Source organism: Rhinolophus ferrumequinum, chromosome 16 (genome assembly GCF_004115265.2).
Source record: "Rhinolophus ferrumequinum isolate MPI-CBG mRhiFer1 chromosome 16, mRhiFer1_v1.p, whole genome shotgun sequence".
In the NCBI taxonomy this organism is placed as follows: domain Eukaryota; kingdom Metazoa; phylum Chordata; class Mammalia; order Chiroptera; family Rhinolophidae; genus Rhinolophus; species Rhinolophus ferrumequinum.
In genome coordinates, this window is record NC_046299.1 from 980,448 (window position 1) to 1,122,344 (window position 141,897).

General features: G+C 51.3%; 3 protein-coding genes across 6 annotated transcripts; 2 read left to right on the top strand and 1 right to left on the bottom strand.

Annotated features, from left to right (window-relative positions):
* The first annotated feature begins 17,096 nt into the window (after window positions 1–17,096).
* On the top strand, window positions 17,097–29,292 carry BNIP3 (BCL2 interacting protein 3). Its single transcript, XM_033130565.1, has 6 exons — window positions 17,097–17,299; window positions 24,863–25,013; window positions 25,542–25,626; window positions 26,888–26,994; window positions 27,082–27,231; window positions 28,419–29,292. The coding sequence occupies exons 1-6, from the start codon at window positions 17,254–17,256 to the stop codon at window positions 28,459–28,461; spliced, it is 582 nt and encodes a 193-aa protein (XP_032986456.1). The 5' UTR covers window positions 17,097–17,253; the 3' UTR covers window positions 28,462–29,292.
* A 6,395-nt stretch (window positions 29,293–35,687) lies between these two features.
* Window positions 35,688–76,939, bottom strand: PPP2R2D (protein phosphatase 2 regulatory subunit Bdelta). Of its 4 annotated transcripts, XM_033129862.1 has the most exons (10): window positions 76,808–76,939; window positions 76,632–76,724; window positions 52,054–52,151; window positions 48,690–48,855; window positions 48,202–48,314; window positions 44,692–44,869; window positions 41,784–41,948; window positions 40,050–40,219; window positions 39,887–39,978; window positions 35,688–37,324 (listed from the first exon to the last, which is right to left on the bottom strand). In XM_033129862.1, the coding sequence occupies exons 1-10, from the start codon at window positions 76,812–76,814 to the stop codon at window positions 37,045–37,047; spliced, it is 1,362 nt and encodes a 453-aa protein (XP_032985753.1). In that variant the 5' UTR covers window positions 76,815–76,939; the 3' UTR covers window positions 35,688–37,044. The 4 variants fall into 4 exon arrangements, with proteins under 4 accessions (XP_032985753.1, XP_032985754.1, XP_032985755.1 ...); XM_033129863.1 differs by lacking the exon at window positions 52,054–52,151; XM_033129864.1 differs by lacking the exon at window positions 48,202–48,314 and having other exon boundaries at window positions 44,692–44,775.
* LOC117036287 (transcription initiation factor TFIID subunit 4) lies at window positions 74,374–93,139 on the top strand. Its single transcript, XM_033131074.1, has 3 exons — window positions 74,374–74,416; window positions 76,500–77,481; window positions 92,423–93,139. The coding sequence occupies exons 1-3, from the start codon at window positions 74,374–74,376 to the stop codon at window positions 92,427–92,429; spliced, it is 1,032 nt and encodes a 343-aa protein (XP_032986965.1). The 3' UTR covers window positions 92,430–93,139.
* Window positions 93,140–141,897: the final 48,758 nt, after the last annotated feature.

Below are 141,897 nucleotides of genomic sequence, written 5' to 3' on the forward strand. Positions count from 1 at the left end.
AAGTACACACTGTTCCCCAATAAAGTCCTGTTCCCCTTCCCCAATAAAATCTTAAAAAAAAAAAAAAAGGAAAAGAGAAAAACTAAGGCTGAGGAACTGTTCTAAGTGTAAACAGTGGTTATACTGTATTTTTAGGGAGTAATGACAAGAAAAAGGTCTGTGCATGCTCAGTCAGTACAGATGCAGCCGCCCTGGGTCAGACTGCCTAGAACTCAGTATAGGTGTGCAGGGTGATGGAAGTGTGAAGAGACGCAGGGAGAGGTTTACAGTCAGAATCGAGGCTCTGGGTGTCTTTGGGGGTGGCTGTGGGGTCAGGGGGCACCTAGGAGGCTTCTGGGGAGCCCAACATACTCTTTCCTGACTTAGGTGATGGTCACTTGGGTATTTATTTTATAATTATGCTTTAAGCTGTGATACATGTTCTACAGACTTTTCCACAGTACATTAATTATCCCAATTTTTAAAAATGCCAATGGCAAACCAGAGACCTTCCACATTAGGAAAGAATCACAAGAATGGAGGGAAGTTTAGAAATAGCTCCACTCCCTCATTTTCTAGGGCGTGTGACTTGCTCACCTGTGTCCCAGACAGGGGTTCTTGCAACACAGAAGTACTGATTTGTTGTCAGGAAGAACGTACTGTCTGAAATCCACCAGGGATTAGATGCCAGAGTCTTGAAAAGCAAGCACCATGCCGTAAGGGAGAATGCAGAAAACAAAGAGGCATCCAAGACAAGAAAACCTCGTTACAAAGCTAATGGTGGCGTGGGGGGAAGGGTGGTGCTGACGCAGCCTAGGAAGGCCCCAGAGACTTTCTAGAGCTTTCCCTTCACAGCGGGGCCCTGGGCACCTGGCCCTGGGACTACAACACAAGGACAAAGAAGCTTTCGGTGGTGTTCCCATTAAAAAGCAAATGTGTGCTCAAAAGCAAAAGGGACTGTGGCCGAATGAAAGTGTTCCCATGCTCTCATGATGCACCCTCCTTCAATCCCTCTCTCTGCTGTCCCTTGTGCTCTTCCCAGGTGGCAGGAAGGATGGCCATTGCAGCCCCTGGACATGGCCCCCTCAATGACAGAAGCATAAAAACTGCTCCTCTTTCCCGCAGGTCCTGGGACAACACCCATGAGCCACGCCTGAAGCACTCAGGCTGACAGCAGATAGGTTTCCAAAGAAAAATTGGGAACAGGCCACCAAAAGGAGGGGAAAGAGTGCTGGTAGGCCAAGGCAGCAGATGTCCACTCGGGGACAAACGTGTGGGAAAAGCTGTGCACATGTTCCTGCGTCTGTTCTAAAACCAAATCTAAATGGCTCCGGATGATCCACGTGTTCAGTATAATTCACTGTAATTAACAGAGGACAGTGAGAAGATTCAGCCCTTTTGGCGGTTCTGGCAGCCCCACCCCAGCATCACACACGAGAGACCCTTTCAGAGCTCAAACGCCTAGATGCTTGGTCACTCAGACATTCGACAGCACTGGGAGGACCTGCTGGATCCCAGACGCTGGTCCAGACTCTGTCCCCACAGAGCTTACGTTCCGTCAGGGGGAGAGACAGGGAGTGGGACATGGAAACGGATAAGTGCTTTGGGGAAAGATAAATGCAGGTAAAGTAGGTTAGATAATTCCAGCCATTGGAGGGGCAGGCTTTCATTTTCATATAAGGGAGGCAGGTGTCCTGGTAAGGTCACATTTGAGAGAGAAGGAAGGAAGAGAGGGAGCCATGCAGGTATCTGGAGGGAGAGCGTTCCAACCAGGGAACAGCAAATGCAGAGGCCCTGCATGACAGCATGCTCTGTGCGGTGACACAGTTACAATCACCCTGTAAAGCCAGCATATGCCAGCATAGCCCAGGCACTCCGTGGAATGGTAGAGTTCGGGTACAATGACTGAATGCCCAGGGCCACCGCTAGGGCCAGGATAAGTTTGTGACATCCATGACACAGGTCTGAGCTGCGGGCCACATGGCCTGGACTGTGTGGTCTTAGACCAGTGACGGCCACTCCGGGCCTTCTTCCTCACCTGCCAGGCGGGTGTGCAGTGAGGAGTCCCGCTCAGTTGTCACAGGAGGGGGGCCTGTGTCTCCACCTCCTCACTCCTGGCCCGCAGGGGGCGCACTCTCCCTTCCTGCCAAGGCTCCTGAGTCTTTACCTGCTTCTATCACCAGGTCTCCATCCCCCTTCAGTCCCCGGCACTCTCTACATTCCCGCCCAAGGATCTCAAGCTCCCTTAGCCCAGCTGATTCCACATTGTAGTAAAGTATATGTACTATATATGTACATAAACACCACACAAAGTGTTAAGTACTGTGTACACTGGCTATAAACACTGTAACAAGTGCATGCACTGTGTACCTTGTATATAAACACTGTAACTCTCCACTCGTATTTAGTCTCACCCATATAACCTATATCCACCAGACCAGTTTCTCCAGGATCTATGTTTCATTCCCTTTTGAATTCCCCCCCTTTGCCAAAGCCAGACCTCAGCTTGCTGGGAGCCTAGTAAATAGCGGATGCTCAAAAATATGTACAATACCGACAAATGCCTGAAACAGACGAAAGAGCAAACCAGCGAACAAACAAACCAGTTTTCAGGCAGAAGACAAGTTTTGTCTTGGAAGGGTATCCTTCAAGTCAGTCAGTGGCCCCCAAAGCACCACCGGTGTGGCAGGCTCCCCTCTCACACCTCCAGGCGGCCCCGCGCATGCTCACACCCTATTTCTTTGTCCTCAAACAGCTCGGCTGGGTTTCCACACTTCAGTGCAGTCATTCATAACATCTTACGTACATGTGCCAAGGAGATGGCCTTCCCTTCTTTCCCTCTAGACCAAAGCTCGATAACTTAAAGAAATTGTACATCTCCTTCACTCCTTTCCCCAACATTTTACTATGAGAACACGCAAACATAGAAGCAGGTTGAAAGACTTGCATGTGAACGCGCACCTACTCACCAGCCGCACGCTTTGATTAATATGTTGCAGTATTTGCCCTATCACTGTGTCTGCACCCCTCCCTGCTTCCCTCCATCCATCATCTTACATTTGATGCACTTCAAAGTAAGTTGCAGAGAGCACACATCATCCCTGAGCTCTGCAGCTTGCTTACCATCCACTGGGGCTCGATATTTTTTTCTGGCTTTTTCTCTGGACGGGGAGATAAAGTTAGCAGTCAGCCGCTGCCTGGACCTCAGTGCGCTGCTCAGTGAGTTTTGCCCCTGGGGTATATCCGTGCAACCCACACCCCCACGGGGGCACAGAACGCGACCTCCCCTCCTGAGCACCCCGGCCTTTCCCTGATCTGCACCCCCAGAGGCAACCATTCCTTCTGGCATTTCCACCACAGCGTCGTGCAGCCTGGAAGTTCATTTAGTGGACTCTTGCGCGTATCGGGAGTTTACTCTGATTTACTGCTGGATGTTATTGTGTTGTATGGATTTTCCACGGTTGGTTTCTCCCTTCCCCGATGAGGACTACCCCGGGTCTTTCCAATTTGAATCCATAGAGCACAACTGCCGTCAACATTCTTGGAGTTTCCTGTCTCCGGCACCTTCAGGTTTCTGAGTCTTGAACAGCAGGGGGCGTCGTCGAGCTAATGGATGGAAACCCCAGATTTTCTTGGAGGAAGGAAGCGACCTTGTTGTACCAACCAATTACCACCATGGCAGTAACAGACCTTAGGAAGAGTCATTGTGCCACATACTAACGAATGTGACAGAAGGGCAACGAGCCCATTACCCAACAGGCCACCACTTGTGCTCCAAGCGTGGTGGGTTCATCCTTGGCCGGGACGCCACACGGGAAGACTGGAGGGAAAAGGGTGGAGAAGAGATGGTCAAAGGCCCTGGAATACCTCAGGCCTCCCCTGCGCTGCCAACAGACTTCAATGGGCATCTCCCCGGGCTCTTACGTGGCTGTCACCTGTGTGTTGTCACGCCAAGGCCCTATGACGTGGGCTCTTCCCGACGTGCTCTGAGTTAGAAAGTCCTCAGAGAGGCAGGATTTGGGCCACCACTACTGCCACTTTGTGCTCTTGTGACCTCCGCATTTGTCACGCCAGATCTCGCTTGGGCATCACATCCTGAGTGTGCCCCTATCATTCCCCAGTGGTATGTCACGTGCTAGCAGCCCCTGGAGGCCACTTCACCAAGAAAAACAGAGGTAGGCTTGAGGGAAGGAGAAACAGAAAGGCTGATTTTGACACAAAATCATGGTGTGGTTCCCAGAACCACTGGGAACCTTGTTCAAAACTCCAGGTCCTGTCCCCATTCCCATGGGGTGGGACCTGGGGATTTATCACTTGACCGAGCTGATGGGCAATGCTGCCATACAGCCAGGTTTGGAAGCTGCTGTTCTGGGTGCTGGTGGGAGTGGAGGAGGGGAAGCGTAGGTGCTGAGTGGGCGAGGAGAGCCGGTGGGTGAGGGGAGCCCTGTTCCCACAGAGGCTGACCAGGGCTGACCCTGGCTGCTGCTGCATCAGGAAAGTGGGTCTGATGTGAGAAGACCTTCAGGAGCCATTGCTCAGAGAGGGGCAGAGGCCAGAGGTCTCAGCAGCCAGTGGCACTGGTCGCCTTTCCTCTGGCTCCTCCCACTTGCCACCCCTTCTTCCACCTGTGCTCACAGGGAGGCACCTCACATACCTCCCGCGGGCCCCTGAGCAACAACCCCTCTGTACTCTCCTCTGTCTGTCCCTCACCTACGTCCTCATGGGACACACTGAGGTCCCAGAGCAGAGAAAGGGCGGCCATGCATGCGCTGGGGGCAACCAAACTTGGCACTTTTGTTATTTTCATTTTCAAGAGCAGCATCCAAAAGTGTCACCAGCACAGACAGAACGCCGGGCGAGCACCGTCAGCAAGGCAATGTTCACGGAGGAATGCCTGGATCTGCAGGGAATTTTATGAGTTTCTTTGAGCCAAATTGGAGCAAGGTCTCACATGCTCCCAGCGAGTGGGAGTTTTGCAGCTTCTTTTATGCATCTGAGGTTAAGGAGGGAAGGAAGGAAGAGGACATGAGGTGGGAAAGCCAGGTGGGGACAGCTTACAGGAGAGTTAAGATTACTGCTCTCTTGAGGGGGGCCAGCTTATTGCAAAGGTGTGTGACCCTGGAGGCCCCCGGACAATGCACAGGGCTGCTTCAGGCAAAGATCACCCTTTGCTACAGAAGCTCGAGGCCTGGGGCAAGAGACCCACTGTGACCCACCCAGTTAGGAAGTTATGACTGGAGCACCCTGTGAGGGTACTTTCCTAGAACCTTTTTCCGTCCACACAATTCCGCGGGTTCTATTAAGCACAGCTGTCTCAGGTACGGCCATCTGACACTCCAGGCAGCCCCCGAGGACAGCAGGTGGCGGGGCTGCCCGTGCAGGGTTCTGTCTTCCAGAGGTGAGCAATCGGACAAGTCCTTCCACTTGCCATCCAGACCCCAGCCCCAGGAAAGGGAGTAAGGCTGGAAATTACAGGAGTGGAACTCAGGGAAGAAGCTTCACAGGTGGGGCCCGTGTCTCCTGCCCTGCCCCCACACAGCTGGCAGTCTCTGATGGGTACCAGCGGGTTCAACTAGAAGCAAGAGAGCAGCGGGCGGCCCTTGGTGACCAGGCAGAGCTGAGGCCCTCTCCTGGGTACACAATGCCTCAGGAGGCTGCCAGAGGAGGACTGTGGTTAGCCTGGAGCGTGCTCTCTGGGGAGGCTGGAGGGCCTGGAACTCTCCACATGCTGCTGAGGCAAAGGCCACGGATTGGGAAGGGAGGGACCAGCCTCTTGGGAGTGTGCAGTGTGTGTAGCACGTGGACACTGCAACCAGTAAAAGCTGTTGGAATGCAAGTAACAGGCAAAGCAGTCTCCCGTTATTACAGGCCCAGAGGCACTCAGAGGCGTGGGTCCCAAACAAGTACGGAAGTTGCCCTGGGGCCAGGGAGGGAAGCCCATATTTGAAGCACAAAGGAAGCTGCAGAAGTAGGAGCTGGTGTTTACCAAGCACCTATCAAGCACCTATCAGACACCTTATCAGACTTTCAGGCTGTAACCACACAAGGTTGCTGTCTCACAGGCTGTGCCTGTAGCCTGGGGACACACAGAGAATGTGTGGAGCGGGTGGAGGTGAGGGCTTGCTGGGCACTTGTCTTCAAAACAAGTCCAGTGGCCCAGGAAGTCGATCTAATAACCCAGGATGGGCGGCTCCGCAAGCAGCTCCAGTGAGCCAGGCCGATGTCCTCACCGGTGTCCTCTTATTGCCATTTGCCACGTCCCCAGCCAGTTACATGTACTACTTTCTGTTATCCTCACCAGAACTCTGAAGTAGGTGTCATTATTCTCATCTCCATTTTATAAACAGAAAACAGGGGGGTGGCCCTGGAACTGGCCCTACCGTCGTCCCATTCAGGCAGGTAACCAGCTCTCTGCTTTGCCCCACTCAGGAGACAGAGCTGGACAGAGAAACAACTCAACTAGCCATGATCTTTAGGCTGCAGAAAGGTGGCGAGAGCTTCTGGAGAGCGTCCCGTTGGGGCAAATCAGATTGTCCCAGTAGCCAGGCCAGTGGCCTCCAGGGCAAAAGGCTATGTGGTGTCCACTCCCTGTGAGGCAGAACAGCAGAGTCCAGGGGACCCGAAGAGCCAGCTGCAGGGAGACAGGAGGCCTGCCAGCAGGCTCCGCAGGCCAGGCCCAGCTCCCTCCCCAGGGACACGGGCCTCACCAGACAGTCTCTGGAGGACGGAGGCCATCCTGTCTCCCAGAACCTGATGCAAAAGGGGCTCAGGAAAAGGCCAGGTTGTCACAGACTAGAGTGACTTTCTGGGAGCAGACGGGCAGGGCACTGGGCGGGGCTGTGAGGGGCCTGGGCTGGAGCACAAGGCCGGCCTGTGTGAAGAGACAGAAAGGGCTGAGCAGCTTTGCTGAGCAGGACGGGAACTCGCCCACCATCTGCTCCCCTTCCTTCTCCTGAGGGGTTGATGCTGAGGAGTGTAACTGGTGCTGGATGTGGAAGGTGGCGCAGGGCGCCCCCCGGTGGGGGGAGTGGTGGGGAGGGCGCAGGCTGGGGTGCAGACGACCCTGCACCATGGCCCTGCTCACAGGCTGGGGGTGGGGCGGGCACTGGCTCCAATTCCTAGATCCTGGGAGCAGACAGCGCCTGGAGCTGCCTCAGGATCAATGTCTCTGGCGAGCGGCTGGAGAAGGTCAGGGGCCCAAAGGGAAAATGTAAGAACAAGTTAAAATCTTAACTGGGGGGGTGGATGTGGAAATGGATAGGGAAGGACGGATGGGAGAAAGAGCTGATAGGATACACAGCATCCATCACTAACCAGTGACAGGTACTGGGACGGCTCTGTGGGCCCCAGGGCCAGGAGCAGATGCCAGATGGTAAGGCCCCACCGGAGTGTTTGCAAAAGGCGTGTGCAGGAGTGAACCAGAAAAGCCAGAGGGGCTGCCGGGGGAGGCAGGGGGAGTCCTGCCTGTTAGCCAAGCCCAGCACAAGGTTTGTGGCTGCAGGGTAAGCCTCCTGAGGTCCTGACCTGCCCAGTCCGGGGTCGTGCCCTTGTGTGCCCAGGCCACCCCCTCCCACAGGCATAAAGGGTGTTCTTCGTCCAGCACCACCCACTTGCTTGTCCTGGAGATGGACCTAGACGAAGGTGCAAACGCCACTGGCTAATTATTACCTTTTCCGGGCACCGTGCATGCAAAAACGTACCCCGCCTTAGCTAAAGAACGAGGCTCTTGCTGGAGTTATGGCCCCAGCTATGGGGGCATCCGGTAGACCCCGGCACCACATCCCTCTGCCTGTGTGCCCCCGACCTTGGCCCGGGCCCTTGGGCTCAAGCCGCCAAACCCTTTCCTGCCCTGTCTCTGGTCCACACACTGTCCCTCCCGTGCCCTCTGGGCAAACCCACACAGTGGCTTCTCAGGTCCTCCCAGAGAAGCCGTACCTTCCAGGGGTTCCTAAGTGTGTGGATGTGCGTTGCACACCACCTCCTACAGCAGGGCCCCAGCAGAAGCATCCCCCCACTCAGCCCGCACCTAGTCTGTTTTCCACTTGACAAGGAGCAAGCCCAGCCCTAGTCACCAGAGCCAGCTTTGGCTGTCCCCTCTCCTCCTGTCCCTGCAAAGCCCAGCCTGGGCCCTTCCACTCATCCCAGAAAGAGCCTTACCATCCCCAGGACACAGGACAGGGTTGGCTAAACAGAGGTGAGGCTTGTGGCTGCAGGGGAAAGAACAATGTCTCAGTGCTTGAGGTAACATTTCTGTCACCCTCGGTGTGCAGCCATGGGTTTCCATAGAGGGACAGTCATGGTGAGATGGCAGGGCCGTTGCCGCTCTGGGACCAGCCCAGCTCTGACCTTTGGGCCCCTGGTTTGACAGCTGCAGCCTCAGCTTTCCCAGCCAGCGGCCGCAGGCTTTTCAGTCTGGCACAGGGCAAGTCACCTCTGCCCTGTGCTCATCACCGCCCCTGTCTTTTTAGTGACACGACAGAAGATGAGCTCACGCCATCCTGCTCCTGTCACAGCTCGTCACTTGCCCACTCTGGGTCTCAGTCTCCTCTAGTAAGATAAGGAGGCTTTGTCCTCCCACCACTGTCTGCACCTACTACCTGGAGCCCCCTCCCTTCAAGACAGAACTTTGTGTTGCCCGTTCAGGTGGTGGCTGGACCGTGCATGGCTGCCCACAGCACAGCTGCAGAGGCTGGGGAGGTGGGAGCCTTCAGGAGCATGCTCAGAGCACTTGAGAACCAGCTGCCCCTTCCAGGGCCACCCCAGCCTCCACAGCCTCTTTCCCAAGAGCCCCTAACAGTGCCGGGGGCTCAGAAGCTGAGCTCCAGGACCTGGAACGAGCCCTGCGCTGGCTGCTGGCTCCCAGTGTCCTTCCCTGCTCCCAGCAGCCAGCCTCCCCCACACCTACCACGTGACGGGTCCTGTGACAGTGTTTGCTCAGTGTGTGGTCCCATGCCACCTTTCTCGTTAGTACACAGTGGCCATTCTGCAATCTCCGAGAGCAGCTGAGTGATTGCTTTACGCAAAAGGACAAACAAACAGTGGCCGCCCAGCGCCCCTGCTCCCAGAACTCCTTCCTGTTTTGAACATTTTCAGGCACGTGCAGGGCAGGCTTTTATCACAGAACACCCGTTCCTTTGGAAAGGATCCTGTTCCTTAACCAGCGGGGACATCAACAGAACAGGCGTCGTGGACAACTCTAAACATTTCATCACACCGACTCCTACAAATAACCCTGGCAGAGCACAGACATCCCTGGGAGCGGAAGGGGGACTTCCTGTTTTCCTGGAAGACCAAGGCGAGCAGAACCGCCTGGCTGAGCAACGCGGGCGCCCTGTTCCCCAGGCTGGCATGTGGGCCACACTGAGAGGCCCCAGGGAGGCGAAGAACAACCCCCGGTGTGCTGCCCCCCTCCTGTGGCTCCCATCACTGACTGCTGCTGTTGGATGATAACCAGAAGTCACGTTCATTTAAATAATCTCCCTACCCATTCTTATGTTTCCATGGTCCCTAGGGAAACAAAGGACATTCCTTTCCCCAGGGAAACTTTTTCCTGCTGCAGGGGAGAAAACCACACCGCACATTTTTCTAGTCACATCCGGATCAGACAAGATGTCCCCCTTTCGCGTTTAGGTCTGGGCAGTAATTACTGTACCCTGGCCAGTGTAACCATGAAACCCTCCTCCAGCAGAGACAGCTGCACCCAGGAATGCTGCATGTGTGTGTTGGGGGGGGGGGGAACGGGCTCCTTCTCTCCCCTGCCCACGCCCGCCCCCCAGCCACAGTTCTGACCCCCAGGGTCCATGCAGCAGGGAAGCAGGGGAGTGTAGGGGACCTGGCCACCTGTGCACAGGTCGGGGAGGTCACCCACACTGACTGCCCCCTTGGGCTGCCCTTCGGGTCCTTGCAGGCCCCGGCAATGCTGGGCCTCTTTCACCTGCTGTTCCCGGCACTGGAACATTGGTCCCAGTCAGACCAACACGGTCAGCCTCCCCTCGCCTTTCCGGGTGGCCCCAGGCAGCCCCCGCCGGCCCACTCCCCATCCTCCAGCCAAGTGCCTTTCACACACTCACGGGCCATTTAGGTGTTGTCTCTGTGAGGTGTCAGTTCCTTGTCCACTTCCCACTGGATTGTTTGTCACTTTTGGAGTCCTCCTGGGCCGTCAGACGAGCCCCACACCAACCGTTTGCCTCTCCAGTGGATGGCAGGTCGCCCCTTCCAAGCTGAGTCACGTTACGCACGTGAATTCACTTTACTTCAGTAAAATGTACCTTCTGCTTGTAAGAGATCAGTAACCAGCCTACCTACCTGGGTGGTTGGGAGGGCCCGAGGGGGTCACGCACGTCAGCTGCCGGGAACTTTGCGGGGCCCACAACAAGACGACAGAGCTCTTAGTGCTCCCGACGCGTCTCATCTTTGTAAGGGTGGAAGTCGGGAAATGGATAATGTAATTAGACATAACTCCTTTGCAGTTTGACTCACCACATAGTTCGCTCTCTAGCCACCTGTAGTTAGACTTAGCTAGTTTGCAGTTAGAGCCATCCTGATATTCAGCTGTTTCCTCTTTGTTTCTCCTCCCACTGATTAAATGAAGAACTCTGTTCCCTCTGTCAAGGCTGCGTCCACCTCATGAATCCATTTAATCAGCAGGATGCTAACCTGGAAAGGGCAACGTCTTAATCCTCAGGCACCCGGACACCAGAATCCAATTTACATCCCTGGCAGTTTTTACCAGTGACGCATAAAGCCCCAGGCTGTGGTGGCCAAGTCTGAGTCCGGAGTCTGTGTTGTGGCTGCTCGCTTGTGGGTTGTGAAAGTATTCACGGGGCAGGTGGAAACACAGAAGGAAGATTTATTAAAGTAAGAGGACGATCGGCTGGGCAGAGTCTGCTGGAAACTACTGCGGAAAGTCTTTCTTTCATCTCAAATTTTATATTTTCTAACTATGATGTAAATTGCTGTGGCCTGTAATGGAATCTTCTATTGAGTTTGGCTTTGTCCGTTGGAGTGGGGGAAGGTGCAGTTGAACTTGTTATAACAACGTTTGCATATGTTATGTAAATCAAGTTGGAGCGGATCCCACACAGATACAGAACCTCTCCCAAGTCACAGTGTCAGGCATGCAAGGCTGAAGTACATAGAACCATTGAAACTGGAATTCATGGTTATTGTATAGTAAGAAGAGTCATGGCAGGAGGGTACGGTGGCAAAGAACAGAGAAAATGTTTTCAAAACGTCCCAAGCTAAATTACACTTGTTAAATCAAATTATAGCAGAGGTCCAAACCTCAAAGCAGAACATTTAGTGCCACCATCACACCTCCCATCTCATCAGGGCAGAGGTAACATCTTAAAACAGACCAGACCTCAGGAAGCGATGTCAGCCCTCAGACCTGCCTGCCTGACTCCCTCTTTCTTGTATAAGAAAAAGCAAATCTAAAGATCAGCCCAGTTGTCTACTCAGAGACTCCCTCTGGCTTCCCTGCCGGCACCTTTCATCTTAAATAAACTTTCTCACTTCTATTCTTTTTGAGTCTGAATGCTTCCACATTCTGCAAACCACCAGGGGTATTCTAAGCCAGCACAATCTTTTCACTTAAAGTGTTAAAAAAACAAACTCAACAGAGCACAGTTGGAGATCTAGTTGGCTTTATGAAATGATTCCTGCATCGGACAACATCCCATCTAGCAACCGGAAGGAGCTCCCAGGGGTTGTACAAAATGAAAGGTTTTTATAGGAAGAAGGGTGGGGCAAGGGAGTCATTAACGAAGCCAAGATTATTTGGGGGTCAGGACACCTTTTATTGGGGGCAACAGAAGGGAAGGTTTTTACCACGCAGATTGCCTTTTCTTCCTATGGGGAGTGGAAAGTGCCCACATGACAAATTACCTTACTGGTGCTTGCCCAGAAAATCCTAGACTGCTTGATTGAAGGTTCTGTTTCTGGGAGAGTTGAAAGTGCAGTAAGGTCAGGTGTTAAATCTAGGGTTGGTGACATGGGCTTTAGCACGAGTGATGCCATTTTGGGCCTCTGGTTTTTCTTTAACAAATGGCATGCCATGTCTTTACTGTTGTCAAAAGAACATTCAGCCTAAGAACAAGTCTTACAAGAGTTTATCTGAGCCAAGCTGATGACAATTACCGGGAAGCAAGTTCTCAACAGATTGAGAAAATGCTCCAGAGAACGGCAGTTTTGCAGCTAATTTTATACATTAGCATCAAAGGAGGAGACGTTGCGGGGGTTACGTGAAACCCATGGGTGGGAGGTTAAGGGGGTGGGAGAAAACAAAGTGGAGGAATCCCTGGGGTTGGATAAAAAGTAAAACGGAGAAACACGTACATTTTACGTAGGTGGGTGCAGGACAGTTAGTAATGAACATTTAAGCACATTGTGGTGGTTTCGGGGAACAAGACAACAGTGAGGGGTTCTGTGGTCTCAGTGGCTGTGCCCTGAGGGGTCTGGAAAAGGACATTACTCTGACATTCCAAGGGTCTGTTACCTTAGATGCATAAAGACAGCAGGCAGTTTCAAAGGTAAAGGCTGACCTCTGTCAAGGAAGCCACAGGCCCAGGACGCCACTACTGGCCACGACTCACTTTTAGTTAGGAATTTTTACATTCAGACCATACTGTGTGGTTCTTTTCAGTGTCTGATTTGTAGGGTTCACCATGCAGGGTTCCTCTGAGCTCGTCTGGCTTAGTATATATGGTCCCTTTTTCGTCCACACTATCATTAAATTAATAATGTCTTTTCATATCTTCCTGCAAAACTTAAAAATTTTCTTTGTCTGTATCTTGAACATTTCTTAAGTTCTTAGATATTCTTAGATATGTTTTGTTGTCACTCTTATGAGATGTTTTCCATTTTCAAATTGGTCACTGCTAGCCTTTAAAAAAGCTATTGATTTGTGTATGCTTACCTTATGACACACATTATTAAATTTTTATTTGTTCAAAGACTTTCTCCATTGATTGTCCTGAATCTTCAGAGAAACAATTTTATTATTCTGTGTTAATCCACTGCTTTAATTAACAGATACTAACTGAACCCCTGCTGCCTGCCGGGCCTGCCCTCAGGGAACCTACCTGGGGGGATGAGGTGGGTCAGTAGTAGCAGTCTCGCCTCCTCCTTTTTGGTGTTGTGAAATTTTCCTTCCTCCTTCCTGTCTTCTGGCACGGCCTCAGACCTCAGAGCTCGGGCTGCTGACAAGCCCCTGGCCTGCTGCTGACTTCACGGGGATGCCACGGTGTCACCCATCGTGGGCTTCAGGTGCGCTACTTTTACCAGGGCGGTGTCTCTGTTGTGAGTGTAATAGAAGCCAGCTTGGAGTGCCGGGAGAGGAGAAGGGATTTCCTGATGGGTTCTGGAGGGCTCACAGAGTTGCTGTTTTGAAGGCCCAAGTCCTAGCCTTGAAACATGGGCAGGAATGAGGGCAGCTACACAGTGGTACGCCTGGTCCCAAGGATGGATGGCTGGCACTCTGGGCGCTGGGGCCCGGCACCTCCTGCTGGGTGCTGGGTGCTGGGTGCTGGAGGCTGCTCTGGTATTTCCGTTTCTCTAGACCAAAAGGCAGGACGTCACGCAGCGTGCAGGGCTTCAGGTGAGGGCAAGGAGGAAGGAGCCCACGTCCCCCCACTGCCCTCTCCCCCGCCCAACTTACTAAGTTTGTTTCTAGCGTGTGTTCATGTCAGAAATGCACATGAAATTATTTTTGCTTCTAAAATGATTATTTTTAGTCTTTGATCTGTCAGGTATTTTTTAAGATCCTCAAGCTACTTTTTCTTCTTTAATCTTTTGTTAAATATGTGGTCAAACCATCCCTACCGTCCCAGGAGAGAACTTACATGGTTGTAATGGATTCGTCTTCTGTTTGCTGTCAGTTCAGTCAGTACTTTTCCATGCATATTCCTAGGTGACTATAGCTCAATATTTTGTTTCCTACTATGAAAGCATGATGCGAAGTTAGAATCAGGGTTGTACCGACCCCATAGAATGAACTGGTAAAATCTCACTATTGACTACAGCCTGAAAGCACACGGAAATGCTCCCCGATCTAAAGGTTGGGCAGAAACTTGTAAAACTGCCTGAGCTCTGTCTCTGGGGAAATCAGACCGTCAGCCACGTGCCAATCACTTCCACTGCTTCAGAGGCTCTCCTTTCCTGAATCAACTTTATATTTTCCTGAAAAATAATTTTATTCAGGTTTCTTTTTTTAACTATAAAAGTGTATATGATTTTATATCATATTTTAAAATTTCCTCTGAATTTATAATCAGATCCTCATGTAGTGCTCAAAATGTCATTTATCACCAAAGATTTGAAATTAATGAAGGCAAATATGTTTTCTAACTCATTAATTTTGCTTTAATTTTTATTAATTTTATAATAATGTTACAAATGTATTAATTTCTTTTATTTAGGGTTTTTTCCTAGCTTTTTAAACTACCTAGTTCATTTCTTTTATACCTTGTCCTAAAATGCATTTAATACTATACATTTTCATACGAGTGGCATTTAATATATTGTTTTTAATAAATTTTATTTTTATGACTAATTTAGAACGACAGAAAAATGATGAATCCAATAGTAGAGTGAGTTCCCACACACCCTACACCTAATTTGCCGTTATTAACATCTTACGTGAGTAAGACTTATGCTAATCAGATTTCCTCAGTTTTTCCCTACTGTCCTCATGTCCCAGGATCTCAGTTTTGAGACTCCTGTCTCCTTGGGCCACTGTTGGCCATCGCCGTTTTTCAGGGTAGGCCAACTGGAGCAGATCTTCAAGCCACGCGTTTTCTTTCCCATTTCCCACTTGCATTTTCCTTGATCCCCAACTCTGACTGGGGGCTCCTCAGGCTTCCCCTGGGCAGCCTGACCCACCCTGTCTGCTATAACCTTCCCCGGGGCACTAAGCAGCTTTACAGTGACGCTGTTGGAAGTTAGGCCTCAGGGCTCCCTGGGTGGGGACATGAAATGATGGAAGTTGCTGGGACCTGTTAACGTAAGAATGTCCAAACCTGTAGATTACTTCTTATAAAAATGTATTTGGGCCAAACAGAGGATACACCTGGAAGCAAGATCTCAGCAGACTGAGATAAATGTTTGGAGAATAAGTTTGCAGTTTCTTTTATGCATATGAGATTAGGAAGGAACTAAGGAAGATTTCAAGGAGGTGGGAAGGAGCAAGGCGGGGATTGGATTACAGGACAGTTAAGATTACAGTGCTCTCTTGAGGGTGGTTCTGCTTCTTTCAAAGGCTGTTAACCTGGATGCACAGAAACAATGGACAGGGCTGCTTACAGCAAAGAGAAACCTTTTGCTAAAGAAGTTACAGACCTGGGGTGGGACTACTCACCGCGACCTGCCCTGCCCGTTAGGAATTTGTGATCAGATCACTCTGAGGTTACTTTCCGTGGAGCTTCTTCCCCCCCCCCCCCACAGACTGGTAGAGTGTTCTAGATGGGGAGGGAAAATCAGGTTGCAAAAAGAAACATTTCCATTTAAACATTTCTGGGTCATCGGCCTAGAGAGACTTAGAGGGCTTATGAAATGTACACGTTCCGGTGAGCTTAGCAGGTTGAGGGGTGAGGAGACATACAAAAGTCCGTGATCATTGTACATATTAGCAATAAAAAAATCAAACGAAATTTCACAATATGGTAACATTAGAAATAGGCCTATTTAGGGAATGTCTGTCAAGTGCGCAGACGCTGTACACTGAAGAGCACAGAACCTGCCGAGAAGTGAGAACACCTGAACAGCGGACAAGCAGCCTGCGCTCAGGGGTTGGGAGACGGGACAGCTTCCCCAGTGATGCTTCCCCAGGCAGTCGTCCCAGTAAAGGGCCCAGAGAGAAGAGGCAGGCGTGGGCACATTCTATGAGGGGACGTGCCATTTGTGTCCGTGTGGGGCAGCTGTGTCCCGTGCGTCCGCTGCTGCACCCATCCTGAACACTGCAGTGACAGGGGCGCTTGGAAAAGACTTGCTGAATAAAGGAGAACTAACGTTTGAATGGAAAGAAAGGCCAGAACCTCTACATCCAGAAAGAAGGCTAAGCTTAGTGCCCCTCTCAAGGGCATCCTTACCTAGAATGGAAACAAAGACACCCCCCCCCAGGTGAGGACAGCAGGGGCTGCTGCCCCAGAGCGTGCTTGGCACCCGTCCCCGTCACTGGGTTTGGCAGAGACCCAAAGGCAGGCAGGGGAGTGGGAGACTTCACAGTGGAAAGGGAGGCTCCAGGTGTGTCCCCATGGAGGCTGGGACCGGAAAGCCTGGAGCAGGGGACACCGAGATTGGTCAGGGCGGCGTCTGGCTTTCTGTGGTGGGTCCTGAGCTGGCAGCGGGGACAGAAATTGGGGAAGCTGTCAGTTATGGATCAAGTCCGGCCGTTTGGGGCTGACTGTTACAGGGCTGCTGTGTGGCTTCCAGTTGCTAGAGACACTGGTCTCACTTCCTGCCAAGAGAGGAGGCTGGGCTCCTGGTTGGTCACTGCAGGTGAGGGGCTGCTGCCTGGCTGGTGGCCGCGGGTGTGTCTCAGTTCTGTCTTCACAGATGGCTTAGCCCCGGTGTGTTTCCACGCAGTCCACTAGCGAGCCCTGCGGTCCTCGGCTGTCCGGTTTTCGCATTGCCCGGTGTCGAGTTTACTGCCTTTACTGTGTTGGAGGGAGAACAGCAAACTCAGCAGCGTTAAAGACAGCCCGGGGGCCTCAGCGTCCAACCCGGCCCGCGCAGCCGCACGCCCGTGCTCACCTGCACCTCGCCCGCGTCCACCGGTGGGACGCGCGTCCGCCGCGAGCTCCGTCCGCAAGGCGCCCAGGCCTGGCGGGACCAACAGGTACTGAGCCCCTCCCACGGTGCCCCGCCTCTCCAGCAGTTTAGCCCCGCCCACCCGGACCCCGCCCCGCCCACCCCGGGCCCCCGCCCCGCCTGCGTACGCACGCCCCGCCCCTCAGACCCCGCGCACGAGCGCTCGGATCGCCAGGCGACGCCTCTGCTCCACCCCGCGCACGCGCCGCACGCGCCGCACGCGCCCCGCGCGCCCCACGCCCTGCGTACGCGCAGGCCCCTCCTCGCGGCCAATCGGCGACGCCGCCGCTTTTCCGCTGTTTATCTGCGGTGCGTCTGCCGGCGCGCGTCAGTCAGTCGGGGTCCTGGGCTGACGCCGCTGTAATTGTTGGGCCCGCGCTCGTGCTCCAGCTGCCGCCGGTCTTCTTTGCAGCGCCCGGCGCCCACCCGATCCCGGCCCGGCGGCCGCTGCGCCCTCCTTCCGGCGCCATGTCGCAGAGCGGGACACCCGGACTACAGGAGGAGAGCCTGCAGGGTGAGCCTCGCGGGATCGGGGCGGGGAGTGCTGAGGGGAGGCCGTGGGGACGCGGGGACGCGAGTGAGGCGGGCGGGACCTGTCGGGGCCCCTTCACGGCGAGGCCAGGCCGCCGGGACGGTCGCCGGCGCGAGGCTGCGCCCACCTCGCGGGTCGTCCCTGCGCACGGCGGGCAGGTGGCGGCTGGCTGCCCGTGGGGCCAGGCGGCCGGCGGGGCCCCCGGGACGTGGGGGCCGTGCGGGGCCGTGTCCGGGGCGCACGGCTGCCGCGCCCGCGGACAGTGGATCCTGGGGAGGGGCCGAGCTGGGGGGTTGGCGCGGACGCCGGCCGAGGCCGGCGAGGAGCCTGAACTGTCCGGCTCGGGGCAACTGGAAGCGCCGTCTGCGAGTCGCGTCTCGGGTCCGAATGGCTTCTTCAGGGCCACGTTTCCACGTTCTGTGGTGAGACCAGTGGGTTTCAGGAGCAGAAGCCGGGTGTGACGTGGGCTTGCACGGGCGTTAGTAGTAGAGCGTGGAGCGTCCTGGCCGCCGGGACCGGTCGGAGGAAGGAGGGCAGGGGGTTGCCCGTGATGCAGACGGGCCCGCGGCCCCCGGCCGCGCTTCTCCGCGGAACAGATGGACGGTGCTCGGAGCAACTGCCGTGGGCTGCGGGCAGGCCGCTCTTTACGTTCGCCTGGGCTAGAGGGTCGTCCCCAGACAACAGGGATGTGCGGGCGGGAGAGTGGAAGCTGGAGGACCTGGGGCACCCGGCGCTGCCGCTCGTGCGCGGGGCCTTGGCGATTCCAGACCCGCGGGCGCGGAGGGTTGCTGTGCTGCTTCGTGGGTCGGTGGCAGCCGTGCGGTCCGCCCTCTGGCCTCGCGTCGGCCGCGCGGCCGCTCGGGGGGGCCCGGGAGCGGGGGAGGAGGAGCCCGCGCGTCACCTTTGCGTTCTCGGGGGCAAGAGTTGACTCGGCAGGAGGAGCGTGAGTAAGCGTCGGAGAGGACTGTTCAGACCTGAGCGTGAGCTTAAACCCTAACGTTGTTCAGATAAGTTCAGTGAGCTGCTAGGTTTTTTCTTAGTCCTTAAAGCAGCATTGTATTTTTATTAGGCGAGGCTGAATTAGCCTAATGCGTTGTGTGTCGTGTATTTTAAAAGTACAACCACTTTTTTTTTATTAGTTTCAGGTGTACAAAACAATGTACTAATTAGACATTTACATCCTTCATAAAGTGGTAACCCCCCCGTCTACTACCCCCAGTCCACTACCTCTCTGACATGGTGTGTGACTGTTACAATCCCATTGACTGCCTTCCCCATGCTGTAGTTTATGTACGTGTGCACACTTACATATATTTAATCATTGTTGACATTTTATATTATTTTACTTCGGCTGCAGATGTATATAGCGCAGCGGTCAGGCATCCACACAGTCCATGAAGTGATCCCCCTGATAAGTCCAGTGCCCATCGGGTACCTTCCATCATCTTTACAGCTCTGCCGGTTATATTCCCCAAACTGTACTTCGTGTCCCCGTGACTGTTTTGTGACTACCGGTTTGTTCTTTCTAATCCCCTCACCTGCTCCCTCATCCCCACCCCCCTCCCATCTAGCAACCACCACTTTTTTCTTTATATCTCTGAGTCTGTTTCTGTTTTGTTTGTTTATTCTGTTGTTTAGATTCCACATATAAGTGAGATCACATGGTATTTGTCTTTCTCAGTCTGACTTATTTCACTTAGCATAATGTTCTTTAGGTCCATCCATATTGCAAATGATAAGATTTCATTCTTTTTCATAGCCAAGTACAACCACATTTTTAAAATCCTGTAATCTCCTTAAATTTTGAAATTGACTGTTTTCTTTGAACTGGATTAAGGAATTAATCTTTTCTGTCTTTTTTCACGCAGGATCCAGGGGGTATTTCATAAACTCTTGGCCTTAGAATCATTCTTTTCCTAATTACCAAACTACTTAACTTCTGCCGCTGTGTTTCACTGGCTCAGATTTAGCCTCTGGAAGAGTTCTGAGCCCTCCAGAGGGGCTTCCTGACTGACACCAAACAGCTGAGTCACTGGCAATGCAAAATCACCAGCTCGTGAATTAAAAGATTTGCTTTGTGTTTTGCTTATTCTATAAAAAGATGGTTACACAGGGAGTGGAAACTCATGGTAAGGATTCCCGAGTGTACTAGTGTGTACGTGCTGTAGGGCACTCCACTTGCTCACCGTCCAGCTCCGGCTGGGAGGAGTCAGTCACTGGGCAGCTGCCCCACGAAATGTGAGCCGCATGGATTCTGGATTCGCTGGAGCAGGCGTGTCCTCCGTGTGCTGTTTTGATTTGGTTCCCTCTTGTTTACCTCACATGACAACTGAGAGCTTTGGTTGCCAAACTCCGACAGCAGCAAACGGTTTCCCCTTTGCTTGTATCTGGCACCAGGATGTTCTCCCCAAGGAGTGAACAGCAAAATGGATGTGTGTTCCCCCCTTTCCCTGGTCCATTCTAGTTAGAGCTGTTGACTTGCAAGGTGTTCTGTGCCTTTTTCTTCTTAGATGCACAACTGCTGACATGCATGTTGTTGTGTCACAGTGTCACGGGAGTGGTGCGTGGCTTACTTCCCAGAAGGCCCCCTTCTGAGCAGAGCTGCTCATGGGTGCAGGCGTCAGTTCAGTCAGTGCTCAGCCCTTTGCTCTGAGACGCCCCCACCCCTGTTACTGCTGTGTATGGGGACAGTGCTCGTCTTGGCAACTCACCACGTGGCAGCTCCCCACGGACAAAGGTGTATGAAGAGGAAAATAATTCATCTTTCCTGTGGAGGGGAATGTGGAGCTTGCAGTTTGGGAGTATAAAGGGGTTTCAGGCATTAAATCGTAGCCCAACCCCTGCATTTCATAGAGGGTTGCAGTGAGGCCAGAGGGTAAGTGATAACAGGTAAGGCAGAGTCAGGGGCTCCACGCTGAGTGCCAGGGGGACACCAGGAGCCTAAGTGACAGAGTGCATTAAACAGGACCCTGCCTGGCAAAGGAGAGCCACGCAGCTCCTGGTAGGAACCAGGAGCCAGAATGGTCTGTTCCAAATCACTTGGGAATGAGGTGTCTTGTCTGACGCTTTTACATTCCCCCTCCCTCCCCTCCCCTCCCCCCCACAGGGAAGAAGCCCTGCGATTGGCTGGTGCTCCCCCTGGGCTTGGCGACCGCTGGCCTCAGGCCTTCCGAGGATGCCCTGCCTTCTGGGACCTCCCTCCTCCCTGACACTGCTCCCAGTCTTACAGCTGCTTTGTTCCCGCGTCCTTCCCCTGGCCAGTTGGCTTCAACCCTGGCCCCCGCAACATTGCCATTGTAGACTTTTCAGAATATATTTCTGGAGTCCGTCCCAGCACTCCACATAAGGATATTCAGAGCGGTGGGCCAGGCTCCTGAGGAACAGAGTAAAAGCACCTCAGGTGAGTCTCCTTAGTCACGGTTGGGACCTGCTACCTCACACTAGGGTGTGGGTGGCCTTTGGGGCTCTGTGGGGTGCACCTGGGTATGTCGAGGGCAGTGTGGCCAGGCCAGCCTGGAGTCTTGCAGAAGGCAGGGACTGTGGTGGCACTTGGGTACGCCCATCTACCTTGTCCCGAGGCTGGCATTGACTTGCTGTGTGTGAGCCGGGCACGTCACAGTGGGTGTGGGGGAGAGGCAGCGGGCCTGCCCTCAGCAGCACCATCCGTTTTCTTCTGAGGCCTCAGGATTCCAGTTACTGGGCAGGTGATCTGTGCTTCTGAAGCAGCCCTAATCCCATCTTTCTTGCTTAAAAAGATGAGTGACCTTAACCAATTGCAGGATGTGAGTGGGTTAACAGCACGCATTTTCTTTTCCACGAAGAATGTTTTCCCACTTGTTGCAGGTTAATAATAAAACGCTTGCCCTTTAGTAAATCATTCCTGGGAATACAGCTTTTGTGCCCAAAGCTTTGCTGCAGACAGTCCAGAGTGGGATTTTTCTTCTTTCTCAATGATGCTTAGGACTTTCTATGAGATGATTCTAAAAAGCATGTACGTACTTGTGTCCATGGAGTCCCGAGTTGGCCCCTGTGACATAATAAAACACGTGTGTACACCTGAAACCAGTATGTCCTGTGTCAACACTGTATCTCAGTTAAAACAATTAGTGTGTGCTGGCACCGCTCTAACACTCGTGGGATCACTCGAGTGGCAGTAGTGCCTTTGTTATTCATGGAACCCCTTCTGCAGGGAACCCTCAGGGAGGCTCTGGCGAGCCTGGAGCCTCGGATGGGGTTGGGGAAGAGCCCCTTGTGATTAGAGGGTGGGAACCCAGCACCCAGCCCTTGCAGGGAGGGGACGGCTGGAGGTTGGGTTTTGAAAACTTTGAACAGCTAGGTCGGAGCGAGCTGGGTTGGTGAACACAGGGTGGTGCCCAGGTCAGGGCGCAGGGAAGCTCTGCCCCCGTGCCCCAGACCAGTGCTCTGTGCGTCTCCATTTGGCTCTTCCTGAGTTGTGTCCTTTCTAATAAATGGGTAAACACGTAGTGTTTCCCTGAGTGCTGTGAGTTGTTCTCGTGAGTTGACTGGACCTGAGTGGGGTGTTGTAAGGACCCTTGAATTGTGGTCTGCCAGGCAGATGTGTGGCTGACGTCTGATGTGGAGACAGTGTTGGCACTAAGCCTTTCAACTTGGGGGACCTGACAGCAGCTCCAGGTAGTGGCACCACTGAACTGAATTGTGGGACAGCTCGTTGGTGTTGGAGAATTGGTTTTTGCCGTCGAAACCCCACATGTGTTGTCAGAAGTGGAATCAGAAAAGCAGCACCTGCCTCGGACTCCGCCTACGTCAGACACTGAGTAGCACTGAAGCTTGGCCGGGCACATTGAGCCAGGCCCAGAATCTGAATAACAGGTTGAATCTAGAAAAACGGAACTGGGCCCAGCGTGGGGCCCATGCTGTTCCATGCCAGGGGCCCGAGCTGCCTTGCCAGCTGGCTGAGTGTGACCTTGAGTCCAGGGAAGGAGAGGGGGCTAGAGTTTTAATGCCGACGCCTCAGGGTGCGGACGGGCAGAGGACTCGGAAGGTGGTCGGCAGCCTGATGGACGTGGTCAGTCAGGCGAGCGGGCTCCGGAGTGCTGGTGCGGAGAGGGCCGAGCTCGAGGCCTCTGCTGGGTCAGAGGCTGGCTTAGTGGCCTGGCTCAGTGACCTGGTTCCGAGACCACCTCCTTCCTTGTGTTCGTGACGCACTTGTGCGGACCAGCTTGACAGGAAGCGACCTGAGAGGCTAAAGAGAAAAGTCACGTGTTAATCTGACAATGTGTGTGGTCATTTTGTTAGCAGCTAACTGCTGTCCAGGCTGCAGGTTCTCATCTATTCCTGGGCCCGTGATGGCTGGCTTCTCACTGATGATGTATTTCTTCTGCAGCTTTTTGAGCATTAGGCCAGGACCGGCAGAGCTGCCGGATGTGTCAGGGAGCAGCCGCCGGTGGTTCAGCCAGCGGGCGGTGATGGCCAACGGGCGCTGATGAACGGGCGCCTCCCACCCCCGTGTGGCGTCATTGGTGCCATGTTGGTTTAAGGACCGAGTGGCGGCTCTGGGTGACAATGACTGTAATAAGTGAGAGCGAGTGTAAGCCAGTTCATTGGGTTTCCGGGCTTCTGCAGTCTGCCTCCCCGCTCCCTCCGGCACCTGTCCTTCATGTGCCACCAGGGTGATCTTGGAGCAGGAGGTACCCTGGAGAGACACAGGCTTCCGCATAAAGTAGAAAACTGTCCTGGGCCCAACGTAGGCCTGTGCGTGCTGCCAGCTCGGTTTCTGACCAAGCTGCATGGCCGAGGGAGAAGCAGAGGCAGTCTCGTCAGTGAGTGGAAAAGCCAGACCTGTTTCAGGTTCCACCTACACGTGAAATCCGGGCTCACTGAACCTGGGTCGTCATGAGTGAAAACAGTACAGCTTTTTGGAAATAATACAGTAGAGTATCCTCATGGCCTCAGGCTAGGAAGAGACTGAAAATGTGACTGGATTAGAATCAGGAGTTTGTGCTCATCAGGAGACATTCAGGGTGAAAAGAGAAGCCATCGTGAAAGAGACCTGCAACACTCACGTGAAGAAAGGCTCGCGTCTGGAATATGGAGCTTCTGCAGACGGAAGGAAAGAGGAAGAGGTTTTTGCTATGCACATGGCCAGTAAGCGTGAAAAATGTTCGGCCTCAGTAGAAATCAGAGAAATGCACCGCAGACCACACAGCACGGAATGGATGGCTGAGTTTGAGGACTGACGGTCCCGTGTGGGAAGCTCCTTCGGGGCTGGTGGTGGTCCTGCTGCTTGTTACCCCCCAGGTGGGGCTGCAGAGGCGAGAGCACATGGGCGGATGGATGGACGGACGGACGGCTGGACGGAGAGAGAGGGAGGTGCTGTTCACAGCCGCTCGCCTGGAAGCCAGCTGCACGTCCAGCTGGGCAGACAGCGGCGTGGCCGCACCGTGGGCTCCTGGACGCAGCAGCAGAGCACGCCTGCCCACGGCCCAGTGCGCGCTAGCTGGCCCCTCGGTGCAACCCCAGGAGCCCTCACTGCTTTTGCCCTCAGGCCTGCGGGTGTCTGGGCCGCAGGCATGCGGGGGGCCTTTCTGTGTCCGGGGCACTTCTGTCCTTGTGTGGGATGGGCCACAGTGATTTCCATCCCCCCAGACACTTGCTCAGGGGCAAGAGCAACAGCCCTGGCCACCCCGCACCGCCTGGCACGGCCCTGTGTCGGGCTGTCTGTCACTCAGGCTGCCACCTCCGCGGGCTTCCTCTGCAGGGCTCAGCCCAGCCGCTGCCCGGTGCACAGCCGCCAGCAGTGTGTGCCCAGCTGTTGAGTGGCGTGGGCGTGTCCAGTGAACTCCAGGTGCTGGGTCTTCAGGGACAGATCCCGGCTTGGAGCAATGGCTTTACGTGCGGGCTTCGCGGTCGGTGGGGATGGGGAATGCTTTGGCGCTACGTGGTGGTAAGTAGGTGACCTGGTGCTAAGAAGACAGTTCTCTAAATCTGTAACATGTACCTGGGTGAAATAAATTTGTTCAGAACATGTAACAGACGTCAAGTTTTCGTTCAAGTAAGAAAGAATGTGGAGCCGACTTCCTGTAGCTTTGGCTGAATGCACGCCGAGCGTGGCTTGATGTGCTGGATCGGGGTTCGTCAGAAATGGCCTTGGTGGTGTTCAGAGTGTATTCATCTGGCTGCTGATGTCAGTAAATCCAGAGCAGCTGTCATGCCGTTTGTCAGCCCTCAGGGTCAGGATGTGTGCAGATAGGTAGGTAAAAGCTACTTTCAACCTTAAAATCCTTTGAGTCCTGTAGGTTTTGCTTGACACCCCTTTTCTTCTCGTAGTTCAGCGCAGAGAGCATTGTCAACTGGACTCGCTGACGACACAGTGGCTCCACCGATGGGCCTTGGGCCCCGGGCGGGCGGGGCCAGACCAGTGTGGGAGCTGGAAAGGGAAAGGGCGTGGCTGGGGGCCGGGGGCGCAGGAGACAGCTGCTGTGTCCCTGCGCTTCTACCTTTCGGAGTGGACCACATGCAAAGTGGGTAGAAAATTCCAAGCGTGCCCTTGTTTTGTCCCGCCAGGCTCCTGGGTGGAGCTGCACTTCAGCAGCAATGGGAATGGGAGCAGTGTCCCAGCCTCAGTTTCTATTTATAACGGTGACATGGAAAAAATCCTGCTGGATGCCCAGCACGAATCTGGACGGAGCAGCTCCAAGAGTTCTCACTGTGACAGGTGGGTGCAAACACGTGCCGTGGGCTCCACTGCTGCTGTGCGGGAGGCCGGCAGGCACAGCTCACGGCCGGCGAGGCTCGCCTTGGCTTCCCGCCTTCTTAGACCCGGCCCTTGTCCTCGGGTGGGAGGAGGGACTGTGCTCCAGCGGGGGCGGCACTGGGCCCCCGTTCCCGTTTCTGTCCCGTTGCCGTGACTAGCTTTGTCAGGCCGCTTGTCGTGAGTCACTCACTGTCCTCGGCTCGGCCAGTGAATCAAGGTCCCATGGCTGAGTCTGAGATTGAAGGTCAGGTGCAACAGGCCACAGCCAGCGGTGACAAAGCCCACCCCCTCTGGCTATCCCATGTCCTCCCCTGGACTGGCTAGCGGACACCTGTCGAGCTTAGCTGCAAAGGTGGAGGACCAGTCTGGGCCTGGCGCCGGGTAGAAGGGACGCTGCAGGTGCTGGCGGGAGGCCCCGGCACGGACGTCCCCTCCCTGTGGGAAGAATGTTAACGTGATGCTCTGTTTCCCATTCTCATCGCTTCCCAGCCCCCCTCGCTCACAGACCCCGCAAGATACTAACAGAGCGTCGGAAACAGACAGCCACAGCATTGGAGAGAAAAACAGCTCCCAGGTGAGGCCCCCGGGAGGCGGCGGGCGGGCAGTCGCGTCTGTCTGTACATCCCTGAGGAGAGCGGCCTCTGGCTCTTAGGGTGTTCCTTACCTTTTAAAAAACTATGTGGGGGGAGGGCATCCCCCATGCTGGGGCTCAGGGACGACATGTGGCGGGCCCTCCTCCCCCCGTGCCTGTAGCCTGGAGAGGGCGCGCGTGGCCAGTGGGAAGGGTAGCGGGAGCCGTTAGTGGTGGTCTCTGTCTTCTTGGCTGTAAGTCAGACGTGCGTGGCGGCCATCGTGAGCTGTCCACCCTGGCACTCGCCTCCCCGAGCACTGTTAGGCCTGCTGAGGCTGCCGGGTGGGTTAGTGAGGAGCTCACGGGCTGCTCACTTTTCTCCGTGTCCTCAGGGCAGGCGCTGGGCGGGTTGGAAGGAGGCCCAAGTCAGAGCAGGTGGGGTGAGCAGGCCCCGTGCCCCTGCTTGGCGCTGGCCGGCAGAGCTGATCCTCAGCGAGGCTGCCACTCAGGAAGTGCTTCCCGGGTGCTTTGGCAACCGCAGGGCCACACTGCTCTGTGGCCACCACCGCCAGTCCTGTCCTCACAGGCTGCTGTGTCCTCAGCAAGGAGAGGTGGGTCGTGGTCCTCAGGCTTTGTCGGGAAGCCAGATGCGTCCAGAACCCAGCAGGGGCGCAGGTGGCCTGCCCCAGGCACTCAGGGCCCATGGCCAGCTTTGGAGGGTGTTGCTACTGCATTCTGGAGTATTTCCCAAATGTTCAACAATTTTTTTTCTTATTTTAAGAAGGAATTTTATGCTCAGGTACAGAGTTTTTAAATGTAGAAAAGTAGAGAAAAGCCCTGTAATCTACTTCTGCAAGTCCTGTCTAATTAGCGTCTTCACGTCCTTAACGTGGCGGGCGGTGTGGGTGTCCGGAAGGGTCCGGCTCCCCTCCCTCGCGCGCCAGAGGCCGGTGGCTTCCGACCTTGTGGGCCGCACAGAGGCTGCTGGCGTCGCCGCACTGGTGGTCTCGGCCGCGCGCTTCATCCTCTTCGGCCCAGCCAGCACCTTTGTGCACGTCTCTGTCCGTGCTTGGCAAGGCTCCCGCGGGACGGTGTCTGCAGCTGTCAGTGCCCCTGTGGTCACAGTCGGGACTCTCACAGGTGGTCCGCCTGTCTCTTAGGGGGGCGAGTGGCTGCAGCCCCACCCGCCGACCTGCCGCCGCGTGGGAGCTGGCGCTGGCCGTGTGGGTTCTACATGCTCATGTGTTGCAACACTTTGTCTTAGTCCGAGGAGGATTACATTGAGAGAAGGAAAGAAGTGGAAAGCATCTTAAAGAAAAACTCAGACTGGATATGGGATTGGTCAAGCCGGCCGGAAAATGTCCCCCCCAAGTGAGTGTTTTCAGTGTCACATAACGTCCGGTGTCACCGCGGAGCAGGCCGGAGCCCTAACACGTCCCCCACCTCCCGTCCCCGCAGGGCGTTCCTGTTCAAGCACCCGAAGCGCACGGCCACCCTCAGCATGAGGAACACGAGTGTCATGAAGAAGGGGGGCGTGTTCTCGGCCGAGTTCCTCAAAGTCTTCCTGCCGTCCCTGCTGCTCTCGCACCTGCTGGCCATCGGCTTGGGGTAAGTGGCCCGTGGTCGCGGGGCCGAGGCTGCCAGTGTGTGCCCTGAACCAGCCTCCATGAGGCAGAGCCGTGCGGGCTCCCAGCGCCTCCTGCAGTCCCCTCGGCAGTGACACGGAAGCCAGGCCGTCAGCTTGGGGCTTCTCGCCCTGACGATGCGGAAAGCACAAGCGCTCTGGATGCTGGAGGCCTGTCACAGACAGTGCCGAGGGGCCGCAGGCGGGCATAATGCTTGGAGCCAGAGCTGTCCTTCTCTTTGGCTCAGCCCCAGCCTCGGGGTGGGGTTGGGGGTGGGGGTGGAGTCCTGCTGGGTGACAGTATTCTGTGGCCACAGCTTCCTGGATGGACCGGGTTGTCAGCACGGGCTCGTGCCTTAGGCTGGCGCCTCGTGGCCGGAGGGAAACAGGATTTCAGAGCCCCGTGGCACTGTCACCTGTTCCCAGTCTCCCTGAGTCTTGGGGCAGAGGGCGCCCAGTCTGTCCTGAATCTCTGGGCAATGGAAGCTTGTGGGTCTCGCAAGGTTATGTCCAGTCAGGTAGCTGTGTGGGAGGTGAGAGTGGGGTTGCTTTCCCTGACCTCCAAACCCTAGAGCAGTTCTGGGTGCATATAGCCTCTCGGGTGTTTATAGACGGTGATTCTGACAGCTCTTCCAGAGCCAGCATGTCAGGGCCTGAGGGGCGGGGCCTTGCTTTAGGGTGGCCTTCTGCAGCCAGCTCCCATGTGAGGGCAACCCTGTGTCCTGGGCGGGCTCCACCCCAAGCCCCGTGGGCTCCCCGGCAGGGCCAGACTGAGGCCCACCCTCCGGTTCATTGGGGAGGCCCCGCAGCAGGCGCTCACCCTCGCCAGGGGCCTGCAGGAGTCACATCCTGCGTCCTCACCTGGCCCTGAGGCTGGTGGTCATTACTGCCTGCAGGACCACTCACCTGCCCCGCAGCGTGTGCTTAGATCAGTTTAAACATTGAAAGGCTGTTGCATTGTTTCCTTGTAGAGAAGACATGGGGTGCGTTGTGTCCCCCTTTGTCTGAGGGTTGGGTTGAGTGCACTGTGACAGCACGTGTGGTGACACCCGATGGGAAGGACCCTTGGCGAGAGTGCACATGGTTCACCAGCTGTGTCCGTGGGCCTCCCTGCCGTTGCGATGACCAGAGCGTGAGGCCCACCCTCACGGCTGCTGCTTTTCCTGTTTAGGATCTACGTGGGCCGGCGCCTGGCTGCTTCCAGCACCTTCTGATGCAGACTGGGGACCGGCCTCGGCAGGAGCCGGCAGCACCACCGCTGGGTACTGTCTCGGTCCTTGGTGGCTGCACCGCTTGTTCATTTGTTCTGTAAATGCTGCGTCCCTAATTTAGTGAGAAGAAGGCTAGACACTGAACCACACTAACCTGTAATCCATACCTATGGGATCAATCAGTAAGCATGTCACAGGAATATCCACTCAACCACCTGGTGGTCACTTTCCTTTGGACACCATAGACACCTGAGCATCCGTAATTAACGTGCTAGTTATGATGGAGCATTTTACCACCAGTTACCTGTAACCTTAATTCGGTTAAAACACTTTGTATCTCGAAAGAACGAGTAACGTTGATGTTAAAATGACCACGTGAAGGGTTTATCCCACATAAATATTGTGGCCTTATATTCACACGTGAGTAGGAAATGCTGTGAGTAGATGCAGGTTGGCTGCGGAAGCTTAGTTCCCTGCTAATTGTCCTTGGTTGATAACAAGTGCAGCCCCGGTACAATGTAGGCTCCCGTTACCACGCAGACACAGGCCTGCCGGCTGTTGCAGGCTGACTGACGACTGGTTGTGACCACCTCGGACGCGTGTAGGACACCTGCTAAGTACCTCCCTTGCTTCCCACTCTAGATGCTGAATTGCGGCTTGTCTGTGTTCAATTTTTGTGTGCTGTTAGAATCAGCTTCATTCTAAGCAAATCTGTGTTTACTTTAAAAGACTGGAAATAGGAAAACAATAAACCTTCGCCAAATCCTTTAGAGGTTACTGTATTTGCAGATGGTTTCAAATGAAATGCCATAAAAGCTTTTTGATTAAACCAGGCCTGTTCCCTGTCAGGTGACTTTTCTCTACAGCATGATTGTTTAAAGGTGGCCCCTTTGATATACTGTTTATATGCCATTGTGTAGTGTTTCACTTTTCCACACTAAATTCAGTTGTGTTAAAATAAATGGAACGTTTTAATTTTTAAAAATCTTTGCTATACTGAATCGATCACCTTGGGGGGGTCGACTGTACACACAGCCCTTTCATTTGGAGACAGCTAGTGGAATGGCCCCCAGATTCTTTCTGCAGCGCATCCTAAAAAAGGAAGTCTGTGAGGGCACATTCTGGCCACACAAATCCCCTTTCGTTTTACAGCAAGTGTGTCTTCCATGCGAAACGGAAGGCTTTGTTCCTCTGCTCTGTCTAGTGTCACGACACGGGGGCTGCACTCAGCATGTCTGAGCAAGGCCAGTGCCCTTGGAATTAGCACGCCTTAAAGGGAGCTCCGTGAGTCCTACCACCCTAGGAACCGTCACTCGGGCGATCGGGCCCTGTCGCCAAGGCATTTACTAATAGCTGAGCTCTTAATGAAACGGATTTAAGCTGTTACGTAAGTGAGACTGGGGATTGGAGTTTCTGGAGGCTTCTTCCATCACACTGCATCAATACAGTGGACATTTTACTTAAAATGACTTATTTCAAATGCGTACATGCGTTTGTATAGTTATTTTTCAGGTTAGTATCTTTCGGTACAGTAACTGAGCTTCTGCAAATAGACCTCCTTCTACTGTTAATACAAGTAACACTGTTCATCGTATCCATTCAGTAACAAGTACACAATCCAAAGATTTAACAAATGGAAACACCTGAGTGTACTTTTAAAGGCAGTTTCCTGGGCCAGACATGTGCACTAACCAGGGTCTGAGTGTGCAGACTGTGTGTAACACTTGGATGTTGCCAGAAGAGAAGCAGACGGGGCAGCTCTCTGGAGGGAAACGGGGCAGTTTCTAAGAATGACACCTGCACATCCGCCATTCCTAGAAAACACCGCTGGGAATTTACCCTGAACGCAAACCTCTAAGCATGTGAAAGTGTAAATGCACAAGGATCTAACCAAATAGGAGTAACATGAAGTGTAAACGTTTGCAGCTGAAGCTCCCGTACTGCGATGGCTAGGTGGTGGGTGGTGGGCGTGGTGCTCCCCAGTGGGGCACAGCCCAGACTGTCAAGTAAAGGTATCTGTGTGTCCCCAGCAGCTAGGAAATAGTGACAGGCACTTACGACAGCCCGACTCTGCCTCGTCACCATGAGGCGCTGGGTTCCTGTCCTGGCTTTGGAGCAGTCCGGCCAGCAGTGGGACGGAGAGCTGCTAGGCCACTGAAACACATTAAGTCCCCTCCCTGGAACGCACCAACCAAGCCCTGAGGGTGTGAAACTGCCCAGGGGCCAACCTGGGAAGGATGGGCCACCTTGTGGGCGGGCCATGTCTGATGCAGACCCTCTGGTGTCAGGCGACCTGCCCCAGTTGACACCACTGGAAGGAGAGACGAGATGGGCCCACTGAACCCAGACTGTAGACTGGTGAACCAAATGGTGTTTGAGGAAAGAAAATAGAACACACGGTTTGCTATTGATGCAAAAAGCCAAGAAAATGTACACGTACCTGCTCATTTGTGCAGAAAAGCTCAGTGTGAATACGCCAGAAAGAAAGATGGGCCATAGACAGGAGTGGGCGGAGACGGGCAGGGGTGGATGGGGACAGGCGGGGGTGGGCGGGGACGAGCATGGGGTGAGCAGGCCCAAGGTGGTAGGAGAAACTTGGGCGTAACTTAGAGCCACAGCGCTGAAGCACTTCCTGCCTCAACGTGGGGGGAAGACACAGGGGTCTGACTTACAAGGAAAAGCCACGTGACGGGTGGGGAAGGAAGGCCTGACCTGAAGGGCTGGGTCACAGCGGACAGCACCGCACTCGTGCTGGGAGAGGTGACGTCCATCAGGTACAGGCGAGGGTCCAGAGGCTGCTGCATGTACCACTGCTGAGCACAAACACGTCACGGACTAGGAACCAGGTCTCAGTGGCGGGCACGGTGCAGGGGAGGCTGGGGGTACATTAGAAGTATGTGAACTTCTAGGACACGCAGAAACCCATCCAATGTGTGGGAGCACACAAGTCTTTCCAGCTCTGTTCAGTGACACCTCAGCACCAAGGAGCGGGCGGCACTTCGTGCTGGTTCCGAACACCGCTCTCCAGGAACCCAAAGCTCCTTGGAGAAGGGGGTTCCAGGGCACGGTGAGTGGGACCTTCAAGGATGTGCTCAAAAGATGACGGCATATTGAAAGGACCTCCACGGGAGCCGACTTGCAGGAACTCAGTGACAAAGTGACGATGACCCGTAGGCCAAGGCAGCACCCACAGGCCACCGATGGACCCCGATAGTAAATGAGTCAGTGGGGAGAGGCCCGCCAACAGACGAGTCACCACCATCAAGCAAACACAACTGCCGTGTCACAGCGGAGGAAGTTCATGGCGGAAGGTATGAGGACGAAGGGTGGTTTCGCTGTCCCCGCCAAAGTCGTTACAAAAAGCAAACTCGCCGCCTCACAGTGAGGCGGCCTGGCGACACCATCGACCTCCTGACGATGCACGGAGGCGGCCACATCTCTGTTCTTGCCAGAACGGTAACGGCAGGCGAAGCATGAGACCTATCAGGCAAAGCCATGTTGAGGAAGATTCTACAAATGAACTGGCCTGGTTCACGATAGTGCAAATCTGGGGAGCCGTGCGGGCTGGAAGATGAGACACGACAACTCAATGTGACGTGGACCCGCGACTGGATGGATCCTGGTCGAGAGAGATGTCAGGAAGAATCGGGGAGATCCAAGATTTGTGGGCGAGCTGGCAGTACCGTGTATGACTTTCCAGATGTCCCCAAGCACCTGCGCCCACATAGATGTCGGCGTAAGGGACACAGGATGAGGGTTTGAAGAACTCATGATTTTTGCAACTAGTTCAACATTATTTCAAAATAAAATGAAAAAATGAAGACAAGTTGATTCTACCTTCTTCCTCAGAGTGGTCCCCAGACTAGTGGCACCAGCACCACCAGGGAGGGGGCTAGGTGGTGCTGGAATGTGGCTGCCCAGCCATGGAGTCTGATCTCATGGCAGCAGAGGAAGCTCCTCGTGAACGGGGACGAGACGGCCAGGGCTGCTATGGGTGGGGAGAGCGAGAAGCAGGGTGACACATGCGACCTGTGCAAAAAGGGGATGGGAAGGCGTCTGCGAAGAATGACAGTGACAGACTACCACAGGTAGGGCCAAGGCTTTGCGACGATCCTGCAAAGAAATCTTCAGATTTCTGAAATGTACACCAATCACCAGTTCACACTTACATTGAGGAAAAAAAACCGTTTCTTCATCCAAAAGATGAGAAGTGTTGGTGAGGATTTGGAGAAAAGGGATTGCAGATTGGTGCAGCCACTATGGAAAACAGTATGGAGGTTCCTCAAAATATTAAGAATAGAGCTACCTTAGGACCCAGCAGTCCCACATGTGCATCCGAAGAACAAAAACACTCACTCGAGCTGTCTGCACCTGGTTCCCTGCAGCAGTATTCACAAGAGCCAGCACAGAAACCGCCACGGATGAAGACGTGGTTCCTGTGTCCGTCCGGTGGAGTATTCCTCAGGCCAGGAATGCAGTCCTGCCATTGGTGACAATGTGGATGGGCCTCGAGGGCATTACGCTGAGTGAGATGAGTCAGAGGACAGACGGGTGCCTGCCGGAGGTGGGGATAGGAGAGGGATCAAGGGACCAAAGTTCGTTACAGAAGCCGTAAGTCCTGGGGTCTGATGCACAGCCAGGCCACTGGGTCGCAACACACTCGCTGCACATTTGAAAGTGGCTGAGAGTGGGTCCCAACAGGTCTTACCACAAATTTTCTAACTGCTGGCGAATGTGAACTAGACTTACGGTGTGGCCGTGCTGCAGTGTCTAATCACTGTGTTGTATACCCGAAACAAACATACTGAATGTCAACTACACCTCGATCAAGAAAACATTTCTAGGAACCACAGCTGTACTCATTTGGACATTTAGAGTTTAGAGAACAAAATTGCCCCTGAAAGTTAGTTCTTGGAATAACAAACTGTTTCTCATCGTCATGGAATGTGCATTTAAAAAAATGTGCTGACATTTCCAGAGGTAATTTTCTAATAACTGAGCTTGAAGGCAGCGATTAGTCACGGGGCATGGTCACCTTGAAAGCTGCAAGGAGCTTCTTTCAGAAGACACACCCCGCTGGGCAGCTGGGTGGGGGGTGCGCCCGCCAGCGATGGGGTGCCACGTGGACCCCTGGGTCTTCTCCGTGTGGGCCCAGCCATGGTGGGGTGGCCCCCAGCGGCGGGGCCTGGGTCCGGTGCCTCAGCACCGGGGTCCCTGCAGGTGTGCAAGGGAGCTGGTCGGCCTGGGAGGTTCCAGTCCAGCCGTGCCTGCTACAAACATCACTGACGCTCGAGGACTTCAGGAAAGGAGAGCTGCCCAGAGAAGATTTGCAAAACTGAAAATCTTGTCACCACCAAGTACCGTCATAGCCAAAGAAAATGAAACGGGAACAAGTCACCTTCCATACTTAGAAGATATTGTGATGATCAGAGAAACCCCAGGTTCCATTTACTCACGTCTTCAACAAGCTTTCTTAGAAGAGTCCTAAGAAGCCTCGGTGGCACACAGGTGTGCTTCCTCAGAAGGGAGTGACAGAGGCAGAGGCAGGAGATGAAATCAGACAGATGAGTCTGTTAGCCTTCGACCACTTCAAACCCCAAACAGGACAGCCCAGTGTGGGTTCCTCTGTGGTCTCCACCAGCTCCCCGCCCAGTGACTGCCACCTGTCCTGGACACCATCTGTGTCCTCCACCTTCGGCCATACGTACGTGAAGGTGGGAGGCGCGGACGGCTAAGCAGTGACTCTGACCCCAGCACGTCGGCAGCTGGTGTCCCCTCCATCACACCATCAGGGACAATGCGGCACCAAGTCCAAGGTCCCCCCTACACTGTGCAGGTGGCCTCTGCACCCTGCACTCACCAGCTCTGTGGGGCAGTGTGGGGCCCAGAGGCACCTCGAGTGACCGCACCACGCCGCCCCCTGTAACTCACCACAGGTGGGCCGGGCGCCTGCAAGAGGCCAACACCCAGTGGGGTGACTGCTGTCCTTACCCAAGTGTGGGCTACACCCTGTCCACACTCGGCCCCAGCTTCCTCAGGCGGCCTCCACGGTGGGCACACGGGAGTCCCTGCAGCAAGGGGGGACCCATGGGAAGAGCACCTGGGGCTGGCCTGGGGACCAAGGCAGCAGGCAACTACCTGGAGGTGGGCACGCGTGGGCTCTTCCTGCTCTGCTTCCAGGTGTGTGGCTGTGTCCTGTCCCCCTGCAATGCCGGAGGACTGGGTCCTGGGCGCGCACACGAGCCTCCGTCTGTGTGGCCTCCTCCCCTCCTGCCACAGCACCCAAGGGACAGTGTGTCCCTCTCAACGCCCTGGGCTCGAAGCACAGCCCGTACCACACACCACTGATGCTCGCCCACTCGGGGCTGCCCCTTCTCAGCCCTGACTGCCGACACCTGGTGACGAGGACGGGGGACCTGAGGAGTCTGGGCGCCCTCCTGCCACCCTGCTCAGCCCCTTCAGCAGACGTGCAGACAATTCCTCCTAACCGGGAGCACTCTGCTCTGCCTGCGGGAAAACCAGGTCACGGCTCCGGGCTGGGTCCCGCTTGTGACCACGTCGGCCACAGCCCTCACCCAGCAGGGCGGGTGCACTGCGCGTTTCCTTGCTGTTCCACTCACCCGTGCAATGATCTGTGCACAGTTTTAAGGCACACTGCACTTGTCTTGGATTGGCTTAGGGAGGCTCAGGTTTTTTCAAAAATGCATGTCTGAATTCACACATGAATAAAGCTTTTTTGCCAGATCCAGGCCATCTGCCCAGAGAGTAGTAAACTTCTGTCAAGTAAAGCAGTGTCCTCAGCAATGGAAAAACTCCCGGCATTAACTTTCAGGAACAGATAAAATTGACCTAACTTCAAATAGGAGAAAAGGGGAAAGTTCTAGAAGAAAAACAACAAAAAGGTGTTTAAGTAAAGCCATCAACAAGAAATAAATAGAAGTCTGCAAACCAGAGGATTTTCAACTGATAGCGAGGGAAAACGGCACAGGAAAAACCAGAAATTCCTAGAGCTCTGAAAGTGTGTATCTGTCACACATCACTGCTGTGCTGGGGAGAAGGGCCAACAGAAATGGGGACTCTGGAGCCAGCTGTAGACACCGCCTGCACACGGTAACCCTGTGACTTACCTTCTGCTCTGTCCCCTCCGAGATGCACAGGCTGCCTTTCTATTTGGTTGAAATACGTTTTCAAGGAAAGATGAAGGAAGTTGTCCAAATACACAATGCAGATCCAGTTAAACATTTAAAATTTATTAAACTTTTTGGTCAAAATAGCTGAACAAATATACACAATCCTATTTTACTAGAACTGCTTTTCCTTAAGGACCAGGGTTGACTAATGCTTAAACAACTCTGTTCCACATCTCAGATTTGTAAACCGTGTCTGTCACAACCAAGATACAGTGTATGAATCGTCTTGAAATTAAATGTACTTTTCGATGCTCAGTTTGTAACTTAATGTGAACCAATGGCATTCTGATAACATTAACTCAGGGTGCCGAATGACAAGCACAGCTCCTTGCTCACCTGGGGTGCGTGAGCAGCTCCCCTCCCCGACGCGGGGCTCATGTGCCCCTCCACGGTGGCGCGGCCCAGCCACTTGGTGGTGTGGCACCTCTACAGCTTGTCTGGGGAATCAGACCTCTGACAGCGAGGGTCCTACTTGTCCTGGTGGCGTCTCACCCCAGCTGAAGTGGTTTACTTTCGCTGGCTTGAAGTGCAGTAGGAAAATCAGCATGCAGATCGTGTTACCAAGTTTAAAAAGTACGCCCCTCCAGGACGGTTTAAAAAGTTAAAAGGAAGCACGGAAGTTTCCAACCACAGTGAGGTTTGCACAGGGCAAAGCCGGTGTTGGTTTCGTAGCAGCACCTCCATGGCGTTCCTGCAGTTTTCTTTCTCAGAGGTGGTCAGTTAAGGCTTTCCCCAGACCTTGCCTGGCGTGTCGGGCGTGCTACTTCTCCAGACCAGAAGGTGGGCGTGTGGGGACAGGCATGCTCAGTCTGCAGAACTGCACAGCTACCACCGCTCTGCCATCGAAGGACCAGGCTCCCACGCGCCCTGGAGCGCCAGCCCCGTGACTCGATGGTCAAAGCAGAGACGGCTCAGGAGGGGACTGCAGACCCTGCGCAGTGTCACCCTCACTGGGCGGCCACACCTGGGGTGAGGGCCACACAGGTGGGGAGCTGCCTGAGCTGCTTGGGCGGAGGGCCCCGGGTCAGGGCGGCCGGTGCAGCCACACGTGGGCCCCGGACGGCAGAGCAGGACGAGACTAGAGATCTGACAACAGCCGTTCTCTTGGGTGGTAACGTTTTAGTCTATAAACCGGGAAGGATGGCTCGGACTTAAATAAATACACTTATTTTGAGCAACGGTTTCGACTGAGCTCTATCCGTCCGTCTGCTCCGAGCGGGCTCCTTGCTGGGCAGCGAGCCCCACAGCCCCCCTGCTGCGGGCAGAGACACGCAGGCTCTGCCGAGGCCACCCGCCCCCGTCTCCGAGGGGACCGAAGCGCCCCCTGCTCTCTGTGGGGAGGACAACGCCCTCCCTCGACAGAAACGGCCGGGCTTAGCTGTGTACGCACGCGTTGCTAGTTGACCTTGTCCTGGAAGATGTAGAGGTTGTTGGTGGCAGCCACAGCGATGACGTTGCCCGCCGGGTGCCAGGCGGTGTGCAGGATCTTCTTGCTAAAGTCCAGGCTGTCCACGCTGATCTCGTCCCGCTTCCTCTTGGCGCCCGTGCACACCTTCCGAGGCTTCAGACTGGCTCGAGGCTTGCTGTTCTCTCTGGAAGCTTCCAGGGTAACGTCCCTCCGCGTGTTTCTGTCAAACATTCTGAAGAAGTTGTTGTAGGACCCAGTCATGATCGCACTGTTCAAACAGGAAGAGACAGGAACGTGTCAGCGACCGGGCACGGGACACTCGCACCACGCTGGCCCAGCGTCCAGGACTCGCCCTGTGGGTTGAGTGCAGCCCTGCTCCGCGGCACACAATTATTCTCAGAAACAAGAGCGAAAAGCAATCACGGTCAGGAGAGAAATGCAATGAGGATTAGTTACTGCCCTTCATATAGATAATCCTGTCAGTGAAACAAAGTATCACAGATTAAACAAGGAAAAAAGTAACAGGTTCTTACTTTTGCATTTTGCATCAATATTATGCATTTTGGACACAGGCACAAAGCCCTCTACACATTGATCTGTGCCGCTCACACTAACAGTCTGATTTACGGCCAAGTCCTGACTTCTGACTGAGGCAGACCCAAACGATCTCGACTCATTTCATAGCCCTTTGTTCAAGCTGCCAAGTATCTTCGCTCACAATTGATCAGAGACTGTTTTCTTCATTCCTTAATTTCAGCAAGTTTGCTACATGAAGCAAACCGTGAGGAGAATCACGGGGAGAAGTGTGGGAGAAACTGAGGACCTCCCTTCACAGTCCGCTCCAGATGCTGCAATACTGTCCATGTTTGTACTTCTTCAGGAGCGGTTCTAATGGCTTTCAGTGTCCGTAGTAGGAATATTCCTCTAAATCATCCATCATTGTGTTATATTTCCTTTATATCGGAAGAAAGTCCTGGTTGTTTCCTACAAAAGGAGAGAATGATGGCTGCATGACAGTGACTGTTGCCATGACTTGACCCACGGCTTCAGAATGAGGCCAGTTCTCGATGAGAGAGAGGTGCTCCCACACTACCACGCTCAGCTCTGCTGCCCGGCTGGGACCAGCGTCTTCTTATGCCAACACCCACCCCCGTCTCGTCACCACACGGTGATGGGTGGGTCCTCGAGGCACCCCGAGAAGCTTGGGGTTCCCTTTACGCCAATGAAGGCCGATCCCGGCTGCGGGCAAACACTTGTGTCAGGTTGGCTCCCCGAAGGCTTCGCGCCAGATAATACGCCACGAAGAGGAACATGAGGCCCCGCTAGCTGTGCTTATTGCGACTCCACTGCAGACACGGCCAGTGCAGGTCAGAGGCCCCAGCAGCCCGGTCCAGGCAGAGGGACAGGGAGCTCACTCCACTCCACGCCACCTGCCTCTCCACAACAGAAGCTTCCAGCAAAAAGGCAGGGGAGCGTTCACGAGTGAACGAACACGACTGGAAGCTTGTGGATGCCCCTTGGGACAGGGGCCTTAACTGCATTTTGCAGTGTTTCAGATCCAGCAAAAGGTGTAAAGAACACGCAGTGACTATCCACGCACCCACCCGGCATGCTCACAGCTAAGCCCCCGTGTGCCCTTCCAGAAAGAGGCTCTCCCTTCCTGTCGCCTGCTGGGCAGTCAAAGTAGGGGTGAGCATTCCCGTACGCTATATCTTCTGAAGTTACAGGTTCTTCAACACAAAACTGCTGTCCATGCTCTAAACGTCACAAAGGCCACCAGACCACACACACACTCGTCCGGTGTGCTCTCTGCTGGCTCTGAGACCGTCTGACATACATGTCATGTCGTCTTCCTCCAGGCAATGACGCAGTGACTTTCAACGCCTGCAGTTCTCATTTCTCGAAGTTCCCTCTGCTTCTTTTCCAAATCTCCTAGGTCCTTTCGAATGGTCCTGTGGTGCCCCGTTCAGGTTTTGGCTCCTTCCTTCAAACGTCCTGCTGCTTTCTCATTTCATACTGTCACGTAGTGACTTCAGGGTCTGACGCCCCTGGGGTGCAGTCCTGTTGTGGCCTCTGCTGACTTCCTGGATGTGCTTTCCTGCACATACTTGATAGTTCTCACCTGTGAGCTCCCATGTGCCTTTCACCTGGGGACATTTGGGCCCCAGGCTGTTGTGGCTGAGTTCCCTGACGTGGCCAGCAGGCACCCCTACAACAGCGTTCTCAGTGGGTTTGCCAAGAATGGGATTCTTGGCTGCTGCCCACCTGGCCCCCCACGCAGGGCTGTGTCTGCAGCAGTCGAAGGGCAGACTTGTTTCCCACCTTCAGAACGGTTACATTATAAAGTAAATCAAGATTTCACACGGGCCATCTCCACTTTTTGACCAAGCATGACAACCAGGAAGCTTCGAGGGTATTTTTTCCCACTTCTGTCCAGAAGAAAAAGCCAACTGAAGTGTGGCCGTTCCACATACTTACTGGCAAATAATGTCCCCACTTCCTTTTTGCTCCTCTTGGACACAATGAAAGATAAGAAATTATCATTCACTAAGCATTTTAAAAACAGCCAATATGAACCTAGTACTGTGCTTACTGTGTAAATATAGGCGGGATTATAAGCAAAGTCAGAAGTCTGCTCAGACATCCCATTTTCCCCACGTCGAGACTGTCACCAAACCAAGAAACAAATGGCCTGGAAAGCCGTGTCCATCATGCACCCTCGCAACCTGGGACTGCAGCTGGCCCACCCGCCTCTGAAAGGCCCACGTCTGGCCCGAGGAGACCCGGGAGAGCACCCTGCTTTAGGCTGTCGCCACGACGCAGGCCTTACCTATCTGAACCGCTCCAGCAGCATTCAAACTTGTCAAAGATGCAGTCATTTTCGTAGAGAGAGCACAGCTTGCTTCGAAGGTACTCGTGGACCTTAACAAGATCACAGGAAGGTTAGAGGGCACCACGTGCGGGTGTGGCGCCGTCCCCCGCAGCGGCCTCACCTGGTGGGTCTCGACCGGCCGGCTCTCCATGTTGAGGTCCCACACCTTCACTGACAGGTAGTCTCGGGTCATCATGTACCGACCGCTGTGACTGAATTTCACGTCGGAGATGGAGGAAATGATTTCTGAGAAGAAAGACCTACTGCTGGGATCTTCAGGTTCTTCAAAAACTGAAAGACACAACATTTTCAGTGTGTTTAGAAACGAGATGACACAGCCCTCTGAAGTCCAAGTAGGACGCAGGCCCCCGACTCCGCAGGGATCTCCTCAAGCTTCTGCTTTTCCTGGTGGCCAGACGGTGGCAGGTCTTTGACTTCTGTGCCTAAGACGTCTGGACGAGACACTGCCGTGCCGGTGACTGACGGGGCCACATCGTACGACTCGGGGGGCGAGGCCCTCCACGCTACCTGGAAAAGCTCCAGGACACGCCAACGTGTGTCCTGCGTAAGGTCCCTGCGCCGACCGGACACTGCAACCGCACACTGCGACTGCACCGTGTCTGCGTGTCCTTGCAGCATCAGGCCCTAGCAGACCACATCCCCCCGCGGAGTCCCCAGCACAGGAAGCAGACACGGCATCACCTGAGGACGCAGACACGGCGCTCCAGGGCGGCCTGGACAGTGCCACAGGCTGCTGGAGTGACAGCCACCTCTAGCTGGAAACGCTGTGGTCCAGACTGCAATACCAGACTGGTCCCACCTGCCACGGGGTTGTGTCCACTCCTTAGTAGTCACGTGTGACGATGAAGCGGAACCACTGCTTTCAGAAAAACCTCAGTGCTTCCCAGCGGACCCTCCTGTCTCCTCGTTTTGCTTTCTCAGCAGCATCTCAACGCCCCCCTCCCCTGCGCCATCTGGAGGCCGCACACCCGTGGTTCCCAGCGCACTGTCCCTCCTCTGGCTTGGGAAAGTTTGGGCAAGAAGAGTGGTGTGTCCTTTTTACAAACAGTGTAGGAACCTGTACGTTGTCGGCTCTACATTTGAAGTTGGTTTTAAGCAAACTGGGGGCAGTACCGAGCATCTATTCAAAGAAATTACTTTGCTAACAGATACAACTACTCTTAGAATTCAGAACTGTTCATTCAAGAGTGTCATCTTGAAGATACCGACTCAGTTTTCATTGCAGGAATTCTGTAAGTACGGAATTCGTGCAAACACACTTCAGCACCCCTAAGAGCCTAAGGCAGAAAGTTTCCTGAAAGCCAGCCAGCGCGTACGTACACTTAATGTCAGGTGCTCTTTACACGGGAGACACTGCCGGACAGGAAGGGTTTACCTGGTGGCACTCCGGGGACCCGCCTGCAGTTTCCAGAACGCACGTAACACACCCATGGTGTGCACACTAGCTTTCTATAAAGTGGGGCCTATTCTTTATGGCTAAAAATACAACAAATCCAAAACTCTCCTCCCCTAGAAGGGACTTCATGGCTCAGTGGGTACAGTGCCCGACTTCCGGGGGGACTGGCTGCCAGCAGAGCCTGTGGTGACAGCTGGGAGTGGTCAGGGGGGACGGGACCTAATGCAGAGGCAGAGGCAACATGTGGCTCAGGGGCTCCAGCCCGGCACCACCACGGACAGTCCACAGGCAACACGACCTCGCGTCCCCCTTCTCGGCCGCGGCCCACGGCCGATGGGGCATGGGGACAGGAGAAGACACCTGTCGGCCTTCACAGATACCTCAGCATCTGAAAACAGAAGCTCTCAGGCAGCCGGTCCCCACACGCCAGGCACTTACACTTAGAGTGTGTGTCACACAGGGCTGAGGAGCGCATGTCACACAGCCTGGTGGTCCCCTTGCTGCTGCTGTGGACAAACACGTTGCACTGGTGCGGGTGGAACTCAGCCGCAGTGATCACCTCTGTCAGCTCCTCCATGTTGGCGGGCTTCATGTCCACGATGTCTGCGGGCACACGGTTAAGGCACAACACCCGGGGCTTTGTTAGTCAGCCCACAGTCAGGCGGACAGCAGGAGCACGCCCCGCCTGGCGGTGAGGTTAGACGAGCTGCCCAGGAGGCGGGCGGACACACACACACACACAGTGTGGCAGGGCCCGTCAGTGAGTGGCTGCGCTGCCGTTCTGACCCGACCCCGGCCACGGGCCACGCACACACGCACTGCCTCCTCTTGTGGCTCCGGCTAACGTTCTGTAAAGACCTTCAGAGCAAGGTCACACAGTCTCAGTGATACACTTAGGAGAAGCCAGCAAGCAGCCACATGCACAGAAATCCATGCTTGTTTCCACGAACAATCACACAGGAGTGTTGCATTTCCAAATGATTCTACTTTTCCAAGTATCTGACATCAACAGCTTGTTCTACGTAGTTACAATGTGTCCTATGGGAGGTTGCAAAATACAGAAATCACAAAACTGAAAAAAACGAGAGCAGGAGCTGACTTTCCGCCAAGATGGAACAGCAGGGACCACAGGTGTCCTGCCATTGTGACATCTAAGAAAGCTGACCAACTAGGCAACACCACAGCTCAGGCACTGGACATCAGACGGCATGGGCAGTGACCCTGTGGGGGCAGTGGCCCCCACAACACCCCAGCTTGCCACTGTGCAGGGTGGGGACCTGGGCCTGGCCTGGGCGTCGGGGAAGCCATGCGGCTCGCAGCGCTAAGAGCGAGAGAAGAGCTCCCAGCAGGCTCAAGGCAGGACGGGTAGTATGGGCCCGCAAGGAAACGGCCCAGGTTGGAGAAGGGCCACCTCCACCAGTGAGAGGACCGTGCCAGCTCACAGAGCAGTTAACTAGGAACAAGACACCCAAGGCACATGGAGGGGACAGCCCGCGGGCGACTGTCAGTACACAGGGGGGGCAGAGCAGCTGAGCCTATCCTGTGAGTACATCAGAGGCATTTGCACAGTGGTAAGAGACGCGAGGATGTGAAAGCGTGTGAGCCCTATTATCTGTCATCTCCATCACAGGAAAGGCCACGCAAAGCATGATCGTGAGACGAGCATTTTAAAAAAACAATGAAGGATGACGGCATAAACAAACACTTTATGTGTTAGCGTTCTCATAAATCATTAAGGAAAAATATGAGCTTCCATTAGGAGAAAAAAATGACAAAGTATGTAAAAAAAAAAAATTCACAAAAAACGGGCATTAACTTACTGGAGATCTACAGCACCACAGAGCGGGACATTGAACAAAGGACACGGGCACAGTGACCCCTGCAGTTGTAAATCTGTATTCCTACCGATACAGACAGACGGGCACAGCACGTCAAGGAATTGCGAGGCTGACGGCAGGCTTACTGCCTTACACCAGGCGTCATGCCGAGCGCCAGCATCTTCTCTTAGCTTTTACAATAACCCGAGGGGCACATTCCAGTCCCTCAACTTGACCGAGGAGGAGAAAGGCTTACAGAGACCAAGCGACTCGATGCCGAGGTCAGCCAGCTGAATCTGGGACTCCTGACCGCCCCCTGCCCCGGTCCGCCGTGCTGGGAACCTCACCATCGCTGTGTAGAGGACGAGCCCTGTGTTTTAAAATCATAAACGTGCTCACACAGACACGAAAAGTGTGGAGGGGTGTGCAGCAAACTCCTTACAACGGGTAACACGGGTGTCTCTGGAGGGCAGACAAGGCAGGAGAAACTTCCTTTCCTTGCATCATTTCAGTTTTATTCAGAAGAAAGGTTGAAAATATAAGTGCTTCATGAGAATAAAGAGAAAGCAGGGCCATGGTTATATACCTCGTAATTTGGAAAGTTTTGCAAAGTTGAAGAAGAGAGACAGTCATACACGGCTGTCAGTTCATCCCCTACTGCAGCCGCCTCCAGGGACTACTTAGCCCAGGCGGGACACCTGGCCGGCTCCCTCCAACCACCAGCACGACAGAGACTGTCCGAGGGGCAGTTTCATAAACTAAGTAACTACATCAAGTAACGAAATCAAGTAAAAGACAACAATAAAAATGAAGTGTAAACTGCTACAACTTTAAGTCATATACACTTCGTTTCGTGAGATCAATACGCGTGCAGGGTGGACAAGCACACGCGAAGCCCTGGACCTCGGCAGGCGAGTCGGCGGGAGTGCTGTCCAGCTCCGGCCAGCCAGACGTCACTCCGAGACGTGGTGCAACCCACCTGAAGCCACGTGGTCTGTACGTATCACAGGGCTCGCGTTTTCTGGAGAAATCAGTAACTCTTAAAATGTGTGATTAGCTAGTAATATTTAATTTTCATCTTAAAAATAACAGTTGCATACATCATTTAAAGATGAATTTCTGACTATTCCTTAAACACCCTGTCTTCTAAAACAGAATTCTTACACCATCAGTCACTTCTTGGGTTGGGTAATTAAACATCATGCTAACCAAAGCCAAAGCCAGGATTTTCTACTAGCAAATTTAGCAAAACAAAACAAAACAGAACACCCCAATGTCGCAAATTTGTAAATACATACTCTTCAAACTGCCTGATTCACATAGGGAGGCAGTGGACTTGAGGTCATTCCCATCAGAGAAAACTTTTCCCACAGGGAGTGAGAAGTTGTACCTCCAGGGACACACACAATCAAATCACAGGCTGCTGTGCAGCGCGGCGTCCGGGGTGGATGGCGGGGGGGTGAGGGGGGAGAGCTCCCCATCTGAACAAGTCTAGGAAACACGCCGCGCCGCCGCCCGAGGAAGGATACTAAAGCTTCTATCCGTGATTTCTAAATGCCACAGATTAATTCTCAGGTCATCCGCAGAAAGATACGTTTCATGATCACTGTTTACTGAAATGGAATTTATATGATATGTGTGAGCATTTGCAAAAATCCGTCGTGGACTTGCTTCTACCATAAGGTCCATGGGCTTCAATATTGGGACCTAAAAATGAAAGGAAACAGGAATTCAAAACAAGGGCACAGCAGCACAAAATCAGAGCAGAGCAGGTGATGAGGAGGACAAGTTGACATGCACGGTTCAGCGACAGCTTTGTACAGTCACCAAGTAACAGAGCTGTACACACAGGCTGCAGGGGTCCTGTCTGTCTGTCTGTCTGTCTGTCCCCAGCCACTAGGCCTTGCTGCCATTACCAAAGTTGACACTTTCTTGTTGAAGAAAACAGCAAACTGCCTCCAGGGCTCCCATGCTACTGATGTGGCTTCAGGCTCCTGTCTGTCCCCGTGGCCACGAGCCGCCTGACCGCCAAGGTTGGACCCTCCCCTGCTCCTCTCTCCTGGCAGTGAGCCAGGTGCAGGAGCCGCTCCCCTCCGTGACTGGTCTGCTGGTCAGCACACACACCATGAGCCTTGGAAGGGGTGCAGGGACTGCAGGGGCCCTGGGGGCTGAGGCCGTGCCATGTCTCCACCGGGCACTGGCGATACTTGAGTGTTCACGGGGCGGTTCACCTGTATGGCAAAGGCATTTTTTTGTATGTATATTACACTTCAATAAGAGGGTTTAAGAAAAGGATCTCTGTGACGAGTGCTGTGGTCCGGGCAGGCTTTCCAGGGAGTGGGACACCTCCACGGAAATGGAAACGGTCAAGAGGAGCTCGCCAGGCGGAGGGGCAATTGTGGGAGACAGTGTCCACACGTGACAAAAAAGAAAAACGCCTGACATCACTGACATCTAGCAGCAAGAAGGAAGCTTTAAAATCAAAGCAAAAAGTTAGCATTCTTTTTGTTACTTTTGTTATTAAAAACCAAAAGGGAGTGTGAGGAAGACTAAAAGGAAAATCTCTCAGTTTAGTGTTCTTTGGCCCAAATTCTTGGGGGAAATGTGCACAGAAATCCTTCCCTCATTTTAAACCAGTTAAGTGCTGACCACACCTGCATTTTCTGGGTGGGAGGTGTCAATTCTACAATGACGGGACACACCTGTCACCCCTCCAAGTCTAACGAACACCTGACAACTGGAACACGAACAATGGGAAGACTCCTTCCTCTAACCCCCTTTCTGACACTAAGATAATTTAAGAGGAAAACAAAATTTAAAAAGAGCAGCATTCTCACTCTTAGCCAGTTAAGTTCAGACGACTTAAGAGTCCCTTTCGAGCCTTTACGGAGAGGTGACTGGGAACTCAAACAGAGCTGACCACGTGGGTCAGTCAGTGCAGAGGGATGGCCTGGCACTGCGCAGCCTGCACTGCGACAAACAAGAGCAGTTTTATGCTGAAACGCCCCATCTCATGTGCTTCACTGCGCCACCAATCACACCAGTTTTATTCAGGCCAAACAGGTAAGAGCAGCCTTGAAGAAAGCCAAGATCGTGCCCAATAAAACCTACAGTTTTCCCAAAGCGGGCACCTGGGCATCACATGGGCGAGCAGCCTGGGTCCTGAGGGGCAGTGTGCTGGGGTGGGTGCAGCGATGGTGGCCGGGGGGACGGATGAGGCTGGGGCAGGGTCATCCACCCGCAGGGCCCCAACCCTCTTCCGCGCTATCACCCTTGATAGTTAAAAGGAGCGGGTGGCTGTTGGTAACTGTGAAACTCGTGGTACTGTCACTAACAGCGATTTCTTTGCAAACGATCCCGAATTCACAGATGCAAAAGCAGCCTACAGTGTATGAGAAGTCACTGTTTGGGTCAAAACAGCTTGTTCAAAGAAAAAGCAAAAATAAATAAAAAAGAAACAAGACTAAACAACAAACCCTCAAACACCCCGGTCCAAATTAGGGCTCTATGCACTTGACCTGAGCACATCACCTGGCTTTCCCGTTCTCCACCCCCTGGGAACAGGGCGACACTGTGACCCATGGATCTTATGCCAACTGTCCCACCCTGCACGTGTCCTTGGCAACATTCACCCGACTACGTCCTGCTGTCTCCCCAGCAGCTGGTGGCTCTGTGTCCCCAGTGGCTGGTAGCCCTGTGTCTCCAACGGATGGTGGCCCTGTCTCCCTAGCGGTTGGTGGCACTGTCTCCCCAGTGGCTGGTGGCACTGCCTCCCCAGCGGACAGTGGCACTCTCTCTCCAGTGGCTGGTGGCTCTGCTTAGTGGCTGGTGGCACTGTCTCCCCAGCAGCTGGTGGCACTGTCCCCAGTGACTGGTGGCCCTGTCTCCCCAGCGGCTGGTGGCGCTGTCTCCCTAGCGATTGGTGGCTGTCTCCTTAGCAGCTGGCGGCACTGCCTCCCCAGTGGATGGTGGCACTGTCTCGCCAGCGGCTGGTGGCCCTGTCTCCCCAGCAGCTGGTGACACTGTCCCGTGACTGGTGGCCCTGTCTCCCCAGCGGCTGGTGGCGCTGTCTCCTTAGCAGTTGGTGGCTCTGCTTCAAGGCCAGGCTGGGACTCCATCCGGTGTGTCCTGCACACATGCAGCACAGGAGTGGGGACTGTGCCATGTCCCCACAAGCTGTGTGTGGGAGTCTCTGCAGCCCATTTCCTTTTCTGCTGTGCACACTGCCTGGGCCGTCACCTGATAAACAGTATTGGACCAAGGGGGCAAATCTGCGAGGCTGTGCAGTGTACGGCCCCTGAACTAAGGCAGGGCAGCCCTGCTTGCTGCTGCCCTGTCCCCACCAGTGCCTCTTGGTGGCTGTCATACTCGTTTGTTTTACCTGCTTGGCCACAGTCCACCTAATTGAAGGCACCCTCAGTGACAGGCACCACCAGGCCCATTACAAGACACTGTAAGGTCTGAAGTTGTACCCAGCTTCACAGATGTGAAGAACGTGAAAACATCCAGGCAGCAGAAGTGAGGCAACATGGTAATTTCATACTCTACCTAGAGCACCAAAAGGGAGTGGAGTATTGAACGATTAGGAAACAGCTCGATGCTCAGGGACTGAAGGCGAGGACCCTGAAAGGTCGGCCGCCTTGGCCAACTCAGCAAGTCAGGTGCAACCCTCCCGTGGACGCTGGCGGTCCGTGGCCCGCCCGCCTTCCAACCGCAGCCTGCGCTGTCACTGGGGTGGTGTCCTGAGTCCCCCCACATGCTATTCGGAACCTGTACAGTGGAAGGCAGCTGGCAGATTCAGAAAGAGTCCTGTTTGGATCTAAATCTGAACTTTTTCTTCAGTATCACTGCATTTTCTGAAGATAACATGACTTTTGCTTGGGAACATGAGGAATCCTGTTTTTAACACACGTACATAAAAAGAATTCCTACCATTACTAGTAACTTCCGTGAATCGAGAGGGCAGGTAACAGCTGGCTAGGCATTACTGGTGATTCGTTTACGGAAAGTATCGACAGTTAAAGAAACGGAATGTATACCCGCAGTGCTGTGATTCTAAACGGGTCTCGAAGTCGTCCATCTTCATCTTTCAAGTTATAACCTTCTGCTCTTTTATCCCGTTCACTTATTTTCCATAATTTAATAGTTTTATCTGAAAATAAAAACCTCATTCTCCGTATTAAAAGAAAAAGCACACCATGCACCACTATTAGCTGAGTATTGTACGAGAAAACCCTGCGGTTCTGCGTACATTAGCATTTCCAATTATGGGTGACCGTGTTCCTTACGCTAAGTGACGATACGGAAATGCAGGCCAAGCTGAGGGATGTGACACCAGGAGGCAGAGTGTGTGCAGATTTCACGTTTTCAACTCATCACTGGCTACCTTGCCAATAATTCCCCACCCCCCAAAGTTTAAAACAGAAATAACTTCTGCAATAGGTTAAAATAAGAAAGATCCTACACACAGAAAATTAACAATAAAACACTAAATCAAACAGCCAAGAAAAAAAACCAAAGCTCTTACCGTTTGTGGAGAGTAGAAACTGAGCAGCATTCTGCTGTGGTAACCACCTAATTTTATTAATTTTTTCCTCAATTTCCAGACTTTTCAAATAGTCAAACTCTGGTTCATGACTTTGAAAGGTACTGTACACATTATATTCTCCCCTAGAATGAGGACGGCTTTTATTCTGCAAAGAAACATGAAGCTGTTTTAATGAATCAAGCACAGTGCAAAGAAAATTTTAGTACTACCCATCTGAACATCAAATAACCACACACATTTTTCAAAGTTAAAAAATATCCTGTGCCAAAAAAAGTCAGACAGATGACTCAGCATTTATCAGCCTGGGAGAAAACAGGCAAGAAGGATGACCTCCCGCTTCTACCCCGGCCTAGGCACCTGCCCCAGCAGGGCCTGCTGCGCACCGCACGCCGGGCAGGGTTCCGGAACCCAGCCGGGCCCCTGGTGCACGTCCTGGCTCCGGCTGCGAGGTGAACTCGTCTGCCTGGGCTTGCAGACACGGCCTTGCCGGCCGAGTCCTCCTGGGTGCCCCGCGGGGGCACGCACTGCAGCACGGCCTGTGCTCAGGCCCGCCAGGCACGGGGCCTGCTAAACGGCACCACACAGCAGTTACGATAAAGGGGCCGCACGGGCAAATCCGACCGAGCAGTGTGAGAGAGGCGAGTGGCAGAGACACCCCCGTCAGAGATCTCTCATGCCCGTCTCTAACCAACACACAGACGTAGAAAAGCATGCTGGGGAAGGTGTACGCTGTCTAAAATAATGACCGACTCTGGGAGGTAGAGAGAAACTAGAGTAAGATCTGGAAGTAGCGTGAATGGGCGAGGGCACGACCAACACTTCGGGAAACCCAATGGGCGAAGGGTTTCCCTTTCCTTTCGTGAGACACCAAATCTCGGTGGTGGTTTCAGATGTATATTTATATTCATCTCTGGAATCTTCTGTATGTCCAAAACGACAATTTCTATAAAACGTTAAATATTACACCAGTAGAAATCAAGGAGACCAATCTTTTGTTAATTCTTCTCTATAACAAGTATCTAAAAATCTCACATTTTTAGGGATATAAATGTCTAACCACTATGTTGTACACCCAAAACTAATATATAGTATGTCAACTTTAATTGAAAAATAAATTTACAAATAACATCTTACATTTTTAATACTTTATTATGTGTATTAATAAACTGAACTAAAGAATGACCCTTATGTCCAGATACTTCTTCCTATTTCTGAATGAAGATCTCAAATTATGAGAAAACATTCCAGAAAGCTACCTGAATCTCTGCACTGCACCGGCTTTCTGTGTGCTGCATATTCCTGAAAATCAAGCACTCATCAGCAGGAATCTGCGAATCTTGATTCCACGACTTCCACGAGTGTGTTGTTAGTGGTCAGCGCTACGTAACCCACTCTCCCTCTTCACCACCCACCGCTCTGTAAAAGCATCCCACACCAACAGACACTCCTGCTGCACAAATGAGCAAAATGAAATGGGAGTAGTTAAGAAGAACCTGTCGAGTCAGTTGGAAGCCTTAAGACATTAACGGAGCAGGAGAAAGCAGCAGGCCATGAGCAAAAAGGGACATGCCCCCGTCCAACTGCAGCCTGCATTTCGGGGCCATTCTCTTAGAGAACTGGGGCCCTAAGCAGTGAGCTGGCCTCAGGCCCAGTCTTGGGAGAGGGGAGAACAGAAAAGGTGAGGAAGGGCCTCTGGGAGACATGGTTCTGACCAGGAGGGCAGACGCTGCGCTGCAGGGAACCTGATGGACACACGGAAAGGGCAGAAGGTGGGTGTCTGGTCTCGCTTTGGTGTGGAGCTCTCCCGCACCCAGATGGAGCAGCCCCACAGAAGGGCGCAGCGGCCGGGGGGTGTCCGTTCGTGGCGGGCCAGGGGGCGGAGCCGTGTCCAGCTCTGCTCGCCTGGACTTACACACGGGCTTCCCTGGACACAGAGAGGCTTTGCCCTAAGAAGGAGAAAAGCTCAAAATCACCACTCCCTGCCTGCTGCCTCCTGTGGGCTGCACAGCCAGAACCTCCCCACGGCCCCGACCCACCCGCACCCCACGCCGCCCGAGCCCTGTGCTTCATGGAGTCTAAAAGGCACGGTGCAGCGTGTGACCGAGAGCTGTGGCCACTTAGGTGGCAGCACTTTCATCCGAGTGGCACTGCAATCCCATCAACTGTGTCTTTGCTGACGGATGAAAATGTAGTAAGTTCATAGTTCTAGCCACACCGAAAAATTCAAATCCACAGTGAGGGCGACACAGAGAGCCCACCAAACAGTTTAAAAGCAGATGGGGCACACGGCTCTTTTGATGCTAAGCTACATACAGGGTGAAAAAAAAAAAAAAAAAGAAGATGGGGGAAATGTTGCCCGGGGCTTGTTACATCGCAGTTGGTCGGGTTTCTCACATTAGACAACGCAGTGGACCTGCTGCTACAGAAACCTGCTGCCTGTCCTACCGATGACGTAGTACATCATCGTTAGGACCCCGGATGGGACAGGGTCTCCAAGCTGCAAACCCCGACACATTCGTCAACAAGACGCTTGAATTTCATCAGCATCTATTTCATATTGGAAGCTGGTGGTTTTTAGTTTTAAACAATGATCCACAAAAACAAGAAAAAATTCAGTTTCGATAAAGACATCATTCAAATGGCAAACTTGAAGGAGCTAAAACGTAACTCTTAAAGGTAAGGAGCCATGACCCAGCAACCTGCTCCTCAAACACACCACCGTTCTGACTCGTGTGGACAAGGGCGAAGCACGCAGCTCTGTCTGGCAGCGCTGAGACGACCTCCCTCTGCACTGAGAACACAAAGTCCTCCACTGATCCAACGCCTGTGAAGGTTCAAGGTCAAGGAAGGTCAAGGATCACATACAGAGGGCGCCGAAAACGTGTACACGCAGTTTAAGAAAGGAAACCTGTATTAAATGTCATACTCAATATATACCAGTAACAAAAGATGAATGCAAGTCCCACTGGACTCCTTGTAAGAGGTGCTCAAAGTGGTTCCCATCAGCGTCCAGATGCTTCCGATGACGGCGAACCACTGCTGGAGCAACGCTGACCCAGGTGTCCACTTGGATACATTTTGTTGGCACCCCCGGTATAATGCTCACAAAAGAATCCTCACTGTCCCAAAAGAGAGAACTCGGATTTCAAAGCCAGACACGGACACAATGAAACTTACAGCTACAGCAGGTGCATTACAACAATGAGGCTGGAGACAGTTTCTGAAAGAAGCTTCTGTATGGTTAATGCGATCTGACTGCATCTAAATGAAATGAGGCTAGTGACGGGGAAGTGCTATGAGTGGCTGAACGATGTCGCTGGGGTTGTGTATTGTAATTACTGACCTCTTGTTCCCGCTGAAAAATAACAACTCTGCCGCCCTTGTCTCCTGTTGCAAGAAGATCTCCAGAGTAATTAAATTCAACAGTTGAGATGATGTCAGCTGTCAATAAAATACAGAAACAATTGACCAGATTATGATTTTGACAGGAGTCACGACCAACACCAAAAATGAATAAAAAGGATCCCGAGAGAGAAACACACGTAACCCTTTCTCCCTGGACAAAGCCTGCTCATGGCAAACGTGTAATTACCAAGCAGCCACTTAGTTCTGGAGCCCAGAGGCCACGAGCACATTGGCATTTCTGGGTTTTCCTCAAGTTATCCAAAGCCCGGTCCCGGGTGCACTGGGGCTTATCCAGACTGGGTTGTGTTGATATAAGGGTGTAGGGTGGACATTTAGGAAATTAATATTGAAAAGAAAAAAACTGGAGGAAAAAATTGGTCCTAATTTTATAACGCACGCCTAATGTTAACTCTGAAAATAAATCTGATTTTCATATAATTTAATAGAAATGTTTTCATATTCTCTGCAGTAACTCTTGTCGGCTTCTGTACAAAGTGACATCATAGACAGTACAAGCTCTATTCCTGTGTCTGCATAAAGTCACTGCCACTGACAATGACATCATGACCTAGTGAGACACCGCCGGTCAGACATCTGAGGCTCCTGACACCATCAATGCAAAAACCTTGGGCTTCAATTAGCTCATTCGGGGTAAAGGCCCCGAGTGCAAGGAACAGAGCCACGGGCTGGAAAGGCCTCAGGGGCCTCAGGGCTTCAGCAAGAGGGCACGGACCTGCATCCACGCCACGGACACAGAATCAAGAACTACGCCCATTGGACTCCAGCTGCCCGGGGAAGGACCACGGCATCGTGTGGTCTCCCAGCGGCCAGCGTGCATGTGTTCTGTGACCACCCAGACTCCACCTCAGTCAGTTGCCCCGACCATCTCATCGCAGCTGCTTGGAGGACGGACTGGTTCACTTCAAACCGTCCCGCTGCTGGGGCACCAGCTCAAAGGGCGTTTCCACCGGCCAATGAGAGCGAGCCCTGCACTGAAGCCAGAGCATCTCACACACACTCTGCCCGACGGATACCACACACGATGCCCGCACCAATCGGAAACGGCCCCCAATGCTGAAACTACCTGAAGAATCCCCCAGAGTGACAATAATTAATTCCTAAAGGTGTGCACAAACATTTAAATCAGGTAATTATTAATGTATGATTTCTTGTTGCACTGACTTATAAAAACACACTGAATTCTATTGCCTGGGATTTCATTTTTCTATTTTTTAAAAGTCTTCAGTTATACTTGGGAAAAGGGTTAGGCTTCTTGTTAGAAGTGTCACTTTTTAAATGAAATTACTCAAAATAACCTAATTTGCTTAAGTGAAACTGAAATATTCTGTAATGGACTAACAGAGACTAAATCTATGTCACTTATACCCAGGGGATGTGCCACGTTACATAATCAATGGCATTCCAGCTCTGTCGGTGATTTTCAAACTTCATTAAAATGGACTGAATCTTTTAGAAGAGAAACTCCCATGACTGCCAGTGGTGAGAAATTATTTTCATTAAGCTACGTAAATATACATAAACCAAAAATTAGTAATACTCTCTGTAGAGTTTAGAAGAGCTCTAAAATCAAAATAAATAGGCAAACTAAATACTAACAAAATTAAAAAACCAATAAAACTTAAATCACCAACATGAATTTCGTAAGATGACGATTACATTACAAAACCAGACTGGTGCTGAAAGCACACACACAATCCTGCCCGAGGGCACCAAAATGGGTGTTTTAAAACGATCAGCAGCGCATGACACCTCAAGCCTGCCCTTCTCTGTGGGAGCGGCAGGGCCTGCCTGGCACAGCTCAGACGGACACCCCCAGGCCTCTTCGCAGAGCCAGCACCCCAGCCAGGCGCACACCGCCCATGCGAGGCTCTGTCGTCGGCAGCATCTGGCTGACCAGAGCGTCCTGACGGAATGTCCGCCCCCTCCTCAGAAGCCAGGCAGTCTGCCCGGCACCCCTAGGAATCCACTGCAGACCCGTCAGTGTGATGGACCCGGGGAGGTACCCATCTCCTTTCCCTCTCGACACCCACTAAGGAGTCGGCAGGAGAGTGAAGAGGCACCGTCCACAAGGTAACAAGTGGGAGCAGGGGCCGGAGGAGTGGGGACCGACCAAGGGCCTCGGGGGCTGGGCATGGAGATGGCAGGAAATCTGTCTGTAGAACTGCGGGGTCCCCAGCGTGCCCCCATCCTGACAGCTGAGAGCACCAGCTACTCCCACGTCTTGTCTTCCATCGCTGACAGCAGGAGTGATGGTTCCCACCCCCCCAGGGTTCCTCTCGGAAATGATAACACCTGGGACAGAAGGCCTTGAGATGCAAACACATGGGCCCTTAAAGAAGCGACCAACCACAGGGAAGCCTCCAGGTGAGAAGCCCACCTGCTCACAGAAGTGCTTATCACTCCAAAGTGGCTCCATCTGGAACCTGAACCAAGAGCTCAGGATCAGAAAGAGAAAACCCCGAAACAAAGGAACTTGGAGGAAAGAGGGGCAGTGCATCAATAAAATTTCAAAGAAACAACAACAGACGTCCCCAAGGAGCTAATGCCTAGAACAATAATTACCAGTGTTGGCTGGGGGCTTGCTGGGTGCCAGGTGCCACGCTCAGCGTGCACAAACCCTGCATTAACCTGGCGGGCCTGCCAGCAGCTTATGAAGCGGGCTGGCAGGCACAGAGCGGAGGGCGCTGGGCAGGGTCTCCAGCTCGCTCACAGCGGCAGCTCCAAGCCGGCAGGTCATGGGGACAGGATGCTACGCCCTCCACTGGGGCCCCTAGAGGACCAGATGCTATGAGAAAGGACAAAACAACAAGAACCCTGTGAAATTCAAACAGTGTAACAATCAGGAAAGAAGAGAGGGAGGGTTGGGTCAGGCAGCCCATCACCCCGTCTCATCACATGTTCCACAAAGAGAACAGAGAAAAGGAAGGAGAAAATCAAAGGAATAAGACAGGAGTTTCCCAGAGCAGAAGCACAAGAGCCCCAAGCTGACAGGCCCAAGGAGCTCCACGCATGACTAATGAGCAGACTGGGCGGAGGTGTGGCCCTCCGAAGTCCAGAACACCAAGGGTGAAGGGTTTTCTTTGTTTCCGAAGAAAACAAAGGCATCAGACAGCATCACATAGGATGCGGGAAAATGGTGGACGGAATACCAACTGCCCTCAAGATTCTGAGAAAAAATAATTTTCAACCTATAATTCTATACCTAGTCAAATTTTCCATCAAGCTTGAGGGAGGAGTGAAGATGTCTTCAAACATGCCAAGAGCAAAAACAACAAAACCCCCTTTCTCAGGAAACCACTGGAAGATGCATTTGGCAAAATGAGAATAAACAAAAGAAAGAAAAATGGGGTATCTGACACCCCAACAATGGTGAAGAAAATCCCAAGACAGGAGCCAAGAGCCCTGGACAGAGCAGTCCCAGCCGGAGGAGACTGTGGCCAGAAGACATCCTGGGGGAGAAAGGGCTGAGGCTGACCTGCTGTTTGGGAAAAGTTACGGCAGATCTGACATCTGAAGTGTCTGACTTACAAATTAGCACTAAAGACACAGAGAACCCAGCATGTGAAAAAAATCCATCATTACCTCCAGGAAAAGTGAGAACTTGTATGAAAAAGAAAACGAGTGCTATAGTTCAGTACTGAACAATATTTACACAGGCAATAGCACACTGACTGACTGACCAAGACTCCTCTTTTGGCCAGGAGGGGTAAGTGCGGGTGGACGGATGATAGTGAAAAAGCGAAATCATCAGTTACCGTCACAGGAAGTCAGCGCTCACAGCTGACGTCAGGAAATCAGAAGCTGGCAGTGTGAGGCATTATGAGGGGCTGCTGGGGGGCTCCTGGCTGGGAGGGGGCAGGCGATAAGGAAAGAGGCCCTGGATGTCTGGCACCACCGCTGTGCTCTAAGGAAACAGGGACACAGAAATGTGGAGGGGCGGGGGAAGGGTGGGCGGGAGCGTGCAGGGAGTGGGCTTTACAGGCCGGAGACTAAGAAGTCCTGCCCATGTGCCCGTGGACACGCCGTAGTGGAGCTGATAAGGGGGGCGGATCAGTGGGGGGCTGATAAGGCAGGAGAAAGAAAGGGTTAGAAAACAGAAACGGATGCGGGTCCAGAGCACAAGTGGGGGGCCTGCTGGAAGCCAAGAGCAGGGGCACCCCTATTTGGGTGGATGTCAGGGGTGTGCCTGGTACAGCAGAGGCACGAGAAAAGCTGAATCTGCTAAGAGTGAAAAGAGGGGGTCCAGGCAATGTGGGGCAAGGTAAGAAGGACGTCTCCTCTGAAAGATACAGTGACCACAGTAGAGAAACGCAGGACTGTCTCACAGTGTCCACGCCCACGTGGGATCTGAGGTCAGCAAACACAGGCCTGCCCTGGGGTCATGCCCAATAGGCATGGCCCTGCCCGCCCGGGACTGACATTTCAGTTCATGAGAAAACCATAAATGAGACCATTGGCAGAGCTCCGGGAGCGCTGCGTTTGCAGGCAGCCATCAAGTGGCTCGGGTGTGGGCTCGGAGAGGTGGCCCGTCGGTGAGCCCAGGTTTGGGGTTTGCCGGGGGTGGGGGTATGCCGAGGAGGTGAAGAGTGAGCACGGGGCCACAGTGTTAGACCGGGAACCCAGCCCAGGGAGGGAAGACCAGGGGGAGGGCAGGGGTAAGATGGGCCAGAGGGAGGTGCAGTGGGGTAGGAGCCCAACTGAGTGCCAAGCACAGGAGACCTGAGACCTCAGACGGGGCACAGCGCGTGATGGCCTGGCCGTCGACGGTCACGCAGAGCCTCTGTGGGTCAGCCTTACGGAGACCCAGACACGCCCCACCGGGTGGGAGCCTAGAACCCTCAGAGTCACTGACACAGACGTGGGGCGCAGATCTGGAGGACGACCGGCTCTGGTGCAGGTCCTGGGGGAGCACGCAGGCTGTTGTCACATTCGCCCCGTACTCACCCAACTCTCAAGCTTTTCAAAACAAAACATACCAAGGTAACTACTTCATCTATTCCACTTCTGTTAACCTTGACTGCCACCGCCCTCCGTCCAAAGTGATCAACCGTGACCTGGCTCAATTATCGAGACAGCCTCCTCCGTGCCCTGTCACCTGCCCAAGGCCAGTCTCCACAAGCAGACGGAGGAATCTTTTTAAAGGCATAAATAACATTACACTCAACCACCACAATCCACTTTTCTATTCACCAAACAAGTAAAACACGGTACTTAGAACTTATCGGCCCAAATTACTGAGTCACTGTCAAAACAAAATGAATCCACACGGCATTAGATGGGAGCTAGTTTCCAGCAGTTTCCTTTTCTCCCTCCATCAGTTAGTTCAGGACGTGGAGGGTTATTTCAATGCCACCTCTTGGCCTGTGACCACAGTATGTTCCTGGTAGGAAGGTGGCTCCGCAGACGGAACAGCCGCCAGCAGGATTCGGGGGCCTGGAGCCCAGCGTGCTACGAGACCGCCGCCCCTTCCCTACATTCTGCACCTCACTACCGGGCCCTGCGTAGGAAACCGTCCCGAGAAATGGTCACAATTCAAACCAATCATCTGCTTCCCCTGTGGCTACCATCGAAGCTGATCCCAGGCCCACGAATATATGAAACGGTATGCACCGTCTTCAGCCCCGAGGGGAAGGTGGGTAACCCCCCACCACACGGCTGTGCAGGGCCACAGGGCCGTGAGCAGGGACTGTCACGCACCGCCTCTGGGAGAGAAGACTGGCAACGTCCACTACAGTTAAGGCCACACCAAGGACCCCGAAATCCCACTACAGACGCCCACGTGTACCACAAGCGCACGCACAGGATGTTCACAGCAGCACGTGTGCAAAAGAAACACTGCATGGCCCATGAGCAGCACGAAGGACCACAGCCGTGGGCTGTCCCGCCGCAGCGGAGTGAGCAGATGGCGGCTGCACACACGCGCACCAGCTCGGGAAGAAAATGCTCAGGGTTCTCGCAGTCGGACCCGTGTATACCAAGTTCCAGACCAGCGCATCTATCCGCGTCAGGACTGGGGCACAGACGCCCTTGGGGGCAGGAGGGCCCGACGGCTGCAAGGGGCTCTTCCTTGACAGTGCACTCAAGTGACCTCTGTGAGCACCGCTGAGCCCGCCCCGGGAAGTGCAGCCTGCGCATGCACGCTGTGCTTCCAGCCGCCCGCCCGCCCCGCCACCCCCATCACCGTTTCCTTCCATCCATCTCCTCCCGATTCCTACCCCTCTTGGCCCTGTGCTTTCCCCAATGCGACCCATCCACTCCAGCCTCACCACCTTCTGAAACCCTGCCTCCATCTTCTTGCTCTGAAATCGCCCACCCCCGAGCCCCCGAAGCCCTCTCCAATGGCGGTGGACACCCACTGACCCCGATGCCCACTGGATGCTCTCGCCCACCTCACACCAACATCTTCCTGTCCTCAATCTCCTCAGCGCCCCAGTCACCCACCTCACGTCCTGCCAGGGACTCTCCTTATTTCACTGAAAAACAGAAGTGCCCAGAACAGAGTGCCCACAAACTCCCACCACCAGCTACAGCGACATGCCCCCGCATCCCACGGTGAGGGGACAAGCCACTGCCTCTAGCTAGGACCAACTGAAGCAGTAGGTCCTGCCCCACTGGTCTCCTCATGGACTTGGCTCCGACCACTACCCCTCTCTCTGCAGCCACCCACTTCCTGCCCTGTATAGATCATCCCCACTTTCAGACAGAAATGCTGCCATGTCACCTTATAGAAGAGCGCTGTGCTGTCAAGGCACAGCACGGGCTCTGAACTCCCGGTCCCTCAGCCGTCTCCACTTCCTCCAGCCCTGTTTCCTGAACTCACTCCAAGGCGTGCTTTCCCCCTCCGCCCACCCTGGGCAGGTCCACCTACTCCAACAACAGGGCCTTTCCCACCGCCGCCACACCCACCGTTTCTCCTCCCATCTGCGAACCTGTAGGAGCTGTACCCAGGGTGTGGCCATTTCTCTCATGCTCACCAGCATGTGTCAGAGTGCCATGCACTTTGTAAGGACTCAAACGATGACACAGAACATTGATCTAGTGATAAGAGGCTTTTTGAAAATCAACAGTCAAACATCTGTAAGATTAGCTCACTAAACATTGTCAAATTACGGAGTAAGTACTGTCTACTTGCCAAGAACGAAGTCTAATGAGGACACCAGATAAACCATCCACTTATTATGGTCTACGATGACACAGCATCCCAGAATATTACATGTTTACATGAAAGAAAAAGTGGGAAACGTTCTAGCAGACACAAATAAATGTGCGTGTGTGTAAATGCAATGTATATACTGTCTTTACCAGCAGATCACCCAAGGCAAAAGCTCTCTGTTCAGAAAGCAGACACGAACTGATGGAAGTGAGTTACAAGCCTCCACCAAATACAGAAACTGGAAAACTCCTATAAGAGATTAACAAGAGACGTAGTAGGGTTCTAGACTAGAGACACTACAATCTGCAAGTACCCCAAACTGAGTTTCTCCAAAAATTATGACTAGATTGGATAAACTGTAACAAAACAGAAAAATCTGAGTATCATTTTCTAGTCAATAGCTAAAAAACATTATTGTACAATGGAAATGTCAGAATGGACAACTAAAACTTCATTTCTCTGTTACAAGAACAAACAATAATTTAATAAAAGGAAAATATACCATATCCTAGTAATATGAGGTTGACTTAACATGTGAAAATGAATCAAGGTAATACACCACGTAACAGAACTAAAGGATGAAAACCACAATTATCTCACACACAGACGAAGAAGCATCCGACAAAAATCCAACACCTTTTCAAGAGAAAAATACTCAACAAAACTAAAACTACAACGGGACTGCCTGAACTTGATAAAGGGCACCTACAAGAACACAGCAGCTCACATCACACTGAGGAAGATCAGGAAAAAGACTGGATGTTCGCCCTGACCGCTTCTAACAAACATTCCACTGGAGAGTCCATCCAGGGTAATCAGGCAAGGAAGAGAAATAAAAGGTATCCATCCAGGTTGACAAGGAATAAGTAAAATTATCTCTATTTGTAGATGATATGATCTTTTATGTAGAAAATCCTAAGGAATCCACAAAACACGATCAGAGCTAATACACAAGTTCTGTAAGGATGCAGGATATAAGATCAACACAAAAATGCAATTATACTTCTATACATTAGCAATAAACAACCTGAAAACGAAATTAAGGAAAAAATTCCATTTACAGTATCGTCAAAAAGAATAAAATACTTAGGAATAAATTTAACAAAAGGATTGCAAGATTTATAAACTGAAAACTGCAGAACATTGTCAAGAGAAACTAAAGAAAACCTAAATAAATAGACAGACACTTATTTCACTCATGGATTAGAAGACAATGCTAAGATGGTCATACCCCCAAATTGATCCTCAGAATCAAGGCACTATCCCCCCAAATCCCAGCAGTCTTTTTTTGGGGGTGCTGGTGGTGGCAAAAATCGACAGGCTAATTTTAAAATATACACAGGAATAAAAGGCACCAGAATAGCTAAGATAATTTTTAAAAAGAATAAAGTTGGAGGACTCACACTTCCGGATTTCAAAACTTAACTACGAAGCTTCAGTGATCCAGGCAGTGAGTGTGGCCTGTCCTGAAGAGACAGACCGACCGACCGACCAAGGAGCAGAACTCAGTCCATCCACAAAGATACCCTTACGTCTACGGTCAACTGATTTCCAACAGAGGTGTCAACAGACAAGTCAAAGGGAACGACGGCCAGAATTGTCAACAATGGTGCTGGGACAACTAAATATCCACATGCAAAAGAAAGATGCTGAACCTTTACCTAACACCATATACACAAAGTTCACTCAAAATGGATCAAAGACCTAACCAGAAGTGCTAAAGCTATAAAACTACTGGAAGAAAGCAGGAGTAAATCTGTGATACTGGATTAGGCAATGGTTTCTTAGATATGACACCAAAAGCGCAACGGACAAAAGCAAAAACCAGATAAACTGGACGTCATCAAAACAAAAAGTTACTGAGCATCTCAGGATACTATGCAGACAGTGAAGACAATGCACGGATGGGAGAAAGATTTTGCAAATCACATATCGGATAAGGGTCAAGTATCCAGAATACGTAAATAACAATTTATTAATAACAATAAAAAACAATTAAAAATGGGCAAAGGATAAAAGAAATGGGCAAAGGATCTGAACATTTTCCCAAAGAAGATATACAAACGTTGAATATGCACAGTGTGGACAAAAAAACGGGTTCTACAAAAAGGACCCTCAGCGGGTGATGTGATCGTCAATTCCTCTCTGGGCCGAGGTGGGTGGTCCCGTCCCAGGCCTCCAACCTCTTCAGTGAAAGGTGTGAAGCCAGCTCTGTCCCTGGTTCACATGCGTCTGGGTTCACACACCTTTGAAATACCGGAAGTAGCCCCCCTTGAAGGGTATTACCCCCCTCCAGAGAGCACAGAGTCTTAACTCCCCTGTAATCCACCCCGCCTGGCTTTCTCCGACCTTCACGTCATCTTCCTTATGTTCCCTCCTGAATTTCAAATGCGTAAAAGACGCTGCAGAACTCTCACTCTCTGGAACATCTGAGATCTGGCTCCCTGGCACAGTGTCAGTTTTGCTTAGATAAACTTCTATAAAAATTCTCTACAGGACTGGACGTTTCCTACGTCGACACCAGGGCAAGACGTTCACCATCAGTCACCCAGGAAGTAAAACCAAAGCACGGTGGGGCACCACTTCAGTTACTAGGTCGGCTAAAGCGACGGACGGGAACCGCCGGTGGGGCTGTGACAAGCCGTGGCCTCCACGGAAGGCGGTACAGGACCAAGCAATTCCACTCCCAGGTGTCAGGTACCCCAAAGGACTGAAAACACACGTCCACACAAAAACTTGTAAAAGGACATTCATAGCAGCCTTATTCTCAACAGCAGATGCTGGCAACAACCCACTTTCCACCACATGATGAACTTACACACAAATGTGGTGTGCGTCTGTATCTCCACACACTGGAACGTTACTTGGCCATAAAAAGGAATGAAGCACTGATCAATGCTGCGACATGTCTGAACCTTGAAAACATGCTAAGTGGAAGAAGCCAAATCATAAAAGGCCACATACTATATGATTTGCTTTATATGAAATGTTTAAATCTCAATAAAGCTGTTTTTCAAAAGTACAAGATAAAAATGATTGGATCAACTCATTAAAAGGGTCCTTATAACTTGTAACATTTCTCAATTATATTCTAAAAGTAGATGAAATTATTCCAAGATTTTTCTGAACAAAAAGCTGCTATGACATTTTCAGCAAAACACTACTTTTGATGCCCCTTTCCATTTAAACCTAAAGAGCCTTTGTTTTCTTCTTGGCTACTTTACTTCTTCCACGCCATGTGCGGAAGGAGATGAAGGCAGCACAGGGACATGCTGAATGTTTTGTTGTTGTTTCATCAGGAAAATTAGTGTTTACATCATTCCCTAACGAGAAGTCTTTAAGAGATTTCAGTAGACTTCATTCAAAACGTAGGAAACCACATCCAACCTGTTATTAAAGCCCAAAGGAGATTCAACCACTCTTCACGGAAAATCTGACTCATACACAACATTCCATGCTATTTCTGCACGCCATGCTGAAAAATGAGCCAGTTTTTATCCGAAAGGCCATCGAACTGTATATTCTAACCTTTCTCCCAAACATACTAAATGACTTGACTTACGGCGACTTGAACTGCACGCTGAATTCCGAACTTAGTAACTCTTTCGGTAAGAACTGTGAGCCCTGGCAGCCGTCTGCCAACATGAGTCAAAGCACTCGAACTGTTAAGTACAGGTCCACTGTTTAACATCTACGAGACTCTTCTGGAAATTAAAACGACACTGTCCAACAGAGCGACACTGGGCCCTAAAATGCTTCCAGCCCCACTGCCCTCAGGATAAAGATCAAATGCCCCCGCTGCTTTCTAGGGTCTGATCACCCAGGCCTTTTCCAGTTTCTCCAACTGGTCGTAATTCTTCCCGTTTCAAGCCTCCTCCATGGTTTACCCTCTGCCTGGACAGCTCCGCCCACCTCTCAGCGCTGTCCATGCCAGTCCGTCCTTCACACCAGAGCTCAGGGGTCCACTGCCCAGGGAGGCCCTTTGCCTCCTGGAGCCCTCATCACAAAGGCAATGAATGAACTCGTTAATTGCTTCTGTCTTAGGCCCACGTCTGTTTTGAGCAGTGCTTCTGCTCATGGTACCTTCTGTACCCGTACAATGGATGCACCAAGAAATGAAATAACGAGGGGCTCCCAGTTCATTTACTCCCTTGGGTCACTCACTATTTGTCAGGAAGCTTCTTCTTTCTGCTCCCTTCCTTGACATACGAGGGCTGACAATTAAGTCTGTGAACCCATCCTAGAAAAAGTGCTACACACCTCATTGCTGAATATCACTATGGTCACCTTCAAAGTACTTCCCTTGGGAAGCTACGCACTGATGCCAGCACCTAGTCCACCCTTCAAAGCAGTTCTGGAACTCTTTTTCTGGAATGGCCATCAGAGCTGTCGTCATATTACCCTTGATGTCCTGAATGCCATCAAAATATCTTCCTTTCAATGTTTCCTTTATCTTCGAGTAAAGAAAGAAGTCATTGGGGCCAGAGCAGGTGAGCAGGGAGGGTGTTCCAATACAGTTATTTGTTTACAGGCTAAAAACTCCCCTTGCTTTTGTGCATCGGTGAGCTCCTTCAGGACCATTTTTGCACACACCTTTCTCATGCCAAGATTTTCAGTTAAGATTTTCCTATTTCTCTATCGATGTTTACTTGGTCTGCTATGCTTCTCACAGTCAGCCAACAATTTTGACGCACAATTGGACGAATTTTTGCAATGTTTTCGTTAGTTCTGCTTGTTACTGGCTGCCCTGACCTCTCTTCATCAGTGGCACGTTCTCTCCCCTCAGAAAATCAAAATCATTTAATCCATTTGTACACTGCCGTTTTCTTCATGGCATTATCCCCATAAACTTGGACTAACATGTCCCTGATGTCACTTCCACTGTTGTCAAGTTTAACAAGAAATTTAATGTTTGTTCATTGCTCTAATTCAAGCTGACATTCTCACGACGACACACAAAAACACACAACAATGAATGCCACTCAGCAGGACACTGCCACACATCGACACGAACACAGCTGTGAGACACTGATACACCAAGGTTATGGAACCTTACCGGACTGTTGGTCTAGTGCTGCCAATGTGAGCTCATGGTGGCAAGTTCGTGAACCTAATTGTCAGACCTTGTAGCCAGACAACACACACAACCAGCCCCTGGTATTTCAGACTCAAACTAGCAAGAAGACAGTGACCAGAATTTCGTCATCTACATAACAAAGGTCATTAATTTGACAATTTTTTATTACCAGGGGGAGACTCTAGCTCTAAATTTGGAGAAATGCTCTTTAAACCTAGTCCATCATATTAGACAAACAAGGCACTAACGTTTCTCTCCTAAAATGTTATCTTTTATTATTAGCATGTTAGGAACACAGCGGCCGAGGAGTGACTTCCTTATACTAAATAAACACAGTTAAGTATACTTAAACACACACGAAAGAACTCACAGGTATTTCTAAGTTAGAGAAACCCTAGAATAGGTAAGATTATCAAGTAAGTGATAAATTCATCAGGTAAATGATAAAAAAAAGTCAGTGTTTTACCAAATTTGAAGCAAGCAATAATTACTCACCCCCAGTTTGTGATTATAGAAAAAAAATTGTAACAAGCCATTTTTGACCAGTAAGTTCACTCAGTGCATATAAGTAATTCAATTCCCAAACAGCTTTTCAGGAATATATTTATCATTTGAGAGTAAAAATTTATCAAGTACATTCAATGACTAAAAACAACATAAACAAAACAGTAGGTTAAAAACATATTAATTCCGTACTTCAAAAAATTCACATCTAATTCTGCCGTAAAATGGAACCAAATTCTAATACATTCAAGAGAATAAGAACACAAGCCACATACTGGGAGAAAATATCTGCAAAAGACACATCTGATAACAAATTGTTATCCAAAATATACAAAGGACTCTTAAAACTCAACAGTAAGAAAACAACCCAATTATAAAACGGGCAAGAGACTTTAACAGACATTTCCCTAAACGTTAAGACATACAGATGGCAAGTAAGCACGTGAAAAGATGCTCCTTATCTTGGGTCATCAGGGAAAATCGAATGAAAACTAGATCCCACTGCACACCTGTCAGAAGGGCCACAATCCAGACCACCGACCACACGTGCCGATGAGGACGTGGACCCCAGGAGCCCTCACTCACTGTGGGGGTGCAGAATGGCGCAGCCGCTCTGGGAGACAGTCTGGCAGTTTCTTATTAAACATTCTATTTACACGATTCTGCAATTGTGTTCCTTGGTAGTTACTGAAAGAAGTTAAAAACATGCGCACACCGATGTTTATAGCAGGTTTATTCATTAATTTTCGAAACTTGGAAGCAACCAAGACGTCCTTTAGATTATGGATTAACTGTGCTGCATCCAGACAGTGGAGTGTTATTCAGCTAAAAAGAAATCAGGTATGAAGTCACGGAAAGACATGGAGGAACCTTAAGGGCATATGACTAAGTGAAAAGCCTGTCTGAAAAGGCTACATACTGTGTCATTCCAACAACAGGACATTCTGGAAAAGACAGAACTAAGGAGACAGTAAAAGAACAGTGGTTGTAAGGGTAGGGAGGAGGGGGTCTGGGTGGAGGGAGCAGAGGATGTTTCGGGCAGTGAGACACTCTGTGTGAGGCTGTAATAATGGATACGTGTCATTACACATTGGTGCAAACCCAAGAGTGGACCCTAATATGATAGGTCTTGGTCATAATGGGACTTTGGGTGACAATGACGTGTCAATGCTGGTTGTCAGCAATGTACCACTCTGGTGGGGAATGCTGATTTGGGGGTGTGTGGGGCAGGGGATGTATGGGAAATCTTACTTTCCTCTCAATTTTGCTGTGAACCTAAAACTGCTATACAATTACTCCTTTTACCACTAAATTCTACTGCTTTTTAAAACAAACATTTAGTGAATTGAGAATGGTTAAAGTAACATTTCCCTCATTCTTTCATTTCCAAGCTGAGATCACTAAATACTTGAACTTAAGCTGGACTCTACGGCAGAGGAACTGACAACACTTTTGGGAAATACTGCTTCAGGGACTATCCGGTATTTCAGGTGACATCAACAATGGACAGACAGACACATCCTTTTCGGTATCATAAAGAAAGTCAAAATCTAAGTGTGACGCCTAACATGCAAGTGGACCATTAAGGAGAAAAGCAGCAGCAATGGGCTAAAGCAGACACGTTAACCACTGCTTGGTGGGAGGAGCCGTGAAAGGGAACTTGTGCATCGATTTGAACAAAACTTCCAAAGTGGGGCAAGCCTACATATGCTGATCTCACAAGTTGCCACTCGTGAGGGAATGGAAGAGTACAGGAAATGGAATTGGGGAGTTAAAAAAAAAAAAGAGGACTTCAATTTTCAATTGTAACCTTCACGTCTTAAAAAAATCTGAAACAAGACCAAATGTTGAGAACGTGGATGTGTATTATTATTGACATTAGGTTAATAATACGTGTATCTATTATGATTTTAAAAGCAACGTGTAGTTTATCAAAATGTGAAATGGCAAACAGTTCAGTCTTTAAAAAGTTTCTGCTATATGTAAGGTGTATCCAAAAAATCATGAAATCATGACATTTGTTTAGAACACGTAGGTGAACAGAAACCACGACAGAAACAAAGCTGGAAGCAGCCCCCTATGCTTAATGAAGTTACGTACGCTTATATATGTACTGACGCATGTAAAGCCCCCGTCAATAATAATTATTTGGCTGGGTTGTCATCTTGCTTTGTTTTAAGTCTAGTTATGATAGCAGTGTGTTTGTGATGGATGTGGTATTATGGATACCACTGTGTCATTCCAGAAACCCGGAGCAGAACACTTAAAACTCAGAAAAAATGCTTCAGGTACTTTCAAGCACAGCGAGTGGCGGCCTCCACAGCAGAGCAGGTGTCCCATGGAGCAGCAACGGAACCTCTCCTCTGTCGAGCTGTTAGAAAGCCAGTCTTTTCCTTTCTTTTCTTTTTTTTTTTTTAACGTTTTAAGTTATTTTTTAAGTGTGTTTTTCCAGGACCCATCAGCTCCAAGTCAAGTAGTTGTGGAGGGTGCAGCTCAGTGGCCCATGTGGGTATTGAACCGGCAACCTTGTTGTTAAGAGCTCGCACTCTAACCAACGGAGCTAACCGGCCGCCCTCAGTCTTTTCCTTTTCTTAACTGGCCGTTTTCTCCTCTTCATTACAAACAAAGCGCAACTTGGTGTGGAGCACTAAGACCGCCGTGCGCAGAATAAAAGCAGGTCCCTCCCCCAGGTAACGTCCAGACCCACCATTTCCTTGCACCACACTGCTACCCGGCATCACTGGTGGGACAGCACCTTGCCTTTTTCACCTAAGGTGTCACAGACGGCTTTCCGACAGGAGCAGACCCCCTTAGTACACAGCATGGGGTACCATGATGCATTTAATCTTGTCACCACTCCTGGGCATTTATGTTTCCCCAGATGTTTTGCTGTTGCAATGCCCAACTCTGTGAATACACCTCATGAAATGCTGGCATATTCCTGTAGGATTCCTCTGTGTGAGTGGCATCACGGGGTCCCAGCCCTTGCTTGAAGTTTGATAACTATAGGAGATGCCAGCTGCCCTTCAAAAATGACCAAGACACTATTTCCTCACCCCTTTAAAAATGAATGACACGCCTATGGATGTGGTTAAAAAGGAGGACTTATCATTTATTTTTTTCCACTCAAATTTTCCTAATTATTCCCAGGCCATCTGCTACCTCTGGGGCAAGTATGGGGAATCACTGAGAACTCACACTTTATTAAAACACTGCTTCCTAAGTGCCAGCACGGTGCTTCGTGTCGTGCAAGGTACAGAAAAAGAGAAGCACGTCCTATGTACCCACACGACTGCAATCCTGTTGTAGCTGTGGCTGCGTCATCTCCGGCGATGTAGATCAAACAGGCTGAAGTCTGTCCCACACTCTGGGTGAGTCTAATATCCTTACCGAGGTCTCCGTGGCTCCTCCAGAATCTCCCTTTCCTGGATGTCCTGTCTCTGGCTCTGAACCTGCTACTATTCCAGTTCAATCTGTGACTCCCTCTTCTCATGCCCTTACTGTCCTCTCCTCTGCCATTATTGACCCAAACACGCATCTCCGCTGTGTCTTCTTTTCCCACACAGCAGCACCACCACCAAAAAGCCGCCTGTAAAAGACACACGCATCGTGCACGTAACTGAACTCCGGGTACGAGAGCACATGACATGGGGCAAAAGAATTAAAATTCAAGATCAATAACACAAACATTCAAAGAGATTAATATTCATAACACATAAAGAGCTTTTACAATTTGATTTTCAAAAAGCTCCCAGTAGGAAAATTGACAAATGATAGGATCCAACAATTCACAGAAGAAACAATCAATAAAAAAACATCTCAATGGCATAACGGGTAAGGAAGTACAAATTCCCACGTTAGATTTGCCTTTAAAATACCTAAAACTAAAAAGACTGATATTCTCGGCACGAGTTGCGAAGAAATTGTTTTGGGGAAGGTGGGAGTTGGGCCATTCGCGGCCTCCAAATGTAACGCTGGGTGGCCTCTGAGCGTGGGGAACAGCACAGCTGGACACCACCACCGGGGCGAGTTAGTCAAGTCAAGGAGGTAATCCAACAGGAAGTGCTACGCAGCCCTCAAAAGGATCAAAGGTGCGCGGACGCAGAAGGCGGGGCCCGGAGGGCAGCACGGCTACTAGTTAAGTAGGGGCTCTGGACTCAGAACACTGGACTGACACCCTGACTGCAGCAGCCACCCGTTCTGTGGCTTTGGGCACGTGACCTAATCCAACCGAGAGTCAACTTATTTGTAAGATGAAGGCAACAGCGGCACTTCTACCTCAAGGGACTGTGACACAGCTTGGCAGAGCCTGGGGCACTGTGACACCTCGAGTTCCACACCAGCAATGTAGACAGGAAGTTGCAAAACAGTATTTACAGTACGATTCCCAGTTTGTAAGGAATAAAAGGCTACCGCTTATACACTCAATTTCAAAGTAAAAATAAATGCATAGGACGTGGTCTGTACCGAGTAGGTACCTCTGGGGAGGGCTCAGGAGAACAGTGGGGTGAAGGGGAATTTGCACTTTTACTCTGCATGCATATCATTAGATTTTCTTTGAACAATGAATGCTGTACGTTTGCATTTTGAAATAAAAACACTACAATCCAGTAAAGATGAGAAGGGACAGTTAACCTTGAAATCTGCCGTCCTGTTATTCCTACTGTTAAGAGAGCTTTAAAGCTGTACTTCTCAGCTTGGTCTGTGGACCCTGGCGGTCCCCAAGAACCTCTCAGAGGTCCACAGGTCAAAACCATTTTCATGATAATACCAACACACCATTTGCCACTTTCCCGGTGTTGTCACTTGCACAAATGAGCAAAAGCAATGGTGGTTCAATGTGCTGGTGCCTCAGCACAAATCCTGGCAGTGGCACTAACCACTACGGCTGTGTGTTGCTCACACCACACACACTCAAGGAAGAAAAAGCCAGTTTTACTCAGGAATGTCCTGATGAACTGTTAAACTCATTGATTTTCCTGAACCCCCACCCTTTATTACGAGTATCTTCAATATTCTTTGTGGAAAACGGGCACTATCCATTAAGCACGTCTGCACCCAAGTACAGTGACCGTCCCGAGGAAAAGCACGCACACAGTTGTTTGTGTTACAACCTCAACTAGCCACTTTTTCATGCAATGCCATTTTTATTTGAAAGAACAGCTGATCAACTATGGTTGTTCAGACATTGGTATCTGCCAGAAATTTTCTTAAAAATGAACGAAGAGAGCCTCTCACTTCACAGAAAACTGACAGTGTTTATTAACAATGATAAAAATCGAAGCTTTCAAGAGAAAATGAGGATTTTGGAAAACTTGGATCTATTACTATTACTTCGACAACTTCCCACTTTAAGACTTTTCTGATGAGACCAGTGGTGGTATTAACAAATGTGATTTTCTTTGACCCTGTATAATGAAATGTAACAACATTCAGAAGATCTGAATAACTCTGTACAAATATTTCCAAATGACCCAGATGTAATATTACCAAATCATGCACATGAGCAAGCGATCCATTCAAAATACAAGACAGAACTATGGATTTTAATGTAACGGGATCAAAAGTTCACAGATACAGTTTCAGGTTCCAAAGTAACTTAAAGAAACCATTGTCCTGTTTTGTTGTACTATTGAAGAGAATATCCACGACTATATGAAAAGACCATTAATCACTCCTTCCTTTCCTAACTACATATAAGTCTGATGCCAAATTTTCTTCATATATTTCAATAAAACTGCAACACAGTGAATGCAGAAGTGGATCTGAGAATTCAGCTGTATTCTACCAAGCCCTATCCTCAAGGGGTTTGCAGAATATAAAACAAAGCTACTGTCCTCACTAAATCTGTTTTTGTTTTTCACTGAAAATGTTAACATGTAATAATTTTAATGATATTTTAAGTTGTTCTGTTTTAATTGTGAATACAGTAAATATCGACACATACGAATATAACCCACACAAGCAAAAGCTCTCAGTCCTCCTGGAACCAAAGGCTCTGAGAACCACTGGTTTAGCACAGGGCTGGCAAATTCAAACGAGGGCACAGTCTGACCCCTGCTGCTCTGTTAAGTGGTACTGGCCCGCGGCCACACCCACACCTAGCGTGGGGTCCGTGGCTGCTTTCTTGCTACAAAGGCAGAGTTGAGTTCGGTAATTCCAAGAGACAGTCTGGTCTGCAAGTCTGAAATATTTAGTTTGGCCCTTTACAAGAAAAGGGTGCAGACCTCTGACTTAGAAAAGCCCCCATTTCCAGCCTTTATTATTGTAGTAACTTCCTACTTGGCATTTCCGCCTCCATTCTTACCCCATCACCATCCGTTCTCCAGGGGCCAGAGCGACCTTCCTAAACCACGTGAAGCTGCTGTCACTCCTGCGTCCAGTCTTAAAGGCCGGTGAGTACAAGCGCTTTGAGCGCCATTCAGAGTCCTCAGCACAGGATCCAGCGCCCTCTGGACCCGCCCGCCCACCCCCGCCAAGTACTCTGGTGTCCCAGAAGGCACCATGCTCAGTCTCCACTCCAAGCCCCCTCCACCTGGAACATTCTTCTCCCCTTCCCTTCCTCCCTCTCCCTACACACATCCTCACTTCGCTCCCCCCACTTCCCACCCATCTGTGCACTGGGCACTTCTATCTCGTTTCCTGCACATGCCCTGGTGCGATGAGCCGTGTGTTTGTCAGTCTGTCTACACAGAAGGCTTCGGGAGGCAGGAACCGGGTCTCTCCATTCCAACACCTGCAGCAGCAGCCCTTCAGGACACTGTTGTGACCTTCTAGGATGAACTAAGTTGAAAGCTACTCCATACCCCCCTTCATTTTCTTCAGATGGTTCCCTGGAGAAACAGAGGAAGTGATGCTGCTCTGCAAGCCGTCACCTAAGACAGCAGCGCCCTAAGTTCTCAGGCGCCGGTCGGCCACAGCTTCCCCGCACTACCTGGAATCTTCCCACGGCTGTGTAAAGGTCACCGGCTAGGACCCTGGCTTCACGGATGAGCAAACAGAAGGCAAGTAACCTGTCACGTGACTACCAAGCTAGGAAGAAACGGAAATGGGATTGGTGCCAAATGTCTTTTCACATTCGGATTAACATCAGGTTGAAGATACAAGCCTAGCCCATGTGATAAAACGGAGGCACAACAGCAGGATGCAGCCAGATGCTAACCACCCCAGCACGCTGAGCCAAAGGGAAGGTCGGGCTCTAAGACAGGGTTCTGGATCAAGAGTGGCTGAGCATGAGTCACAAGGAAAGTGGGAGGTGAGATGGCTTTACCATGACGGGTAGGATGTGGAGGACAGACAGGAAAGAAAAAGAATATTCTAGGCTGGGAAAGGAGTATGAGCAAAATTGAAGGGATAGGAAGGATCACTGAATAATAATGGAAAAACCAAGAGTTCAGGCCCAATGGAAGGCATCTGGGCTGAGTGGAGAGACTGGGGAGAAGTCAGGGAAAAACAAGAGCTGCTCTTTTTATATTTACATATAACTATAACCAAACACGTGCAAGGACCCGAGAATGAACAGCGGAACCCAACAGCTGCAATACTTTACAGGTTACAAAAGCACTGCACATTGTTTGGTGCTAACAAAAGCTTCTGACGTCCCTTCTAGAAAAGCAGGCTGAGGTTCAGAAAGGGTCTTCAGACCTGATCAGTGGCAGAGACACGCCAAACCCAGAACCTCCCATGGGAACAGACTCTGAAAATCAAGGATGACGATTTAATGCTACCATAAATCTTGTAAACTTAATCTGATTATGTAACTAAGATCAGCCCAGTTTCTTGAACACGAAGCCTGATTTCAGAGACATTACAACGTACCTGTGCTCAGTAAGCATGTCGAATGCATTAACCTTAAGAAAATCACACATATCTGATTTCCTAAAGGCATAACATCCACATAAAACTCCTAAAGTACACTGTAAGAATGTTACTAGATCCTTTTCTTCTTTGATGGCTTTTCCCAGAAGATGCTTTCCTGAAGGCCTTTCTCAATGGTCTAAGTATATTAAGTAAATGGGAATTACACAGTGGAATGTAGACGTCAGATTGGGAATGATTCAAATACCCAGGCAATGTGTCCCACTGCAACTTAAAGAAAAAAAGGTCAATGGTAAATACTGAATGCTATTTTCTATACGCAGAAAAAAAATCAATCATCCTACTGTAAAAAATAGTGACTTCCGGTATGACTACCATATTTCACTGATTCTAAGGAGCACATTATCCCTCATTTTAACATCTTTGAAATCAGATGTATCTTCTATTCAATGAACAGTGATCTCCTGGTACTGATGTCCAACTGCCCTTCATTTTTGTTACCATTTGCCAACTTAAACGTTTCTTCCTTTCTTTCGTAATTATCTATGCAAACCCCTTTAGAAAGGCTGGCCCTACCAGATTACCCAGACATCCTTTCGTTTGGTTTAGTATCATTTCTTTAGAAAAAGATTGTCTAATTCAAAGCAATAGGTCAGATCATGGATTAAGAATTTGATTACAACCAAATCATCAAATAAAAAGCCAAGACACTTAAAACTCCAAGTTTCTCCAGAAAAGCAGTTCGTGTGCATAGACAGCAGAGCCAAAGCTCCCGGCCAGAATGCAGCTACAATCCCGCGGAGGTACCCTGGCAGGCGCGGCTTGCCTGACCGGCAGGTGTTTCCCCTACTCAGCGTCTCTGGGTACCTCTTCTTCCAATACTTGGAGAACTGCCGTTCTTGAGCCCTTGTGACTAATCTCACATCACTTTGAGAGGCTCTTCCTTTAAGGCATCTCATTTTCATTTGCTTTCAGGGGCAATTGCCTACAATTGCTGGTGGTGCGATCTCCTGGGCTTTAGAAGGAGCAATCCCAAGGCTGGGCTGTCACATCCCACAGGGGACGCTTCACATGGTCACACATGGTCACTGGAGCAGCAGAGCACGCATGGGCCCTGGAGCAGGTCGGCCTGGCTTCAAACCTTGGCTCTGCCAGACAGCGGCTGCTGACCAATCATCTGGCCTGTGTGCCTTGGTTTCTGCACCTAAAACTGGGAAGAACAATACACCATTCCTCCCTCCTGAGGTTGTGTGAGGATGGGACCGACAGACAAGGTAGCTGGGAGCAGCTCTGGAACATAACACTCAACACTGTGAGCTGTCACCACCTCTGGGCTGGGACCTCCACAAGGGGCGGGGGGTTGAGGGACCCGCCTTCAAGCCTGAGGTGCTCACACTGTTGAAGACAGACAAGCGAGGGTTATAGTATCGTGTGGCGTCTGCTAACAACATTCACCCAGGGCACTGCCCAAGGAAAGGGAGCGGGCTGGGTAATGGTGACATCACACGTGAAAAATCTGCACATTTAACAACTTCCAAAAAGTGATCACCGTTCAGAGCACAGGTTTTTGGAGGCACCACCTACCAAACAACTTCTCACTTCCACTGGAAGCGTCCCTGGGTGTTACGATTCTCACTCGCTCCCCTAGGCAAAAAAGCTCACCTAATGCACCTTCGGGGCCACCTATGGCCATAGCCAGCTTGCTGTATGGGAAGGAGAGTGAGGCATGTGAGCAGTGACTGTTACTCATGCATCGTGTCATCAGGACAATCACTCATTTCCTTCTGAGCCCAGCTCTGCACCTACTCGCAGGGAGATGGGAAAGCCCTGATGGTACCATGGCTGGTCTGACCCACGAGCAAAACCCTGTTCTTAAGAAGAAGAGAAACGGGCATCAAAGTTTACACAATACAACACTTTCTTCAGGAGTTGGGATTCAAGTGTCCCAACATGATTAGCTTTAAAAACCAAAGGAAATCAAAAACCTCCCTCCATTGTGCCCTCTCCTCATCCTTCAAAGTCAGGGGAGCCCACACCTCCTGAGACTCACTAGGTGCTGTCCTTACGTCACTGGAGGACCCCAGCTGATCATCTCAGCACTTTCTGATCACCCAAGGCAGGGTAAGCACACGGTCCAAGCTTACGGTGGGACTCCTCATGTAGAGCTCAGACCAGAACAAAACCTTCAAGAACACAATGCCTGACAAGCCTCCAATCTTAGCAAATAAACTTCCGGTCCAAACTTCCCTGAAATTACCCATCTCCTGTCATCGCTTCCCAACATTTCTTCATCAGGGTGTCTGGGCACAACCAGCTTCTTGACCATCTTCACTCTCGTTGCGTAACAATCACTAGCTGCTAACAATGACGTTTTCCTTTATCATCGACTTCTATTGGAACAACGCGATTCAAACGAACACAATTTGACAGAACAACATGACAAAGGATGAAGAGTTATAAATGTGTTACTCTGATGGATTACAGAGGCCAGATCATACATGGATTAAGACACAAGCCTCTGAGTACACACAACAATCAAAAACATGGGGGCTGTCACCACAAAACAAATCTCACAAAAAGATAACCTGAAATACCAAGCTTTTAGATGTATTCAAAATTCTACTAAAACTGCAAAAAAAATTCCTATCAGTTTTAATTCAGAGGACAAAACAGTTGTCAAGATTTTTTAAAGGACAGCCTATTTTCAAAGTGCAACACCCCACTTAAAATATGTCATTTTAGTTGCATTTAAATTTTAATTTATTCGGCTTGTAACTTCTTTAAAAAAAAGGGAAAGAAACCAGAAATTAAGGTAGACCTCAAGCCCTCTCCCCTCTCTACCCCTAAACAAACAGGTTTTGCTACTCTTGATAGAAATTTTGTGTAAACTGAACTGTCATTCACTTGGCATATATAAAATGAAAATATAAATAACTACATAAATAACTATAGAAGGAGCAGGATCAAATTACTCAGAGTATATAAAATCACCTAGTTTCACTCTCAAACATGCGTCGTCACAAATTTCTTGGAGCGCCCAGTTTACTTGCTTTACTAATGGGGCGCTGTCCTCGGGGCCAAGAATCTCCAGAAGTCACACTGCGGGTGAGCGTGAGCGGTGAAGGGCAAGGATGCAGAAGGTCATGGGAGGGGCCAAGGAGGAGGAAAGGGGACACGACACAGAGGGACCCGAGGCTGTCCGTTACTTGGGGGCAAAAAAGGTGCATTTGGTGTAAAGACAATGAATTTTATAAGAAGGTTACGGGTTCACAATGTTCGGGAAGATGGTTGAGCAACGAGAAGTCACGATGTGGCCGGAAGTAAACTTCTGGGTTTCTAAGAATCAGGGCTACCCGCGACCGTGTGTGCGGGAAAGAAGTGCGCTGCTTTACTTTAGGACAGGCAGCTTCCTGCCCACCACCCTAAATCCCGTGTACCTTGGCTCGTTTAGGGGCACGATTAAGGAAAGAACAACCGACTTCAAGTAACAGCGTAAGGTTCAAGAGTAAAACCTGCAGGAGGAACTTGAAAGAATTGATAATAAAATCCCAATCCTCTTTTTCAAGTCGAGGGAACCGAGGCCAATCAGCTTGCCCAAGACCCACAGGTGACTAGAGCGCCTGGGTGGGGACCTGAGGCCTCCCCGCTGCAGTTATCCCGATTTTGTTTCTCGAGGCCCGTTTCTGCAGCGATTTCCACAGTTCTGCCACACGCAGGAGGCAGCCACCTGCAGCGGAAAAGACCCAGAACCCAGCACCCCGTCCGAAAACCCCAGCTCCCAGCAGGCTCTGTGACCTTGGGCTCCTTCCAGACAGAGCCCGCGCTGGGCAGGCCCGCGGTCTCGGACCCGGACCCGGGCAGTTCCCCGGAGCGGCCACGAGACCAGGGTCCCCGAGGGCCGCGGGCGGGTGCGGGCAGGGGGCGCGGACGCGCGCGGCCTTACCTTCGGCCACGTCCTCGTCGATGGCCCCCTTGACCTGCGAGAAGCACCACTGCAAGTCATTGGCGCCCGCGGGGCAGCCGCCGCCTCCGGCTCCTGTGGACACACCCGGCGCGTCAGGCCGCGCGGACCCGCCCGTCCCCCTCCTCCGCCCCCGCCCCGCCCCGCGCGGACCCCACCTGCCATGGCCGGCCGCAGGCTGGCGGGCGCCGAGTCGGCGGCGGACGAAGGAGGCTGCCGCCGCGCAGCTGCCGCGCGAGCACCTTAACCCGGCTGCCGCCGCCAGCGCCGGGGAGGGATTTTTTTTCCCCTTTTCAAAATGGCGCCCAATGCCCGTCGCCCTGCTCAATGACGTCATTCCCCTCCGCCTCCGGGCGGGGAGCTCCCCTGCGCTGGGCTGGGTGGGGCGCGCGGCCGCGGGGTCTGCCGGGGGCTGCCGGGAGGCGCCAGTGCGTCTGCGCGGGCCGCCCCGGGCTTTGTCCCAGGCCCGGAACGTGGCGCGGCGGGGTGGCCAGGGTACGTCGCGGCCAGCGGGCGGCTGTGGGCCCGGGGCTGGCGCGCCTCTGAAGACCAGCGGCAGGACCACCGCTATTCGCCCGTCCACCTCGGGGGTCATGGGAGGGCTCGAGGCGGCCCCGCCCGCAGCTAGTGGAGCGCGGCCAATAGGAGCGCGGTCCTTCGACGGAGCAGCCAATGGAGAGCACGCTCTGAGGGGCCGCACCTGGAGCGCGCCGCGTCCGAGCGCGTCGGAGCGCGTCCTCGCACCTGGCGGGGCTGCAAAGCTCTCTCTTCGGTCCCAGTGTGAGCTCCGGGAAGTCTGTGTTCGACTTGGATGGCAGCCAGGAGAGACCAGGTGAGCGAGGAGGGAGGGCGGGCAGATGGGGACGAGGTCCAGGGGCGGAGCCCCGCAGGAGGCTGAAGAGGAGCCACCTGTGAGGTGGGCGCCTGGAGACGCGGGAGCGGGTGGAGCCCGTGAAGCCGGGAGGGGGTGGTCCGCTCTTAACCGCTGCGTGCGGAGCGCCGAGAGGGCCCACTGGTTGTCGCGAGCGGGGTGCCATTTCTGACCCGGAGGAGAGCAGTCCCGGAGTGGACGGTGCAAACCTGCGCTGAGAGCGTTTTAGAGAAAGTGACAGGACAGTTAGAGGCAGTGAGTCACGGCAACCCTTTGTTGTGAGGACGAGCAGAGAAATGGGCCGTAATCTTTTTTTTTTCTTGTTGATTTAGCCGGTCTGCTCCTGAGCTGTTGAAAACGTGAGTCAGACTCTCTTATATGCAATGGCTTTCATGTGTGTTTAAGATAAGTCTTTTGAAGATAATTAGTTTTAGTTTAGACTGTATTCTTTGGTTAATTAGCTACGATTAAATTAAAATTTAAAAACAAAAGTAGCACAAAAGTACCGTGTTTCCCTGAAAATAAGACCTAGCCGGACAATCAGCTTTAATGCGTCTTTTGGAGCAAAAATTAATATAAGACCAGGTCTTATATAAGATTATATACATTATATTATACTATATTACATAAGCCCGGGTCTTATATTAAAATAAGACCGGGTCTTATATTAATTTTTGCTCCAAAAGACGCATTAGAACTAATGGTCCGGATAGGTGTTATTTTGGGAGAAACATGGTAATATATGCCTGAAGACAGTGAGCTGCCTTCCTTTGTATCTTAAAACATACGCTGTTGTTCTTCCCTGAATAACTTAAAAAAATTTTTTTCTTTGATTTATTTAGATTTTGGTAACTAAATACCATTTAAAATACTAAATGTGGATTGTTTCCAAGTTCAGATTTAGTAGCTAGCTCTGAGTTATCACAGATGTACCCTCTTGATAAGGAGTGCCATCTTCCACTCGAACTAAACACACCAGATTTTAGGAAGTTGTTCATATGAGGGGAATCCTGGTCCGCCTTCCTATGGGTTACTCGCCTTGGCCTGGCCGACCCAAGGGAGCAGCCACAGGAAGCCCCAGTGTGTGTCCCACGGGCCATTCATTGGGCCATTCATCCTCATCGTGCGACGCCAGGTGCTGCACACACAGCTGTGTCATAGAGTGCAGTGGCTGCAATTGTGTCTTGGACAATTTTTTTTTTTTTGTAAATTTAAGATTTATTATTATTATTTTTTAGAGCAGCTTTAGATTTACAATAAAATTGAGAAGAAGGTACAGAGATTTCCCACACAGCCCTGCAAAGCCTCCTCCCTTATCAACATCACTCATCAGAATGGTACATATTTTACCAGGGATGAACCCACATGGACATGCCATAATTACCCAAAGTCCATAGTTTATGTTGAGGTTCACTCCTGGTGGTGCACATTCTATGGGTTTGCACAAATGTACACTGACACGTATCCATCATGATAGTGTCACACAGTATTTTCACGGCTTAAAAGGACTTTGTGCTGTGCCACGTCATCCCTGCCTCTCCCCAACCCTGGCAACCACCCATCTTATTATTTCCATGGTTTTACCTTTTCCAGAATGTCTTATAGTTGGCTTTTTTTCATTTGGTCATGGGCATTTAAGATTCCTCTGTATCTTTCCATGTCTTCATAAATAATTTCTTTTTATCACTGAATAATATTCCATTGTCTGTGAAGGTGAGCAGAGTTGGCCACCCCAAAATTTGCCACTTTGGGATGTTGATTATTTGAGGCTGGTTAGTTTTAAGAAACAGCAGACGTGGGAGAAGCTTTGAGAAGCAAGAAGTTCTGCTGAAGGGCATTCATTTGTGAGGGCAGTGTCCATCTGTCCGGCATCTCCATCACTGTGCCCAGCCTGCCTTCACCATCGATGGAGAAGGCGGGGACGCAAGTCTGCACGACAGCCTGACTCTTGTTTCTTGTGCTTTTCCTGACAGCCTGCCATAGCTGACTCTCCACCCCAGCATCTTCTGTCTGTAGCCGAAGGTGGTATTTAAGGTGATGGTTTCTGCCATTTTGGTGACTTACTCAGTGTTCCTGGGTCTCTCCCATGTGTACAGGAGGCAGACATGTTATTAAACGTTAGTTTGTTTCTCTCTGCTAATCTGTCTCGTGTTGATTTGATCATTCGTCCAGCCAGAAGAACCTTGAGGGTACAGGATAATTTTTCCTCCCCAACATCTGGATGCAGCACAGTTTGTTTATGCCTCACCTACTGAAGGACGTCTGGATTCCTTCCGAGTTCTGGTGATTGTGAATGAAGCTTTTCATAACCTGCTGCCGCCTTACTGCTGGAGTTCAACAAGGCATTGAACTTCATTCCATTTTTTCTCTTTGTTCCTGCCAAGAAGGGTTGGCTCCTTGAATTTTTCTTCAGATGATGAAGAAAGGGAAGGAAGGAAGGAAAAAAGAAAGGACTACGTTACATGACATGACTTGACAAAAGGGACTTGGCTGATGTAATTAAGATGACAGACTTTAACTGTGGGGAGATTAGCCGGGATTATCTGTGTGCCCAGCCTAATCTCATGAGCTTTCAGAAAAGCCTAGCACTTTCTCCAGCTGGACTAGAGAGATGCAGAGTGTGTGGGGGGCTTAGCCTGCTGTTGCCGGACAGACCACACGGAAAGCATGAGAAGGGATGCGGCAGCCTTTGGCAGCAAAGACTGTCCTTGGCTGAGCCAGCAAGAAAATGGGGCCTCAGTCCTGAGCGAACTGCAAGGAACTGAATTCAGGCACCAGCCTGGAAGGGCTTGGAAGTAGACTGGTTCCGGGAGCCTCCAGACAGGTGCACAGCCCACCGAGAGGTGCCATTTTCAGCCTGGACAGAGCCAGCGGAGCCCACCTCCGACCTCCAGGGCTGTGAGATGACAGATGTGTGTGGTCCCGAGCCATTAGCTGTGGTAATGTTGAGGGCAGCAAAAGAAAATGGATACAGTGTGTCTGGTGTGAAATAAACAGACTCGTGTCCACTCATTCGTCCAGCTGTTCTTTGCTGTGTGTGAGTCTAGGCACTTAAATCACTCTGATTCACAGTGACATGGCGATGTGGCAGCCGTGTACGAACAGCTGAGTGCCAGCTGCGCCTGTATTTAGGCAGAGGGGCACCTCCTGAGGACTGGCGGGCACAGCTCGAGGGGACATCTGTGCTCTCAGTGTCACGCGTGCTCTCCAAGAGTCTGGACTCCCCAAGCATGCTCCATGATCCTGGTTAATGCTCACGGAGCCCTACACCTTCACGCTGACATCCCATTTTAGGCGAGGAAACTGAGGCTGAGAATAACTCGCCCAAGGCTTCGCAGTCACGCAGACTTACAGCCCATTTAAGCTCAGTTGTAACCTCAAGGCCCAGGTATTAGGAAACAACGGGCAAGGACACCCCCGCGTCCTCCCTGGCATGGCTAAGCCGTGGGGAGAACCCCAGCACTTGCTCTGCCTGAACTATACCTGCCTTGCCAGAAATACACCGTCATCCATGGCCCGTGAGCTGAACCGCTCGTGCCCCTCCCAGGACTGGTCTGCGTGGGGTGGGAGGACGCCTGTGCCAGGCCTCCAGCTGCTGCTGGCTGATTCAGTTTTCCTGCGGTGCCCACTCAAGGAGGGACCTGAGCAATGCTGGAGAAATCGTTCCTGATTTCCCTGCCCAGAGACTTGTCCCTTCTGGACGTTTAGCAGCTGGCTGAGACTTGCTTCATGCCGATTTCTTAGTCCTTCCTTCCCCTTAGCTCCCGCTTTCAAGGATTCCAGTCTTCTCAGCCCTGTGCTCTATCACGCCCTCCGCCCTCCTGTGACCTTCCCTTCCCTGCAGCCCCCCAGTGGCTCACCAAGCTCTTGCACCCTCTGGCTTCTAAGCCTCCGTCAGAGCCCCACTCACAAGGAGGAACCCCACTCCTCAGAACTTTGGCATTCCCTTTGTATCAAGAACAAGAAATCCAGAATCCCCAACCACGTGGCCCCTGATACCACCGCCTGAAGGCAGGGGCCGGTAAGCGCCTGAGGTCTTTTCACACATAGACAGATGGTATCAGGTTTGAGGGGCGAAGCTTCATGCCTCCTTTCCTTCTCCCTCGAGCCTCTCCCACTGGGTGGGGGACCTCCTTTTCCCCAAGGGGCACTCTTTGCATAGAACCAGGGAACAAAATCTCAAACTCTGTCCAGTTCAAGATAGAAAGCCGAGGTGCAGGTGTTAAGAAAAAGGTGGGAGGCCACCCTCCGTCCACGTGTCTCTGTCTGGGCTGGGAAAGGAAGGGCCCACGACAGCCCAGCTAGAGTGGAGGGGCTGTCAGGAGGGGTCGTGAATGATCCCACAGGCAGCCCACGGGTAGGGACACTGCGGCACCCGTGGTCAGCTGAATGATGGCCCCTGAGGATGTCTGTGTCCTAATCCCCCAAACCAATGGTCATGTGACCTCATGTGGCAGCCCTAGAAGCTGAAAGAGGCAAGGAAACGGATTCCCCCCAGAGCAGTTCTCGCCATGCTCACAGCGCTCACTTGTCCATGAGAATGTGCCCTCTCCCTCCCCCAACATATACCCCGTTATCACTGCGATATCAGGTGCCGTATTCCCATTAGGTGCTGGACTCCTGATGGAGCAGGGACTGTCCTTTCCAGTGCATTTCGGCACAGACACAATGCTAGGAGGCTGCCTGGTCTTCCCAGTCCTGCGGGCCAAGCGTCTGACAGAATCTAGCACGTATTCACAAAAGCTCACAGCAAACCAGTAACAGATGCTTTTCTGCACCTGTGGATGTGATCATGTGATTCTTGAGCCTGTGGATGTGATGGATTGCATTGATCAATTTTCAAATATTGAACCAGCCTTTGTGGCTTAAAACAACACAAATGTATCATGTATCCTCTTAAACTCAGGAGATCAGTCCAAAATCAGTCTTACAGGGTGAAATCAAGGTGCAAGCAGGGCTGTTCCTTCTGGAAACTCCAGTGGTGGCCATGCCGGGCACACGGGCTGACCCTCGACTGCACAGCCTGGCTGCGGGGTCCATGCTGATCTTCCCCCAACGCCGTGGGCATTAGCTCCTGTGTTGGGAGGCACTTTCCCAGTGGATCCCCCACTGAGCCAGGAGGGTGGGTTGAACATGACCACTGTGCCCTGTGTTTTATCAAGTAAGTGTCAAGAACACAGATTAAAGGCCCAGAAGAGTGTTCTGGAAAAACAGGAATTTCGAGACTATTACCAACCCCGCGTGCCGATGGTGTTTTGCGAGTGTCACATGTTTGATAAACCCTGAACTTCCTGTCCAGACTGAGAGGATGAAGCATGTTTTCTACAAGCCCGCGGGGTGAGCCCTACACGTGGAGGATGGGAGGGGCCCCTGCCCAGCTGAGGGTTTCCGGTGGGCTGCCCGACGTGGCCTTGTTTCCCAGCTTGGTTAGTGGGTGTGGTGACCACAGGGAGAGCAGTGGGAGCCTTTCATGTCCCTCTGGGACTGAACTGTCATTTTACTCATCACAGCTCGCGTGATTCCAATAGATTATATCGTCCTTTGTGTTTTTGTAACGTCCTGTTGAAGGAAAAATGAATACATTTCAGTGTTACAGATTTATCTATGGTGGAGTACTTTGCGATGTCAAAGCTTCTGTGTGGCCCCAAGGGATCATACCACGCTTCTATCTGTCAGCTTCCCCACTGGTGGGCGTGGCGGGCAGCTGCCTCCCTCTGCTCTTCACTGACAGTTTTCAGTGTCTCTTTGGCAAACGCCTTTGGGCAATGATGGCGCAGTTTCTGGCTCTTTCTTTCTCATTCCTCAGGACCCTTCTTCCCCTCTCCTCTTATACCTACTCTCCTCCAATTTTAGCTCTGGGCTCAGCTCAGTGCGGTCCGCTGGGTGTGGGGACAGGAGGGGGTGTGTGTGGAGCTGTGGCTGTGAGCCCAACCCAGCTTGCACAGCAGCAGCTGCCTGGAGCCTGAAGATGTCCTAGCAGCCGTGGTCGTGGGTCCAGTGACCGTGATCCTTCTAACACTGTATGGGAGGCTCTCCAGTCGGTCCCCCAGCATGATTCAGAAAATCAGAGCATGTCACATTTCATCCAAACAGGGCCAGGTCTGGCAAAACCCCCTGGGCTCAGACTTCCCTCTTGTGATCCTGCACAGAAATACCGGGGCTTCTCTGACCTTTGCATTCGGAGCAGGAGAGCGCAGTTGTGGGCCTGCAGGTGGCCAAAGCCACATCTCTGCGTCCCTTACGGCCCGGGTGGCAAGAAATCTGCACATGCCTCTGGGGAAAACCTTTCTTCCTGAATGCCGTGCTGCCCGCACCTGTGCTTTCCTCTGCAGTTTGGAACATTGTCAGAGATTTGGTAGTTTCCATGTTTTAATCAGGTGTTTAAAAGTGAGGAAAACACTTGCTCATTTTAAGTGTTTTTTTTTTTCTTTAGAGAAATAATTCACAGATGGGGATAACTTCATCTCAAAAATAAAGAATACTAGCTTCATGATATTTACAGTATGGTTTTGTTCTATAAATTACAACAATTAAGGCAGATGTGCAGTAGTTTAGGACCGCACATCCGCAGAAGGATCCGAGTGCAAGGCTTGCCGTGCAGACTCCTGTAATGTTCCCTTACTGGAAGCCAATGTGGATTTAAATTGTGTGCAATAAATGTCAGATATCCCCTCATTTATCTCAGTAACTCAGAAATTCTCTCTGTTGAGGAAAGATCTTTGTACTTCAAAGGCTCCTTGACAGTGCGCCCTCATCTCCAGTGGGAGACTGGCAGTGTGACTGATCTGGTGACAGACGCAGAGGAGAGAGCCGCCCCCGCCCCGGCCGCCCCGCCCCGGTCCCCGCCCCTGCCGGGGAAGGCGATTTGTCTTTTGTCTTGTGGGTCAGCGCATCTGCCTTCTGGTGGCAAACCGAATTCATGGCCCTGTCCTATCAGCGCTTGCTTTCTTCCTGGGGCGACAGTCCGGGCAGACACACCATCACAAGGGTTCTCACCCACAACGTGAGCTGTACATTTAAGGGGCCTGCAGTGGGTCTCAGGGTGACACATTCAAACAGTCGGAGTTCTAGAATCAACTGAAAATACCAAATGCAAGATTGTGCCCTCCCACCTGACCAAGGCGGACCGGGTCCAGTTCACAGACGCTTTGCTTCTGAGCTAGAAAACAAGTCCTGGTGTGTGGTTGTAAACTTGGGGTGCAGACACCGCTACAGGCTCCAGGGAATTTCTCTAAAATGGGTGTGCCATTGGGTGAATGCATACCTCAGACGACCCCCATTTTGGGAGTCTGGTGACTGACTGCTCATCCCTGAGCCGGTGCTGGTGTCACACGTCCCTCCGAGGGGCACGGGCCAGGTCCCAAGTTCCTCAATCCCTCCCCCCTTTTTCATCCTGGGTGGGTGGAACCCCGTGGCAGCCCTGCCGGCTACAAGGAAAGATAAGCGAAGCTCTGAAAACTGTCACTCATCTAAATGTGATCTGTTTCCATTTGGGAACTTTAGAGCCGGGAATCATGTTCCCCGCCCTTCCCTGTCACAATGGGCACAACGACGGTGGACGGTGGCTGGCCCCTTTCCTCGGCAGCCTGCTGCCCTCTGCTGGCCGAGTTGGGGGAAGCAGAAGGGCACTGCTCGGACAGGTGCGGGGTGGGTCAAGGGAGGGGATGGTCACTTCTGCGAGGGGTGTGAAATCTCGTAGGTGGACGGACACATGCCCCATGCACCCGGGGCCGGTCAGCACCCTGGGTCAGAATCGGGACCAGCCATCCTCGCCTTCTGAGCTTTGGCCTGTGAGCCCATCAGCTCCTCCCTGCTCTGCCAGGAGGCTCTGGTGCCCTGGCCCTCCCTGCACACCAGGGAGCAGCTGCATCCTCCTCACTTCTCGTGACTCTTTAGATGGAAGTTTTCTAAATAATCCTCTTCCTCAAGACATCTGTCCAGGTTCTGCACTGCATTTAGAAGAAACGTAGCAAAGAAACGGGCTGACATCCAGAAGGAGTGAAAACCAATTTAGAACCTTCACTCAGCCTCTGGGGGAGCGCCAAGGAGGAACTGCATGCACACTGCCAGCCAGCGCCCCGGGAGTCTTTGTCTCCCCAGGAAGCACAGCGCCTCCTTTCCAAACTCCACCCAAACTCTCAGCTCCCTGGTGGCTGCAGTCTCCTTGGCCACCTGTGTCCGCATCTGTCACTTTCTCCTCAGAGCGAATCCTTTGTTGTGCCTACTGTGGTAAACCGATAACACTCCCAGAGGTGTGTCCAGGTCCTAAGTCCTGGCACCTGGGAATGTGACCTGTTTGGACTGAGAGTCTTTGCAGATGTGATTAAATTAAAGATCTTGAATGAGATCATCCCGCATTACCCGAGTGGGCCTTGAATGCCATCACAGGTGTCCTTAGAGGCAGCAGGAGATGGACACAGAGGGGGGAAGACGTGTGAAGATGGAGGTGGAGACCGAGTGATGCCAGGAGCCAGGAGCACCAGCAGCCGCTGAAGCTGACGACACAAGGGTGGTCCCCTCCAGCCTCTGGAGGGCGCGTGCCCTGCTGACACCTTCACACTGTGTCAGTGGCCTCCAGAACTGTGAGAGAGGAAACGTCCATTGTTTTAAGCCCCAAGTTTGTGGTAACTTGTTAGGGCAGCCCCAGGAAACTAATGCACCAAATGATATAATTTCTCTGGGCTTCTTAATATATTTTGGATACCTGTCCTTTACCAAATGTGTCTTTTGCAGATATTTTCTCCCAATCTGTGCCTTGTCTTTTTATTCTCTTAGTTTCGTTTGTTGTTTTTTGTTTTCCCCACAGAGCAGAAGTTTTTAAATTCCAGAAAAGTCCAAATCACACACTTTTCTTTCATGTTGTGCTTTTGGTGCTGTATCTAGATCCAGCTGCAAAGCCAAGGTCATCTAGACTTTCTCCTTTGTTATCTTGCAGGAGTTTTATAGTGTGCACTTGATAATGTGGTGCATTTTGAGTTCATTCTGTGAAGGCTGTGAGATCTGTCTAGACGCACTTTTCTGCATGGGGATGTCCACTTGTTCTGACAGCATTTGGGGAAGAGACTATCCTTTCCTCGTTGAGCTGCCTTTGCTCCTGTGTCAAAGGGCAGCCAGCTCCGTTCACCAGGGTCCATTTCTGGGCTCTCTGTTCTGTTCTGTAGACCTATTTGACTATTCTTTCGGCAACACCACCCTCTCTTGATTACTGTAGCTGTATAGGAAGTCTGGAAGTGGGTGTATCAGCCCTCCCACTTTGTTCTCAGTCAGTCTTGTGTTTGGACGTCTTATGCCCCTTCACCTCAGCCCCCCACCGTTTGATTTTTCAATTACAGCTAACATTCAACATTATTTTATATTAATTTCAGGTATACAGCATAGTGGTTAGACATTTGTGTAATTTAAGATTATACAGGGGGATAAATATAATCCCCCTGACTAGTACCCACCTGGCACTATATATAGTTATTGCCATATAATCGACTACATCGCTGATCCTTTACTGTGTTTGTTTCTATGTATTAGGTAGATCGGCTATGTCTCCTGGTCTTGGCCGGGTGGCCTTATATAGTAGGTGCCCTGTGGGGCCCTGGCACAATTTCCCTGTTCACTTGCACCAGGTGCTTCTGGAGTGTCCCTTGTGTGGGTTGTGTGTGCCCTCCTGTTATAGTTGAGCCTTGATTGCTATTGGTACATCAGTGGGTAGGATTGACCCTCTGGCTGATTGGCTGTGGGGTTTGGCCACATCCACAGCTTATGGGCTGCAGTGCCCGGGGCTTACCCCATGGAGCAGGACTCACCCTAGTGGGCTTTCATGCCTGTTGAAAACGCCCTTTGTGTGTGCCACTTGTGGGGCTAATTAGGTGGTGCTCTGCTGTGGTCTGAAGCCAGCCTCCAAGTATGTTGGTTTTGTAGTCACTACAGTGGTAAGAACTATGGTCACCAGGTAATGTAGACTCTGGTTTGGTGCCAGTGCTGAGCCTGGAGCTACTCAGCAAAAGTCTCTGAGCCCATCGAGGACTCCAATAGTTTTCCAGAAAAGAATGCATGTTGGCTGGGCTGGCTGCTTGCAGAGAAAATGCCTCAGGCATTGGGGGGGTTGGGTGGGGTGGGGTCCTAGTGAGTCAGCAGGGTGGAGCTCACCAGACCAATCAGATTCAGATTTGGCCGTAAGCATAGGGAGCGGGCTTAACACAGGAAAGATGGTGCCCGCCTGCCATCCCCTTCCTAGGGAAAATGGCAACTGCCTTTCAGGCCTCCACTTGAGACCACACACCTATGCCAGCCCTCCTGGAGGCCTCCAATGCACCCCAAGTCACCATCCCTCTGCTGGAGCTCAAGGTGAGTGCCTGTGAGCGAGTGAGTCTGTGTGTGATCCCTTTTTAAGAGGATGTCTGGATTTCCTACCACATTTTGTCTCACCCAGATAGTCAGAATCCCCACTGTTTTTCACAGCCAGATGTTGTGGGGGCTCCTCTTCCTGGCGTCAGTACTCCTGTCTGGGGAGGCTGGTATGGGGGGCTGGGTCCCTCGCTCCTCTGGGGGGAACCCCCACAGCTGAGATACCCCTCCCGGTCTCAACCACTACACTCAGGTATGGGGCCAGCCTGTTTCGTGTCTCCACCCCTCTTACCAGTCTTGACGTGGCTTCTTTACATCTTTAGTTATAAAACTTCTGTTCAGCCAGCTTCAGATGCTTCTCCAGGTTGATTATTCTATAATTTAGTTGTAATTTTGATGTATTCATAGAAGGACGCAGACCCAGTGTTTATCTACTCCACCATCGTGGATCCCTATACTATTCTGGGTTTTTTGTCTCTCCTTATAAACCTTATAATCAGTTTGTTAATGTCCACAAAATAACTAGCTGGGATTCTGACTGGGGTTGCCTTGACTCTATAGATAAAGTAATCGGGAAGAACTGCCATCTTGACAATATTGAGTCTTCCTCTCCACGGACGTGGACTGTCTCTAATTATTGAGATGTCTGATTTCGTTCAGAGTTTTGTAGTGTTCCTCATATAGCGCTTGTATATATTTTGTTAGATTTATACATAAGCGTTTTCATTTTTTGGGTGCCAAGGTAAATGGGATTGTGTTTTCAATCTGAAAACCCATTTATTCATTGCTGTGTGCAGGAAAGCAAACGCCTTTGTGTATTGCCCTTGTATCCTGTGACTTCGCTGTAATTGCTTATTACTTCCAGGAGGTTTTTGTCAGGTCTTTCAGATTCCCTCCACAGATAATCATGACCACCTGTGAACAAAGACCGTTTTGTTTCTTCACACTCAGTGTTTGTTTCCTTGGCGTGTTGCGTTAGCTGGGACTTCAGTACGATGCTAAGTGCGAGTGATGAGGGGGCACATGCTGCCTTGTTCCTGCCTTAGGGCAGCTGCTAGGTTCTCACCGTCGCGTACGATGCCAGCGGAGGACCCTGGCTGGTGTTCTGTATCAGGCTGGGGGAAGTTCCCCTCTAGTAAACATTTGCTAAGTTACTGTTAGAAGTTCCCCCGTTTAAATCGATTTAGAAGTTATTTTCCAGATTTAATGGTGGGGGCATATTGTAGGAGCCCGGCCCAGAATTGGCCTCCCTGGGGCCCAGGACCCCTACTCCTGGGGGCCAGAAGGGGAGCCGTGCTTCCCCAGCCAGCCTTCATTTCCTGGGCCCCATCACTGACCGTGGAGCTCAGGGGGGGCAGCATCATTGACCAAGGTCCCAAGGGGGGCCCCCTCAGAGCCTCTGCTGAAGGCTTTGTGCTGAGGCCTGTCACTGCCGGGATGGACGAGGCTGCTGGCCGTGGAAAGTGACCGCGGGGCCTGGGGTCGGGCCTCTGCTGCTGTCTCCCAGCCTGTGGTCAGTCCTGATGCCACGTTGGGGTTCCCTGGTGAGTATAGTGGGGCCTCTGGATGAAAGAGCCCTAACTCGACCTTGGTCCCAGGGTAGAAGCCCCCTTAGGCTGGGGGTGACTGTCCTCTCTGCCCCAGAGCACAGACCTGGAGGATTGGGGTGGGTCCTGCCATCAGCCTGCATGTGGCCACTGCAGCAGCCCTGTGGGAGAGACAGCCTGACGTCTGTCATCAGGCTGCGTCTGTCCCGGGAGAAGCAAATCATGCAGAAACAGGCGGCAGGCTCTGTCCTCCTCAAGGCAGTAGGGGGCCATGTTTCCCTAAGACCTGCTTGGAAGGTGCAGTGTGATCCCCTCAATCTCCATTATATCCTTCTGGGGAGTGAGGAGGGGGGCTAAACATCCTTTTGGGGGGCCGTGTAAACCCACCCTATGACACACTCAGAAGGCAGACTCCCTGACTGGCGGCTTTTGCATTTTTGTCAGTTCCAAGGGTAAGAAAACCCCACTCACCGCTGAGCCCCCTTCACCCTTGAAACCCAATGTGGAGAGACGCCCCACACTCACGGAGTGATGGATGGGGTGGGATTCCCGAGCAGAAAGCAGGGTGCTCCCCGGAGGTTGTCTGCTGACCACCTGCTCCCCACCGGGGGCACTCCCAGCGGGGTGGGGGTGTGTGTGCTGGGAGGGGGTGAGGATTGCCCAGGCCTTCAAGAAAATAAGACACCGTGTCAAAGCAGGAACTCAAAGGGTGAGTGGAAACAGGTCATGAGAGACACTTGCCACACGGTGGCGCTCTTGGGCCTCATGATAAGGGACTGGGATGGGAGCCAGTTGCCTCTAGTCTGTCCAAAGTAACCTGACGTTTTGTTGGACTTTTGCTTCATTTGTTTTGCTAATTTGTTGCAAAACAACAAGAGGAAATCTTGAATGAGATTAGTGTTGTTAAAGTTTATCAGGACTCTCAGGTTATGTTTTCCTAGATTGTCTCACCCCCTCCATCTGCTCATCTTCCTTTCCATCTCTGTGTTGGTCATCTTTTCACTTTTACTGTTTCAGAGATGATGAAACGGAGGGACTTGCCTTCCCTCCTTTGAAAGGAGAAAACCCCCAAAAGCCCACTTCTCATGCGTCTCCTGGGCACTAGGTCTTCCCGCTGGGGTGGCCACTGGGGAACGCAGTCCCCGCCTGTGAAGGAGACCCTGTTGGAACAGTCCCTCGGCGTCTCATTTTCACGGAGGGTCAGTTTTCATGGAGCTCTGGGAAGAGGGTGTCAGGAAACTGTCACTGGTGAGTCTCCAAAGGTCTGTGATGAGAAGTTTCGAGCAGTTTGTCAGTATTCGTGTTACAATCAGGTCTGACAAACAGAGAAATGAGTTGGCTGTGTGGGGACAGAGTCGCGGACAGCAGTTTCCGAGTTTCCAGGCTCGACCTCACGTGGCAAGATGCTGGCTCGGGGAGTAGGTGGCCATGAGCTGTTCCTGGTTAGCCATTGGCCACTAATATAACTGCCGTGGCTACGCTGGCAAGGGTGTTGGTTGGCAGAGAAGTGGACGCCGGATTGCAGACCGTGTGGCTCCTGCTTCCTGTGTCTCCAACCCAGCCACCAGCAAGAATATAGTAGTGTGACTCCCCTATCCATGGCTCCGTGGGTGTTCCTTTTTGGCCTCACCATGTCCTGCATTGTAGTGTGGGAATGGGACCAGAGACCCCGCATGACAGTCCAGTCATGCGTGCGATTGCAGCCAGGTGCTGGCCACCTCCTCCATCGTCCACATGGGTCCCTTGGTCCTGCAGCATTGCCAGAGCAGTGCCGGGCAGGGGTCGTGGCGTGGGCAGAATGTCCCCATGAGCCAGGAGCCCCAGCGATGGCCCTGGGACACCACTGCTTGCCAGAACCACCAGCCCACCTTTTTCTAGGAAACAGTGCATTTGGTTCACCTTTCATTGACATTCCCAGTGCTCCGAGGGGAACGAAGCCATTTTCCAGCACCGAGGAAACTGGACAGGGGTAGCCAAGATGACATGCTTCCTTTTGGGGAGGCGGGTGTTGGGTTGTTGAGGTCCTGTAGCAGCCCCTCCGCTTCCACCTGGCGGAGGAGGCCGAGGCTCTGAGATCAACCGCCCCTGCGCTGGGCCTGGCTCCTTGTCCTCTTCGCCAGGGCACAGGGCGGGACTTTGGGCGCCTTCCCGGAAGAAGCTGCAGCTCTCAGGGCGTCCTCTCAGCCAGGCCCCGGGACCAGGCGTGGAGGGCGTCCCAGGCGCAACCCGCCGCTGAGCCCACCCGTTGCAAGGCCTGTCTCTGGGTGCTCTGTCACCTCGCAGACCCCGTTCCTTGCGTCCGGCACCCGTGTTTGCTCAGGATGAAGGTCCCGGCTTGGCTCGCCGAGTTGGCCTCCTGGACACAAGCCACTCTGGTCTGTCCTCCCTGTGCCCACTGCCCGTGAGCTGCGAGGGGCCCGCGGGCCTGCATGTCCCCTTCTGGTTAGTAAGAGTAGACGTCACGCTCTGGGAAGAGCCCCACGACTAGCCCTCCTAGTGACGCAGACAAAACCGCAGTGGGGGAAGGGGACCCCGAGGCTTCCCCGCTGCCCCTGGGTCCTGTGGCAGCAGGATCCTCTGCATGAAGGTCAGACTCTGGACCCCTTTCCTCAAGACGCTCAGCATTTGGGAGCTTCTCTGCTGCTTTGGGGGGGTCCCCGTTTGCATCCCCACACAGAAGGACCAGGGCCATCAGAGGGTCCTGGGGGAACAGGCTGGTCCTGGCCGGGAGGTGCCACGGGTGCCTTGCAGGATGGCTGATGCTCAGTGCAGATTAGGAAAGCCCCGACTGGGCACCTGGGCCCTTGGGCATGGAGGGCTCTGTGGGCGGAGTGCTGCTGGCGACTGGAGGCGCTAGCCCAGCCCCTTAGGTTCCCCAGGGTTCAGTTTGAGGGTGGGGGTTATCAGGCCATGGCATGGAATACCTTCCTGGGAAGAGATTCCTGGGCAACTACATGCAAAAGCCAAGCGACTGTCATTCCATCCCATGACAAAGCACACCGTCTGTTTTCTTCCAGTCCGTGAGCAGCTCGAGGCCAGGTGGACCTCTGCCGCTCCACGGCCCGGTGGTGAATGCAGGACCTGAAGTGGCCCTCACCTGGGAGCCCGGAGCCCGAAGTCTCCCCTACGCTTGGTGTGCAGTGGACGAGAAAGTGTGCGCAGGCCAGGAGCAGGCCCCGCGAGGACCCTGGGCTAGTGTCTGTGCTGTGGAGTGGGTGACATCCGGCCGGGTCATCAGTCAGCCCAGCTGACGTCGTCTCGTTAAACCTGCCTGTGGGGAGTGTCAGAATCTGCACTGACAGAGGGAGTGGCCTGTGTTGTGAGCACCTGAGACCCGCGAGTGCCTGCTGGTCTCGCCAGACTCCCTGTGACGCGGACTGTTTTGAGGAGCGTGAAGCGATAACTCATTACAGTTTACTACCTTGCTCTAACATCTCTCCATTAGCTGACGTTCTAAGTGCACACATTCAAATAGCTTTTGGAAATTTCTATCACTAGACCCGAGGATTTATTTCTCTTTCATTTGGAGCTCATTTTGTGTTCCACATTTTATCACTTGTCATTTTAGCCCAATATATCAAGGTCAAGGAGAAAAGAATTGAGTTGGAAACACGAGACTCAATAAATAATAAAAATAACAAATGAGTAGTTTGCGTGCGTTTGCAGGACACCGCAGACTTCAGTGCTGGCTGGGCAAGGTGCCCTGTCACCGTCACTAATGGGCTTAGGGGACACATGATTTTGCACGCAGGCAGCGGGGCTGGGCCCAGGGCCGTGGGGGAGGTGACGGTAGCACCTTTGTGGCGGTGGCAGAGCGCTGAGGGAGTGAAGCTCCCTGAGACTGGTCGCTGCCTTGCCCTGGCCTCGGTTGTCGGGAAGGAAAACTGTCCCGGGCCGTGACCAGCTGTGTGGCAGCGCTCAGTCCCCGCTTCCAGGCTGCATGTGCCCCCGTCCCAGGTGTCCCAGGGCCCGTGGTGCACCCAGAGAGAAAGCCACGCTTTGTCCTGGAGCCCTGTTAGGTGCCCTGGGGATCCCCAAGCAGTGTTCTTCCCATGGAGTGGCGGGCACGGTGCCTCTCCTGCCCCAGCACGGGCCGTCGCAGGTGATGGTGCGCAGGTGTGTCCTGTAATTAAATATGCACTAAAACGCGCATCAGCTGTGACGTACCAAGTATTTGTTAGATTAGCCACAGTTCATTTTCCCTGAACAGACTAAGGGCCAGTGCTGATTTATTTAGTCTGTTCAACATAACTGCAAAGTAAGCTCTTAAATACACCTTAGTAACACTTTTATTATTATTTTAAATAACTTTTAATTTTTCAATTACAGGTGACACACAATGTTATATTAGGCTCAGGTGTTCAGCACAGTGGTTAGACATTTATATACCTTACAAAGTGATCCCCCGATAAGCCTAGTACCCATCTGACACCATACATAGTTATTACAGTATCATTGACTATATTCCTTATGCTATGCCCTACCTCCCCATGACTACTGTGTAACTACCAGTTTGTACGTCTTAATCCCTTCCCCTTTTTCATCCATCCCCCACCCCCCTCCCATCTGGCAACCATCAAATGTTCTCTGTATCTATGAGTTTGTTTCTGTTTTGTTTGTTTATTTTGTTCTTTAGATTCCAATATAAGTGAAATCACACTGCATCTGTCTTTCTCTGTCTGACTTACTCTGCTCAGCACAACACCCTCCAGGTCCATCCATGCTGCCCAGATGGCAAGAACCCATTCCCTTCCATGGCCGAGCAATGTTCCATTGTATACATGTACCACCTCCTCTTTATCCATTCTTCCATCGACAGACACCCAGGCCACCTCCACATCTTGGCCATTGTAAACAATGCTGCAATGAACATATGGATGCACACGTCCCCTCAAAGTAGTGTTTTGGGTTTCTTTGGATAAATACCAGGAAGTGAGATTACTGGTTCCTTCTTTGTCTCTTGTTATAGTTTTTGTTTTAAAGTCTATTTTGTCTGGTACTCCGAATTTTTTTTTTTTTTAATTTCAAATCTCATGAAATAACTTTTCCATCCCTTTACTTTCTGTCTGCCTGTGTCTTTCAATCTGAAATGAGTCTCCTGTAGGCAGCATATATAAGTGTCTTATTTTCTTATTCATTCAGCCCTCCTATGTCTTCTGAGTTGAGCATTTAATCCATTTACATTGAAAGCAATTGTTGATAGGTATGTAGTTATTGCCATTTTATTATTCATATTTTTTATTTTTCTATCTTAAAGAAGTTCCTCTGGCATTTCTTATAATACTTGTTTGGTGGTGATGAACTCCTTTAGCTTTTTCTTGTCTGGGAAGTTCTTTATCTGTCCTTTGATTTTAAATGATAGCTTTGCTGGGTAGAGGAGTCTTGGTTTTAGGTCCTTGCTTTACATCACTTTGAATATTTCCACCCAATCCCTTCTGGCCTGCAGAGTTTCTGTTGAGAAATCAGCTGAGAGTCTTATGGGAATTCCTTTGTAGGTAACTAACTGCTTTTCTTTTGCTCCTTTTAAGATTCTCTCCTTGTTTTAACCTTTGCCATTTTAGTTATGATGTGTCTTGTTGTCGGCCTCTTTGGGTTCATCTTGTTTGGGACCCTGCGCTTCCTGGGCTTGTATGTCTGTTTCCTTCCACAAGTTAGGAAAGTTTTCTGTCGTTATTTATTCAAGTAGGTTTTCAGTCCCTTGCTGTCTCTCTTCTCCTTCTGGTACCCCTGTGATGAGAATGTTGTTAACACTTCAGTTGTCCCAGAGGCCCCTTAAACTATACTCAGTTTTTTTGGATTCTTTTTTCTTTTTGCTGTTCTCATTGCGTGTTTTCTGCTACCTTTTCTCCCAAATCGCTGATTCAATCCTCTGCTTCATCTAATCTACTGTTGATTCCCTCTAATGTATTCTTCATATCCATTATTGTAGGCTTTATTTCTGACTGGTTCTGTTTCATGGTTTCCATCTCCATTTTTATGCTTTCTATCTCTCTGTTGAAGTTCTCCCCGAGATCACTGAGCTTCCTCATAACCAGTGTTTTGGACTCTGCATCTGGTACATCACTTGTCTCCATTTTGTCTAGTTCTTTTTCTGGAGCTTTGTTCTGTTCTTTCGTTTGGGACATGTTTCTTTGTCTCTCCATTTTGGCTGCCTCCCTGTGTTTGTTTCTATGTATGAGGTAGGGCTGCTATGCCTCCTGGCTGGGTACAGAGATGCTTCAACACCCTCAGGTAAAGACCTGTTCAGACTTTGTGTAAAAGGGCAGAGCTGGGCCCGTCTTAGGCCTCGAGGCTCTGGGTCCATTCTGTGACATTAAGGGACGTGGGATCTGCTGAGTCATACAGCAGAAGCTCTCACAGGGTCTATGTTGCCGTGATCTCAAATGAGGTGGGTCACAATGATAGGACAGTTTGACTATAATCAAGTTAAAATTGTAGTTAATATTGTTAGCACATAAACAACATCCATGCTCTCCTGAGCTCAGCTTGTGAAATGCTTTCTTGAGGCTGAAGAGGGTTTGGGCACGGAGGATGACGACCCATGTCTGCAGGTGGCATCTCTTCTGCTGACCCAGGCAGCGCCCCGTACAGCCTCATGAACCCATGTATTTGTCCCTTCAAACAAGTCCTGCTGCTATCTGTTCAGGCTTCACCTAAGCGTGGTTAGGGGACCCACCTTCAACTTTTTCTTCAGTACATTTTATTTTTATTTTTACTTTTTTTTTGTGGTAAAATATACAGAACATAAAATTGACCATTTTAACTATTTTCAAGTGTGCAGATCAGGGGCAATGAGTGCATTCACAGGTGTGTGGCCATCACCTGTGTATTTTACCAGAACTTTCCATCTTCCCAAACTGGCACTCTGTCCCATTAAACACAAGCTCCTCACTGCCCTCCCCCAGCCCCGGCACCCACTGTCCTGCTTTCTGTCGCTATGGATTTGACTACTCTAGGGACGTCACATAAGTGGAATCACACAGTATTTGTCCTTCGGTGACTGGCTATTTCATTCATCATAATGTCCTCCAGGTCCATCCATGTTATAGCAGGTGTCAGAATGTCCTTCCTTTAAAGGCTGAATAATATTATATTTTGTTGACAATAGGCCACATTTTGCTTATCGACTCCTTCATTTTGGACACTTGGGTTCTTTCTACCTTTTGGCTGTTGTGAATAGTGCTGCATGTACTTAGGTGTACAATACCTGTCCAGGCCCTGCTTTCAGTTCTTTTGGATAAATACCCAGAAGTGGGAGTGCTGGATCGTACAGTAGTTCTGTGTTGGAGAGTTTTAGGAACAGACATACTGGTCTCCACAGCAGCTGTGTCGTTTTCCATCCCCTTCACAGTGCACGACGGGCTGATCTCTCCACACCCCGTCAACGCTTATTTCCCCTCCCTCGCTCTCTGTCTCTTTATCTCTCTTTTCGATAGTCGCCATTCTAAAGTGTGAGGTGGTATCGCTTTGTGGTTTTGATTTGTGTTTCTCTAATGATCAGTGATGTTGAAGAGTTTTTCATGTGCTTGTTGGTCATCTGTCTATCTTTTTTGGAGAAATGTGTGTTTGAGCCTTTTGGTCATTTTTAAATTGGTTTGTATATTTCGTTTTGGCGTTGACCCACCGTAAACTTCAAACCCACTTTGAAACCTACGTGTGTAGTGCTTGCACCCACGAGAACTCGGCAGCATTTCTAATTTAAGTCAGCAGCTATGAGGGCTGTGTGAGAACAGACCTCTGTGGAATGTGTTTGGATGTTCACCCACAGGTGAGCCTAACGAGGTGGCCTCGCCCAGTTCCAAAGAGGAAACCAGGAGAAGGGCCTCCTCTTCGTGTCCGGCCCCAAACTTCAGGGTAAGAATTTAGCGAAGAGACTGCTAGTCATCAGTGTCCTTTTGCTGCAGGGAGCATTGAATCCCAACCTCATTATTTGTAAAAGTGAATTTCTTCCCCCTGAAAGTTGCAAGCTCTTAATAATTGGTGTTCGAGGCACAGTCTGTGCACGCCACGTGGGTGATTGGGTGACGTCCGCGTAATCAGCGGGCACCGGCCTCAGAAACACTGCCAGAGTGGGGGTGCCTCGGGCTGGCGGCATGATGAACATGGGGACACTGAAGTGAGTGATCCTGGGCCATTATTTCGTCAGGGGACAGACGGAGCTACTAACAGCTCCAGGAATAGCGCTTAATGAGAGAAAAGGCAAGAATTCATGCAAAGGTCAGCAAACTGGCGTGGAGTCGCTGGGGTTTTAATGAGTCCTGGTGTCCTGATCTGCTCCGCTCGGAAGCGCTTTGCAATTATAGAATATGGGTAGTTAATTTGATAAGGAATAATAATAATAGACCCGACATTTGTTTAGTTCTCAGCAATTTATAAAACCCTCTCCCATCCCCTCCATTTGACCCTTCCCAGTGCCCGGGGCTGGGTGCCAGAGGCCAGCCTGGCCCAGGAGGGCCTACCTAGGGCCTGGAGCCTGAGGGCCGGAGTCAGGACTCAGCCCCGGTCAGCCCCCATCTCCTCACTCACCCCCCACGCCCCCAGTGGCCACCGCCAGCCCCCGTCTCCCCCAGGCCCAGTGTGATGTGCAGGTAATGAAGCCGCGTTGAGCTAACTCGTGCTTTTGCTCAAGACCACCCCAAGGGACACCCCAGCGACACCCCAGGGTCACTCCCAGGGCCATCCCCAGGGCCATCCCAGGGTCACCCACAGGGCCATCCCAGGGTCACCCACAGGGCCATCCCAGGGCCACCCCCAGGGCCACCCCAGGGTCACCCCCAGGGCCATCCTCAGGGCCACTCCCAGGGCCACCCCCAGGGCCACCCTCAGGGCCACCCCCAGTACCACCCTCAGGCCGGCCCCCAGGGCCACCGCAGGGCCACACCAGGGCCACCCCCAGGGCCACCCCCAGGGCCATCCCCAGGGCCACCCTCAGGGCCACCCCCAGGGCCACCGCAGGGCCACACCAGGGCCACCCCCACGGCTGCCCCCAGTGACAGGCAGAAGCATGGCCTCTTCTCAGGCCTGCACCACTCGGTGACTTGCAAGTGGCTTTGGATGTAACTGGAGGCGTTTCCGTGTCCCTTTCAGGATTCAGCAGGATTCAGAAACGGCCTGGGGCTGGCTGAGGGCCTGCTCGGCCAGAGGGGTCCGTCACTTGGGGTCTAGGTACAGCAACAGCCTCCCCTCAGAGGTCCGTGTGGCTGTTAGGTCCGTGGTCCACCCTGAGCAGCCAGCCCAACGCTGGCCCAAGGCCCAGCGTGGGCGTCACTCCAGCCAGGCAGCATCTGCGCACACAAGCTTTTCATGGAGATTTTGTGGGGCCAAAGCTTCACGGCAGTCAGCTGAAGCCCTAGGAGTTTGGTAGGGCTGTGTTTAGCTTTGTAAGAGCCCGTGCAGCTGTCTCCAAAGTGGCCGCCCCTCCTGCATCCGCAGCAGGGAGTGAGAGTCCCGCTGGTCTGCACTCATCAGCACTTAGTGGGTCTGTGTGTTGCGGCCTCGTTGTTCACAGGTGTGCAGTGGTGTCTCGCTGCTGTGTTGCTGGGGGTCTCCTGCTTACAAGTGATCTTAGCCTCTTTCCTGTGCTTATTTGCCGTCGTCTAGGTGTCTCTTCAGATCTTTTCCCGGTTTTCAAATGGGTTTGTTTGATACCATATTGTTGAATTTTAAGTGTTTCTTTGGATATTTTGGATACAAACCCTTTATGTGTTTTGCAAATACTTTCCCCCGTCTGTGAAGTCTTTTTTCATTCTCTTTACAACATCTTTCACAGAGAAGAAAATTTGAAATTTAATAAGGTCCACAGTATCTTTTTTTTAAAATGGATCATACTCTTAGTGTTGTGTCTAAAAACTCATCTCCAAACTCAAGGTCATGTAGACTTTTTATGGTTTCCTCTAGAAGTTTTATAGTTAGGCATATCACGTTTAGATCTATGAACGATTTTGATTAATTCTATTTTACTGAGATGTGATTCCGTATCTTAAAATTCATTCTTTTAAAGTGGACAATGCAGTGGTCTTTAATATATTCACAAGTTGTGGAACAGTCACCACTCCCCAATCCCAGAACATTTTCATTACCCCCAAAAAAGGCCTGTGCCTGTGAGAAGTCATTTATTTTGAGCGTGTGTGTGCACGTGTGTGTGAGACAGAAAAAGAGAAAGAGAGAGAGAGAGACACACACAGAGACAGAGAGAGATACACAGAGACAGAGAGAGAGACAGAGAGGTATAAGATCTGTGTGTAGGTTCTTTGCTTTCTTTGCACGTGGTCATGCAGTTGTTCCATTTGTTGAAAAGACTATCATTTCTTTGAACTGCCGTTGCACCTTTGTTAAAAGTCGCTCGACTCTTCATGAGGGTCCGTGTGATCTCTGTCCTGTCCCATGAATTGCTCGTCCTTTCTCTGGCCAATACCATGACTGCTGCAGCTTTAGAACAGCTCCTGCAATTGGGTAGGGTGAGCCCTTCAAGGGAATCCTCCCTCACAATAGCTTTTTCTAGGTCTTTTGTCTTTCCATATACACTTTAGAATCAGTTTCTCAGCAGCTCCAAAATGGCTTTGGCGTAGCCCTGAACCTAAAGATCAAGCTGGGAAGAACCGATGCCTTACCAACAATTTTATAACCCTTGAGCGGAGTTTCTCCTCATTTATTTAGAGCTTTGTGGTTTTTTTTTTTTTGCTGGTGTTTTCTCATGATTTTCTTTACAGGTCCTGTAACAGTTTCTTACGTAAGTATATACCCAAGTACTTTAGTTTTTGGAGCCACTGTAAACTGTATTGTTTTTAAGATTTCCAAGTCTAGTTGTTCACTGCTGGTATATAGGGAAGTAATTGGCTTTCGTCGTCCTTTCTCTGTAGAAGTGTGTGTTCAGCTGTTGTTGGATGCAGCACTGCACAGATGTCATTTCTGTCCACTTGGCTGACGGTGCTTTGAGTGCAGCTGTGTCTCAGCCTGCGGGACTGGTCCATCACTGAGCAGAGTGAAGTCTGCAGCTCCAGTGCTGAGTCTCCTTACCTCTCCCTTCACTTCTGTCTCGTGTGTGACGGCGCCTGCTGTTAGGTGCATGCACGTTTAGGGTTGTTACGTCTGCTGAAGGCTGATGTCTGTGTCATTATGGGATGCCCGTCTTGCTCCCTGATAACTTTTCTTGCTCTGAAGCCTAAAATCAGTACAGCCAACCTAGCTTTCTTTTGATCAGTACTCCCTGGTATACCTTTTCCACCCCTTTACTCTGAACCTATCCTAGTCTTTATATTTAAAGTGGGTTTTTTGTAGTCAGCTTACTTACAGTTGGGTCTTGTTTTTTAAAAATTCAGTCTGACAATCTCCACTTTTAATTGCTATATTTAGACCATTCAGTTTAAAGTGATTATTGATATTGTTGAATTAATAACTACCATGTTTGTAACTGTCTTCTATTTCTTGCATTTTTTCTTTGTTTCTTTTTTCTCCCTTTTTCTTCCTTCTCTGGTTTTAATTGAGTATTTTATATGATTCTGTTTTGTCTCCTCTTTTAGCATATCAACCATCCTTCTTTTAAAGACATTTGTAGTGTCTTTAAAAAGGGTTTACAGTGTACATTTTAAAACTGCCTCAGTTCACCTCCAAGTAACACTGCACCACTTGGCACGTGGTGCTGTCACCTCAAGTGGCCTGTCCCCAGTTCCTCCCTCGCGTCCCGTGACGTCCTTCCATCCATCTCACTGACGCACGAGCTATAATTGCCCCATACACTCTTGCTGTTATTATTTGGGGCAGTTACTTTTCTCTGTCCTAAGCCTTTTTGAGTGTGCAGTTCAGTTGTGTTAACTATATTCACACTGTTTTGCCGCAGACATCTAGAACTTTTTCATCTGGCAACACCAAAACTTTATACCCACTAAACACTAATGGCAGTTAAAAGAAACAGGAGATTTTATTTTATCTTCATTTCTTCCTTCTCTGACCATCTGCTTCTAAGCTCCCTCTGGTTGTGGGCCTGAGGCTCCCGGTCTTGGAGTATTGGAAATAAAATGAAATGAAATGAGCTAAAAGGAAAGACTAATATGTCACAGATCATCCAACAGAGAGCCGTCAGGGCCAAGTGTGCAGAAATTGGCTCCATCCTCTGGTTTAGCTAAAAAAAAATAAAAAAAAAAAATTAAAAAATAAAATAAAATAAAATAAAAAATAAAAATCCCCTTTTACTGGGAGAGGCCAGGTTCCTGGGATGGCATCTTCCTGTCAGAACTGCTTCGGGTTCCATGACTGATGGGACTGAACGGGGACAGATGCCGGGTGGCCTTGTGGACGCGGTGCTGGCAGGGTCACGAGTCACTGCAAACAAGCCCCACCCCAGACGTGAGCGAGCTCCTTGTCAAACATGTGCGTGCCTTGCCAAGCAGACTCTCAGGGACAGTTCTCTTTTTAATTGATGTGACTGTCTTGGAAAGGGGTTCTAGGACCACCCCCTTCCCGGGTTAGGGAACTTTCCCAAGGGACACCTTGTAGACCAGGACATATTTCCTTTGGCCGCCACACTGTCCCCTAAGGAACTAAAGCCTGAGGATGTCAGTATTTGCTGCCTCATGAGCTACAGAGTGACAGCTAGTCATACCTGCATGACAGCGAGGGGGCATTCCAAGGGGCTCCTTTGTCTGGGGGTCCCTGCGTCTGAGTACTGGTCACCTCAGCTGCTCAGGGGGCCGCCTGAGCAGCCTGGTCACTGGCTGGGCTAGATGCAGCCCTCGGGTGCAGGCGCAGCTGCCTGCCTGCAGGGTGGACGGCCACCCTTTCGTCCCCTGTCCTCTGGGGCTGCCTCTTCTGTCCCTAGCTGTCGGTTGTGTCTTTTTGTCAGTGTGTAGGAACTCAAATAGAGGAGACTTTCATGTTCTGTTTTAAAAACGTTGCAAAATATACTAGAAACAGATAACAGGGAGGGGAAATTTCTGCAGCTCACAGGATAGTCACATTTCCTTTGTGACTTCCAGTTACCTCTCCTATGGGGGCATGTCTCTCTCCTCCCAAGGATATAGGATGGCATCTTCAGTTATCTTTCAGTATTTTTATACTTTCCGTCTCTATTCCATATGGAGTTTATGTTTAGCCTGGTGTGACACAGGATTCTGGATTCCTTCACAGCCACTCTGCCAGCACCTCGTGTCACACAAGCTACTGCACCTCAGCGAGCTGCCTGACGCCCGTTATGGTGCTGCTCCACTTCAGGTGGGTCCCTGATGGTCCCACGTGGCTCTGGGCCGGGCCATGCAGACAGGATTCCATTGGTGACGTTGGAATTTTACAGGTCTGATGCAGTGTGACTCCCATCTCACCGTTTAGAAAGGGTTCTCAACTGTTTTCAGACATTCTGCTGTGCGGTTGTAAAAACCATCTTGCTTATTTCAAGAAAAGCAAACGGATGAGCTGGGTTTAGAGCCGATTTAGGTAGCACCACACTTACACCTTCACGTGGGGACTTGTCCCCTCTGCCAGCCCAGGTCCCGCTGGGCACACGCACCATCTGTGGTGGCCCTTCTCTCCCTGGGAGTGAGTCTCCCAGCTTCACCGTCCTTCCTTAGAGGCTGCACAATCTCCACATTCCCTCTGAGGCTCTGGATCAGTGAGTTTGCTCGCCGGTGGCCTGTCCCCTTGGAGGGTTCCTTTGGAGGGCTCAAGACCCCTGTGATGATGGATTTCATGTGTCAACTTGGCTGGACCATGGTACCTAGGCGTTTGGTCAAACATTACTCCCGATGTGGCTGTGAAGGTGTTTCTTGGGTGAGAGGAACACTGAAATCAGTGGACTTTGAGTAAAGCAGGTTACCCTACGTGACGTGCTGGTGGGCCTCGTCTAGTCAGGTGACGGCCTGAAGGGAAAGGCCGACCTTTTCCAAGGAATGGGGAATTGTGCCTGCAGACGGCTTTTGAGCTGGAGCTGCAACAGCAGCTCTTCCCGGGTCTCCAGCCTGGGGCTGCCCTGCAGATATAGGCTTGCAGCCTCCATGATAGCGTGAGCCAGTCCCTTGAAATCTCTCTCTCTGTCTCTCTGTCTACCTCTCTGTCTCTGTGTACACAAACACACAGAGTCATGCGTTGCTTCACAGTGAGGTCATTTCTACGAAAACGCATCGCTAGGCGACTTGCTGTTGTGCTCACATCCTGTAGACACTCACACAGACCTGGCTGGTACAGCCCCCTGCACAGCTATGCTGCATGGTATGTGCAGGGAACCGTCCATTGGCTCCCACTTTTGGGAGGGGAGGTCAGCAGGTGAGCGAGCAGACAGCGTGAAGCGCGGCCTGCCTCGCACTCGCCTCGGGGCGTGGGGGGAGTGCTGAGCTTATGGGCCTGCCTCCCGGCCGTGGGAGGGGGCTCTCGTGGGCCCTGGCTGGACGAGGGTGCCTTCGGGCTGGGCGTGGGTGTGCAGACTGTTGGGGTGCAGTTCCTCCGAGGGCTGTGGGGACAACAGTGCCGTTCGCACTGTGGGCAGCAGGGGGCAGTGTCCCAACATGGACAGAGAGAGAGAGAGAGAGAGAGAGAGAGAGAGAGAGAGAGAGAGAGAGGCAGAGAGATAGAGACAGAGAATAGCGTTGCAGTAAACATTGGCACATACCCCAAATCTTAACGTTTATGGAAAGTCGGTATTTTACACGTTGATAACTCATCATAAATCGCTAAGAGAATGGTTACATTTCCAAAATGTAACTAGTTTCTTCAAAGTCTGCGACCAACACCAAGTCCTCGTCCTTTTCTCCTCATGCTCCCTCTGGCCTCCTGCTCCTCTCTAATCCCGACTTGTCTTCATGTCCTTTGTGCCCTGGGATTTCATTTTCTTCCTATTTTTCTCTCTTCTCCATCTGCCCCATCTTTTTTTTTTTTTTTTTTTTTTAAAGATTTTATTGGGGAAGGGGAACAGGACTTTATTGGTAAACAGTGTGTACTTCCAGGACTTTTTTTTTTTCCAAGTCAAGTTGTCATCCCTTCAATCCTAGTTGTGGTCTTAGTTGTGGAGGGTGCCGTTCAGCTTCAAGTTGTTGTCCTTTCAGTCTTAGTTGTGGAGGGCGCAGCTCAGCTCCAGGTCCAGTTGCCGTTGCTAGTTGCAGGGGGCGCAGCCCACCATCCCTTGTGGGAGTCAAAACCAACAACCTTGTGGTTGAGAGGACGCGCTCCAACCAACTGAGCCATCTGGGAGCTCAGCGGCAGCTCAGCTCAAGGTGCTGTGTTCAATCTTAGTTGCAAGGGACGCTGCCCACCATCACTTGCGGGACTCGAGGAATCGAACTGGCAACCTTGTGGTTGAGAGCCCACTGGCCCATGTGGGAATCGAACTGGCAGCCTTCGGAGTTAGGAGCATGGAGCTCCAACCGCCTGAGACACCGGGCCGGCCCTGCCCCTATCTTTTTAAATCCCTTAATTCATCACAGTGTGGGACCATTTTCTTTTCTCTGGATAGTAGTTATGAAATGAGATCTTTTTCTCCCTTTTGTGATTTAAACGTTTTAAAATTCATTTGTTTATTTTTAAATGTTTTGTCCTCTGACCCAGAAAAGTTTTAAAAAAGCACCCCTGAAGACTGTTCACATGTGTGAATCAGTCACGGTTGACTCCCCGAGAGAAAGTATCCTTTGATGAAGTAAAGAAGCTCCTCGCTCTGCTCTGTGAGGCGCCCATTAGGAAGAAGCGCCCTGGAGGTCTCTGTCCGCCTCTCTGCAAGTAAAGTAACCAGATTAAAAATGTATCTGATGTAGTTAATACGGAGGTGTAGACATGGATACTTTGTTAACATATTCCAATATCTGACCCTTGTTTCCAGAGGCTGAAAGAAACTTAGTCATTTTGTTGAGTTGCTTTCCTATTTTCTAACTCTGTCTGTCCTACAGGAATTATTTTCTTGGGCTTCGGTTGCATGTCCTGTTACTACTCCATGCACATCCACAAGCTACACCACCCAGGACATTTACCAGTTCTGTCCCGATTCTTACCAGTCTCTGCCCCGGCCCCAGGTTTGCCTTTGTTGCCTCTTCCATCCCAAAGGCTCTGAAATTTAACTTTAAATACCTATAGGGAGAACTTTTTAAAAAACCTTCCAGTTGAAAACATAGGAGAAAGTCTTTGTGACCTTGGGTTCAGTAAAGATTTCTTATGTATTATAATAAAATGACAAATCATATAAGAAAACATAAATAAACCGAACTTTATCAAAATTAAAAACTTCCCTTTAAAAGAGGCTGTTAAAAAAAGAAAAGGCAGGCCACAATTGAGGGGACAGTCTGCGAATCATGCATCTGAGAAAGATGTGTGTTCCGGGCAAGTAACTCAACCTCTAGATTCAACAATAGGAAAAGAAACAATGTAATTTAATAAACAGGCAAATGACTTGAACAGATGCTTTACTAAGGGATAGACATGGATGACAAATCAGTGCATGAAAAGATGCTTATCTGTCATTATGGAAACACAAGTCAGACCATAGGGTACCACTATCTGAACGGCCAGAAAACCAACAAGATGCTGACGACACTGAGTGCTGGTGACAATACACAGTGCTGGTGACAGTACCGAATGCAGCCCCTGGAGCTCTCGTGCACAGCTGCGGGGAAGCAAAACAGCACAGCCACCTCGGAAAACAGTCAGGCAGCCCTTACAAAGGTAAGCACATATTTCCAATCAACACAGTAATCCCACTCCTAGAAAAACGCCCAAGAGAAATGAAAAGTTACGAGCACTTGACAACCTGTGCACGAGCATTTATAGTGGTTTTGTTCATAATTGCCCCAACAGGAAACAACCCAAATGTCCTTCCAGGGCCGACTGGATGAGCAACTGTGGTACCTACAGGACGTGGTCCCTGTGTGTGATGACCACGACAATAGCACACAGGACAGCTGCTGGCCACACACACTGAGGAAGAGCCCCCAGTACACGTGCTGAGCGAGTGAGGCCACCATCCTGTTCAGATGACGTCAGGAGAAGGCAGGTTAGAGGACCAGAAACCAGGTCAGTGGTTGGGGGCGCGGGGCTGACTGAAAAGCCAGCAGGAGGGCATTTTTAGGGTGATGGGAGTGGCTAGTGTTCTGACTGTGGCGGTGGTTGCATTCTGATATGCCTAAATCAGAACTATACAGAAGTGAATTTTACTGAATGTAAAATTTTAAAACGTGAAAAAGATGGGGTAGCCATTGAACTCTCAGCAAAACAGCCAGTGCGGGGGGCGTAGGAGTCCTGAGAAGCCGGCCTCCTGACAGCACAGGCCACCTGGAACCGCCTCTGGGGACAATACAGGCGGCCCTTGTGAGGGACGGTTTCTTGCCCACTGTCAGTGGGGCAGAGGTTTCCAGCCCTGCCGTTCCTGAGCTGGTGTTTCAGTCACTTGTCGTGTTCTCGGAATAAACCTCTTTTATGCGTTATGCTGAGTTAGTGGGAGATACTGAATTGGAAGACACCGCGTCCTCAGCTGGGCCGGCGGTGTGGGCCAGTGGGGGGGTCTGTGGGGGCACAAACCTCCTGCTAGTGCCATCTGAACCTCCACTGTGAGGGGCTGAGCTCGGATCCCTACGTCTGTGGGTCTCCCCTGCGCGGCCTCTGACGGCCTCCTGACTTAAGTGGGTGCGGGCGTCGTGCCCGGCCGGCTCTCCCAGTTGGCACACCCATTCATACTCTGCAGCCCGTCTCCGCCTCTCTCTGTCATCCCCTCATCTGCCGGCTTTGTGCTTGTGGGCTTAGAGTTTTAAAAAATTTCTCCTGTTATTTCAGTGGGGTGGTAGGGCCAGCAGCCATGATGCCTTTGTCAGGAGAAACCCCGGTTAGTGCTTCTAGAGAAAGTCTCGGAAGTGCGACTGTTTCAGTAAAAAGCCCAAACGTTTTCCAGGCTCTTGGTGCATCACCCTGCCCCCCGCCCCCCCCCACCCCCCCCCACCTCCCCCAGGTCAGTGTGTTTGGGCGTGTCCTCCCTCTGCTGGCTGTAGTTGCAGCAAGGTCGCTGCATGCTGGGTAGGGAGGGGCTCATGTGGAAGTAACCCTGGGGGCCCCATGGAGCCCTTCGCTCTGGGCCGGGCGGGGCCCCTGTGGGACCCCCCAGGTGGGCCAGGCCCGGTGTGCAGCCCCTTCTGCCCCTTGCTGGCGGGACTCAGGTGAACCTCGCAGGCTCTCGGGGCCTCGGGACAGGGCCTCCCTCCCGCCCCACAGGTCAGCGCACAGGTTCTCCGCAGGCGTCAGCCCTTCCTCCGTGAAGGGACACGTGGTGGCCGGGGGCTTTATGTTACCAGGCATTCCAGTGGGCAACATGCACGGCTCTCCCGCGATGGTGGCCTGGGACCGGGGCCACCTCCTCAGGCCTGTCTGCGTTGGCTGTGGGTGGGACGGCACCGGCCCTTTCAGGAGAACTAGCGTCTCCTTCACGGAGACCGAGGGTTTAAAGTCAAGTGTTTATTTCCCCCCGTGGTGTGTGTGGCCTCTGAATGGTCTCAGACCTGTGAGCCTCTCAGAGCAGCAAACAGGGAACCGCATTGAGCTGCTCGAGGGTCCGAAGTCCTTCCTCAAACTCCCGTGTGGCCTCGGGGACCTGTGGGTGGCAGCTGGGCTCCCAGGAGCAGCCCGGCTGCTCCTGGGTGTTCAGTGGGCGGTTCTCTGTTGAGTGGCTCAAGGCGAATGGATGAAGGGTAGACGGTGGCACCTGCCAGGCAACCTGCCCGCCTCCCTGGACAGGTAACGCCCTGTGCAGGGCGTGAGTGGCTCTCCCTGCCCGGCCCAGCGTGGCCTCGGCACGCTGCTGGTTCTCACGAGCAGTGGTGTCGGGGCGGCTGGCCAGGGTCAAGGTCCCTGCAGACACAGCGAGCGTCTGATGAGGCTGAGACTCCATCCTCTCTCCTTTCTTTCATTCTCAGTGGCGAACTCAAAGGACAGATGAATGATTACATTAAAATGCGGAGCTGGCTGAACTCTTATTCGCAGGCAAACGTCCTTCCCACAGCCTCTGCTGGACGCAGTGGCCATGCATGGGTCTTGGCCACTGATGTGGGTCAAGGTCAGCTGGCCGGTCACTGACCTCTGACCCGCAGCTCATGTAAAAAGACTAGCTGGTCAAGCAGATTGTCTAGATCTGACAGCCTTGATTTAAGAGAAATGGAAAGCACTGATCACTTAGCAGGACAGTTGGGAGGAGGGACCCTGCATGGAAACGAGATGGACGGCCGTTCTGCAGAAGCACAAGGGTGAGGGTGACCCGGGTCCCTGCCGCGGGGTCCCCGAGGCTACCCATGCCCCACCCAGCACAGGACCTGGGCACCAGCATCAGGGCTTGAGGTTGGCTTTGTAGTTCGAGTGGACCTGTCCCCGAGTCAGGCCAAACGGGGACGGACGCAGCTGCCTCCGTGGGACTCTAAGCCCCTTCAAGCCCAGTCTGGGGCACTCCTGTGACCCTGCTGGTCCCAGCTAAGTTCTGAGGCTGGATGACTAGTGCTGCGAGGACTCTGGGGAGTGGGGCACAGCCGCAGAGGTGACAGCAGTGTGACAGGCTCAGGGTGGCGTCCTTGTGTCTGCCTCAGCGCAGCTCTGGGTAGGACCCACGGAGCCAGGGCCAGTCCTCCTCCTGCTCCTGGGGACACTGAGGGCCTCGGCCTGCTCGCTCTCCCCGTTGCTCGCTGTACAACAAGTGTGACAGCGGCCTCGTCCCCACGTTTTTTCAGGCGCACAGCACACAGTCCTAGTGGATTCTCCCCTGTGGTTTGCACATGTGTGTGCGGCGTGCTTCTGAAACCTGGGAGTGTGTTTTCTGCCTTAAACAGGCCTGCCTTCCACAGCGTCTGGACCCTACCAGGTCTCCGGTTGCCAGATGGAGCCGGAAGGTGTGGGCGTGCCCCAGGCAGGGCCCTGTGCTCCTGCCGGAGGCAGCCTGCTGGAAGGGCCCGTCCTGGGGTGAAGAGGAGCTGGCTCCATGTTTCACGCCTCAGCCCCGCCCAGCCTCAGCCTGCCTTTGGCCCACAGTCAACACCCAGCATCTGAGAGCCGGTTACCATTGTGTACCCCACTCCAAATGCGGGGCAACGAGGCAGCCGGAACCTTCCGCTAGGCCCCTGGGCTTTTGCGAAGCACATGTTGAAAGTAAATGACTTAGATCCTCTTGTTCCCAGGAGAGGGAGCGGCTCTGGCCTCCAAGTGACGCCTCTCGGGGCTCAGTCCTAGAAAGTCTGCAGGAGCCATAGGAGCAGGGAGGCCGCAGGCAGGGCCTGCACAGCCCAGTGCACCGCCAGCTCCGGGGTCCCTGGTTCCAGGGGAGCTTCGGGAAGGAGAGAAGGCCTGGCAGCCAGGCAGGCGTGGCGGCTCCGCTCCCCTTGGTGTGGGATCCCGGGACGCTCTTTGGACATTGTCCCTGACCACACTCGGCCAGAGGCCTCTCTGGGGAGAGGCTGGTGCAGCAGGACCGCTCCAGGAGCCAGGGGCGCTGGGCCGCCCCCGCCCTTCCCGCCTGGACTGACGGGTGTGGAGGTGGCCTGTGGCCCTGTGACCCCGCGTCTGGGCAACGATAGCTGGACTGACGCTGCCTTCACCTTCTGCAGACGACACCTTCGTGGTGGCTTGGTTGTCTCGTGTGGGTGCGTATTGTGTCGAAGAACTGCCATTATGTCGTAGTACTACTTTGCCCAACACTCGGTTTGTTACAGTGGGAATGAAATGAGTCATAAAATATAGAGAAGCCATTTATTTTGTCTTACGATCTAAATTTCAAACTAAAGACCACCTTTGGCATTTTTCTGCTTTGGGAGACCAATTACCTGGATGGGATAAGTATTTCACACAGATTTTCTTGCGTTCAAGTTGTTGATCTGAATTAGGAAACTATATTTTCAGGATGCTCCATGTATGCGCGAGCTCGCTGAGTCCTTGTGATGGGATTAGGGACGTTTCACACTCTGTGGTGCCAGCGTCTTAAAAACCAGTCAGCAAATGTGTTAATCTTACGTGAGAATGCATCGGAATGACTTGTTTTAGGTGACCGGGTGTCTAGGTGGTGGGTGGTGGGGGTCCCGTGAGGAGCACACGCCTGCTGTACCCCAGGAAGGTCCCCGTGTGCTGTCACTAGCTGTGAGGTGGCTGCTACCAGTCCTGTTAGTCAGATCAGGTGCGGAGGCTCAGCTAACCTCGTCAGTCCCCCAGTGTCGCCTCTTTCCCACTTCCGGTCTTTGTAGGAAATGGTCTGTCCCTTCCTCCTTCGTCTTGGAGGCTGCCCCCAGCCTGGGCAGCCTGTTCCTCGCACCCCTTCGTGGGTCAGCATCGTCACTTTCCCAGCTGTCGCTGCAGGGCTGATCTGTCTGTGCCTGACGCCCCTCCCCTGCCAGCTCAGTCTGGCTCTGAGGCCCCCCCAACAAGCAGGTGGTGGGGGACGGGCGGCCGGCCAGGCTCTGGGCACCACCCTGGAAGACTTCATGTGGTGACCGTGGGTGGGTCAGGTGCACGGCGGCCAGGTGGAGCCTGCCCAGCAAGGCCTGGGAGAGCTGGTCTGGGGTGGGCACCACCGGAGGGTGCCCACATGGCTGGCTGCCCGTATGTAGGGCAGGGAAGCTGATGACAGAACGTAAGAGCGAGACTTGGAAGCTGTCTGGTGGTTTCGCTGGTGCTCACAAACCTGCTCAGATGCCAGAGCCACAGAGGGAACGTTGCAGCCTCACGTTTACGTTGGGTGTGGAACCCTGGCTGTCACTGCTCCTCCCACATGGGGGATTTGCCAACAGCCAGTCTGATAAGGCTGAGTGTGTCTGGTGCTCTGCACTCCTCTGCTCTGGGCCGCCATCCTGGCGCGAGGGACCCGTTTGCGTGTGGGCTTCTCTGTTACTGTTGCTTCCAAGCATGGCTTTGTCTCCATCAGCTATTAACATTGAAAACGAATATGCTCTTTGACCCAGCGCTTTCACTGGAGTCTGCCTTGTACAGGAAGACCCATAAACCCAGAAGGGTGGATGTCCTGGGACCTAAGTGCAGCCTTTTGCATGGAGGGCGTGCCAGGGCCAAGGATGGCACATGGAGGGCTGGCTGACGAATGCCATGAGTGACACGCAGCCAAGCTGTTGTCTTGGAGTTTGTTAGGAGAGAAAAGCAAGTGTCAGACAATCGTGTATATCATGTTCTTATGTTTGTAGAGCAAACACACCTGCCCAAATAGCATACATCTGTGTCTAGCTGAGTGAAGAGGAACATGCAGGCACATTCCTGGGACGCTTTCACCGTGGTTACCTGGGCAGGTGGGTTTGCTGCTGGGGTAGAGGGAGAAGCCGTCAGCAGGGAGGGAGGGAGGAGACAAGTAAAGCAGCAGAAAGAAAAATGCTTTAAGTAAAGCTTATTCGACACAAGCACACGTGTGCAGTTGTGTTCAATTGTATATTGTGGGAATATGTATGAAGACATTTGAAAACTCACGTTGCAGTTAGATTTTATGTTCTGATCGATCGAGGGTGGAATGGGGCTTACAGCCAGGGTCTGCCTCGGTCGTGGCCGCTGGCTCTGTGAGCATGGACACTCAGGAGGCCACGGGGACAGTGGCAGGAAGTGCCCACATGACGTGAGTCTTGTTCATGACGCTGGTGGCAGAGGGTGGAATGCTGCTCTGGGCCCCGTCCAGGTTTCCCCATGGTGGGTCCGGTGCTGCTTTCAGACAAAGAACAGCAGGAAGGAAAGACTTAGAGACAGAAAGTTGGCTGCTGTTCCTGGATGCTTAAATGAAAACTTATGAAATAATAAGCTACACAACATAAAACAAAACGTCGCCCGTTTACTAGTAATTAAATGCTTAAACACTGACATTATCCATATCTGGTGTTTATCAAGTTGCCGGTAGCCTTAAGGCTAGAAACACACGCATTTCTCGTCTCCCAGATGTCCCCTAGCTTTGCTGTGCTAGATCTCAGGCTGTCAATTAAATCTCTCTCACGATGGAACGGCGTTGCAAAAGCAAGCATTAACTCCACACGCAGCAGCCTCCGATATCAAGACTCCCGTTATTAAGAAAGTAAATCTCCTTCTTCTAGAATAAAGACATAAATACTATGTTTTTGCTGGAAGAATGATGGGGAAGATGGCCTCCAGAGACTGTCTGTCAAACACTCTGGAAGAAACACATCTTGGAGTGTTTATTGCAACAAACATTCTCTAAATTGAACGGCAGCTGAAGCTCTGCTCTGCTAAACGCTGCTCATGCCGCCCCGCTTCCCTGAGCTGAACGTGGGGGAGCATTCGGAGCTGGCTGGGCTTGTCAACACAGAGTGCCGGAGGCCCCCACCTGACGGAAGGATGAAAAAGAGCAGAAATCCCAGGAAACCGCCAGAAGTTTCGCTGTCACCACCAGCCTGGGACTCATCAGTCCAGAACAGCCTTCGAACGAGACTGCTAACCGGGGCCACCCAGCTGGCTGTCCTAGGCAGGCTGGACACAGGGACAGTAACTGAGTGTGCCTGACAAATGCCACCAGCGCTCCTCTTTGGGACAGCTGGGGAGCGTTTGGCTTAGACTGGGACAGTATGCCCTCATCAGCACAAGAAAACAAAGCATGTTTCGTGGGGTTACATCTCTGGTCTCCCCCTCTTGCCCAAAGCTTTGAATCCCTATACAATGGAGAAGTCAAACTGTGGCTGTTCCCAGGCAGCATTTCAGTTGGTGCTGCTGTGTGACAAATGACTCCAAACTTGGCCACCATTGCACTGTGCTCACTGATTCAGAAGGCTAAGGGTTTGGACGGGGACGCTCGGGGCTGCGGCTGATGGACAGCTGGGCCCCGGGCTCATCTGCAGGCTGGTCACTCACGTGTGTAGGGCCCTGGGATCACTAGAAACCTGGGCCTGCAGATGAGGGGTGTGTGTGTGTGGGCGTGTACGGGTGTGCACGCACATGTGTGGGTGTGGGTTGCGTGAGCATGTATGTGTGTGTTGTGTGTGTGGGGGGGCGTGTGGGTGTGTGTGTGTGTAGGGGCATGTGTATGTGTGTGCGCTTTTAGTGGCGGGAGTGCTGAAAACACTTGCTGATGGCCTCTTGCTGATGGCCGGGGCTCTGGGCAGAGCGCTGCGTGGTGGCTGACTGGTCAAAGAGGAAGTTGACTGGGCCTTGCTTCCCCCCGCATCCCCGCCCACCCCCACACTTCACAGGGAGCAGGAGCCAAAGTGAAACGTGATTGCAGGCCCTGTGCCTGCTGTGAACCTCCCCGTGCCACCAGATCACAGCAGTGGGGGCTCTGCCCCAGGACGGGAGTGTGGGGTGGGCGTCCACATCGGCTGTGGGGCGCCGTCTCCCCCTGCCGTGCACAGGAAGGAGGCACGAGTGTGAAGTTTGGAGTCGGGAGGTCGGACAGCGGTGATCCTTCGGGGAGGGAACTGGGTTTTACAAACTTGCCTTCTCACTGATGCACTGTATCAAAGCTCATAAATCCAGCTCGTCAGAGAAAAGGCCAAGGAAGAAAATGGCATTTGAGTCACTTAAGGAACTCTGCTTAACTCACGTGACGTCCTTATGACGGCTGCCGGGAGCTCGTGACCGGCATGGATGGTGCAGGGACAGACACCGGGGGTCCCGGGGGACAGAGAGCTGTGCATGGTGGCCCCGGAGGCCTTGGGGTGCAGTTTTCAGCAAAAGGGCAAGAAAAACAACAGATTTCGTGTGCTTATTTGCCATCCATTTATCTTCTTAGACAAAGTGTACGTTCAACAATTTTGCCATTAAAAAAACTGGGTGGTTAGATTTCTTATGCCTTAGACAATTATTGGTATATTCTGGAGATAAGTCCCTTACCAGATGCATGATTTGAACTATTTCGCTGCAGTCTCTGACTTGTTGTTTTGTTCTCTTAACAGTGTCTTTCAAAGAGTAGATATTTTTAATTTTGATGAAGTCCAATTTATCGTATATATACACGTGTGTGCAGCAGTTTTATTCTCATTCTGGGACTTCAACTATTGGACCTTTTGAAAGTCCTGAAACTTTGTTTGTTTTTCTTGTACTCTTCGCTCTGCTGTTCAGATCAGATCATGTCTGTTGCTCTGTCTTCAGGTTCACACTCTCCTGTCACCTCTCTGCTGGGAGCCCATTTAGTGAGTGCTTTATTTATGTTTTTAGGTTCTAAAATTTTCACTCGGTTCCTTTATGTAGCTTCTACTTCTTTGTTGACAAGTCCTACCTCCCTCTTTGTACATGAGAATTTGTCCTACCTCGTGGAGGATGGATGTATCAGTCTTTGGAAATTCCAACATCTAGGTCATGTTGGGAGCGGCCCCTGTGGATGCCCCTTTCTTTTCAAGTTGCTAATATTGTGCTACTTTTTTTGTATTGTAAACAATTTTGTATTGTATCCTGAATCCTTTGAATATTATGTTATGAAACTCCCATTAAACCTTCTGGAGAATGTTGATTTCCGTTTGTCTCAGCAGTCAGTGGGCCAGTTAGCTTCAGGCCGTGAGCCCTGCCCTCCGTCTGTGTGCTGTAGCACCAAAGTCAGTGGCTTTCAAACCTTTACAGTGCCATTCAGATCTGTTCCACACACGTGCTGCCCACAGGCCAGGCTGGGACCTGGTGTGGTCTGCGTGGAGCGCGGTTCTCAAACCTTTAGAATCCTATTTTGGATCAGCCTCAAGTGTGTGCTGTGATCTCCTCACACCCTGTGTCCCCTAGGCCCCTCCCCCTGCCCTCTGGCCAGAAAGCCAGGGTTTCAGCCCCACTGTGATGTCACACGCCTCCTTCAGTGGGCTCTGCCTCTGAGATGTGTCAGAAAGCCCAGGGACTGTGTCACGGCGGGAGGGGCCCAGAGAGTCATGCTGTCTGTTGGGCTGATGACTTCGGTGTGACTGTGACCTCAAGAGATGTATGTGCTTGGTTTCAGTCCTGCCGGAGGCGGCTTCCTGAGCTGCTAACAGGAGAGGGAGCAGCCCTGGAGAACAGGATGCAGAGCCAAGCCCTGGAGCAGCAGTTACGCAGTGTCATTGTAAATGCTCTCAGCAGCACGTCTGTGCCTGCAAACACCCCACTCCTGACACGGCCAGTCCCCTCATTCGGGGATCTGGGTCCCCAGGCAGCTGGTGACGGGGACTCTCCCAGGGACTGGCTGATGCAGCAAAGCCCACAGGGTGGTTCTGGGCCAGCTGACGCAGGTGTGTGGGCCTCAGGGGTGTGGGGCACAGGGGTGTGGGCCTCAGGTGTGAAGGTGGTTCTAAAGGTTTGAGAACCGCGCTCCACGCAGACTGCACCAGGTCCCAGCCTGGCCCGTGGGCAGCACACATGTGGAACAGATCTGAATGGCACTGCAAAGTTTTGAAAGCGACTGACTTTGGTGCTACAGCCCACAGACGGAGGGCAGGGCTCACGGCCCACAGACGGAGGGCAGGTGTTGTGGGCCTCAGGTGTGTGGGATGCAGGTATGTCAGTGCTACAGTGGGACAAGAAGCCTATGGTCCTGACCCTGCCGTTCTCCCTCTCCTTCCCCCCGGGACTCAGACACGGCGGGCATTTTTGGTGTCCCTACATGCCATTGAGTCCCTGGGGTGGGTTGTTCGGGCTGAGACTTGGCCTCCCGTCCCCAGTGCTCAGTCTCGGCAATGTCCTGCCCTCCAACCCCCAGTGGTCTCTGTGGCAGGAGGCTGCTCCCCAGCCCCTCATCGTGAGACCCCGTGCATCCAGCTTCTCGACTGTGGGAGGGACCTGGGGCTGTCCTGAGCTTCTATCTGTCAGGGAGACCCCCCCACCTCCAGAGGCCTGCGGTACTGGCACAGTGTGGATAAGGGGAGGTGAGCACCCCCGTTTGCTGGGTGGGGGCAAAGCCCTCTGCAGCCTCCTGGTTAAGCCAAGAGTCCAGATCACCCCCAGGCCTGGCCTGGGACAGGTCCTGCAGGTGGGCGAGGATGCAGCGCTCCCGGCTGCCTCGGTGGTGAAGGGGGCATGATGACACCTCGATTCCACGAGAAAGACAGAATGAGAGTTTGTGGCCCCTTGGTGTTGTGGGAGGGGGGTTTTCTAGTGGGATTAGTGGTGATTTGAACGAATGTGAGTTTTTGATATGGGACTATGAAATGTGTCAACATTTGGAAGGTCTGCACAAATCAGTATTTCCAAAGATATTATAAAAGCGTGTACATGATCAGAAAATGCACTCTAAGTGCAAGACAGACGGATGGAGTTTAACGCAGAGTATGAAGGGTTCATTGGCTGGGGGTCGGACGCCGCCACTCACCTTGAACAGTTTCCCGTTTGTCAGGTTTCGGTGTAGACCAAAGAGGAACATGCACAGAGATCTGAACAGGGGTTTACAACAGTCCTCTCTTTCCTGCCCGCACGTTTGTGTGAGTCTGCATTTTTTTTCAAAAATTACAACCCAAATACAGTTCACATCATAAAGACCGAATACAGAAGCGATTGGGAATCCAGCCTTCCTCTATTCAGCCAGACACTCGGAGAGAAATACAAACCATGTTGCCCTTCTCACTGAATGTTTTTCATTTGGATAATCTAGTGTACTTTTTAAATAAAAATATGTTATTTATTTTAACATATAATGGGTTTATAATAGTTATGATTTTTTTTAATGGAAAGTTTTTGTTTTTTAAGACTTTTTTTTTTTTTAATTGGGGAAGGGGAACAGGACTTTATTGGGGAACAGTGTGTACTTTCGGACTTTTCTAAGTCAAGTTGTTGTCCTTTCAGTCTTAGTTGTGAAGGGTACAGCTCAGCTCCAGGTCCAGTTGCTGCTGTTAGTGGCAGGGGGCACAGCCCACCATCCCTTACGAGAGTCGAACTGGCAACCTTGTGGTTGAGTTCCAACCAACTGAGCCCTCTGGCCACCCAGGAGCCGAGTGGCAGCTCATTGACTTCATTCCAGTTGCGGAGGGCGTAGCTCGCTGGCCCATGTGGGAATCGAACTGGCAACCTCGTTGCCCAGAGCTCCCGCTCTAACCTGCTGAGCCACCCGTCTGCCCCTATAATAGTTATTTTTTAATGAACCATCAATCAAAATTTAAAATTTTCTCAGCTTTGATATTACGGTACACATAGATAGAGCTAAGCCATATAAACAAAGCTCTCTGGAGTTCCAGTAATTTTTCAAGGTGGAAAGTTTGAGGCCTGCCACACAGAGAGCAGGGAGACGCCCACAGGACTGGTGGCCGAGGCCGTGGCTCCTGGCAGAGCGCCAGGATGCAGGTGAACGTAAATGGAGGCCACGCTCCTGCTGCAGCCAACCTCCCCTCGTCTGGAAGGAAAGCCAGATGCAAGGGCACCAGCTGTGGACCATTATGGTCAGCCTGCAGGGCTGGGTGTGGCTCCCGTGCGTGCATCTGCCCGTCCCCCCTGCCCCATGGGCACCACCTCATCCTGGAGACTGGCTGTCCTTGAATCAGTCTCTTTCTATCTGGGTTGCATGTTTTTATTTTCAGGGGCAACTGCCGTATTAGCTTCTGCCAAATCTGACTGATGTCCGCAGTAGGCGGGAAGGGCTGGTGAACAGCTAACTGTTGGAAGAAAGAAGAAATAAACCACGCCTGCATGTCTTTGTGAAGCATTTGTCCCCGAAAGCAGAGGACGGCTGCTTCTTGAGACTCAGACCCAGAAGCAGTGCCTGTGGGTTCTCTGGCGGTCGCCACAGGTGGGTTTCTCTGGCCCACGCGGGTTGATCTCCCACAGCGTCGTCGGCCGTTTCTGGAGCTTTGTCCTTGATTTGATGGCCGCATGTGTCAGTAACCCCGGGCACTTTGCAAACAGGTACATGCTCTGCGTTCCACAGGGTGCAGTGCATGCCTGGTGCCTGCGGCCGCAGCCTGGCTGCAGTGGGCTCTGTGCCCGTTGCACATTCGATGGTCCCTCCGCCATCTGGCGAGGCAGAAGCCTGACTTAACTCTAAAGAAGTGTCTCACTTCTTTTCACGGTGGCGTTGCAGGTTCAGCCACATCAAAGGTTGCAAACTTTTGGTGTCATCTGGGTGACTGTCTGGTTTCCCTGGCTGCTGGGTTCGGCATCTGTGCTTGGGCCGTGCACTGCCTGCTGGGAGGCGCAGGGAGGCGTCGGGCAGGTGGCCGCAGGACAGGGCTCCAGTCACTGGGAGCGGTGGCCTCTCGGGGCGTGGCCTGCACCGCTCGCCCCGACTGCGTGTTTCTGCGGCTTTGTGGCCCAGCCGGCTGTGGGTCCCGGCTCCTTCTCCACCCAAGGTCTAGATGTGCCCTACTATGCACCAAGGAGAGTGAGCCCCGAACCCTCATTCTAAAGTGTTCTTACTTGGAATTTCTTTCTCCCAGTGGTGCTCTCCCAATCAATACTGTGTGTTCACACCGTGTCACCTACTCTGGAGTTGAAAAAACTGTTTAGACACGACACTTGTTCTCAAGGCACTTACAGCCTGCAGGAGAGACAAGTCTCGCCCTGACGTGTGGACTAAGCTACATCAGTGAAGCAGAACTCAGGACATACGAGGCAAAGGGCCCAGGAGAGAGCAGAGGTGGGAAGGGCAGTAGGTCGGCAAGCAGAACTCGTGAGGAGGCTCAGCAGACGGGGTGTGGTCTGAGAGGGCTTTGACGGTTGTATAGGAGTCTGGTAGACATGCAGGGGGCTAGGAGATACGGGGGTAGGATACAGTAGCTAGATAAGGGACTTGAAGACGAGAAGGTACTGAGGTGGGGCAGTGGGTGGGCCGGGATATCTGGAGGTGGGTGCATGTCAGGAGCAGCGGGGACATGGCCAGGGGGACTGAGAGCACTCAGAGGGCTCTTCAGCCTCCGACTGGGTGGCGTGGCCTTGACTCCAACGGCCAGCACAGCAGGTTGGTTTGATTTCTTCTGCTGACTCTCATAGACAGGTGTCGTCTGTCTCTCTCAACAGTGAGTGGAGGAGAAGTTGCTTTACAAATGACGAATCTGAGCCTTATTGCACTGAGTCCTCGGGGAGGTGGCGTCCATTCCTTCATTTAACGCGTATTTGTGGGGAGCCCACTGTGTGCTGAGCCCGGTGCGTGGAGCCATCTGGGGCTGAAGGGGGCCTGTCTGTCTGTCTGCTGAGGAGGACGGACGTCTTTCCCCGGGAGGGAGTGTTTAGGCTGAGACCTGAAGGACGAGAGGCTAGCGGCAGACAGTCCTTCAGGAAGATGGGACGGCTTGTGCAAAGGCCCTGAGGCAACAGAGAGGCTTTTATAGAAACGAGACATCTTGGAGGTCAGGCAGCGAGGGCTTATAGGAGAAGCTTATTTGAGAACTGATCTGAACTATGTTCTTGGAAAAATAGCTGGAGCCGCCCTGTGGAGAGCGGATGTGAGGCGGGAGACGCAGTGGGAGCCGGGCCCCGGGTGGGAGGTGCTGGTGGCCTAGCCTGCGGTGGGCTGGTGCTGCTGGCGGGAAGTGAGGGCGATTGGGTGGAATGGAGGTGCCGGAAGCAAGGAGGGGACCAGGAGAACTCCGGCACTCCTGTTGGGGCTTCAGGGAGCATGGGGGCATTTGGTGAGAAGGGCAGTGAGAGCGGTTTCCTGAGTGAGCCGGCCAGGGAGACATCAGAAAGAGGGGCCATGAGACCCCAGGTCCATCCCCCGGGGTCCTTGCAAACACTGTGGGATGCTGGGTTTCCCGGGCTCATGCAGTGTGCATGTCTGTGCTAAAGGTGACAGATGGGGTACCGGAGCCCCAGCTGCCCACGGGGAGTGCTGCCTCCTGCAGATGGCAGCCCGGGGCCAGGGCATGTGTTGGGAACTGTGGGCTTCTCTGTCCCGGGACCAGTGCTGGGTCCTCATCTCACGTGTTTGTCGAAGGTGTTTGAGGGAGGGTGCCTTCCTTCAGACTTTGCGGGAACGTCCGCCTGACTCTGGCCTCGCAGGCTGACTTCTCAGGGAGCAGGAGGTTTGGGTGGCACTGGGTGGGGGAAGGGCCGAGGGCCTCTGCCCTTGGAGGCTGGCTCTTTCCAGGGAGCAGCTGGTGAGGACAGAGTGGAGGGTGATTTGGGGCCATCCCCTCTGGACCCAGGCAGCTGGCTGACCTTCGGACACACAGCTTTCCTGGGATCGGGGCTCTTAGCTCCTGCTCCTCAGTGGTGTGGGAGGGTGGCCTGGGGAGGGGCACACGGCTGGATGGCACATGCAGGTGTGCCTGGAGCCCCGACCCCAGGTGCCACCCAGCTCGCCCAGGTGTGATTTGGGTGGACTTGTACTCGTGGGGAGGTTTTGCCTTTGCACAAGGTCCTCTGCATTAATTCTGCCTCCCCTAGGAGGAGACGAGAGTGTCTGCTGGGAGGCTGGCCCGGACTCGTGTGGCCATTTGGCTGTAGGCTTGATAAATACAATTTTAAAGGATAACATCAAGTAAACCATCATTGCTGTCAAGTTCTGTTTAAAGATGCTCTGTTTTCAAAATCAATTGTGCTACACACAGCAAATAACGTCCCGAGCAGGCATAGCACAGAGTAATCACCCGATCAATTATTAATAATGACTTTCCAGTAGAGGACCCTTAAATATGGCACCTGGGTGCTAACCGTGCGACTCATGTTTACAAAGCACCCTGCACCGCTGGGCGCCCGCAGGGGCGCGGGGACGAGGGTCTCCCTCCTGACCCCATGAAGCCCTTCCAAGGTGAGTGCATTCCGTCTGTCGTGCGAGCTTCTGGAACACAGAGGACATGGGGCTGTTAAAGCTACTTTATCAGGCGCTGACTCCAGTCTTCCCACGTGCTAACCGTTCACGTGCACATGTCACTTGGTCAGAGCAGTCCCTCGAGTACAAAGGCTATTAGACAGAAAGGAGCGCGTTTCCTGTAAATGGTGCTGAACAACTGGATATCCAGATGCAAAAAAGAAAAGAAAACCTCAGCCCATAAACAAGTCTTTTGCACCGTAAACAAAAATGAACTTGAATACCTCATTGACCCAGATGTGGAGCCTAAGCTGTGGAACTCCCGGAGGAATGCAAGAGAGAAGTTTGTAAACTTGGGGGCGTGAGTTCCCAGATAGGATGCCCAAAGCACGGGCCAGTAAAACATTACTAAATCACATTTCATCCAAATTAAATTTTGCTCTTCAAAGTCGATTGCTAAGAAATGAAAAGACAAAATGCACATCACTATTTGTCAAAAGGATTGCATACAGAATGTATGAAGAACACTAAAACTCAACAATAAGAAAAACCAAAAACACAACTTAAAAAAAGGGGCAAGGCCTACAACTAAGATTGAACACGGCACCTTGAGCTGAGCTGCCTCCCGGATGGCTCAGTTGGTTGGAGCTCGTCCTTTCCACCACAAGGTTGCCGGTTCGACTCCCGCAAAGGATGGTGGGCAGCGCCCCCTGCAACTAGAAACGGCAGCTGGACCTGGAGCTGAGCTGCGCCCTCCACAACTAAGACTGAAAGGACAACAACTTGACTTGGAAAAAAGTCCTGCAAGTACACACTATTCCCCAATAAAGTCCTGTTCCCCTTTCCCAATAATAAAAAAAATGGGGGCAAGGGAATTTGAACAGACACTACACCAGAGTGGACAGACAGGGAAATAAGCACGAGGCAGTGGCTGAGCCTGGCAGTCGTCAGGGAGATGGAGATGGAGCCGCAGGGACGCAGCATCTGTGGAAGGGCTGAGAAACACGGCAGCACGTGCTGGGGGGGCGTGGGGCTCTCGTAAGTTGGTGTCTGGTGGCTCGTGCACTCTAATTAGACTGAAACGCTTGTAGAGTGGAGGAGATTCGGCAGTTAGGGTTGGCGGCCCCAAGGTCACAGTGGCCTGTGTTTTGATGCCGTCTCTGGTCCAGGGAGGGGGACCACGGATTATGGTATCAGCTCCTGTAGTTGAGAGAAGCATGGACCCCACATGTGGGTCCACGTGGTCCTGGTTCCGTCTGTGCTCTGATAAGCACCCCTTTGTCCCCTGCCCCCACCCAGTTCCTCACCTGAGAAGGGCCCACGGAGGCTGAGCAGATCCGGGAGGGCAGGGACCAAAGGCCCACGGGTCAGATGTGAGTGAGGGCAGCTGAGACTCTCAGGGAGTGAGACAGGCCCTCTGAGCTCCGTGGCTGGGGGCTCCTGAGCCTGAGGTCCTGTGGCACCATTGTCCCCTTCTCCATGGCATGGGGGTCGGGTGGGGGTGGTGGCTGCGTTCATCTGAATATCTTGTTGTTGTTGGGAGTGGTTTTCCTTCTGGCTGAGACGTCACCGCTCAGCGAGAGGCCGGCCTCTGGGCCTGGTGGGAGGTGACTTCCTGACCCAGGACGAGGGTCTTGGTAGTTTCTGGGGGAAATAGAAGCATTCCCGGAGGGAGGTGGTGGTTCTGCCGTCCTTCTCCTGGAGGTTCCTGGAAATGCTTCGTGGAGGCCTTGAGTTAAAAGGCCCGACTCCTTCTTGACCACCTGGCCTGGGGACCACGCAGAACTCCCTTCCTTCCCCACGAGCCTCTCGTCTCTATGTCCATTTCAACTGTCTTGCTGTCTGCGGGACGTTTACAGGAGCCATGTACATTCCCATTGGGAAGAAGGTGGGGTGTACATGACGCACAGAGTGAAGGCTGCTCAGCTTTCCCAGGGGCCCTGTGAGCATGGGGGGCTGCCTGCCCCCACCAGGGCTCCCTGCCAGCCTTGGCGAGACGCCGTGCTCACTGAGCCTGTGTGGTTAGCACCCGGTTCCAAGGGCGTCTTATGCAGACAGGTGGGCCGGGACTGCTGGAGAGAGGAGGCCCTTTCTGAGCTCGTTCTCCAGAGACCTCGGGGCCTGGAGGCCAGGTGGGGTGGGGCCTCTTTTCCCAGCAGGTGCTTTCTCAAGCCGCACTGGGCGCTGAAGAATTAGCCACAGATGGAGCAGCTCTGGGCCAACGAGACGCCGTGGCCTGCGTCAGCCTGGCCTCCACAGGGAACTGTCACCCTTTCTGCCCTGTCCTCGCCATGCGGAGTCCCCCCTTGCAGCCTGGGCCGAGCCACACAGGTGGCAGAGTGTTGGGGAGGGGAGCACGGCCTCCCAGGAAGCCAGCACAAGGGGCAAGCATTTCTGCTGCCACCATGCGCTGGCTGGTGTTCCAGCTTCTGTGATGCGGCTGGGCATGGGGACTCGGGCAGCTGTGGACACAGGCTGCCTGGTCCCATGGTGGCCTCACACTCCACTGGCCGGCCGACCTGCCCTCGTCCCCTCATAGCACTCAGACCTGCCCCTGGATGGCCAGTTCTCCCCGACTCTCCTCCCGTCCCTCCTCCCCCCACCCTCCACGTGTCCTCTGATAAATCTCCTGGTTGGTGTTGGTGTCTGGACAGCTGACTGACACGTGGGAAGACAAACATTAAACGGATGCCTCTAGAAATGTCAGCTAGGCCTGGGACGGCCACAGAGACGACAGGGAGAGACAGTGACAGGGGTGTAGGGGGGTGTAGGGGGGTCGGGGGTGAGAGGGGCTGTGAGTGTGGGGGGCGGGCAGGCAGAGGGACCAGTAGGTGTGAAGTGGCCACGTGCCTGGTGTGTCAGAGGAGCCGTGAAGGGCGCCAAGGGACGGGGGGACAGCACGGGTCCCCACTCTCAGGGACGGTTCATCTTCTAGTCGGGCTCACCTCATCCTGTCTGCACCTTCGAGGGTGGGTTTTAAATCCATAGGAACAATCTCAGAAAGACGACAGACAGTGGCTTCTGCCGTCTCTGAGGGCAAGAAGCTGAAGTGAGTGAAATAAGGGTGTTTAGACGAAATCTGTGCAGACTGTTTTAATCACTGGGCCTTTAGCCGGGGCAGAGCTGTGTTCCCTGAGCATCTGTCGGCACCAGACTGGCCTTTCCTGGGATCACTTGCCTGCATTTTATTTGTTTCAAAAAATCAAATCAATATTTCATGGGGGAAACGTCGTCATTCCCAAATCATGCATAATTGAAGTTTTCCGAAGGTAATACATCTTGGGGGAGGATCAGAGTCACCTGCTCTTCCGTGAGGTTTGTGGGGGTGGGGAGGGCACGGCCTGTGATGGGCCCATGGGGCCGTGGTCCTGGGCGCAGGGGCCATAGCGGGTAGTCTGCAGGCTGGGGGCCGAGAAGAGGTGCCTGGGCTACACTTGCAGGGAGGACCCCCCCCGTCTGAATTCACCCACAGGGCTTCCTCAGGAGGGGGCCAACATGGCCCGTCTGCCATCCATCCTGGGAGCAGGGTGCTGACAAGGGCCGCTGGGCGGGAAGGACACTGCTTCATTCGGCCTTTGCAGGGTGCCATGTGGGTCCTGAAATGCCAGCGCTGGGCCCGAGCCAGTGGGTCTCCGTGAAGCCGGGGCTTGGACACAAGAAGCCACGTTTCTGCTTTGCCAGCGGCTCCAGTCAGGCTGTCACACTGGGGTGCTGGAGGGAGGCTGGCTACAAGTACAGGAAGCGGGCTCGCTCCTTCCCTTGGCTTCTTGTCACCCCAGTGTCACCCCAGAGGGTGGCTCTTCCCCTGGCAGTGCAGTGGCTCCTTCAGAACCAGCTCCTAGGACCCTCCTGCAGTCACCTCACCGCCCCCTCCCGTGTGGGGATGGAAGCTGCTTGCTGCAGTCACACCAGGTTGCCGGTCAGCCCCGGGAGCCCCTTAAACCGGCGTCTACGATAAACTGCCTCATTCGAGGAATGTGGGTGGTGTCTGCTGTGCCCGCTGGACCCTGCCTGAGACGCGTGGGCCCAGGGCCATAGCACCACCCACACAGAAGGGGCCTGACTGCGCCATGTGACAGTGAGGAGTAGCCTGGGAGGCAGCAGGAGGGTCCCAGGGCTTGCTGTGGCCATTGGCTGAAGCAGGGGCGCAGGAGGGGAACAGCATGTTGGGGTGGGGGGTGGCTGAGTGCCGCGGGCGTCCAGGAGGAAACCCTCGGGCGAGGGTCTGGGATTTTGTGGGAGTCATTAGCGTGTGGGGTAGCTGGGCCCTTGAGACGCTCAGGCTGCACTTTGAGAAGGAAAAGAACAGGGCTGTGGATGGAAGCTTCTATGAGCTGAATCGTGTCCCCTGAATTCATCCCCTGAAGCCCTGACCCCCAGAACCTCAGAATGTGACTGTGTTTGGAGAGCTCCCTTTAAACAGGTGATTAAAGTACAATGAGGCCATAGCATGGGGCCGGGGTCCTTATGGGACGAGGCCGAGACACCGGGGACATTAGGCCTTAGGAGAAGCCCACCCGGACACACCTTGATCTGGACCAACGGCCTCCAGAGCTGAGGGGAGTAAATTTCTTTTGTTTGAGCTGTCAGACTGGGGTGATTTGTTACGGCAGTGTGAACAGAACAATGCAGAGTCCTAGGCAAAAACCAAGGAAGAGACCCCACCGAGGAGAAGCGCCAGGGGGCTGAGAGACGAGGCCGGTGGCAGAGGGAGTGCGGGACCAGGCGCAGGGCTCCCCGGGAGATCACCGCCCCTTAGCTTGGGCCACGAGGAGGTGGCTGGGGACACAGGTGACACACGGTGGGGGCCGATGGTGGAGCGTGGAAGGGACGAGGCAATGGTTGTGAAGCTGTAGAGAGACGGGGTGCGGGGTGAGTGAGGGCTTTTTTCTTTCAAAAAGTTCTTTTCAAAATATTTAAACCTTGTACTCATAAGTTGAAAGTGTAATAAGTGCATGTGGTCCTTATAGTGTGAAAGGGCGTGATGCAGAAAGCGGACACCATCCCACCTCAGTGACGCTCCCACCGCCCCCAGCACAGGCGCCCAGCTTGTCACGTCTGCACGGCCCCCCCGAACTGTCTGGATGTGTGCAAATACACACCCCCTTTTGTTAAGATGGTAAACTATAGTGTGTTGTTTCTGGTTCTGTACTTTGCTCTTTTAACTTATGAAATGTTGAAAGACGTAAAAAACAGTAATGGATGGAACACCTACAACCACGTCTCAGCTGCAGAAATGAAACACGACGCACAGGTGAAGCTCCCTGTGATTCCCCCAGATCTGAACGTGACATCACCCGCCCTGCGCGCCCTGGAAACCACTGGAGTTCTATGCGAGCTCGCGCAGCCTGTGGGCCACTGCACAGCGGTCTGCGTCACGTGTGTGGCGTTCTCCACGCGCGCCCGCTACACACAGCACCCACAGCCGCTCCTTCCTGGGGTGCGCGCCTGCCGTGTGCGGCTCTGGCTTGTCGTTTCCAACGGCTGCGTAGCGTTTCAGCCATGGGGCTCACCGCCGTCCCACGTCTGTCACTCACTCAGCACGGTCCGTCCCCCGTCCCCACACTGTGTCTTGTCTCCCTGAGACGTGTGCACACGGACACCTGAGTGAGTGGTGTCTGCACGGGCTTCTCACCGAGCTTGTCGGGGGCATTCGCTGAGTGGCCGCGTGTGCATAGCTGGTTCCTCTGGCTGCCGCGTGGAGTTCCCTGGCACGAGCTGCCAGCCTCCTTGTCAGCGAACGTGGGTTGTTTCTGGTTTGGCCATTACCGTGGAGCTGCTGTTGTGTGAAGCCTGGCCTCACTCCTCCGGGGCAAGTACCCAGCAGTGGGGTGGCCGCGTGGTGTCGAGCGTGTGTGCTCTGCTCGCCAGAGAGGCAGCACCACGCCACCTTTCATCTGGGCCCGGTTCACCTGACCCCACGCCACTCGCCTGCTCCCCAGACACCTGGAACCTTGAGCACCTGGGAGAGGGCAAGGGGGCAGCAGGGCAGGGATGACCTGGCTCACTGGAGACGGGCTTCCAGCTTCGCAGACGCGGAGAACTCAGGAAGTGATGCACCCCAGTGCATCTTAAGTGTTTGTGGGCGAAACTGAGGGGACCAGCTGGACCTGGGCACCGAGACGTCCCCAGAACACGCTGGGTGGAGGATGGACACCACTCCCATGCCTGAGTGGTCAGAGATCTGTTTGCAGGACCTTCCAGGCCACTGCAGCTCTTGTCTGTTAACCCCTTCAGGGGTCTGGCTTCCTCTCAACGTCACGCCCAGTCAGTGGACGTGTTTATTTGGGAGCAGTGTGGCTGTTAGGGGATGTGCAAAGAAACGTCGGTAAGGAAACTGTTACACCAGCTCAGGGGGATCAATGGTTTCTATTTGCTTCAGGATCAGAGCTGTTTTTATTTATTTAAGGGACCAGTCACCTGGGGAGAGGACGGAAACACTGAGCTGACGCGGCTTGTGAAGCTGCCCAGGTGGCTGGCACATGTTCTGCCCATTTCAAAACCCCCGTCCTGCCTTTGAAACAGAACCTGGAAACCATGAAAGTCGATGACTTCATTATGGAATGCGATGTTTTGTTCTTTATCTTAAACTCTTTTTGTGACTATTTCTTCCGAAAGAGCAGAATTTCTTTCGGGGAACACATGTATACATTCAGATGTTTGAAAGAATGTGAACGTAAAAGGATCAAAAAACCTAAGGGACTCGTAGCTCAATGAAATAGCGGCCTCTTAGGGCCAGCTCCTGGGGCGCGAGCTCTCTGCCGCCAGAGTTCCACACAGACCCGAGGCCGCGCGGATCGGAGAAGACGTCCCACCCACCGGTTCCAGCAAATACAGGTGCTGTGGTCTCGAGTTCTGTGGCCCAGGGAGGCATTCACTGGAGGCTGGGGTCCCTGTGACAGGATGTGTGCCCCTATGCCTGCATCACCTGTCACCTCCTGTCTCCGGTCCCCACCGCAATATGGAAAGAGGTTTGGGGTGCTTGTGTGACCCCCTAACATGCCACCCCATGGAGCGCGGCCCCCATCTCCAGTTTCTAAGATTGCTGTCATGAAATTCCATTTGGTTTCACAGATCCACATAAATAACTTAATTTAAATGACTTTTATCACTGAGACCTGCCTGTTACTGTGAAGTTTACAAAGATTGATCTAACTCCGTAGAATTTAAATCAGCACGGAATGTGCTTTTAGCCTAAGCAGGGACATGATTTTAGCTAGAAAAAAATGTAGTCACTACAAGCAGAATGACCCTGGATAATTCCCAGTGTTCTGACGGCCAATATCGACGATTTAAAAATGTCAGAAAAAGGGAACTTTCAAGTCACAGAGGAGAGCAGTGGGCCAGCTGCCGTTGCTGCTGTGACAAATGACCATGGACACGGTGGCTGAAAACACACACATTTATTCTCTCCCAGGGCTGGAGGTCAGAAGTCTGAAATGAGTCCCCCTGAGCTGAGAGGAATGGTGGTCAGGGCTGCCCCTTCCACAGGCTCGGGCGGGGCCGGGGAGCGGGAACGCGTGGCCTGGCCCCTTCCGGCTGGCACCGTCCGTGGCCCAGGGCGCCTCCCTCCGTCTTCGGAGGCGCTGGTGGGCGTTTCCAGGTCTGCCCTCCGAGCCCCGGGCCCCACTCGCAGGCTCGTTAGTCCTGACACTCCTCACTGTGGTGGGCAGTGCCCCGTGTCAGCCCGACTGGCTCAGGACATCCCGAAAGCTGGCAGGACATTATTCCTTGGTGCGTCCAGATGCATTCAAACATTCAACTTTTTATTTTTTAAGCTATTTCAGGAGTTTTTCCGCTTTAGTTACTTGGTCAAATGTTGACATTGGTTTAGTATTTGTCCAAGGAAACTCCAACACTATAGTTTTGTATGATAATCCTTTAAAATACCGTATTCTCATATCAGTTATTAAATATATGTCTATTCATATGAAATAATTTCTTATTCCTCATTTCTATTGCATGAAGAAACTGTATTAGGTTAGATTTTGAAGGTGGAACTTAAATTAAAAGATCAAATTAAACCCTGAAACCAATGACACTGTTTACTAACGCCTGTTTTTTAAACCAGAAATTCAAACTCAGTTTTCCCTTTGTTTTCTAATCAGCACTGAACTTCCCTCTCTGGGGAAGGGAGGGAGCTCTGTTCCTCAGCCACAGCCAGGGAGAGAGAAAACAGTGGCCGTGAAGTCCAGGTGACGCGATGAATATTCATGAGGCCCCTGTAATCAGGGTCTGCTCATTATCTGCGTTTGCATTTGAAGCCAGTTCCTGGAATATAAATACTGACTGCAGAGCAGCTGTAGCTCTTTCATTTTTCTCTGAGATGCTCAGGTCTCAGCCAGAAGCCTTCCACTTGGCTTTCTGTGTAATTGGAGAGGGAGCCGCGTCACACGGCCCTGGGGATGCTGGCTGCATCTCACAGGCCTGGCTGAACGTTTAAGGCTGACTGGGTGACACAGCAGAGTTGTGCAGGAAGTTGCCCTTTTCCTCAGTCGTGGCACTAATACAAATCCAAGGCAGTGTGGGGGGGCTGAGCATCAGCTCGACCCCCTCCTGGGCTGCATGGCGGCCAAGCCCTCAGCCTGAGTGCCGTGGGCTCCTGCTGACAGCCTGTTGGCTGGCAGCGCTGTTTGGGAGCATCCTGTAACTGGTTGTTTCTCGATTGTCGGAGAGGATGGTTGGGGATAAAGGGAGCTGAGATGATGCGGACGGGTGTGGATGACTGAGAGAGAGAAACCGGAGACAAACTGAGGGTTGGCCTGGGGTCAGTGGGCCCAGCTTCTCCAGCTGCTGACACTGCTATTGAAACAGGCGAGAATCCATACCCGGGGGATGTGGACTTTGTCAGCAGTCATGCAAATGGCACGAAAATAAATCAACACCATGTTTCACCTACAACAGTGACAACAGTGACAACGCATGACATGCAGAGTTGGCCAGCCTGGTGGAGCCTCTGCAGGGCCCTGGTCGTGTCCAGGGCTTTAGAGAGACGCAGCCCTGGCCAGCAGGTGCTCTTCCAGGAGCCGATCCTGCACAAATTGTTAGATACAATACCTGCGCAGGATGTTAACTAAAAGACTGTAATAATGAAAAAGTAGAAACATAGTAAGTGTCCAAGCACGGGAACTTCCAAGCACTGTTACGGTCTGTCAACAGATGAGCAGACTCTATAGACAGTGAAAACCACCTGAACTTGCTGCAGGACAGCGGGGCAGGGCGGTGGAGACCACAGGTAGTGGCCTGGGGAGTCGGACTCAGAGCTCTGAGCCTCGGGCCGCGCCTGCCCGCTGTCTGGACATCAGGAGGGGCGTGTTTGTGGGCAGGCCTCTCACACCTGCCCAGGACAGCAGCTAGGAATGGACACAGGCTGTGATTTGAAAGCTCAGATGCTTTAAGGAGAAACGGCAGCTGTGGCCCGTGGACCGAGTGCGGAGCACAGCCCTGGCCTGGAGGGCTGTGGAATAGAACCAGCTTTCTCCTGAAAGTTTGACTGGGGATGGGTTTGGCTTTCTTCTCGGGCATTTCTGAGTCTTTAGGGTTTTCTTTAATGGACCTTGAGCTCTTTGGTCACTGTGGGGACAGAGCCAGGAGCGCAGTTTCCAGGCTCTCGGCTCACGTGCAAAGGTGCTGGCTCAGGTAGTAAATGGCCATCAACTGTGATTGGATGGCCATCAGCTGTGGCTATTTGGCCGTCAGCTGTAACCAGTGAGCCATTGGCCACTAATATAACTGCTGTGACTACGCTAGCAGCAAATGGGGGCTGGCAAGAAGATGGGGGCTGAGCCTGCAAGCGGTAGAGTACAGGTTGCGGATTGCAGAGAGGATGGCAGGTTGCGGGTTGTGTGGCTCCTGCTTCCTGTGTCTCAACCCAGCTGCCAGCGAGACTACAGTGGCGTGACTCCCCTATCTAAGGCTCCGTGGGGGTTCCTTTTGAATGTTCCTCACCATGTCCTGCGTTCTTATGTGGGGAGCGGGAGCTGAGACCCTGCATGACACCCCGCATGACAGTCACCCCTCAATCAGTGCAGTGAGTGTAATACAAGGCCCGCCTCCGTGTCATTTTCTCTTTCCCTATTTCTGTTCACTGGTCAGGGGGCTGGTCCTGGTCAGCTGACCCACTCCAGCCCCAGCCCCAGCCCCCAGGGGGCACCTGGGGGCCAACCCCAGTCATGACTGGCTTACCAGCTGTGTCCCATGTCTGCCATGTCGGAACCGGCTTGTCTTAGAATGCTTTAAGAAAGATGAACTTCTGTCCAGCCTGTGCATTGTGGATTATAAAAGAGTAATGATTCAGCGACTTAAAGATTTAGTAGCCAGCTTGTTACAGTCTTGGAGCAGAAAGGAGATTAATGAGGTACGCACTCAACATATGTCTCGGAAAAAGAACAGTCCCTTTAATTTCTAACTTTGTAAGACTGCTGCCAGCCCCCCTCTTGCAAGAATACTTATTTTGCAGCATGATTTTTTGCTCTTGAACAAGTTGATTAAAACAAACCAATGATAAAGGGATAAAGAAGGTGGCTTAGAGTCTGTGTCCTGGGTCCCCAAGGGCCTGGGAGCCAAGTGCATGCTGCCGATCAGACGTGGAGCTCAGCTCCTACAGGAACCCGGTTTGGCTGGAACTGGGGCCTCCTCCTCACGCTCTGTTGACATCTTTCTTCTTTTGGGGTCCAGGGCAGGGGGCCTCTGCTGGATAATTTATACATATCCGCGCCCCCCCCAGAGGTGAAGCCTAGGTCAGTGCCCGTGACTGTGGGTTTGGACACTCGCTTCCACCCGAGAGTGTCATGTGACCTGTGACCAGCTCCGACACCCTCAGCCTCAGGGCTGCTGCTGACACATGGGGCCGAAGCGTCTTTGTAGTGGGGCTGTCCTGTACATCACAGGAAGTTTACCTGTGTCTCTGGTCTCTACCCACGAGGTGTCACTGTGGCAGCCACACATTTCTAACTGTCCCCTGGGGGACATGGCCCCGGTCGAGACTGGGGTATTGTATATCCTTCCGTGCACAGACTGCATTTTACTCGCCTATCCGGCCATTTGTGGACACTAGAGGGGGTGCTGGTGGGAGTGTGTTCAGACACCAACTGCAGACCGACCTCGTGGACTGAGGCTGCAGGACGGCCAGTGGGCCGGTCAGCGGGTGAGCCACGCTGCCTGAGCCCGGACGCCCGGCTCTCTGGGCCCCGGTCACCAGCACACGGGCTTTCGTGACTAGACTGTCCCTTGCGTCCATGTGTCCACCTGTGCCGCCTTCTGTGCGGGGGCAGGTGGGGGAGGAGTGAGGGCCAAAGGTGCTGTCACGAGCCTGCGCCTTTCCAGAGGGAAGACCTGCTCCCCAGACAGGTTGGCCATCCACTCCCGGGCAGGGCACGGAGCGTGCTCGCTGTGCCCCATCCTAGCCGACGCAGGCACTGACACTCGCTTTAGTTTTTGCCGGTTTGATGGTGGTTAAGAGTATGTCCTGGTTTTCATTTGCGTTTCCCGGGCCGGTCAGGCTGCCTCCTCTGTCAGTGGCCTCACCAGCCCCTTTCTTTTTTTGTGCGCTTGCTCCACTGGCTCGTTCTTTTCCTTAGTGATTTGTAGGAAAATCATCATACTTCCTCGGGACTAATTATTTACAGGTTGCATAAATCGCAACTAATTTCCTCCTAGTCTGTGCCTTAATGGTTTCTAAGTTGCTTCTGGTGTCTCCTGCTTTGCCAAAAACTTACAGTTGGATATGGTCATAATGTATGGGTCTTTTCCGCCTTGATTTGTATTTTTCTCTTTTCTGTCCCTCTGGTTCATTAGAATATTCCTGTTTTGTTTTGTTTTGTAATTTGTTTGTCACCACTAGGTCTGCGACACATTTGCACTCATAATTGTCCTTGTTGCCACGTAGAGATCTGTGATTTCTCCCAACGTGGAAAAGTAAGTGTCCTGGAACTTTTTGTGGCATAGTATGACCCAGGGCTGTCGTGTGTGGACGGTGGGGCTGCTGCCTGTTGTGGGCCCTCTGTGCTGCTCCCCGACCTGGCCGTCCCGGCGCCCCTGCGCCCCACGTCGTGATTAACCAGCTGTGTGACGAGACTCGGTCATCTCATAGGGAAAGTCCTTCCTCCATGTTCTTCTTTTTTAAAATCGTCTGGACTGTACTTGGACCTTGATGCTTTCATATACATTTCAGAATACGTTTTACAAGTTCCACACAAAATAGCCTTTGGGGTTTTGACTGGAGTTACTTGCGTTTATAGATTAATTCAGCGAGAATTGGTACCATTAGGAGATTAGGCTTCCCACTTGCGCACACTGTATGTCTTTTCCTTAGTCATGTTTTTTGTACCCTTGACTAATGTTTTATTACAACTTTCTTCATCAATATTTGGGCAGTTTATGTGAGGTTTGGTTTTAGAGAACTTAGTTTCCTTTTGCTATTGTGAATGGGGTCTTTTATGGATCACATTCCTAATTAGTTATTGCAGGTGTGTAGTGATGCTTTCATCCTGTGTGTTGAGCTTGTGAGCAGTAGCCTTGCTGAGCCTTCTATCAGTTCTAACTGCAAATTTTCTTTCATCTTGTTTGGTAGGCAGTTCTAAAGATCTGCTAACAATCATCTTTTACAATCTGTGTACCTTATTTAAAAAATAAGTATGGTCTCAGCAGGAAGCCTGGTGCAATGCTGACTACGAGGCATGTGTCTCACTCTCAGGTAAACCCCCGTCAGTGGCCTGGAACCCAACTTCACCAGTGGATGGAGGAAGGATAAGGAAGGGCATTGGAGGCTAGGGCCCTGGCCATCAGAGGACACAGAAGTAGGGAGCACCTTGCATGGGGGGCCTGGGATGCTGATTGGAGCAGCAGAAGAGGGTGTAGGGTCTGGGGAGGGAGGGAGGACAGGAGAGAGCATCCAACCATGAGTCTGGAGCCAGAGCCAGAGGCCAGGTCGTGTCTGACCTTGACTTTGAATGGCGGGCCACGCAGGAGTGTTAGGGATTTCAGGCTGCAGTGGCAAGACAATCGGCCTCATTGTGATAACATCTACATGACTAAAACTCAGCAAAGTATGCAGCTCAATGGGCCCCAGCAGCTCCCGTGTAGCCCCCACCACAGTCAGACCGCAGGCCGGTTCCGTCCCCACAGAGGCCCTCAGGCCCGTTGGCATCGCTTCTCCCCAACCCACCCCAGAAATGTGGCCCTTTCTAGACGTCCTTCTCCGTGTTGCCGCACAGTGTGTGGTCTTCTGTGTCTGGCCTCCTTCACTTAGCAGTCACTCCTTCGCTCCAAGATGAATCCCTGCGACTGCCTGCGTTGGTAGTTTCTTCACCGCTGGGTACTAGCCCATCGCGTGGATGTGCCGCAGTTTACAGAGCTACTCGCCGGCGATGAGAACAGGGTGGGCCCCTCCTTGGCTGTTACAAATAGAGCTGCAAGAGCATTTGCAAGCCTGTCTTCATGGGGCTAGATGCTAGATTTCCTCTGGGCAAACACTAGGCATGGGATTGCCGAGTTACATGTGAACACATGTGGAACATTGATTGTAAGGAACAGGCAAACCATGTTGCAAAGCGCATGTATCGTTTTGTGTTCCCACCAGCCGTGTGCGAGTTCCAGGTGCTACACATTCTGGTCAATATTTACTACTGTCAGTCTTTTAAATCGGAACATTTTAGTGGGTGTGTAGTATATGTTATTATGGTTCTAATTTGCATTTCCCTCGTGACAAATAACGCTGAGCATCTTTTCATGTGCTGATTGGCCATCTGTGTATGTTCTTTTGTGAAGTACCTGTTCTACCCATTTTAAAATAAAATGCTTTCTCTTCTTATCATTGAGTCGCAAAAAAGTGTATGTATTCTGGTTGCAAGTTCTTTATCAGATACATGTCATGCAAATATTTCTCCTGGCCTGTGGCTTGCTTTTTAATTTTCTTGACAGTTTTCAAAGAGCCAAAGTTTTAAATTTTGATGAGTCCAATTTTTTTCCTTATGGTTCTGCTTTTTGTGTCCTATCTAAGAAATCTTAGCCAACCCAAGGTTGCAAATATTTCTCCTAGGAGTTTTATGGCTCGAGCTCTTACATTTAGGTCTATGATCCATCCTAAGTTATTTTATGTGATGGTGAGATGGGAGTTGAAGTTCTTTTTTATTTGTTTTCCCAAATTGACGTGCAATTCCAGTGCCATTTGTTGGATGTCTATTTTTTGGCCTTTTTATCCTTTGTGTGCTTCATTTCAGATGGTTCATATTTCTGGTGTTCAAGTTCACTAAACTTTTCTTCCACAGTGTCTAATCTGCCATTGTCCCCATCTAGTGTATTTTTTAAATAAACATTTTTACTTTAGAACACTTTCAGTTTAGAGAATGTTTGCAAACATAGTACAGAGAGTTATTATGTACTCCACACCTAGTTTCCCTTCTTATCACCATCTCACATTAGTGTGGTACATTTGTCATAATTGATGAACCAACGCTTATACATATTATTAACGAAAGTCCACACTTTATCCAGATTTCCTCAGTTTTTCTCTAATGTCCTTCTTCTGTGCCAGGATCCCATCCAGGACACAGCAATACATTTAATCTCATGTCTCCTTAGTCTCCTCTTGCCTGTGACAGTTTCTCAGACTTTCCTAGATTTTGATGACTTTGACCGTTTTGGATATTTTATAGAATGTCCTTCAATTGGGATTTGTCTGGATGTTTTTCTCATTGTTACATCACGTAATATGTCCTAGGAGGAATACCGCAGAGGTAAAGTGCCATTCTCATCACCTCATATCAGGGGTCCAGACTAGCACATGACGTTACTGTTGATGTTGACCTTGGTCACCAGGATTGAGTTTTCTCCGCTGTAATTTTATTCTTTTTTTTTTTAAATCCCTTTTTATCCTGTACTTTTTGGAAGTAAATTACTATATATAGTCTGCTAGTTCTGTCATTTCTGGGCTGTTTCTATTGATTGAGTTATCTCCTGGTTATGGATTATATTTTCCTGTTTTATTTCAATACCTGATAAGTATTGATTGGATGTCAGACATTGTGAATTTTATGTTGTTGTGTGATGGATTTTTTTGAATTTGTTTAAAGAGAGTCGGACCTTTTTCTGGCACAAGTTTACTTGAGGGTAATTAGATCCTGTTGAGGCTGGCTTCCTGGGTTATCTGGGAAGGCCCAGAGCAGCCTTTCACACAGCACCGCTCTGCTGGGTCCTGGTGTGGGACCTGGAGGAGGCCCCACGTTCTTTAAACCAGAATATTCTTGTTTATTAAAAAACAAAAGCAGCTTTGGCAATTCGTTATGTGATGAATAGGTTACATGTATACCCATTTCTGAAATTACACCATCACTCAAAAGAACTAATTAAAGCAGTTAGTTTTAGAAAGGGAAATAAAACTCTTGCTCCGAAGTATGCTGATCCAGAATGAGGCAAGGTTGACCCCCTTCACCGTTGCTTTTCAGCATTGTCCTGGAAGTCCTAGCTAATGCAATAAGCAAGAAATGCAGAAGGTAAAAAGATAAAAGAAAATAAAAGTATACAGATTGGGAAAGAAGACATAAAACTATCTTTGTTCATAGATGACATGATTTTTTATGTATAAGATCTAAAAGATCCAAAATAAAATGAAACAAAACTCTTGGAACTGTTGGAACTAATAAGCAATTATAGCAAGGTTTCAGGATACAAAGATAGTGTGCAAAAGTCAATCGTTCTCCTAGATACCATCCACGAAAAAATGGAATTAAAAACACATTATCATTTACATTAGTATCCCCCAAAATGAAATACTTAGGTATAAGTCTAACAAAATATGGACAAGATTTATATGAGGAAACCTGTAAGACTCTGATGAGAGATGTCAAAGAAGAACTAAATAAATGGAGAGCTGTTCCGTGTTCATGGATAGGGAGACTCAATATTGTCAAGATGGCCGTTCTTCCCAACTTGACCTATAGATTCAAGGTAACTCCAACCAAAATCCCAGTATGTTATTTTGTGAATAGTGATAAAATTATTCTGAAGTTTATACGGAGAGGGGGCAAGATATCCAGAATAGCTATTGACAGAGAAGAACAAAGTTGGAGCACTGACACTATACGACCAAGATTTGTTATAGAACTACAGTAATCAAGACAGGGTGTTATTGGCAAAAGAATGGACAAATATATCAACGGAACAGCAGAGAGAGTCCAGAAATGGACCCACATAAGCCTAGTAAACTGATCTTTGGCAAAAGAACAAAGGCAATTCAATGGACAAAAATAGTCTTCATAATAACAATTGGTGCTTGAATAACTGCACACCTGCATGCAAAAAAAGAAAATCTAGAAACAGATCTTACACTCTTCACGAACATGAACTCAAAATGGATCATAGAACTAAATGTAAAATGCAAAACAGTAAAACTCTTAGAAGGTAAAATCTAGATGATCTTGGGTATAGTAGATTTTTTTAGATACAATACCAAAGCTAGGATCCTTGAAAGAAATAACTGATAAAGTTAACTTCATCAAAATTAAAATCTTATGCCTTGTGAAAGACAAAGCCAAGAGAACAAGAAGACAAACCGCAGACTGGGAGAAAATATTTGCAAAAAACACATCTGATAAAGGACTGTTATCCAAAATATATAAAGAATTCTTAAAATTCAACAATAAGAAAATAAATAACCCGATTAAAAAATGGGCAAAAGACCTGAGCAGACACCTCACCAAAGAAGACATACAGATGGCAAGTAAGCACGTGAAAAGATGCTCCCCATCCTATGTCATCAGGGAAATGCAAATTAAAACAACCAGATCCCACTGCACACCTGTCAGAAGGGCCACTATCCAGACCACTGACAACACCACATGCCAATGAGGACGTGGACCCCAGGAGCCCTCACTCACTGTGGGGATGCAGAATGGCACAGCCGCTCTGGGAGACAGTCTGGCAGTTTCTTATTAAACTAAACAGTCTCTTACCCTACGATCCGGAAATCACACTCATTGATATTCACCCAAAGGAGTTGAAAACTAATGTTTGCATAAAAATCTACACATGATGTTTAGAGCAGCTTTATTTATCACTGCTGCAACTGGAAAGCAACCAGAAGGTCCCTCAGTAAGTGATGGGTAAATAAACTGCTGCATCCAGACAGTGGAGTGTTATTCAGCTAAAGAGAAAGGAACTATGAAGTCACGGAAAGACATGGAGGAACCTTAAGGGCTTATGACTAAGTGAAAGAAGCCTGTCTGAAAAGGCTACATACTGTGTCATTCCAACAACAGGACATTCTGGAAAAGACAGAACTAAGGAGACAGTAAAAGATCAGTGTTGGTCAGGGGTTAGGAAGGAGGGGGGCTGCGTGGGGGGAGCACAGAGGACATTCAGGGCAGTGAGACACTCTGTGTGAGGCTGTAATAGTGGACACGTGTCATTACACATTGGTGCAAACCTATGGAACGTGCAACGCTAAGAGGGAGCCCTCATGTCAGCTGTGGACTGTGGGTGATGATGTCTGTGTGGGTCCATCAACTGTAACGAACCCCCACTCTGGGGGTGGGGTGGGGTACACGTCATGGGGAGGCTGTCAGGGAAAGCGGGATATGGGAACTCTGTACTTTCCACTCAATTCTGCTGTGAAAACTGCTCTAAATATAGTTTATTAATTTAAAAAAAATCAGAAGAAAATGCTGAAATTTCAGCTTGAATAGTGTTGCATAACTTTAAAAAGTCACAAATTTTTAAGCAATTTTTCTCAAATATATGTTTTGGGAGTGTTTTGTCTAGCCCACTTTCTATCCTGGTGGGAAGGTTTTCCTGCTGTAAATCTGCATAGATGCATAGTGAATGAGGAGAATTGCTTTACTTATGCGGCCGTTTTCACTTGACGACTGCCCTGTTTTTCCAGAACTCCTGAAATAATACAGACAAATTAATTAAGATGACAAGTTGAGTATGAATATTACATTTCCTTTTTAGTATCATGGTTTGCATAGACTGTAATTTGAATTTACTGCATTTTAATTCCTAAAATACATTTTCAGTCTCTGGGGTGGGGAAAAGCATCTTTTTATTTTTTAAATTAAAGTTTATTGGGGTGACAATTGTTAGTAAAATTACATAGATTTCAAGTGTACAATTATATAATACATTATCTATAAATCCCATTGTGTGTTCACCACCCAGAGTCAGTTCTCCTTCCATCACCATATATTTGATCCCCCTTACCCTCATCTCCCACCCTCCACCCCGCTTACCCTCTGGTAACCACTAAACTATTGTCTGTGTCTTTGAGCTTTTGTTTCTTATTTGTTTGTCTTGTTCTTTTGTTGTTTTTGGTTTATATACCACATATCAGTGAAATCATATGGTTCTCTGCTTTTCTGTCTGACTTATTTCACTTAGCATTACCCTCTCAAGATCCATCCATGTTGACACAAATGGCCCTATTTCATCTTTTCTTACCGCCGAATAGTATTCCATTGTGTATATATACCACAACTTCTTCATCCATTCGTCTGTCGAAGGACATTATGGTTTTTTCCATGTCTTGGCCACGGTAAATAAAGCTGCAATGAACATTGGAGCACACATGTCTTTATGGATAAATGTTTTCAGATTTTTTGGGTAGATACCCAGGAGAGGGATTGCTGGATCATATGGTAATTCTATTTGTAATTTTTGGAAGAACCTCCCCACTGCCTTCCATAGCAGCTGCACCAGCGGCTGGGTCTGCATTCCCACCAACAGTGTATGAGGGTTCCTTTTTCTCCACAGCCTCTCCAACACTTGTTACTATTTGTCTTGTTGATGATAGCCATTCTGACTGGGGTGAGGTGATATCTCATTGTGGTTTTTATTTGCATTTCTCTGATGATTGGTGATGTTGAGCATTTTTTCATATGTCTATTTGCCATTTGTATGTCCTCTTTGGAGAAATGTCTCTGCAGGTCCTCTGCCCATTTTTCAGTTGGGTTGTGTTTTTTTTGTTGAGTTGTATGAGTTCCTTGTATATTTTGGGTATTAGCCCCTTATCGGAGGCGCTGTTTGCAAAAATCTTCTCCCACTCATTTCGTTGCCTCTTTATTTTGTCAATGGTTTCTTTTGCTGTGCGGAAGCTTTTAAGTTTGATATAGTCCCATTCACTTATTTTAGCTTTTACTTCCCTTGCCTTTGGAATCAAATTCATAAAATGCTCTTTGAACCAAGGTCCATAAGTTTAGTACCTATGTTTTCTTCTACGCAGTTTATTGTTTCAGGTCTCATGCTTAGGTCTTTGATCCATTTTGAATTAATTTTGGTACATGGTGACAGATAGCAGTCCAGTTTCATTTTTTTGCACGTGGCTTTCCAGTTTTCCCAGCACCATTTATTGAAGAGGCTGTCTTTTCTCCATTGTGTGTGTTTTGCTTCTTTGTCAAAAATTATCTGTCCATATTTATGTGAGTTTATTACTGGATTCTCAGTTCTTTTCCATTGGTCTGTGTGTCTGTTTTCCTGTCAATACCATGCTGTTTTGATTATTGTTGCCCTGTAGTACAAGCTAAAGTCAGGGAATATGATACCTCCAGTATTGTTCTTTTTTCTTAGGATTGCTTTGGCTATTCAGGGTTTTTTGCGGTTCCATACAAATCTGATGATTTTTTGTTCTATTTCTTTAAAAAATGCCATTGGGATTTTGAGGGGGATTGCATTAAATCTGCATATTGCTTTGGGTAATATGGCCATTTTAACAATGTTGCTTCTTCCAATTCATGAGCACAGAATGTCTTTCCATTTCTTTGTGTCTTCAATTTCTTTTAAAAATGTCTTACAGTTTTCAGCATATAGGTCTTTCACATCCTTGGTTAAGTTTATTCCTAGGTATTTTATTCTTTTTGTTGCAATTGAAAACGGAATTGTTTTATTTCTTTTTCTGAGATTTCATTGTTAGTATATAGGAATGCAATGGACTTTTGTACATTTATTTTGTAGCCAGCAACTTTACTGTATTCGTTGATTGTTTCTAATAGCTTTTTGGTGGAGTCTTTAGGGTTTTCTATATACAGCATCATGTCATCTGTGAAGAGTGACGATTGAACTTCATTCCCAATGTGGATGCCTTTTATTTCTTTCTCTTGCCTGATTGCTCTGGCAAGGACTTCCAACACTATGTTGAAAAGCAGAGGTGATAGGGGACAGCCTTGTCATGTTCCTGAACGTAGAGCAAAAGGCTTCAGTTTTTTACCGTTAATTATGAGATTAGCTGAGGACTCGTCATATATGGCCTTTATTATGTTAAGGTATTTTCCTTCTATACCTATTTTATTAAGTGTTTTAATCATAAATGGATGTTGTATCTTGTCAAATGCTTTTTCTGCCTCAATTGATATAATCATATGATTTTTGTTCTTTATTTTATTTATGGATGTATCACATTGATGGATTTGCATAAAACCATTCTTGTGCCTCTGGGATGAACCCCACTTGGTTGTGATAAATAATCTTTTTAATGCATTGTTGTATTCGATTTGCTAGAATTTTGTTTAGGATTTTTGCATCTGTATTCATCAGAGATACTGGACTGTAGTTTTCTTTTATGGTGTTATCCTTACCAGGTTTTGATATCAGGGTAATGTTGGCCTCATAAAATGAGTTAGGGAGTACTGTCTCTTCAATGTTTTGGAAGAGTTTGAGCAGGATTGGCATTAGATTCTCTTTGAAGGTTTGGTAGAATTCACTAGTGAAGCCATCTGGTCCCGGACTTTTGCTTTTGGGAAGGTTTCCGATGACTGATTCAATTTCCTTACTGGTGATCGGTCTATTTAGATTTTCCAATTCTTTTTGATTCAGCCTAGGAAGGCTATATGTTTTTAAGAACTTGTCCATTTCTTCTAGGTTATTGAATTTGGAGGCATATAGTCCTTCATAGTATTCTTGGATGATCCTTTGTATTTCTGTGGCATCCATGATAACTTCCCCTCTTTCATTTCTGATTTTGTT

Excerpts from the sequence above, each read along its gene's own strand:
- LOC117036287 (XM_033131074.1), top strand. The coding sequence starts at position 74,374 with ATGGCCATAGCCAGCTTGCTGTATGGGAAGGAGAGTGAGGCAT. Across the intron at positions 74,417-76,499 it reads TGGGAAGGAGAGTGAGGCAT|ACAGAGCCCGCGCTGGGCAG; the intron begins GTGAGCAGTGAC and ends GGCTCCTTCCAG.
- BNIP3 (XM_033130565.1), top strand. The coding sequence starts at position 17,254 with ATGTCGCAGAGCGGGACACCCGGACTACAGGAGGAGAGCCTGCAGG. Across the intron at positions 25,014-25,541 it reads AAGAGTTCTCACTGTGACAG|CCCCCCTCGCTCACAGACCC; the intron begins GTGGGTGCAAAC and ends ATCGCTTCCCAG. Across the intron at positions 25,627-26,887 it reads GAGAGAAAAACAGCTCCCAG|TCCGAGGAGGATTACATTGA; the intron begins GTGAGGCCCCCG and ends ACTTTGTCTTAG.
- PPP2R2D (XM_033129862.1), bottom strand. Across the intron at positions 52,152-76,631 it reads CGACGAGGACGTGGCCGAAG|CTGACATCATCTCAACTGTT; the intron begins GTAAGGCCGCGC and ends TTTTATTGACAG. Across the intron at positions 40,220-41,783 it reads GTGTGACACACACTCTAAGT|TTTTTGAAGAACCTGAAGAT; the intron begins GTAAGTGCCTGG and ends TGTGTCTTTCAG.